The 105,728-nt window shown below is 41.4% G+C and overlaps 2 protein-coding genes across 2 annotated transcripts in view; both read left to right on the forward strand.

Moving 5' to 3' along the window:
- Positions 1-28,354: 28,354 nt before the first annotated feature.
- On the forward strand, positions 28,355-82,184 carry LOC132819988 (FERM and PDZ domain-containing protein 1-like). Its single transcript, XM_060831922.1, has 16 exons — positions 28,355-28,593; positions 44,362-44,513; positions 47,584-47,686; positions 51,080-51,125; positions 53,324-53,428; positions 56,036-56,131; positions 60,920-61,045; positions 62,876-62,995; positions 65,058-65,194; positions 67,548-67,674; positions 71,214-71,309; positions 71,402-71,584; positions 73,641-73,779; positions 78,357-79,130; positions 79,877-79,984; positions 80,842-82,184. The coding sequence occupies exons 1-16, from the start codon at positions 28,355-28,357 to the stop codon at positions 82,182-82,184; spliced, it is 3,894 nt and encodes a 1,297-aa protein (XP_060687905.1).
- A 20,391-nt stretch (positions 82,185-102,575) lies between these two features.
- The window catches only part of LOC132819989 (sodium- and chloride-dependent neutral and basic amino acid transporter B(0+)-like), a 196,615-nt gene continuing 193,462 nt past the window's right edge, over positions 102,576-105,728 (forward strand). The window contains exon 1 of the mRNA XM_060831923.1: positions 102,576-102,581. Within this exon, the coding sequence (XP_060687906.1) occupies positions 102,576-102,581 (6 nt within the window). The remainder of the gene's footprint in view (positions 102,582-105,728) is intronic.

The raw sequence follows: 105,728 nt of genomic DNA on the forward strand, positions 1-105,728 counted from the left end.
GGGTGTGGATTTTTGCAACAGAGGATTTCTGTAACTACAGAGGAATCGAATCAGATGATGCAGGCAAAAATATATGGTTTTAGTGGTGTTATGAAAATGTTGTCAGAAGCTCATTTCAGCATCAAATACAGATCAAAACAAATCGTCACAAGTAGGGTGATAAAGAAAGTTTATGGCGTACTTGCCGTTATTGCTCAGGGAACTGAGTACAAGAATCAGGAGGTCATGTTACAGCTTTATAAGACTTTGCTTAGGCTGCATGATGACTATTGCGTTTAATTCTAGTCGCCACATTACAAGAAGGATGTGGAGGCTTTGAAGAGGGTGTAGAAGAGGTTTACCAGGATGAGGCTTGGATTAGAGGGTATGAGCTCTAAGGAGAGACTAGAAAACCTCAGGTTGTTTTCTCTGGAGCAGCTGATAGAAGCCTACAAAATTATGAGATGGATAGATAGGGTTGACAGTCAGAATCTTTTTCCCCCCACAGTTCAAAAATACTAAGAGAAGCATTTAAGGTGAGAGGGCAAAAGTTCAAAGGAGATGTGAGGGGCAAGTTTTTTTACACAAAGAGTGGCAGGAGTCTGGAACAGGCTGCCGGGGTGGGGGTGGAGGCAGATATGATAAAGGCATTTAGGAACTTTTAATTAAAGACATGAATATGCAAGGAATGAAGGGATGTGAACCAATGGCAGGCAGAAGAAAATAGTTTAATTTTGCATCATGTTCGGTACAATATTGTGGACTGAAGGATTAGTGTCTGTACCGTACTGTTCTATATAAGACCAAGGTTATGATTTGTCTGTCTCAACTACACAAAGTTCACAGAATCTGAGTTGTTATGGTGCAGAAAGAAGCCATTCAGCCCATCATGCCTGTACCAGCCCTCTGAATGCGCAGAAGGCCTTAGTATTATTCCCCCGGCTTTTTCCCATAACCCTGGACATTATTCCCATTTCAGTGATTATCCAGCGCTGTCTCTAGTACACCGAATGATTCTGCAATAAAAGATCAAAACAATGGCACTTTTAAAAGGAGGATGACAGACAAAGGCAGTGACCACAGGGTCAGAGAAAGACTGACCCTGCTGTCTGACACAGCAGTGAATCTGCACTATCACTGCTTTTGCTGTTTGAGTTCATGTATCTCTGGACATTAGAGTGCATTTAGGAAAATTTAACAAACAGTGAAATTCGCAACTGACCTTAGAGGAACCTGTGTGGGTGAGCTCACAGCACAGGAACAGACATGTGCATAGTTTGTACTTGTAATCTTGCAGTAAATCTACAGTAGTGAATAGAGTGGATTCTTTCTTAATTATATCTTTTATTGAGATCGGTCTCTTGATTAAATTTAAAAAATATAAACCATAGGTACTAAGTTAGCATGGAGCAGTGTTTTTTTTTAAGAGCAAAAAGATGGTGCTATTTTCTGGGTCTGTAGATTGTGAAGGAGCAACGATGACCTTTAGTTGAGTGAGGTGCTCTTCCTATCAGATGTGGGAGTTTAGGGAGCATTTCCATGTTACTGATGGTTACTTCTGCAGGAAGTGTCTTTGATTGTGAATCCGATCAGATCGCATGGTTCGGTTGGACCAGCAGTTAGAGGCAATAAGGAATTTACAAGAGCTAGGGAATATGACGGGTGGCAGTTATAGGAAGCGAGAAAAACCACAGAAACATTCAGGTGGATGGGTTAACTCCAGGAAATTAGGATGGGTAGGCAGGTAGTACAGGAGTCTTCTGTGGCTGTCCCCATCTCACACAAGTATGCTGTTTTGGAAAATGTAGGGGGTGATGGACTTTCTGGGGAATGTAGCACGAACAGCCAAATTTCTGGTCCGGACACTGGTTTTCAATGTAATGAGGGGTATGTCAGGTTCCAAGAGATCAATTGTGAGAGGGGACTTCCTAGTCAGAGGCATAGACAGACACTTCTGGGGCAAACAGTGAAAAATCAGAATGGTGTGTTGCCAGGATCAAGGATATGTTGGAGAGAGTGCCGAATGTTCTCAAGAGGGAGAGGGACCAGCAGGAGGTCATTGTACACTTTGGAACTAATGATGTAGGAAGGGAAAAGGATGAGATTCTAAAGGGACAATATAGAAGCTTAGGCAGGAATTCAAGAGGAGGTTCTCTAGGGTAGCAATATGTGGAATAACCCTGGTACTACAAGCTAATGAGGGTATGAATAGAAGGAAAGAGCAGATGAATGTGTGGCTGAGGAGATAGTGCAGGGGAGAAGGGTTTACATTAATGGATCAATGAAATCTCTTCTGGGGTAGAAGTGATCTCCACAAGAAGGATGGATTGCACCTGAATTGGAAGGGGATGAATATACTGGCAGGGAAAATTGCTCAAACTGCTCAGGAGGATTGAAACTAGTAAGGTGGGGGGTGGGGGTGGAGGATGCGGAATAGTGGGACCCAGGGAAATAGTGAAGAAAAAGATCAATTTGAGATTGGTTGGGAAAGGTAACTAGTTAAAGCAGGCAAGAACAAAGCAGAAACCAACTACAGGTTGGACTGATAAATTGAACTGTAATTATTTCAATTCAAGAGAGCTAACGGGGAAGGCATGGTTAGGAATATCGGACTGGGATGTCATTGCAATTACAGAGATGTGGCTCAGAGATGGACAGGATTGACAGCTTAATGTTCCAGGATACAAATCCTATAGGAAGGATAGAAAAGGGGCAAGAGAGGAGGGGAAGTGGCATTTTTGATAAAGGATAGCATAACTGCTCAACTGAGGCAGGATATTCCTGGGAGTACATCCAGGGACGTTATTTGCGAGGAATTGAGAAATAAGAAATGGATGATCACCTTATTGGGATTGTATTATAAACCCCACCAATAGTCAGTGGGAAATTAAGAAACAAATTTGTAAGGAGATCTCAGCTATCTGTAAGAATAATAGAGTTGGTATGGTAGGGGATTTTAACTTAGACTGGGACTGCCATCGTATCAAGGGTTTGATGGAGAGGAATTTGTTAAGTGTGCTGAAAAAAATCTTCTGATTCAGTATGTGGATGTACTGACTAGAGAGGTGCAAAACTTGACTTACTCTTGGGAAATAAGGCAGGGCAGGTGACTGAGGTGTCAGTGGGGGAGCACTTTGGGGCCAGCGACCATAATTCTATTCGTTTTAAAATAGTGATAGAAAAGAATAGACTGAATCTAAAAGTTGAAGTTCGAAATTGGAGAAAGGCCAATTTTGATGGTATTAGGCAAGAACTTTCAAAAGCTGATCGCAGGCAGATGTTTGCAGGTAAAGGTACAGCTGGAAAATGGGAAGTCTTCAGAAATGAGATAATGAGAATCCAGAAATAGTATATTCCCGTTAGGGTGAAAAGAAAGGTTGGTAGGTATAGGGAATGTTGATGACTACAGATGTTAAGGTTTTGGTTATGAAGAAGAAGAAAGCATATGTCAGGTATTGACAGCAGAGTTCGAAGGAATCCTTAGAGTATAGAGGCAGTAGGAGTATACTTAAGAGGGAAATCAGAAGGGCAAAAAGGGACATGAGATAGCAATGGCAAATAGGTTTAAGAAAAATCCAAAGGGATTTTATAAATACATTGAGGACAAAAGTGTAACTAGGGAGAGAATAGAGCCCCTCAATGATCAGCAAGGAGGCCTGTGTGTGGAGCTGCAGGAGGTGGGGAAGATACTAAACAAGTATTTTACATCAGTGTTTACTGTGAAGAAGGACATGGAAGATATAGAATGTAGGGAAATAGATGGTGACATCTTGAAAAATGTCCATATTGAAGAAGAGGTGGTACTGGATGTCTTGAAATGCATAAAAGTGGATAAATTCCCAGGATCTAATCAAGTCTACCTAAGAACTCTGTGGGAAGCTAGAGAAATGATTGCTGAGATATTTGTATCATCGATAGTCACAGGTGAGGTGCTGGAAGACTGGAGGTTGGCTAACGTGGTGCCACTATTTAAGAAAGGTGGTAAGGACAAGCCACGGAACTATATTTCAGAGAGCCTGATATCGGTGGTGGGCAAGTTGTTGGAGGGAATCCTGAGGGACAGGATTTATATGTATTTGGAAAGTCAAGTACTGATTAGGGATAATTATAATGGCTTTGTGTGTGGCATTCTGTCATTGTGTTAAATGATCTAAGAGAGCTATTTGCATCTTTATTCTTTCTTTCACGATTTTGAGACCTCCCAATATACTTTATAATTGGTAAAACATATTTAAAGGATATCTAATGTTGTATTTTATGTTCAGCAAGGTCCCACAAATAACAATGAGATAGAGATCAGTGATATTTATTGGAGTAGAGATTTAGTAGAGATTCTGTGAAGTCCCTTTTGTTCATAATGAGCTCCCCAACATTGCTCCGAGGATCATGGTGCAATGGTGAGAGAAGTAGTTCATGACATATAAATGACAGAAAGCCAGAGTCCAAAACCCACCGTAGCAATTTCCAGTACAGGGTGGAAACAAATGGTCAGCAACCTCTCCGCAGGAGACAAGAGGAGAAAAATGTCATTGTTTCGCTGCCAAATTATAAATGTATTTTCAAGTAGAATGTAGTCCTTAATTGCTTAGAATGACCTGTGCAGAATGGACACTTGCAGGAGGTTGTGGAGTGAGTCAGGCACCAGCTTTTTGCTACTTCACTATAACAAAACTTTACATCTCTAAAAAAGCAAGTGGAAAATTGGGAGAAAAATACAAAACCAATTTGAACAAATGTTAGCATGATTAAGAGCTTTAAGGATGTTAAATTATTCAATTTTCTTGGACAAACTAACTTTGTTTAGGAATTAATTAATTTGGCATTGGTTGGGAAACCAAAATTACCTAGACAAGTTTGTCGCCTTGAGATTTTATTGAGCTCCAATATGTACAGCAGTGTTTTCTGGCACATATGCTGTCAGTCTGGCAATTTCACAGTGAACTGCCTTTTACTTTGTGCCGCAAGAGGCTAGCTTGACCTTCAGCAAATTCTGTCAAGATGTACTACTATTTCACAAATGTCTTACTTAAAATGCCTTAGGCAATAGCTTTCAAAGTTCTTGAACAAAACTAGAATGTTTCATGAGAATAGTTACCAACATTGGAAATAAGGATTGCTTTGTTCAATGCTTTGCTCTGAATCTAGAAAATGGACTTATGTAACATCCAGGAAGTTTGGGTTAAAGGTGGAAAGTTCATTTAAGTACATCATTATTGTAGAACCACATTTGTTTTGTTGGCAATCGTATTTCTAGCCATATCAGGCAATTAACTACATTGCTACACATGCTTTTATTTTTATGGATACAATTTTGAATTATGTTGACAAATGATTACTATGGGACTAGTTTAGTTTGGGAACATGGTCAGCATGGACTAGTTGGACCAAACACTCTGTTTCCATGCTGTATGACTCTATAACTCTGTATTATTCTTATGTATAAATTGACGTTAAAGCATCATTCAGCTTTTTGTAATTCAGTAAATTATGTATATTTGGGTTCATTGCTGACCCTGCTTCTAATACCTTCATGAAAATAAAAACTTGTGTACCAATTTAATTAATTGTCTGATATAGCTAGAAATATGATTTTCTATTAAACTAATGTGGTTCTACAATATTAATCAATTTGAATGGATAAGGACTGCATTCTTCATGCAGATGTAACATACTTCTTAATTGTATATAAAATTATATGGGCCCAGATTTTTGAAATCAGCAATGATGCTGAATATGTTTTATCCATAAAGATTTTTGTAACCAAATCTTTTATGATTTTTCAACCAGAAATTCTAAGTTTGACTGAAGAATCCAAAAATGAGTGCTGACATCAGCAAGCAAATCATCAGATACTGCCTTATAGAGGTTTACAAAATTATGAGAGACATGGATGGGGTAAATAGGCAAAGTCTTTTCCCTGGGGTTGGGGAGTCCAGAACTAGAGGGCATAGGTTTAGGGTGAGAGGGGAAAGATGTAAAAGAGACCTACGGGGCAACCTTTTCACACAGAGGGTGGTGCGTGAATGGAATGAGCTGATAGAAGAAGTGGTGGAGGCTGGTATAAATACAACATTTAAGAAGCATTTGGATGGGTATATGAATAGGAAGGGTTTGGAGGGATATGGGCCAGGTGCTGGCAGGTGGGACTAGATTGGGTTGGGATATCTGGTCTTCATGGACGGGTAGTACTGGAGGGTTTGTTTCCGTGCTGTACATCTCTATGACTCTATGAGATACAAGCCATGATTGGAGGTGCCAGTGTTGGAATGTTAAAAAACACACAACACCAGGTTATAGTTTAACAGGTGTATTTGGAAACACTCGCTTTTGGAGCACCACTCCTTCATCAGGTGGTTGTGGAATTTAAGATCGTAGGACATAGAATTTATAGCAAATTTATAGTGATGTAACTGAAATTATATATTGAAAAAGACATGAATTGTTTGTTAAGTCTCTCATCTTTTAGAATGACCATGTTGGTTTCAGAACTTTGGAACAGCACTCCGAAAGCTAGTGTTTCCAAATAAATCTGTTGGACCATAACCTGGTGTTGTGTGATTTTTACCATCAGATACAAGAATTACATATGGACATGTGAATGTACAAATTCACAGCAGGATTAGGCAGCTCAGCCCTCTGATTTTGTTGTGTTGTTCAACAGACCATGGCTGATTTGAATATGCCCCATTCTGCCTACAACTTACAATCTTCACCACCTTTCTTCTCGAGTATCTATTTACCCCCATCTTAAAGATATTCAAGGACTCAGCTTTCACCATCTTGTGAAGCTGCAAGTTCTAATGACTCACAAATCTCGAGAGAAAAAAAAGCTTATCTCTGTTTTAAATGGATGATCCCTTATTTGTAAATAGTGTCCCCAGTTTAGATTCTCCCACAAGCAGCAACATCCTTTGCGTACCCATCCTATTAAGACCCCTCAGGACTTTATGTTCCAATCAAGTTGGCAGGAGACTGAATGGTTAGCACTACTGCCTCACAGTGCCAGGGGTCTGGGTTTGATTCCAGTCTCAGGTGACTGTCTGTGTGGTGTTTGCACATTCTCCCTGTGTCTGTGTATGCTTCCTCCCACAATCCAAAGATGTGTGAGTTAGGTGTATTGAACATGCTAAAGTTGACTATGGATGTGTAGGTTAGGTGCATTAGTCAGGGATAAATGTAAAGTAATAGGGTTGGGGAATGGGTTTGCGTAGGATACTCTTCAGAGGGTCAGTATGGATTTGTTGGATCTCTTTCTTGTCTAAACTCCAGCTGATAGAAGCCTAAGCTATCCAATCTTTTCTCATACAAACTTGGGCATTCCAGCTATTGGTTCAGTAAGCCCTTTCTGACTGCTCCTTCATTAAAAATAAGCAGATCAATCCAAAAGACAGTAATCCTGATGTGGCCTCACCAATGGCTCAGGATCATTGAAGCATAATCTTCCTACTTTTGTATTCATTTTCCCTTGCAATAGATTTCCTAATTAGTTGCTGCACCTGCATTATAAAATTATGTGATTCATGCAATGTACATACTGAAATCCCTTTGTATCTCAGATGTATCTGCAGTATCTTACCATTCAGATAATATGCTTCTTTTCCATTCCTCATGCCAAAATGGACAATTTCATCTTTTCTAGCAATATGCTTCATTCCCCAGATCTTTGCCTACACAATTAATCTATTTGTATCTCTTCATAGCCTCCTTATTACCTCTTCACAACTTATTTTTGAATCAGAGAATCCCTACAGTGCAGAAAGAGGTCATTTGGCCCATCAAGTCCACACTGATCCTTCATAGAGCATCCCACCCATTGCTGTAACCCCACATGAAGTTTTTACCATGGCTAACCCCGTATCCTGCACATACCTAGACACTAAAAGGCAATTTTTAGCATGGCAAATCCATCTAACCTGCACATCTTTGGACTATGGGAGGAAATTTGAGTACTTGGAGGAAACCCATGCAGGCATGGGACAACATGCAGATTCCACACAGATAGGCACCCAAGGCTGAAAATGAGTCCCTGGTGCTGTGAGGCAGCAGTGCTAACCACTGTGCCACTCTTTCCCTCCCTACCTTTGTGTCATCAGCAAATTTAGCAACCATGCTTACAGTTCCTTTATCATTTATATAAACTGTAAAATACTGAGGCTTCAGCTCTGATCCATATTGCATATCACTCATTACATCTTACTAATCAGATAATGATCCATTTATGTCTATTTTTTGTTTTCTGTTAGTCAATCTTCTATCCATGCTGATACGTTACCAACGATACCATGAGCCTTTGTTTTTGTGAATAACCTTTGATATGAACTCTTATCAAATGTCTCTACGTTTAGTATGTCTACTGGTTCTTCCATATTTATAACACAATTTCCTTATCAATTGTTTAAACATGACTTCCCTTTTATAAATCCATGTTCACTCTGTCTGATTAGCATAACTTTCGAAGTGCCATACTATAAAACCTTTAATAATAGCTTCTAACACCTTCCCAATGACAGATGATAAGCTAAGTAGTGTATAACTTAATAGCATCCTCTCTTTGTACCCTTCCCTGTTTGAATAAAGAAGTTCCATTCAGAACATTCCAACCTGTTGGAATCTTTACCAAATCTAGGGATCATGCAATATTTAAATCTGATGCATCAACTATCTCACTAGCCATTTCTTTTAAGACTCAGGATAAAGTCTGTTAGGACTCGTGGATTGTCAACCCATAGCTCTAACGACTTATTCAGTCCCACCTTCCTGGTCATTTTAAAAAAAATTTTCCCCACTCTGGGGTGTTACTTTGTTTTTCGTGAAATGCCTGATCAAATCATTTGTCAACTCCTTATTTTGCATTATTAACTTACTAGGCTTACCTTATATATTATCTGTGCTCACATCATAAATACTTTTCCTTTTTAAAGTGTCCGTAGAAACTCTTCCTATTTTCTGTAATATTTCTAGCTAACTTTGAATGGTTAGCTTGGATGATTGTTTTACAATACACAATGATGTCACCAGCATGAGTTCAATTCCTGCACAAGCTGAAGTTAACAAGACGGACTCTCCTTCTAAACCTCTCCCTTCACCTGAGGCATAATAACTCTTAGGCTAAACCACTATAATTCATATCTCTCTTTCTCTCTCTCTCTCTCTCATGAGAGAGCAGCCTTATGGTCTGATAAGAATATGGTAATTTTTAGCTCATTTTAAATTTTCCCTCTTTGAACTAATTTTTAAAAATACTCTGCCCAATCTTCTGTCCTGTCACTCATCTCTGATTATTTTATGATTGCTTGATGCTAATAGAGGCTTCTAACACAGAAGGAGACTATGTGTCCTCACCAAGAAAGTCAGAAATTACCGGAAAAGCAAGACCATGTGATCTCACCTGTGGCAAGAGAATATTTGACAATTATTGCCTGGGTCCTTGATACTTGCTCCTTTGCCAGGCCCAACAGCTGGAATAGATTTCATTTGGGCTTGCAAACTTATCCACTTTTCAAGTTGCTAACTCTGCTATTACTTGATGTGGAGGTGCCAGTGTTGGACTGGGGTGGACAAAGTCAAATGACACCATGTTATAGTTCAACAGGTTTATTTGAAATCATAGAAGTTTCATTAACACAGCTCCTTTGTCAGGTGCTAGTACCTGTTCCCTCACTCTCTATGTTAATTTCTTCTAATATTTCACTGTCCTCCACCCTAATGTGTATTTGTGTCATTCTTTCCATCAGAAAGACTGATGTAAAGTATTTATTGAGAACATTAGCCATGACTTCCAGATTATCTGTATGATCCCTAAAGCATACATCCTTTTCTTTTCCTAGCTATTCTCTTGTTTTTAATACAGTTAAGAAAACATTTGAGTTTTCCTCCATTCTACTTGCCAATGCTTCCTCATGCACTCTATTTGCATTCCTAATTTATTTTCTAAAAGCCTCTCTGTGCCTTTTATATTCCTTTAGGGAGCTCTTGCTGTCTGCTATAAGCTTCTCTTTTTAAAAAAATCCTAACATTTATGTCCCATGATATCCTGGGTTCTCCAGTCTTGGGACCATGCTTTGTCTTTATGGGAACATACTTGGCCTGTACCTCTCACTATTTTTTGCTTGAATGCTTCTCACATAGTTTTGTCTGCAAGTAACTGCTCCAAGTTCGCTTTGGTCAAATTTTATCATAGCTTAGTAAAGTTATCTGTGCAGTTTAGAACTTTTATACTCAGCCCATTCTTATCTTTTTCCATAACCAGCCTACATATAACTGAGTTGTGGTCACTATCTCCAAAATGCTCTCCTATTTATATGCCTTCTGCCTGCCTGGCCTCGTATACAAATATTAGGCTCAGAACTGTTCTCTCTTCTGTTGGTCTGTCGAGGTACTTTTGGAGGTAATTTGGGAATATTTCTCCCTCCCTGCCACTCACGTTAAAACAATCCTCTTTAATATTTGCATAGTTGAATTCCTCTAACATTGCTGCATATTTTTCTTACACTTCTCTGAAATTCAATTATACATCTGATCCTCTCTCCACACCTGACTGATTGGTAACCCATATCTGAACAATCTGTTTGCTCCACCCTTCTTTCTGATTGTAATATATCTGTTATGTATATTGTTTAAATATCCTTTAGATGGAATGCCACTGCACCTCCATTAACCTATGCATCAGCCTTATTTGCCAGTTCACTTCAGTTAGCTTTATGTTCATGTCCTCATAATTGCAACTATTTGAATTTAAGATACTCATCTTGAACCCAGCCATATTTTCCTCAAACTGAGTGTAAAATTCAATCATATTATGGTCAATGCCACCTCGGGCTGCCTTCAATATGAAGTCATTAATTAATCCTATCTCATTGCACAATATCAGATAAATGTTGCATGGTCCCCAGATGGATCTAGAAAGTCCTGTTCCAAGTAACTACTATGAAAATATTTGGACAAATCTTCATCTAGGAACTTTGTCCATTTCAACCATTTTGTTTGACATGTAGATTAAAAGTCCCCATGGTTATCATCTCACTTTTTTGAGAAGCTCACTATATATTTCTTCATACTCCATTCAGCCATATAGTTACTGATAGTGCAAACCATTCCCACAAGTAACTTCATGCATTGATCCTTTCAGTTGTCTACTCAAACTGCTTCTCGAAGGTTGGAGGATGGACGAAGGTTGCACACTCCCCAAAAGTGGGAATTAAACAAGTTTTTATAAAAAGAGGTTACAACAAGAGTAAGGTTAACACCTTACAAGCTGGTACTGCAAAACACATTGCGGCAGACATGAATCTAGAATGCCCTCCATGTCCATGTCAGCAGAAATGAATGGAGAGAACTTTGAACATCCTAAGGCCTGTATCAACTCTTGAGAGCTAACTAGAGTATAAATAGAACTTGTTGGGAAAACAAGTCTTGCAGCACGTGTGGAGAGAAAACAAAGTTAATGTTTTAGATCTGGTTACCCTTCTTTAGAACCCTTCTGTTCTGAAGAAGGGTCACTGGAGACAAAACATTAACTTTGCTTTCTCTCCACATATGTTGCCAGACCTGCTGAGCTTTCCCCGCAATTTGATTTTGTTTCTGATTTCCAGCATTGCAATTTTTTGGTTTATTTTTGTAGAGTATAAATAGGTTCTTGTGAAAGGATAACAGAAATACCTAAAATGGAAGATTTCTGTTTATTATTGAAGAATGAAATGAAAACAAGAACATGCAGAAAGTTAGATGATTTTCTTTACAAATTGGACAGAAGTAGGATACAGACGTTGGACTGAGATCGGCCAGGTGTAGGAGACAGACATGGGATACAGATGTGGATCAAAATCAGAGAGACATCAGACCGAAATTAGACAGACATGGAACAAAGCCGGGCAAAAATGGGACAGAATGTTAGACAGAATTCTATTCAGCCAGTCTATTACTGAGATTATTTGAATAAATGTGAAGTTAACCTGCATACTTGAGTCCTCTTGTGGTTTGTCGGAGGAGAATAACTACAACACCCCAGTTTCACAAAGGTAACTGTGTAGTCAGGCCAATTTTAATGATCCAAGTCTCCCAGTAAATAAGTGAATGGGTATCTAATTTAGTGAATAGATGTGTGAGTAGTAGATGAGTTGGTGAATGGGTAGTTTTGGGGATTGGAAATTAGTCAGATCAGAGTGTAGTCAACTGTTTAGATGGTAATTGGGTTGGATTGAGGGTGTAGCTGGGAGTTCGGTGGTGTGATTTTGCCTTCAAATGAATGGTTTTCTGGATGTGGCATTATACATTTACGTTATCTTCCATGACATGAGAAATTGGGTGTAATATTGTGGTATTGAAGAATGCAACTGATGTTTATTGTAACAAGCTATTATGGACAAGATAATATTCTGCAGAGGCATAAGTGACTGGGCTGATAGTAGACTAACAGTTTAACATGGAGCAGCAAACATCCAATGGAGTGTCATGCTTCAAGTGTTCCGTGGTAAGGTGGAGTGTAAGATCTTTATACCTGCCAATCATATGCTCTGATGTAGGGATGAAGGCACAAGTATGCCTCTTAAAGGTAAGCTGACAGCCTGACTGTATCCCAAAAACAGGGATAGCTGGAATTACATTGGTATGTGTTGTCAATTTGTTAATAATAAAAACAGGCTGAGGAGAGTTTACAAAACAAACATCTTCAACTTCAATGTAACACTTTCAATTGTTTATAATGCATCCTGATCTGCTGATTGTAGACTTGTCTGGTGAGTAATGCACTGTTCTCTGTTGCATTTGCTGGACAACTTGGCTGTCTTGCTGATAGTTGCTGTCACTCACCATCACTACAACTTCAACACAGTCAACATCAAAGTCAGAGGTTCTTGCTTATTCTCTTCATGCATGATTGGCATGCTGAACTTTAGACTGAGCTGGCTTCTGTTCCTTTGCAATGGAACACCAAGATCAGTAACACTTTGCATGATCTGGCTGATATGCATTTTTTAAAAAAATCCTTGCTGACATCCAAATATTTGTAGGATTTCTAATGCAAAATTTCTATCTAGTGTGTGGTTTTGATAGCATTGAATATGTTTACTTTCACCTGTCCCAGAATGGTTACAATATTAGTTGCTGGGCAATGTCTTTTGCACTTGACTTCCAAATGTATGTTGCATTGGGAATGCTAATCCCTCTCCATTGGTATTGCAAGAAAACACAGCAATGCGAGATGAAGATATTATGTTGTTGCTTGACAGTTAATTGATTGATTTATTGATTTGATAGCAATACCTACATTCTGCTAGACTATTTGGATGTGGATAACGGGGTGACAATGTGATATGGATCACTTTCTACTGGACACACATATTTTGAAATGGTTTTCTAGAGTACTGCAAACTATTGTCAGACATCTATTCTGAGATACTGATAAAAACTGAAAATAACACATGCTGTCATTGATACTCATGTTCACTGTGTCGCTAAGTCATTTAACAATGGGAAATTTGAGAAGTAATTTGACACAAAAATATTCTCTTCCCTATGCACTGTGAATTGGTCCATTTCTATTTTTAGGCAAAAGTGACAACCTGCAGATATTGGAGATTAGAGTCGAGAGTGTGGTGCTAGAAAAGCACAGCAGGTCAGACAGCATCTGGGGAGCAGGAAAGATGAAGGGTTTTTGCCCGAAATGTCAGTTTTCCTGGTCCTTGGATGCTGCCTAACCTGCTACGTTTTTCCAGCACCATACTCACGACCCATTTCTATTTTTGTCTAAGGAGAGAATGGAACACCATATGGATGTCAAGCTCCTTTTGCTTTTGGTGTTGATAGTCATACCTCATATGCATGAGCAAATCTTTGAATATTTTGATTCATCCCTAGTCAATACACAGATTCATGCTACTTATCTTGTGCTTTCGTTGGCCATGTGCTGCTGGTGTATTGCTGACATAATATTTTGGGGCAGTGATTTTGACAATAAGACTTGTTTGCTCATGAAAACGACTTGTCGTGAGATACTGAGTACATTGCAGTTTACCCAAAAAAAAATCTTCCCAAGGACTTTGGTTAATGCTGTCAGGCAGTGCCTGGATAAAGACATTTTGAAACTCTTGTAATTGCTCTTCTTGAGCAGTTGCTGACTGTAACTGTTCACACTTTTGGGGTCCAAATTGTAACAGATAAACCTTGAGATTATCTTCAACTTCATAGTCTTGAGCATCAACATGTCAATTAAGTGGAATACCTTGATCTTTGTGTGGGTTGCATAATTGCTCAGTGTGTCAGATGTAATTCTTCAGGTACTTAGCAACAGGAGTTGACCATTCAGCCCCATGAGCTTGCTCTGCCATCTAATATGATTGTGGCTAGACAAACACTTTCATCATTTTTAGACAACTATTAAAGTCAGAGCATCAGAAGATGTACAGCACCGAAACAGACCCTTTGGTCCAACTTGTCCATGCCAACCAGATATCCTAAACTAATCTAGTCCCATTTGCCAGCACTTGGCCCATATCCCTCTAAACCCTTCTTATTCATATATCCATCCATATGCCATTTTAATGTTGTAATCATACCAGACTCCACCACTTCCTCTGGTAGCTCATTTCATACAAGTACCACCTCTGCATGAAAAAGTTGCCCTTTAGGGCCCTTTTAAATTTTTTTCCCTCTCACCATAAATCTATGCCCTCTAGTTCTGGACTTCCCCATCCCAGGGAAAATATCATGTCTATTTATCCTATCCATGCCCCTCATGATTTTATAAACCTCTATAAGGTCCCCCCTCAACCTCCAATGCAGGCCATCACCCTTCACACTATTATGATTAGAAATATATCAATCTCTATCTTAAACATATTCAAATACTGAGCTTCTATGGTATTCTTGGGTAGAGAATTCCAATGCTTCAAACCTCTCTGAATTTAAAAAAAACCCTCCTTATCTCAGGTATAAGTGGCACATCCTTGTTTTTAAATTGTACCCTTGCTTCTTGAATCCCCAATCTGGAGAAACAACTTGCCTGCATTTGCCCTGTTTATCCCTTTAAGTATTTTGTAGGTTTCAATGAAATTGCCTCTCATTCTTCAAACCTTTATTATGTAAATTTCTGTTTGTTATTATGGGAAAAGTGTTTTCCTATTGGAGAGTGTGCAGCGGGATTTATAAGGGAAATGGACAGTTATGAAGATGGACTGAAGAGGTTAAGACCAGAGAACAAACAGAAACAGGGGACTGAGTTGGATGATCATCCACGGTCATACTGAATGGGGACAGGCCATATGGGCTACTCCTACTCCCATTTTCTATGTTTCTAGAAAATATAGGCCCAATTTGCTGAAATGCTTTTCATAAGGCAATCTTGCATTCCTGGGAACAAGTCTGCTGAACCTTTATCTCTCTCTGGCAATAATATCTTTCTTGAGTTAAGGATATCACTACTGCACAGAGTGGCGGCACAGTGGCACAGTGGTTAGCACTGCTGCCTCACAGCGCCTGTAGACCCGGGTTCAATTCCCGACTCAGGCGACTGACTGTGTGGAGTTTGCACGTTCTCCCCGTGTCTGCGTGGGTTTCCTCCGGGTGCTCCGGTTTCCTCCCACAGTCACAAAGATGTGCGGGTCAGGTGAATCGGCCAAGCTAAAATTGCCCGTAGTGTTAGGTAAGGGGTAAATGTAGGGGTATGGGTGGGTTGCGCTTCGGCGGGTCGGTGTGGACTTGTTGGGCCGAAGGGCCTGTTTCCACACTGTAAGTCTAATCTAATCTACTCCAGGTGGAGCCTAACCAATCCCATATACAACTGAAGCTAGACTTCACTAGGTTGTACTCAGATTTTTTTCATGATAAAGGATAACATGCAAAGGCTTGCCTAACAGCTTGCTGCACTTATATATTAGCCTTCAGTGGCTTATTGACAAACTCACCTCATTTCCTTTACTTGTTTACATTTTCTAACTGCTTACCATCAAAGAAGTACGCTGTGCATCTGTTCCTTCCACCAAAGTGGATCACCTCAGTTTTTTCACATAATACCCCATCAGCCATGTTCTTGCTAATGCACTATGCCTGTCCAAGTCCTCCTGAAATGGCTTTATATTTTGCTTGTAGCAGACACCCCACTTAGTTCTGCAAACTGAGAAACATTTCATTTTGTTCCCACATTCAAATCATTGATACGTGCTGTGAACAGCTGGAGCCCAAGTCCTGAAGCTAACGGTGCCCCATCAATCACAGTCTGCGAATACTAGAATAACCTATCTATTCCTAATCAGATTTCTGCCTGTTAGTCAATCCTTCATTCATGCCAGAAAATTAACTCCTATGCTATATTTTAATTTTACTATACATCTCCTGTGAAACCCTTATCAAAAGGCCTTCTGAAAATCCAGTTAACTATGTCCATCAACTTTCCTTTACCAAATTTCTTTCGGAACATGTTCTAAAATTCCAAGTTTGTCAAACATGATTTCACATTTTCAGATCCATGTGGACTGGGTCAAATATGCTTATTGTTCTCTAAGTGTCCACTTAATACATCATTTTAATAAATTCTGGCATCTTCTTTGTTACTGACGTCAGGCCAACAGGTGTGTACTTCCTGGTTTTATCTCTTGCTCCTTTCTTAGATAGTGGTATGACAATTACCTCCACCCAATCTGCAGGAATCATTCCAGAATCTACAGAATATTTGGTTTTTATTTCACTCCAAAGTCATTTCCTTGCAGATTGTCAACTGATTTGATTGTATCATGTGTGATCTGTACTGCAACTGTAGCTGAGATTTGAATCTCATGAACTGTGGCCACAGTGAGATGGAGACTGGTTTCTCTGTCACTGCTGTTGGTATTTTGAGAGCATGATGATTTTGCATATTGCTATGGCAATGTAATTCTGCCAATGCACAGAAGTGACGATCTGTTAAATACAATTCAATGAACTGTCATGGCTGTATCAGAGAGCACCATTTGCTGAGGTACATTACTTTGAAGTTGTGTTCAGGTATGTTGTGTTGCTTTTTCAGGCTATAAGGTGCAAAAAGTTGTTAAAGATTCTGATCACCTTAAATATTGATATGGTGTGTGAGTTGTGATTCCCTATATATTCATATCTTCATTGCAGTTAGGATTTCAAAGTAGTGACAAATGTATGATAGCTAATCTGTGAAGGATTTTCTTAAAATGAAATCAAGTTCAATTCGTCATTCTGAAACAGTGACCTAATCTAGTATTGCTCACAAAGCAAGTGGCTGCAAATCTATGTTATGATGTGGAGGTGCAAGTGTTGTACTAGGGTGGACAAAGTCAGAAGTTGCATGACACCAGGTTATAGTCCAACAGGTTTATTTGAAATCATAATCTTTCGGAGTGTTGCTCCTTCGTCAGACTTCACCTGTCAAAGGAGCAGTGCTCCAAACGCTTATGATTTCAAATAAACCTGTTGGACTTTAACCTGGTGTCATGTGACTTCTGACTAGATCCATGTTGTTAATTGATGGGAAATTGTTTATACTGTTTTGTTTACAACAGTTGGCTGAAAACAAAAGACTATTAGCTAGCTTCCAGTTCAGAGTGATCACAGGTTAATTTTGATTCAGAAAACCCAGAAATTAAAAGTTTTTATGGTAGATTGTAAGACAGCTAACTGAGGTAAAAAAAAGCAAGTTTTGTTTTATCTCCTTAAAGGAATATATGGAAAGTTCAGGAAATAAGTATCTCCAAGTACAAAAGTGATTAGTTTGTGAAACATCCAAACCGGGAGAGTTGGATTAGAATCTGCCGGTTGTGAGGAACTGTAAAAAATAAGCTGCTACACTGAAGCTCTGAAGTGTACCTAAAATTGTTGGCAAAATGGAACTTGCAAGGAGTTTGCATTCAAATGCTATCCCAACTTTGCTTTTCTTAAACATTGATAGGCCTATTGAATGTTTCTAGCATTTTCAGTTTGTATGAGGAGCAAACCGCCATGTCTGAAGTTCCACCAATGTATATAAACTCCATTATATGTTTGCATCAGTGTGACATTTTTTCCATTTCCAACACCAACCCGTGTTCTTGTGAATTGAAGTTGTCAGTTTGTGGTGATGACACAGTAAGTCTGGACTGAGAGTTTCAGCTTCATTTTATGTAGATCTTTCACAGCCAAGATACTTTCATCCCATCGGTTTAAATTGGATTTAAACCCATTTCAAAAAGGTTAGCAATTAGTGTCGAATCCACTCACTCTTTCACTAAAATCATTTTTACTTTGAGCACAGACTGGGGAAAAAAAGCAAACACCATCTGTATGAATTAAAGGTGCAATCAAGTAATATAGAATAAGCTGTTTAGCAAAGCATTTTGTCTATATTGCTTATATCAATTTTACTTTTTAATATATAATGTAAAGTTCAGTACCAGAAGGATGCAAGTGGAAATCACAGCTATGTGTAGACATATTACAAGACTATTGTTTACTTCAAGTACACAGTATATGGCCAAAGTGCAAAGATGACTATCAAAATGGTCCTCTGTGCATTTGCAAATGGGCCTAGTGTTGGCTTTTACTGGTGACAATGAATAAGATATAATGCACCAGTGCACGTGTGGTCAATATCACCCATGCAAGTACAGATACATTGTTATATGGAAGCATTTAAGACCATAAAACCATAAGACATGGGAGCAGAAATTAGGCCATTCAGCCCATTGAGTCTGCTCTGCCATTCTATCATGGCTGATAAATTTCTCAACCGTGTTCTCCCGCTTTCTCCCTGTAATCATTGATCCCCTTGGTACTCAAGAACCAATCTATCTCAGTCTTAAATTTCTAGCGCTGAGTATGGAATGCATGTAAATTCTGATTTATCCACAGCCAATTCAGCTGCAGCTTTGGTATCTATCAAAGATTCTTTTGGATTCAGTGAGGTTCACTGTATGTGAACAATATCCATTTAGTCACGAGATATTGTTGACCTGATTACGCAGGCTGTCATACTTCCCTCCATAATACAGGTACAGATTGACTAGTTGCATTTGCAAGATTGTAGCTGCATGGCCACCACTTCCTTGTTACTATCTGCAGCTGGTCTACTCTGCTAAACTGCTAAAGACTATGTTCCACACCGCACCAACCTGCAGTGTGAAAACATGGGCAGAACCATTTTTGTTGTGGATGTGATATTACTTCACTTTGTACTGACATGGTGCTGCAAACTTGAGTTGCTGCACATGTGTGGTTAGGTTGTTCATGAACATAACCTGATCTAAGGACAGAAATTTTCACTCCCTTGAGTTGACTGGGCAATTGCAAGGAAGTTGGGAAAATACAGCAAAATGAAAATAGTTCGATTCTTTGTGTCAAGATATTTCCCTTAATGCTTAAATGGGGAGTTTGGAAGCTCACTAATGCATGGATGTGATGACTTTAATGAATTTGCGCACATTAGTTGATCTCATCTCCTTTCTATGAGGCTCTCAATCCTGTCCTTTCCCAAGAAACAAGATGATGCCAATTCCTGACACGAAAATCAAAGCATTTACTTGATGACAGAAGCTCACCATCAGCTTCTCCGGATTGTCAGACAATTCTGTCTTCACACGACTTTCCTGCAGACTCCAATGTCACTGTACTCTTCTACCCATCTTAGATTTAAGTCAGCAAAATCAAACCATCAGCCTCACCACAGCATCATGCTGTTTTCAGACCAACTCACAGTACCCTTCAGCCCTTCACGATTTCATTTTGGAGCTCAGGTTCAGGGACAGTAAGGACTGCGTATGTTTCTGCCAGATTGCTTTGTGCACAAGGACATGCACGCACCTCATGCATCTTCACACAAGGAACCTTGTAGCCCTTAGTTTAATTTCTTGATGCTAACTCATTTTGCATTGACTTGAATTTGTCACACTGTCTAGCTTGCATTTTTTTTAGCACAGTGGGAAAAGCATGCAGCTTATTATGATTCAGAGCACTGGTCGGTCAAAGGGGTAAGCATGGTGCTGTATGAAACCACACCAAGCCAATGTTACAACTACAGAACGTGCCAGCAGTTTACACCACAAACACATGGTATGTGCTTCAACCAAATGGCCATGTCTCAAAGTCCAAGGGCATCATACTTAGTGGGATGAAAGGGAACTGTGGCTTGTCAGGGGGAAAAACCACAGTCAGTCAAAAAGTATGGCCAATCTCAGTCCAGGAGGTTGATCAGAGCCAGTTAGGTCTTCACTCCTACTGAAGTCCAGAGATCAGAGTCTTTGAAGTCCAACGATTGGACCATAGTCAATGCAGGGATTACATATCTGTCAGTCAGAATGATATGTAAACATCAGTCTGGGTTCTGGCCTATGTTCAGCTGTGGATGTAGTGCCAGATCACTCAAAGGTGGTTCCACGGCCAGTCCTGAGCGTTTGGGCTCCTCTGCAAATGCAGGGAAATTTCCCAAATTCCCTGTTGTATGTAATTTTTCATCTCAAAATTTCCAATGTTGGGTGACTTATACTTGTCAGCATCCCCCACTGGAGTCATTGTATTCAAAAACAGCACTCTGCTCTTTTCCTGCAGACTCTGAGTTTGGACCAGCTTTTCCTGCATGATAGTACAAGTTCACACCAACCCTCCTGAAATATTGTGAATGTAGATGAGGTAGTATAGTATAGCATCTATATGAGAGGTTTTCAGCAATAGATGTATCCAAGAGGAAATAATATTATGACAACAGTCAATGAGTGTAGGCTGAAAATCATGTTGTGATATATTCTTTTTCTCATCAGAGATGAAGCTTAAGAAATGATTGATGGAAGAATTACTAACACTAGAACTAAAAATATATGTCGGAGGGCTCAGTAGTGAGTAAAGGAGATGTACAATAGTTTTGCAGCTTTGTTCTTGTACTCATAATCCAAAATCATGGACTAATAATTTGAAGACTTGCATTGAAATTTCACTCTAACACTGTGAATTGAATTCAGTTAAATAAGTAAATTTGGAGAAAAAGCTTTTAGCAGAAATAGTACAAATGAAGCGATATGAAATTTGTAAAACCCAACTCAATCAGAGATACCCTTAAGGGAGATAACTTACCAGGTCTGGCCTATATGTGACCCAGACCCACAACACAGTGGTAGATTTGTAAGGGCCCTCTGAAATAGCTGAGCAAACCATTCCACTACTTTAAACCACTGCAGAATATAGGACAGATCCAGCAGAAATGGGCGGCACGGTGGCAAAGTGGTTAGCACTGCTGCCTCACAGCGCCTGAGACCCGGGTTCAATTCCGACTCAGGCGACTGACTGTGTGGAGTTTGCACGTTCTCCCTGTGTCTGCGTGGGTTTCCTCCGGGTGCTCCGGTTTCCTCCCACAGTCCAAAGATGTGCGGGTCAGGTGAATTGGCCATGATAAATTGCCCGTAGTGTTAGGTAAGGGGTAAATGTAGGGGTATGGGTGGGTTGCGCTTCGGCGGGTCGGTGTGGACTTGTTGGGTCGAAGGGCCTGTTTCCACACTGTAAGTCTAATCTAATCTAAATTTGAAATGGTAACACTGTAATACACTGTTGGGACAGTGTTTCTGGGAGTCCTAAACCTTGAATCTAAACTCCATGAAGTCTCACGACATTAACTCATTATTGGGAAAGGAAACCTTCTCCTGATTACCGCCATACTCCTTCACATTGAAAACCATTTGGGTAACACTGGTGATAGCTAAGAATGGTCCCTCTAAACTGTATGGGTTTGCAGCTGCACAGAATAAAGCACATAGCTAACAAGCAATCCATGTACAATCAACATCCTTTTTTTGATGATTGCATATATGCTAGTTGTGCAATTATTCTAAACTGCTAATGCAGTGCAATAAATAGTCTACACACAGCAAAGATAATAGAGTCATTGGGTTCCACAACCTTCTGTCCAACTCGTCCATGCCGACCAGACATCCTAAGTTAATCTAGCATTGGCCAGCGTTTGACCCATATCACTTGAAAGCCTTCCTATTCATGTATCCATCTAGATGCCTTCTAAATGTTGTAATTGCGCCAGCCTCTGCCACTTCGTCTGGCAGCTCATTCCAAACATGCACTATCCTCTGCATGAAAAAGTTACTCTTTAGTCCCTTTTAAATTTTTCCCCTCTCACCTTAAACCTATGCCCTCTAGTTTTGTACTCTGCTACCCTGGAGAAAAGACCTTGGCTATTCATCCTATCTATGTCCCTCATGATTTTATAAACCCCTATAAGGTCAACCCCTCAGCCTCTGACACTCCAGGGAAAATAGCCCGAGCTTATTCAATCTCTCCCTATAGATTAAACACTCCAACCCGGGCAAAATCCTTGTACATCATTTCTGAACCCTTACAGGTTTCACATCATCTTTCCTATAGCAGGGAGACCAGAATCAAATGCAGTATTCTAGTAATGGCCATCCAATGACCTGTACAACCTCAGCATGACCTCCCAACTCCTACGCTCAATGCACTGATCAATAAAGGCAAACACACCCTAAATACCTTCTTTGAAATCCTGTTTCTACCTCTGACTCTACTTTAGAGGAACCCGCACTCCAAGGTCTCTTTGTTCATCAATATCTTGGCAAGTGCACAAAGTGTGATCTGGATGGAGATTTTGAATAACATCGAGGACAAAACAGCCCATCTGATCAGAACCTTAAACATTCAGTCCCTTCACTGAACTGGCTGAGTATGGAAGGATAAACATGTTTAATTGGACTTGCAGCAGTCATTGAGAAAATCAAAATAAAACAAAGAATTGTGAGTTATGGAAATCATAAGTTTCAACTCAAAACATTAACTCTGTTTGTCTCTTCACAGAAGCTGAAAATGTGTTGCTGGTTAAAGCACAGCAGGTCAGGCAGCATCCAAGGAACAGGAAATTCGACGTTTCGGGCCAGAGCCCTTCATCAAGCTGTCAGACCAGATAAGTTTCTCCACCAATTTCTGTTTTTGTTGAGACAACCAATTTAAGGGAGAAATCTACTTTACTTTGTCTTTGCTGATCTATCTATCATGACACATCTGTTCATGATTGTATTGCACTGAATAGTTTGAGTAGAGACACAGTTCCCTTTTCACACCGAGGACATATTCCATTGTGTTGTGTCGCACTGTCATTGTGTTAAATCAGATTGATTCAGAACATTAAAGGTTAAATATGACTCTTCTTCAGAACAGCGCTGGGGAGCAATGACGCAAGCAGAACTATGGTCCACCACAGTTCCAACAGCAGAAGGTTTCACTTGGATACAGTTGTAAAGATTATAACTCACTCATTATGGTTCGATTCCACACAAAACTTGAGCTTCATCTGGACTTCTTCACCATTAAGAGGCATCATTCAAGTACGCAATAGAATACACTCACTTATCTACATGAGTGAAACTCCATAAAACTCAGGAAGCTCAATAACATCGAGGACAAAACAGCCCATCTGATCAGAACCACATCCATTACCTTAAACATTCAGTCCCTTCACGAACAGAATATCACGACTTCAGCATGTACCATCACCAAGTTGCACTGGAGCAGCACGTTAAGGTTTTTTTGACAGTACTTTCTAACCCTGTGTTTTCTACCATTTAAAAGAGAAAAGGCAGATGCACCACTACCTTCAAGTTATCTTCCAAGTTGCATGTCAATTTGACTCATCATTATGCCTACACCAAAATCCTTGAACTCCATGTCCAACAGTGCTTTGACTGTAACTAAGCTAAGTGGATAGTAGAATTCAAGATGATGACTTATTATCTTCTCAAGCACAAAATATGGATCATGCCAGCATTACTCACATTCCACCCAGGAACAGATTTTGTTATTGAAATAACTATTTTTATAACTCCCTAACAACAGAGAGGAAAATATAACAACATGCTCAGATCTTGCATGTAGTACACTCCCTCTCTGTTTACAAAAATTGTGTTTAATGTAAATTGTGCATGTTCATAATTTCTTAGAATACTATATAACTAAACCAACAATCACTATAGCTGATAATTCAACAAATTGGATTGCTTCATTGGTTTTATTGGAAAGAATATGTTTTCCCTTAACACCAGTATGTGTTTTTAAAAAGTGAGTTGGGCCAGAAATACTGAGAAGTGCAACATGTTTCTTCTTCCTTCCTAAATACCTTAATTAACCTATCTGTCTTTTTTCTCTTTCAGCCTGGGCATTCTGTTTCATTTCCATTAGCTCTCTCAACATCTCACACTGTCAGATATGAGTTTGACTTTGATGATCAACTCCACTTCATTGTTGGAACTGTGACATTGATTGATTTGCCTCAACCAAAGATGCTGGGTTACTGGTAATTTCTGTAAAACTAGCAAACTTTCAGCTCCGTTTTGAAGATAAATGCAACTTGGTGATGGGGCTACAAACTGCAGTGGGCTTTTAGACTACTTCTCTGTCAGACACTGGCAAGTCATTTCTGCATGACAAGTAATTCAGTGGCCAGAAATGTATCAGTCTTCATGGGCTGCATTGTGGCTCAGTGGTTAGCACTGCTGCTTCATAGTGTCAGGTGTCTGGGTTTGTTCTCTTTGTGTTTGTATGGGTTTTCTCCCACAGTCCAAAGATGTGCAGATTGCCCATAGTGTGCAGACTAGGTAGATTAGCCATTGGAAATGCAGAATGACAGGAATAGGGGTGGGATGATCTGTGGAGGGGTGATACAGCCTCCTTCCACGCTTTGGTGATTCTCTGATGAAATGTGGAAAGAAACCTACTTTTGCATGACTTTCAACATTTAATATTGTACAGATGAACACTAAAAATCAATGCACTATATTGAAGCCCTGCTTTCGCTGTGGATGGCATTTTGATTCTTTGAATTAAAATATGATCATAAGAGCTTGGTGGTCACTTAACAAAGTAAACATTTCACAAGCGTTTTTGGAAGTTAGAACATCATGTACAATTGGAATTACCTCTTTTCAAACTTGGGAGTAATTTTGCTAATTAACGACATTGACAAAATTGATTATTTGAAATTTGTTTTATCATTGTTTATTGACTAAACATAAATATATGAGTTTACGTGAAAACACAAACAACACTTTTTTTTTACATCCTGTTTTCTTTACTTGTTAGAGTTATATTTGGTCTTTCAGCATCTTTGTCTGTTTTATAGTTCTTTACCGTCAAATAACAATAAATCAAATCAAATCAATGATGTATGTCTGATGTCATCACTTTAATATAAGAAACATAGCAGCTATTATGAATGCAAGACTTTAAAATGTCCCGTTAAATTTGAATGAAAACAAATGTCCTGAAGAGATGCTGGTAATTATTTTGAAAGCTGTCAGGAAGTGATTTGATTGTCAGGACACATGGGCCCAGTTGGAAATCCATAACAAATCAAATGCTATTGATACAAAAGAGGGGTAATAGTCTAGATACAGACTCCTAGATTCAGGCATCAGATGGCAGTGAGAAATTAGGTTGGGAAAAGTTGAAGGCAAAGGCAGTTGTGATCGCCAAAGTGGAGATTTAGGAACCATGAATTTCCAAAGGGTACCTTGCTACTGGAAATGCTTGAAGACTGAGTGAAGCAATTTACAAAAAAACGTTGAAAGACCCTCTGCAATGTGGAAGGGAGAAAGAAGCAGCTGCTGGAAGGGATTGGATTTTATCTACAAGACTGCATTATATATTGAGGTTGCGGCATAACTTAAAAATGGAATGGTTTTCAGCTGTCTTAATTAGCTAATAGTGTAAGAAACCTTACTTGAGTGTCCGAGTTGCTAACAAAATAATATTTAGTTGGTATTGATTTTAGTTTCTTACTGAAAATAATTTAAAATGTGAAATCTGATTGTGCAGTGATTTCTGTTGGTCATTGGGAAAAGGCTGAATATTATGCATTTTTTGGCTTATGCAAGTTGCCAGCGAGTTTGGTGGAACAATTCTCACTGTGAGGCTGAGTGAGCTTTCTCACTGTAACTTGCGAAACTTGTCACTTCAATTGCCATTGGAATCCTCCTGGTGAGAATCATGTCCTGTCCCTGCCCTATCTCTATCTCAGTTCATGGAGAAAATCACCACTCAGCATTCCTTGAGGCTGCTGCATCTTTCAAACACTGTTCAGCAGGGTTAGGCATCAGGAGAGATGACAGAGAAGGGTTAGCTGACACCACAGTTCTCAGAGAGGCAGCTGGGGATTGTTGAGGATGGGGCAGTGGAGAGGAGTGGAGTCCACATCCCAGAAGAACGCCATCTCACCATGCCAGCCAGGTTGAAGATGGTCATTGGATCAATACTACTTCCAGGGTGAGAAGGTCAATGATCTTCTCTACTCCATCAGAGTGAGTGCTCTCTGCTACCTCAAACCTTTCAAAGCCACTGCATTCATCTCCCACCAATGCTCATGCTGTGGCACCCCTTCTGTTGTATACAACACTTACCCTCATTTGAAATCATTTCTCGCATCCTTTTATATCACTAATGTAACATGCCCTCGGCTCTGCTTCCTCGATCCCTTGGAACATCTCAATATTGTTCCCTCTCTTGTGCCTTATTTGTTTTCCCCCTTTATGCCTTTACAGGAGAAGATACCCCATAACACAGTGGACTGACATCATCCACTCTTGAGAAAAGCACTCCTGACCTTCCTGATGAAGGGCTTATGCCCGAAACATCGAATTTCCTGTTCCTTGGATGCTGCCTGACCTGCTGCGCTTTAACCAGCAACACATTTTCAGCTCTGAGCAGGAGAAGACAGGAACAGAGAAGACATGACTAACCAGTGGCTGCAATACCTTCCCCCTTTATCCCATACAGACGGAAACATTTCCCACAGAGAAGGGATCCCCATTGTCCCAAGATCATCATGGAAGCATGGAGGGACCATCTTCTGCACTACCTCCTGGACACTTCACTCCCCCTACTCCAGGATGATGACATAACACTGGGCTCGATGAGGTCACACATGTGCAACTCTGCCCCATGGTAAAGGAAGAAATGCCCAGGCCATTTATAGTAGGAGATCTGCCAGAGACCAGGCACTTGCTGAGCCCCTGGCAGGAGATGACCTTGTGGCCTGGGTGATGAGGGACCTTGTACATTTGTATTGGGAGGGTTGGCAGGCAGGCAATCAGGACTCAGGGGAAATGCAGAAACGCCAATGATTCACTGCTATCATTGCTCATTTTTCAAATTCATTTCATATTCAATAGTATGTAAATTCATAAACCTTTGCGTTTCACCATTCATGTAGTTGTTCCTATCTTTATCCTGGCTGTAGATAGTAAATAGTGCTTCGGAGTATCACTTTGCCATTAAGCAGGTGCAGTGGTTGCGGGTCTGTGATGATCATCAAGTACATTGTGGAAGCAGATCTAGCAATCATAATAGCAGCTCATTTCAGCATATTAGACCTCCTCCTCGTCATTGCCCATATTTTGGCTGACTATATGGGTAGCAGTGCTTATTACAGTGAGTTTTGGGAAGTACAACCCAGACAGTGAATGTTGTAGGAAAGTGCATTGGCATACTACATCCTTGCATGACCAGTATTTCATGTGTCGAAGGAGAATATTGTTCCCCAATGAAGGCCCAGTGAATGGTTAGAGTTCAGCTTCCTCCTTCACAAGTCCACTCACTTATCCTGCATATGGCAGCAGTTCTCCTCAGTATTACGTGCCATCCATTTGCATCATGATTAACATGACAGTGAGTGGTCCTCAGCATCAATACCAAAATGCTGTTGAGACCCCCAATATAAAGCTCTCCTCTCTAAATGCCATTCCCTTAACCCCCACAGGCTTCACACTTTTCCAAGTCATTATCCAAGCTCTGTCCATGGGATTAAAACTCGCGCCCACATCCCAGCCTACTCTTCACTCGACCCGTCCTCCTTAATTCCTGTGAATGGAGACAGCTGGCTGACTGTGGCCCACTCTCTTGAGCGACCAGACCTGGCAGCATGGGTCCTGGCCTACCCACATCTCTGGCTGTTTGACACACATATCCCTAATCATGACAGTACTCTCCTACTGGACTGATCCCTATGGAGACAAAGGACTGACCCTATCCCTGGAGCACAGAGGCACGTGCCTCTGTGCAACACCACCCTGACCATGCACCAGTGTGTGACTAAACCCAGGGCTAGAATGGGAGGCTGCCCTTGACTATCTGTGCTGAGACCCCTGACTGACAAGTGTCCTCTTGGACCTCTCTGTGGACTACTCCCCCATGACTTTGTAGCATGCGCACTGCTTGCTACCATTTCAGTTTGTTTGGTGCGGACACTGAGGCCATGTGGTACAGGTTCCAATATGATATGGCACACATCCTTGTTGGGCATATACCCTACATCATATCCATCTGCCTGATTGTCTGACTGTGCCAGCCAACCCCTGGCAGGGCAAGCAAAGTCTGCATACAGAGGACAGTTCAAATAGGCACCATGAAATACACACTGAGGGAACAAGGGAACAGCCCTGGTAGACAGCCTGGTAATGCCTATGGAATGGGTTCCTTTGCCTGTGTGTTCCCTCTGCCCAATACAGCCATTCACTGCAAGTTGCTGGTGGGCACTTCTGGAACAATGTGGCCTTGCAGGGCACAGTACCAGTGTGTTGGAAGATGCCAGAATGGTGGCAATGCCTGCTTGAAAGTAACGTGCTTTTATCAGCAGTGGGACGGGTATGTGCAGCTGGTGATTGTGGATCCGGCTCTACTTTCTAGTTTGTCTGTGGCCAGCATGGATCTCCTGGAGAAAGCAGTTATATTGAACCGACCAAGAGTCCATTCTGGTCTCCTTGTTGACTTTTTCTGACAGATAGTTTGTCTGGTAAGATCACAACTCGTGATAAGTTGATCTGTTAACCAGCCACTTAACTAACTATAGCGATCATCAGTTGGGTATTTGCTGCTGTCTAGCAAGAATATTTGAAAAAAGCAAACAAAGTGCAGTGAGGTGATCTCAACTGACAAGATTGGCTTTGCCGAAAATCCCAATTGACTGGACCGCTCAGCTTGCCATAAGCCACACCACATGGAGCTGGTCAAGTTTCACCCAATATTTATTTTTACAAAGTTTTGGTCTCTATGATGATCATAACCAATTTAAATTCTGAACAGCAAGGACCTGTAAATAATAATTAGATAACAACCAGTTAATTTAGGACACTACGGAGAACTTTGTTTTTAATAATGTAATGCAATCTTTTATGTCCACCAGATCAGGTTGATATAGCCTCGTTCAATGCCTCTTGTAATAAGTAACACATCATTAGGTACTCTGATCCTTCATTAACAGACTGAAATGTAAGCCTAAATCCCTGAAGGGTAACTTGGATCCACAATCCTCTGATTTAAACTCCAAAGTGCTACAGCTGAGTTACGTAAAGATATCCAAATGTTCTGTCTGGTAATGTTTAATGTACAAAGAAAAAGAATGGAGAATGAAGAAAAAATTTGAATGAAGATTGAACACAAAAATAATGCTTGAGTCTATTAAGTAAGTCAAGAACATTTTCTCCAAAAATAACTAATACAAATGCCTTTTCCATTTATCAAACAAAAGTATTTGCATTAACAATCACTGTTTAATTTATTTTCTTTATTGTCCTATAAGTTCTCTATTTTATCTTCTTTTATATTTATCATGTATAATATCATTTATCATATCCCTGTAAGACAATATCACTAGGAAACTTTGTTTATCAATTCTAACAAACCACTTAATCCTCAAAATAATCCTTGTATTCCTATTTGTGGTTCAAGGCCCTATATCACTTTGAGCCTTCACTATGTGTACTCTTTTAATAGAAACAACTTTCTCGCAGGCCATTCAGATCATACATGGGTAGGCTCTCTTTTGACACAACAATACATGAGTATGTGAACTCAGTGTCTTATATGTGATTGTGGCAAGTACTTTCACTGGTATGCCTGCACCTGAATGCCTGTTACTTTTTCCTTATTTTCTTTGAAGACTAATTGAAGACTAAGGTGTAATATTGCTCAGAAGTAACATTCACTCTGCTTGCATTGTTTGAAAGCCATGAGCAATTAATTGTATTTTAATAGTTGGATAACTTATCATTCTTGCATTTGATTTGCAAAAAACTCTCAAAATAAAATGTTTTGTTTGACTTTTTATTTAGAGCGAGTTCTTAGTTTCTCCCAATTCAAAACTTAGTAAATCTTGGGTGTATGCTATGGCACTTTCTATCCATGCAACATTCCCATTCCATTCCTGCCTTTAACTTTGATAGATCACATTTCAAATTTCTCGTGTGATTTGTTTTGTACTACTGCCTGTTAACTTTTTCCTCAGAACAATCTTTTTGACATTCTCCAAAATTGTTTGCGTTCTATTGTTTCCAACATTATATTTTACCCTCACAGATTTCTGGAATCTTTTATTCCATAAGTTATTTTGCCACATAAACAAATTCTGCCAGTTCATGAACTGCTTGTCCTTGTTGAAAGGTTTTAATTTAGTTACATCCTGACTGAAAATGGCAATTTCTTTTACAGTTCATGTGGGATAGTTCTACTTTCACCCCACTTGGGAAAAAGGGACAATTTGCACTTGAAATTTCATTGATTAGTTTACAGCTCTAGTTTGCATGAAAATGTGTGGGCATGATTACATACATCTGTAAACTAGTAGAAAATAATATAATTGTTACAATAAGATTGAATGACAAATGAGCAATGGAGACGAAAAGTTGCTGTCACCAACCTGGACTAATGGAGTAATTGTTCATTCTCTACTTTGGAGCAATTTGAGGCCTTTCAAGGGTCCATTGCATCATTCAGCCACTTACACAGTACAGGTTAAAGATATCGGAAAGATAGAATGGAGGTGGGACAAGGTCTCATTAATCATGTTGCACTTACAATCACTTACTGCATTTGCATGATGTGTCACATGATGTGTGCATCAGAATAATATCCACTATGTCAAAGGCCCATGAACAGGCATCCAGGGTCCTTCCCTGTTGGAGTCCTCCATATCTCACTGTTGAGGATAATGCAAGCTGCTATTTATGTGTGATACAAATGCTAACATTACCAAGGAGCAGTCTCGTTTCTTGGATTCCCCACACCGGTTCAAACAATCACTATCACTGTGACTGTGGTGTAGTGAAGGAGCAGACACATTGAGGAGATACAAATGCAATAGCAAGCTCAGGAACAGCAGTAACCTCCAGTGGCTGATGAACAGCCTCCATGTGAACAATTCACAGCAAAAGGTCCCGAAGCTGTAGAGGGGACTTGAGTATTTGGCTCCACTGTCATCTCCTCCAGTGCAGCAAGGCACAGTGCCACTGTGAACGAAAATGCTCTGGCACACCTTGTTAGAATTTGCTGGTTTGTGACCTACAACCTGAAGAAGTGAGTGGCCATCCTGTCCCAGAGGTCATCATCCTAAAGTTTTATGCAACTGGCTACTTTCAATTGTCCTCTGGGAATCTATGTGAGATCTCCCAATCCTCAGCCCACATATATTAAAGCCATGACTAATGTAATTTGTGCTACATCACACCATTTCACCTTGTTTCCTCAAGATGATGTCAGAGCTATAACCCACGCAGTAGGCTTTGCCAATGTAGCTGGCTTCATCTGGAGTAAAGGCACTATGGACATCATGTTGAGAAAAAATTTGATAACATGACTAATATTATCAATAGAAAATGGTTCCATTTGTTTAATATACAAGTAATCTGTGATCATTGGTAACGCATTTTAAAGCTGAAAATGTGTTGCTGGAAAAGCGCAGCAGGTCAGGCAGCATCCAAGGAACAGGAGATTCGACGTTTCGGGCATAAGCCCTTCTTCAGGAAGAAGGGCTTATGCCTGAAACGTCGAATCTCCTGTTCCTTGGATGCTGCCTGACCTGCTGCGCTTTTCCAGCAACATATTTTCAGCCCATCTCTGCAAAACAACTTCACATTTTTTGCAATATTCTCTTCCCTTCTGTAGAAGAATCCATTCAAGTTTTAATCCAACCAATGAAGGAAATCATTCAATTAATTCCCATCTGTAAAATAATTCATTCTGTTTCATATATTATTCACAATGAAGTAGGAATTGATCCATGTATTCTCCTTATACTATAGTGTAATTCATTCACAGTTTACATCTTACACTTATCTATAGTGCTTTGTTTACATTTTTATTGAAATTTTACAAATGTGAATATTTACATTTTATTCATTTATCTGCAACTGTGGATAAAATCATTTACATTTTATATCTTGTTCCCACCCCTTTCCACCCTACAGTAGAGACCTGCATAACAATTAACTTAATTCTAACTGTAAGGCAGGTTTTTTTTGTAAGTTGTAAGAGACCCTCCTCTTGAAGTGTTGTCTGTGTCTTACTCAGTTGCAAGCTGCCGCTCCAATGCCTCTAACTGACCTCCCAGAATCGCAAACCTGCTGCCATCCTTAATTCGAAGTAGTCCCATCTCCAGATTAATTAAGAGTTCCCCATAGAAATAACAATGAATGACTGTTGTGACCTGTGGGGGCACGTTCAGGACTTGAGCTTCATTACAGAGCTGTTTCCATTGCCAGTACAATTGCTGTGCCTGTGTACTTTTAAATCTTTGTGACCTATCAATATTGTATAGATTTTATCTATATGCCATCTGTGTAATAGCATTTACATTATCATAATTTTTTGTTTCACAACATGTAATGGTACTTAATCTTGTAAATTTCTTTGTTTGCTTCTCATATCCACTTTTGATGTGTCAAAGGGTACAATGTAGCTGTAGTATCTGAGCACTAGATGCTGCTGAGTCATCAGATTTTAGGTTCAATATTCCCCACTCCAGGGATTTGAGCTCATCATTGAGGCTGACACTTCACTGCAGCTCTGAAAGGGTGCTAAACTGTCTGAGGTGCCATTTGTGACTTGAGACATTGAACTGATCTCTGTCTGCTGGCAGTAAAAGATGCAGAACCACTTTTCAAACAAGAATGGGGAGTACACCCAGTGTCTCAGTCAATGTTTACCTCTCAACCAACATCATAATTGTCCATTTAAGTTATTGCTCCTGGTGGGATCTTTTTGTGCAGAAATTGGATGCTGCATTTCTCTGCACTTACGTGACTACATTTCCAAAGTAATTCATTCACTATAAACATTTTGGGACACGGTGAGTCATGCTGTATAAGTTCAAATATTTCTGTTCTTACCATCTTGGTATAAGAATATTTGTATTCCAATATTTGTGAGTTTAAAATGATAGTAATTGGGTGCCATTAGTGAATATGTAAACCATCTTGAACCTCAATGTTTGCATTTCAAGTCCTGCTGGCCTCCCAATCTCCTTGGGATATAAACTCTACTGTATCCAACAAATCCAGCTGAATTTTAACTCCTAAGAACTGTTAAATGGGAGCAGATGTTGGAGGTTTGGGATCGAGGGGGGAGTTGGGGAAGTGTCCTAGACTCGGCCATTTTCACCTCCTTCCACAATAACCTTCCCTCCATCTTAATGTCAGGAGTAGGGATGTTCACCCATGATTGCACGGTTCAGTTCCATTCATAATTCTTCTGGTGAACAAAACAGTCCGGACTCATTTGAGGCAAATGCTATGAATGTGTCTCTTTAAAAGAGAGTAATTGAATTGAATTGAATTGAATTTAAGTTATTGTCACGTGTACCGAGGCACAGTAAAAAGCTTTGTCTTGCGAGCAATACAGGCAGATCACAGAGTTAAGTAGCATAGATAAGTAAATAATAGGTAAACAGCAGCAAAAACAAAAATACAGATACAGGTGAATGTCAAGAGTTTGTGAGTCCATTCCGTATTCTAACAACAGTAGGATAGAAACTGTTCCAAAACTGGCTGGTGCATTTGTTCAGGCTTCTGTACCTTCTCCCCGATGGCAGAGATTGTAGAAAAACATTGCCAGGTTGGGATGGATCTTTGAGAATGCTGCTGGCCTTTCCTTGACAGTGGGCCTGGTAGATGGATTCTATAGATGGGAGGTTGGCCTTTGTGAGTGTCCGGGCTCAGTTCACCACTCTCTGTAACCGTCTCTGATCTTGAATGGTACAGCTACCAGACCAGATAGTGATACATCCAGACAGATTGCTTTTGATGGTGATCCTATAAAAGGATGAGTAATATCCCGCCGAAAGTCAATAATGAGTTCCTTGGTTTTGCCGACATTGAGAGCTAGGTTGTTCTCAGTGCATCATTTTTCCAGGTCTTCCACTTCCCGTATGTAGTCGGTTTCGTCACCATCTGAGATTTGACCGACTATGATGGTGTCATCAGCGAACTTGTAAATGGCATTAGTCTGGTATTTGGCGATGCAGTCATGGTTATACAGTGAATATAGTAGGGGGCTGAGTACGTGCCCCTGGGGGGCTCCAGTGTTGAGTGTTAGTGAGGATGAAATATTGACCCCAGTCTTCACTGATTGTGGCCTGTGGGTCAGGAAATTGAGGATCCAGTTGCAGAGAGTGGGGCTTAGTCCAAATCAGTAAGTTTAGTAATCGAGGGGATAATAGTGTTGAAGGCTGAACTGTCGTCAATGAGTAGGATTCTTACATAGCAGTTCTTGGTGTCAAGATGTTCTAGGGAGGAGTGAAGGGCAAGTGATATGGCATCTGACATGGATCTGTTGGTCCAATAAGCAAATTGGAGTGGATCAAGAGTAGTGGGGAGGCTGGAGTTGATTAATGCCATGACCAGCCTTTCAAAGCACTTCATGACCACCGAAGTTAGGGCCACTGGGTGGTGGTCATTGAGACATACTGCATGAGCCTTCTTAGACACAGGGGTGATGTTGGCCCTCTTGAAACAGGCAGGGACAGTGGCCTGCTGCAGGGAGAGGTTGAAGATGTCCGAGAAGACCTCTGCCAGTTGATCTGCACATGAGTGCACGTTCTGGTACTCTGTCTGGTCCCATCACTTTCCTTGGATTCACGTGAAGGAAAACTGATCTGACCTCTGATGCAGTGACTGTCGTCAGGACTTGTCATATTAGGTGTTACCTCTCTGCTGAAATTCTGCTCAAAGCGAGGATAGAAGGTGTTGAGATGATCTGGGAGGGATGTATCATTGTCAGCTATCTTGCACTGACTCTTTTTAGAACTTGTGATGTCATTCAGTCCTTGCCATAGTCTCCAGGTGTCAGTCTGGGTCTCTAGTTTGGATCGGTATTGGTCCTGTCTTAATAGCTCTGCGGAAGTCATACTTGAATTCCTTATATTTGAGTGGGTCTCCTGATCTGAAGGCCTCACACCTGGTTTTTATCAGGTTCTGTATGTCCTGATTCATCCTGGGTTTCCTGTTGGGGAACACCCGGATTGACATCCTCAGTTGTGTTCATGAGATGTCTCCTTTAACCTGAGGTGTGACAAAAAGTCCTGAGTAGGGATAGTGGTGATTATATTTAACGTCAATCCAGAGACAAGCCCATGTGATCTTTTGCTGTGCCCCAAACGTCTACAAGATGGATACAGTATCAAGAACAAATCCACAATCTTCTCAACTTTCTATCAAGCTCTCCTGGGTTCACCAGGATCCCTGAAATGGGTGGATTATCTTACAAACCATAGTTAAACAGGTTGGTACTCTACTCCCAGGAGTTTAAAAGAATGAGAGGTGATCTCATTGAAACATTTTAGATTTTTAATGGACTTGTCAGGGTAAATGCAGAGAGGATGTTTCCCTTCAAGGGAACATCTAGGGGCAAAGGGCATAGTCTCACAATTAAAGGCACCAATTTAAGACTGATGTAAGGAGTAATTTCTTCTTTCAGGGGTTTGTGAGTCTTTGGAACTTCTTGCACAGTGAGCTATTTGGAGCAGAGTCCTTCTGTGTACTTAAGGCTGAGACAGCTAGATTCTTGCTCAGTTGGGGAATCAAGGGTTACGGGAAAAGAGCTGGAAAGTGGAACATGAAGAATGTCAGATAAGGCGTGATCCTATTGAATGGCAGAGCAGGCTTGAGACTGTAAGAGCAGAGATGAGACTCTATGAGGCTCTGGTCAGACTGTGTTTGGAATATTAGGAGCAGTTTTGAGCCTCATATCTAAGGAAGAATATGCTGGCATTGGAGGGGGAGCCAGAGGTTGTTTACAAGAATGATCCCAGGGACAAAGGCTTGTTGTGTGGTGAGTGGTTGAGGACTCTGGGCCTGTACTTGATGGAATTTAGAAGAATGAAGGGGGAATCTGATTGAAATTTACAGAGTACTGAGAGGCCTGGATAAAGTGGATGTGGAGAAGATGCTTCCACCAGTAGGAGAGACGAAGACCTGAGGGCACAGTTTCAGAGTGAAAGGATGACCCTTTAGAACTGAGATGAAGAGGAATTTCTTCAGCCAGAGAGTGGTGAATCTGGGGAACTCATTACTACAGAAGACTGTGGAAGCTAAACCATTGTGTGTCTTTAAGAAAGAGATAGATAGTTTCATGATTGGGAAGGAGATCATGGATTCTGGGGAGAAGGCAGGAGAATGGGGTTGAGAAATATATCAGAGCTGAAAATGTGTTGCTGGTTAAAGCACAGCAGGTTAGGCAGCATCCAAGGAACAGGAAATTCGACGTTTCGGGCCAGAGCCCTTCATCAGGGGGCTCTGGCCCGAAACGTCGAATTTCCTGTTCCTTGGATGCTGCCTAACCTGCTGTGCTTTAACCAGCAACACATTTTCAGCTCTGATCTCCAGCATCTGCAGACCTCACTTTTTACTTGAGAAATATATCAGCCATGATTGAGTGGCAGTGCAGACTCAATGGGCTGAATTACCTAAATCTGCTCCTGTATCTTACAGTCTTCTGGTCACCACTCCCTGCTGTATCAAGTTGCAACTTCTAGTGGAAAAAGAAACCCAAATCAAAACCCAAATTAAAAATGCAATGATAATCTTCACACCTTGGCACCGTGAAGGGGCTGGAAGAGAAAGGCAAGGTTGATACTGCGGTGTCGAGGCGTTGGTAGGAATCAATTTTTCTGTTTGAAGTGAGGGAGTAGAACTGTTGAGACTTTTGGAGCAATAGGGAAGGGAGGCAAGCAGCATTGAGTGGACCTTGCTGGTGGATCGTGTAGATTGACTGAGGGGAATGACATTTAAAGAACGTTAGAAGATGCAATTTGACGTGATAGGGGGCAGTGAGCTCAATAGAAAGCCCTGAATCATGTGGGACTTGTTCTTGTAGGCTTATCTATCCACCTGATGTTTGATGCATGATGAAAGGAGCTGTAAGACGGACCTTGATTCCATTGGTTAGATACTCATCACGAGTTGCCCACAGGCCCACTATCAATGAGGGAAGCTGATGCTGCTGGCCCAGTCAAAGAGCTTAATAATCTCAATGAGAGAGAGAGAGAGAGAGAGGTGGGTGCTGCTGAGGTACAAGACCTTGGGAGCTCAGCCAGGGAAGTTTGAAAAAATAGATAAAATCAGGAGCTGAGAGTTGGAGGTGCAAACCTTGCAAGACGATCATTGCAGCTGCTGGAACTGCTTGCAGCTCCCTCCCTGAGCTATCAGTCCTGAACGTTGAGCTGTTGTTGAGATGCTGCCACCATTTAACTGGCTTTCCCCCTGCATCGGGGGCGATTGCCTCACCACCAGCAAAATGACCCCTAATTGGGGCTTCAATTATGTTTTTGCAACCAAACATCCACTCCCTCCATCACTGACAACAGTGTGTACTATCTTCATTATGCACTGCAGCAATTCACCGACGATCCTCAGACAGCACCTTCCAATCCTACGACCATTTCCACTCAGAAGGACAAGAGCAGCAGATACATGGGAATACCATTGACTAAGTCCCCCTCCAAGCCACTCACCATCCTGACTGGAAATATATCGCCGTTCCTTCACTATGCTGGGTCAGAATCCTGAAATTCCCTCCTGAGGGTATTGTGGGTCTACCCACAGCACATGGACTGCAACGGTTCAAGAAGATATCTTCCTGCCCACCTTGTCAAGGGCAACTAGGGACAGGCAATAAATGTTAGCCAGCCAGTGACATCCATGTCCCAGAAATGAATAAAAAAAGCCCGTTCCCCCCCCCCCCCCCCCGACCCCCCGGTGGACAGTCTCTGCATCCGTTCCCTCCACTGGGAAAAAGCCCTTTTGAAATGACTACCTGACTACTCAGACCCCTAGGAATCTTAGTGGCCCACAAACCGGTAAACACTTTTCACCAACTCCTCACAAAAGTTAAAGACCCGACACCCCCATTCAACAGGATGAACATAATCTACAAAGATACCCTGCAAGGCCTGTGAAAAACAGTACATAGGACAAACAGGAAGAAAAGTTGACTATATGAATGCATGAGCATCAACTCCCCACTGCCAGACTGAACCAGTACTCTGATTTCCACCCACACGGACAACGAAGGACACAAATTCAACTGGGACAATGTAACCATCCCAGCACAGGCAAAATAGAGACACATGAGAGAATTCCTTAAAGCCTGTCACTCCAGCTGGAACTCAATCAATAAACATATTGAACAGGATCTGATATACAAACCATTCAGATACAGAACTGGAAGTACCAAAAAGCAGAGACACACAAGTACCAGGCAGGACAGACCGACAGCACTTTATCGAAGACACACTGATGATGTCACCTAGCAAGGTGACAAAACGTCTGCAGAAAACCACACCAGTTCAGCGAATGAATCTATGACCAAATCCATAACCCTACGAATCTTTTCAAAAACCCGAAGCCCTTTTGGCCGTATCACATCAAACAGCCAATCACACATGGCCACTCATCATTACACCAGCTCTTCTACCTCCTGGTCCACCTCCGGGAGGTTTATAAAATCCTGGTTTCTATTCTCAGAACCTGCCTCAGCAAATTAACATGGATATTACATTTACAACATAGCCTTTACCTTGCTGATTTCTCTCAATTATGGCATTACATGCCGTGTACTGTAAAGCAAGTCAACGTTGAATTTATAAAACTACATTTTGTCACCAAAAGCATTATCGTTTTTGTAAATAAAATCTCACAAACAAAACAGAATGACCCTTTTCAGAAGCACAAAGCGCTTTCAGTTGTTGAGAGTTTTGATTTTCCCTTGTCTATAATATAACAAAGAGCCACAATTGCTACATCGTTAAAAGCCTTTATGAATTATTAATCTGCACGAGATCATGTCAATCACCTTGTCTGGAAGTACCGGTTTTCTGATAGCCTGAAGTCAGATTAAATTTAATGTAACATAAATACCCTACTCCTTTCAGCTGCATCTTTGTTACAATCCAGACTGTTTCATGAAAAATTGTTGCGCAATTAAAGAAGTAATTTTCACCCACAGATCATCAGCTCACATCTCTGTACAATTGAGAGAATACTGTAGCTTAGACATTGGACAGTAGTCCTGTAGGCTCGAAGTCAGGCCTCCTGACCTTTGTCTGATGTACATTCCTTTTGAAATAGAAATACTAAATAGTAAAATGTACTCTTAAATCCCATTGCAAGATGATTAAGAGAAGGGGACTGTTCCACAAACATAGCTCAGGTATTTTCAAAGAACTGATTGGGGGTGGTCACAATGTACGAAACATTTGAAAGGTTAGATACAGTTCATACTTATACTGTCTAGCTTCTTAATATGGGCATCATGATAGTCTGACTGGCTCTCACTCAGAGCTGAAGCATCTTTAATACCCGATTCCAGTCGCTGACCAGAGTTGACAGTGAGATGTTCCAGTCTGCTCCCAGTGTTCTGGTCTGGCGGTGTTTGTGTGTGTGTTTGTGTTGGGGGTAGTGTGGTTATAGTGTGGTCATCAGGAAGGGCTTTTGCCCGAAAAGTCGATTTCGCTGCACTTTGGATGCTGCCTGAACTGCTGTGCTCTTCCAGCACCACTAATCCAGAATCTGGTTTCCAGCATCTGCAGTCATTGTTTTTACCTCGTAATGTGGTTACAGGGAGAGGGCTGGAGATAGGGCACAGTGTAGAGGGCTCGCTCCTTCCACCTCCTGTGGTGACCTGGCTAACTCCCCTGTTTATAATTCACAATTTTAATAAGTGGTAGAGCAGGCCATCCCTGCTGTTTCCCCTGACCTGCAGAGGGGTGTTGCTATGGTAACCTCTGTTAGGCCATCCAGTTGGGGTCTGCATGGAACACTTCAGTGCACGGAATCTTGTTGCCCACCAATTAAACAAAAACATTCTAATCAGATTCAAACCCAGCAAGGAGACTTCCTCTGCGTTTGTTTAAAAAATCTCGCTGATTTGAACTGATCTGTTGCTTTTTTACAAACTTTTTGTCAAGTACATCCTTTGAACATCCTGTACTTTCCAATACAGTGAAGTCGGGCTAAATTCTCCGATTTCTCCTGAAAGTGTGACGGCCAGTGAGTTTCACAGTGGCCCACAATCAATTTTCTCACACCATCTTCTACGTTTCTCCTCACTAATTATAATCCTGAGATGATGGCTGCATTTCTCATGAAATCGTGTTTCCTGTGCTCCAGGTAAGATCTTCTCCTGGTTTCCTTGTACCACCCACCCCTGCCCCAAAAGCCCAGCTGCCACTACTTCAGACTCTCCCAATCAGCATTGATCTCTCAGACCTGCAGGGGCTCGATCTGGAAACGGTCTCAAGGGGAAAGACAAGCTCCTTCCAGGACAGAGATCTGAAGGTGCTGCTGGGCTGTCTGGGGGAGAGGATGGGAATCCTTATCCTTGCTCACCTCCCCTATCCCCCAAAGGGGAACACCATAACAAAGACAACCAACCTTGGCATAAAGAGCAGTGTGGGTCAGTGCTGTGTACAGAGTGAAAAGATTTTCTGCACTCTGCAAGATCAAGTGCCACCATCTTCTCTCTGTTACCTCTTACTCAGGATACGGCACATGCCTTTGCCAAGGCTCATGAACTACTTGCATGCATCGTGTTCCACCCAAGGGCTCACAGCATCACATCCTCCCAAACTGCTAACCCTTTCTGCATTTCCAGCTTACTCACTGGGGACACCTGATGACTTCTTGTGACAATGCTGTGGCTTTAGGAAGTGTGTTTTGTCCTGGTTACAATTAAGCAAAGTTTTAAGGCAGAGGTGCCGAATTGGCTAGTGAGAGCCTAGAAAGTAAACAACTTGGGAGGCCTTGTTTTTATTTAAAGTTGGAATAATAGGTGCAGCCTGGATGGGTGTGGCCAGCTCTCACAAATCAGGATTTCTAGTTTTTAGTTTTTTTAGTTTTGAAATTCAGCATCGGTTGCTATTGTGATGTTGAAAAAGTGGAACCTATTTTCCCCATCTCTTGATTATAGCCAAAAGCTAGCGGTTCTCTTCGTAGGTTGTTGGATTACATGTGAGACAAAATCTGTTTACTGAATTTGCCTTTTTGCCAAAAGGTATATTTATGGAATACTACTATATTGAAACAGTTAATTAATAATAGTTGTTGTATCTATTGTTCTGTTAAGTTTTCCAGTCGAGTTAATTTATTCTAAGTTCTTCTTTCTTTTGTTGTATTTTAACTATAGCATTTGAATACATTATGTTTTGTTTAATATCAAGTAGTTTGACCAGTAAATAGTGTTCTGGACATGGCACTTTACATCTGTCTTTAAAATAAGAAAAAATTAGGGCCTAGTCTACCTTCTTAAAATATTTTGAGAGGGTCTGGTCTGGTCCATAACACTCTCCTGCTCATCATCACCTCCTTCCGCTTATGTGTCCCTCTCTGTCATACTGAGTCTCTCCCTTTGTCTCATTGCAAAGAAAAGCTGGCCACACCCTCACAGATTGATCCCTCAACTGACCTACCTGTAATCACTACACTACATCACTTGAACTGACTGTGACCATCCCCATATAGTGTGATTGAATGACTGTGGTGGATCCTCTAACGTTCACACATCACCACTTACTCAAAGCACACGAATTGTATTTGGTGTGTAAGCAGCTGGCAGTCTGAGTGATGATGGTCTCTGACATTCTGTAACCTGGTGCTAAAGTTAATGAGCGTCAATCCGCCATGTCAGCATCGATGTGTGAAGTGCATTGGGTGATGGCAGGATGGGTCTTCACCAAGCTATAATTGTCAGGAACTGGCTCTGACCTTTCTGTTGGGAATTTTCACTGTCTACGTTTCGTGGTAGAGGAGAGATGTTTTGGAAAAGCGATGTAAGTCGGTCAAATTGGGCTTTTAATGAACTGCAAATGCACTGAAATAAGGTCATCACCTCTTTGAACTCACCTTTCTAAGCTCAGGGCAAGTCAAGACCTTCTTTTGCAATGATGCAAATCTACACTTTTTTCTTTCTCACCTTATTTTGTCACCACACTTGTCATTACTCTCATGACATCAGGGTGGGAGAATTCACTCAAAATTTTAAAATTAAACCTAAGCCTTTCAAATTCACAACTGTCCCAGAAGATGGCATTCCAAGGTAATGTCTGGGACTGGAATTTTCAAAGTTTCCCAGCACTGGATCAAAATCCCATGGCCATTTGATGTCTAACCCAATAATTCAGATCTCTGAATCATTTATAGAGTCAGGGCAACACGAAAAGAGTATTAAATCCAATTCATCCATGAGGACCAGATAACTTAATTTAGTCCCATTTGCCAGCACTTAGCCCATATCCCTCTAAACCCTTCCTGTTCATATACCCATCCAGATGCTTTTTCACTGTTGTAATTATGCCAATGTCCACCACTTCCTCTGACAGCTCATTCCATGCACACACCACCCTTTGTGTGAAAACGTTGCCGCTTAGGACCCTTTTAAATCTTTCCCTTTTCATCTTAAACCTCTGCCCTCTAGTTTTGGACTCCCCCACCCCATGGAAAAGTCCTTATCTATTTACCCTCACGATTTTATAAATCTCTGTAAGGTCACCCCTCAGCCTCCAGGGAAAACAGCCAATCTTGTGGCAGTGACTCTGTTGTCATTGTGTATCCCTCCTCCACATTCGTGTTTTGCTCCTTGATTTGTTCCATTCTGACTTAATTTGCCTAACACCATTACCCACTTTGTTATTGTCCAGTCTTCAATCTCAGCACAGACCATCCCATGTTTTTTTCTTTCCACTCTCTACCCTTGCATTTGCTTAAAACCTGGTACATCCCTAAGGCTAGGATTTAATGTGGTGAGTACTAAATGTGGGCATAGGTGACTTCAAGGGGCATTAACCTACTTAGGCTCTCTTTATCACCCCAGCATGAAAGTTCATTGGATTGAGCATCAATTTGGTACTTAAGGGCTTCTCCTTTGTCCAATCAGGAGCCTGCTCACTGAATCCTTGCCCTGTCCACCACCCACCCAGAGGTAACTGCTCAATCAGAAATTTGTAGGCTCAGGGTTGGAAGCACAAGTGGCACACCATGACCAGCTTCACCAGTGGGTAAGAAAGTGGGTATTTTGGGGACACTATTGGGGATGGGGTGAGTAACCCTCCCTGTCCCAATTAGCCCCAGATTCAGGCAAGTGGAGCTTCCCTGTGAAGAAAACACGCCCTGTTCCCACCAGCTGGGAGAGAGGGTATTCAGCCCAATGAGTGGCTTAGGCCCTTGGAATCAAGGGTTATGGAGATAAGGCAGGAAGTGGATACTGATTAGGAATGATCAGCCATGATCATATTGAATGGCGGTGCAGGCTCGAAGGGCTGAATGGCCTACTCCTGCACCTATTGTCTATTGTCTATTAGCTGGTGATTCAAAAGCTTCACTTGTTGGCGGGCTGAGGATGCCCACCATGGATTTTCCTGCCCGGAGTGGAGGTGGTGAGAAAGGGACTGAGTACACCTCTGGGTGAACTCAACCAAATATTTGCCCTTTCCTCACCATCTCCAGGGAGGGGAAATTGCACCCTGACTTTACCCACTTCTGATGAAGGCATATTGGAGCCTGAGCAGACCATTCAGCCCCTTGAGCCTGTTCCGCCATTCTAGACCACGGACTGATCAATCACCTCAATGGGCGTGTCAGTGACTCACTAACCTGAAAGTTTCTCCACAGATGCTGCCGAACTTGCTGAAAATTTCCTGGTTTTATTCACTAACTACATTTTGATCTCATCCTAGCCAATTTGCTGCAGTTTGGACAGAGCAGAGGTTCTGTGACTCATAGCCTCTGTCTTTGATTCTATTAACTCACCAAGAATCTTCTGATCCTTTGACATTCTCGAAACAGCTTGCTGGAATTTTTCACCCTGGTTTTGGCAGGTTCCTAGAGAATGGGTGTGTCAGTTTTGAGGTGGATACAGAGAAGCAGAGGAAATCCCTTTTACAATGACCTCTCTCTCAGAAAGACAATGCGATGGGGAGAGACTACGAGTGAGAATTTTGCAGGAACCTGACCGAGTCCAGGCTGGGGGTGGGGGATGGGGGATTGAAGGGGTGTGGTGAGGATGGGTGAGAGGTGGATTAAATAATATGGAAAATAATAAGATTCTGACAATGATTGACAAATGTGACCCTTGCTTTGTTTGTGATTGAAGTAATCAAGGTCCAGCCGATGGAGCAGCTGCTAACACAAACCAGCCGAGCAGCCCTTTGAAGGTCACAGTGAAGATTATCAAAGATCCACTCCTGGACTACGGTTTTATGGTCTCAGAAGATTCACCAGTATGTGTGAAGTCTGTCACTGCAGGTAAATACCTGGGAATGGGAGGTTCCAATGTGGGCAGCACGGCAGCACAGCAGTTAGCACTGCTGCCTCACAGCGCCAGAGACACAGGTTCAATTCCCGCGTCAGGCGACTGTCTGTGTGGAGTTTGTACATTCTCCCCGTGTCTGCGTGGGTTTCCTCCGGGTGCTCCGGTTTCCTCCCACAGTCCATAAATGTGCAGGTTAAGTAAATTGGCCATGCTAAACTGCCTGTAGTGTTAGGTGAAGGGGTAAATGTAGGGGAATGGGTCTGGGTGGGTTGCGCTTCGGCGGGCCGGTGTGGACTTGTTGGGCCGGAGGGCCTGTTTCCACACTGTAAGTAATCTAATCGAACTGAGGGAAGGTCTGAAGTGTTTTCAAGAGGGGCTGAGGGTCTGATAGGGCCAGGGCTTTTAACTGATACAGTCCATCTCAACACCTCCAGCATTAACTCTGAACTCTTCTCAATCTTTGTCAGTTTTGCCATGGTGACAATACTTCAAGTGGAATTTTCTCTTCCCTGAAGATGGTCAGAAGGTGATATAATGGGCTTGGCCCCTCACCCTCTTCCTGCCACCTCGGTAATTAATTAAAATGATCCATAGACGGCCTTCTTGACTTCCACCAAAATGGTCAATTAAGGGCCTTAACCCGTCATCTTCCAAATTATCTGCCCCCTGGTGGACAAAGCTGCCTAGTTTCCAAACTGAGAAACCATGACAACTTGCAAACTAGGTTAAGGAATAGAGCCTGCATTTTATCCAACTAGTGACAATGGAGGCAGGGATGGGGGCAAGGGAATGGCCTCAAATCCGCACCCCTATCCAAGCCTCCAACTCCTCCTGAGACCCCTTCCTCAAGAACCCACCCCACAATAAGATCATAAAAGTGGCTTATCATCTCATTGCTGGATTTTTTCCAAAGGGTAAGACACGACCAGTGGACGTTAGGACCCAGAGGTTCTCTCCTCACGTATTTAAAAAAGTTCATAGAGATTTGTAGGGCCTTTACTACTGTCTCTGATCAGCTGAAAATTAGCTACATCTTCAGCCACTCTGTCCTTAATGATAGGCCTAGATATTTGCCAATGGAAGATGTGAGGTTAATTGGGCTATAATTCACCAGGCTTCTGAATTTAATTTAATTTAATTTATTGTCTCGTGTACCGAGGCACAGAGGAAAGCTTTGTCTTGCGAGCAATACAGGCAGATCACCGAGTTCAGTAGCATAGATAAGTGAACAATAGGTAAACAGCAGCAAAAACAAAAATACAGGTACAGGCGAATGTTAAGAGTTTGTGAGTCCATTCAGTATTCTAAGAACAGTAGGGTAGAAACTGTTTCGAAACTGGCTGGTGCGTGTGTTCAGGCTTCTGTACCTCCTCCCCGATGGTAGAGTTTGTAGAAAAACATTGAAGGGTGGGATGGATCTTTGAGAATGCTGGCGGCCTTTCCTTGACAGCGGTCCTGGTAGATGGATTCTATAGATAGGAGGTTGGCCTTTATGATTGTCCGGGCCGAGTTCACCATGGTGACGCATCATGGGTATACAGTGAGTATAGTAGGGGGATGAGTGCACAACCCTAGGGGCTCCAGCATTGAGCGTTAGTGAGGATGAAATATTGTCCCCAGTCTTCACTGATTGTGCCCTGTGGGTCAGGAAACTGAGGATCCAGTTGCAGAGAGTGGCTCTTAGTCTGAAATAACTAAGTTTAGTAATCAGTCTCGAGAGGATAATAGTGTTGAAAGCTGAACTGTAGTCAATGAGTAGGATTCTCATGTAGCAGTTCTTGGTGTCAAGATGTTCTAGGGCGGAGTGAAGGGCAAGTGATATGGCATCTGACATGGATCTGTTGGTCTGATAGGAAAATTGGAGTGGGTCAAGAGCAGTGGGGAGGCTGGAGTTGATTAATGCCATGACCAGCCTTTCAAAGCATTTCATGACCATTGAAGTTCGGGCCACTGGGCGGTAGTCACTGAGACATGCAGCATGAGCCTTCTTAGACACAGAGATAATGTTGGCCCTCTTGAAACAGGCAGGGACAGTGGCCTGCTGCAGGGAGAGGTTGAAGGTGTCTGAGAAGACCTCTGCCAGTTGATCTGCGCATGCTCTGAGTGCACGGCCTGGTACTCTGTTTGGTACCATCACTTTCCTTGGATTCACACGAAGGAAAACTGATCTGACCTCTGATGCAGTTCTTCTCCCTTTCTCAACTGTTGGAGTGACATGAGTAATTTTTTCAGTCTATGGGACCAGTTCCTCAGCTTTGATAGGTTACAGTCAGGGCATATGCATTGTCTGCACCAATTCTCCTTTAAAACTCTGGCATGGAATCTTCTGCTCTGGGTGATTTGTCACACTTTCATGCCTTTAACTTGTTCATTATTTTCATAGAATCATCATTGAATCCCTACAGTGCAGATAGAGGCTATTCGGCCCATTGAGTCTGCACTAACCGTTTGAACAGCATCTCACCCAATCTCCTTAACTCCACATTTACCACAGTTAACCCACCTAGCCTACACACTATGGGGCAATTTAGCACGGCCAATCCACCCAACCTGCACATCTTTGGATTGGCAGGGAACCAGAGCACCTGAAGGAAACCCACATAGATATGGAGGGGGAAGGTAGAAGCTCCACACAGGCAGATTTGCTTTGGTTATTTTGGTGAGCTCCTGTCCTTGGTCCAATATCAATTTCCTTATGATCTCTAGCATGCTGGTCCTCGGGTTCTACGCTGTGATTATTCAACACACACAAGAATCCTTAGTTCCATTGACATTATCTGTGTTCCCTAGTTCTTTATAAGAAAGTCACAAACAGGTACAATCCACCTCTCTCTCTCTCTCTCTCTCCACAATCTGAGAAATGCATCATTCCCTTTTCATTGAGATGAGACAAGCTTCAGGCAGCAAGATGTGCAGTTGTAAAAAAAAGTATGAATAATTATCTTTTTTTTAACCTTTGCATATGCTAATAGCTTCCCATGTACTTTCAGTTTTTTCTCCTCTTTCTGTGAGGGACAACTAATGCTCCATTCAAAAATATGCTGACTTCATTTTGCTTCTTAGGTGGTCCTGGAGAGGGAAAGCTATTCCCAGGTGACCAGATTTTACAAATTAACGACATGCCTCTGGATACAATTTCCCAGGAACGTATCGATAACATTATGAGGTGAGGACCCTTTTAGCGCATTCACTGAATGTAAAGTTTTAATAGTTACCACCAGCTAATCATTAATGGCCAGAGTCGTAGGTAGACAGGATAGTGAAGAAGATGTTATGGTTTCCTTTATTGTTCAATGCATTGAACATAGGAGTTGGGATGTCATGTTGTGGATGTACAGGACATTGGTTAAGCCACTTTTGGAATATTACGTGCAATTCTGGTCTCCTTCCTATCGGAAGGATGTTGTGAAACTTGAAAGGTTTCAGAAAAGATTTATAAGGATGTTGCCAGGGTTGGAGGATTTGAGCAATGGGGAGAGGTTGAACAGGCTGGGGCTGTTTTCTCTGGAACTTCAGAGGCTGAGGGGTGACCTTATAGATGTTTATAAAATCATGAGAGGCCTGGTTGGGGTAAATAGCCAATGACTTTTCCCTGGGTGGGGGAGTCCAGAACCAGAGGGCATAGGTTTGGGGTGAGAGGGGAAAGATATAACAGGGTCCTAAGGGGCTTTTCACGCAGAGGGTGCTGCATGTATGGAATGAGCTGCCAGAGGAAGTAGTGGAGGCTGGTACAATTGCAACATTTAAAAGGCATCTGAATAGGAAGGGTTGAGAGGGATGTGGGCCAAATGCTGGCAAATGGGACTAGATTAATTTAGGATATCTGTTCGGCATGGATACGTTGGACTGAAGGGTCTGTTTCTGTGCTGTACATCTCTATGACCTTATTTGAGGGCTGTCTTTAAGTCCTTTAATAGGTGAACTTGCTATGAAGTTTGAATTGTGAAGTTTTGTGACCTTCAAAGTGCTATATAAATGCAAGTTGTTGGTGGCAAACTCAGAAAATAAAACAAAGCTAAAGTGTAGAAAATTGTTTGCAGTTCTAAAGGGAGATCACCAACAAGACTTAATTGAGTGTCATATGTCTCCTTAGTTCTACAGCAGCTCACCCAGACATCTTGCACAATAGTGTTCTATAATATAAACCATTACATATATTGAATTACACAAACAGTTGAGTTCTCAGTTACTCACAGAGACAAATATTCTGCTGCATGCACAGTCGACATTTCAATCGAAAATTCCATTACACAGACAGTTGAGTAAGTTTTCACACACAAGTTTGAATATTCCATTACACACCCGGCCAGTTCTCTATTACATGCAAACATAATTGAATACCCCATTTTAAACACATTTGAAAATTCAAATACAAAGACAAACTTGTATGCACAATTGAATGCTTAGATATGCGTTAAGAGTGTGGTGCTGGAAAAGCACAGCAGGTCAAGCAGCATTCGAGGAGCAGGAGAATCGACATTTCAGGCAAAAGCCCTTCAACAGAAACCCTTTATTCCTGATGAAGGGCTTTTTCCCGAAAAGTCAACTCCCCTGCTCCTTGGATGCTGCCTGACCTGCTGTGCTTTTCCAGCACCACAGTCTCGACTCTGATCTCCAGCATCTGCAGTCCTCACTTTCTCCTTCTTTGATATGTGCACTGCCAGGTTATACATACAGTCAAAAACTTGGATATACATATAGTCAAATACTCCATATACACACAATCAAGAACTCCATTCCAAGTACTATTGAATGCTCCGTTGTGTACCCTACACAAACAACCAGTACCCCATTACACATACAGCCAATTTCTCCATAAATACAGACAGTTGAACACTCTATTATCCACACAGTTGAGTTCTTGCTTGCTTACCTAAGATGAATTCTCCATTGTATCCATAGTCCCACTATTTATAATTCAGTGTATTCTATCAGAAATGGAGTTAAAGAAAGCATTTTAAGTTAAAGATTGTTCATAAATGATAAACCAAAGCAAGGTGTATGTAGCGTGTGCATTTGTCAAACCCAGAGCCTCTTTTGTTGGAATATATTTCTCCTGTCCAATGCTTGTAGCTCTAGGATTCAGTGCTAAGGTGGTGATCATTACAAAAGAATCTCTCAGTAACTTTACTGAATTTGATTTGCTTCCTGTTAAAGGTGTTATCAAGGGTCTTGGGCTTAAACAGTGTTGTCTGGCTGGATCTTAAGAACTGTTTAGCAGAATATATAGAATGGAGTTCCCACCTGTGTAGAAAACCTCACTGCAATCCCAATTTAAATACATGCCAAACATTGGAGGCAGGGTTTGTAAGAACCAAATATGTAAAACTAAGTATGGTCTGAGTTATGACTTGTACTCTTTTGGATGTATTTCAATCTCCAATGTGTTCATGATCACATCCAGAATGTGTAAGGCTGACGTCTTCATTAGACTTCACTCTGCTTTAATCTGGGCTGTGGGAGACTGCTTATAGGAAGGCATCTTTACCCTTTGTATCTGAACTCTGGACTTACACTGGAGCTTTAGTGCGATTGTTTACCAGAAATGTTTCTGATGCTGATGTCTTTGTGTAAACATTGGTTACCATGAGGGACTCTCCTTCTCAACCTTTCCCCTTGTCTGAGGTTCAAGTTAAACCACTACCATTACAGAAAGCCCTAATAGAGCCAGAGAGTCATGGAGATGTACAGCACAGAAACAGACCCTTCTCCAACTCATCCATGCTGATCAGATATCCTAACCTAATCTAGTACCATTTGCCAGCGCTTAGCCCTATATCTCTCTAAACCCTTCCTATTCATATACCTATCCAGATGCCTTTTAAATGTTGTAATTGTACCAGCCTCCACCACTTCCTCTGACAGCTCGTTCCATACATTCACCACCCTCTGCGTGAACACGTTGCTTCTTCAATCCCTTTTATATCTTTCCCCTCTCACTCTAAACTTATGCCCTCTAGTTCTGAACCCCCCCCCCCAACAATAGAAAGACTGCATTGTGAATCTTTTTATTTCTTTATTTCTTATTTTCCTAACATATACTGTGTATATCTGTCATGTTCTGTAACTTATTTCTTTATTTTCTCTAATTTTATACCTGAGATTTATACCTAGGTATTTTGTACTTAAGGTGCCACTGTGTGTTGGTGACATTGTACACTTTTCACTGCACTCCAGTACTTTTGTAACTTGAGCACACGTGACACTGAACCTAATTCTAATTCACCAGTCACCTCTCTTTCTCAAATGAGAGAGCAGTCCCATGGGGCTTGTAAGATCGTGGCAATTTTATTTTTAACATCGAACTACAATCTGAGTGAGATAGACGGACTAGATCAGATTGGGATGTCTGGTCAGTGAGGACAAGTTGGACAAAAGGGTCTGGTTCCACGCTGTACAACTCTTATGAGTCTTATGTGTTGCTGTTAAGTTCAAGCCTGTGATCCCGGAAAATAATATTCTGTGCCAGGAGCTTAATTTTGCAGGTTTTAGTCAAGTGTCCTTTTTTTTCTGCATTGGACCCATATTGCTTTAATATTTGTCAAATTGTTTATTGCAGGGAATGTGGTAACACTGTTACAGTGACTGTCCTGCGAAATACCCCTGTAAGTACAATCTTTCGACTTTTAAAAGCAGAGCTTTCCAATGCTACTCATGGTCATCAGTTCGATTCCAGCCTCGGGGACTGTCTGTGTGAAGTTTCCATAATAAATTACTAAATTGCCCGTAGTGTTCAGGGATGTGTGGGTTAAGTGCATTAGTCAGGGGAAATGTAGAGTTATATGGTAGGGGAATGGGTCTGGGTGGGATACTCTTCAGAGGGTCGGTATGGACCTGTTGGGCCAAATGACCTGTTTCTACACTGTCGGGATTCTATGGGTTTATTCACAACTCGGTTGCAGTCCAGGAGAGATCCACTCGACGTGATTCAGATTCATTCCCAAATACTTTAGTCTGGCATTTGCAATGGCAGTTTGAATGACATGCCTTAGATGGAGAGGCTAGACAGGATGGGCTTGTATCCCGTGGAGTTTTGAAGACTTATTAGTGAAATAACTAACAGATATAACAAATCTATAGATGGGATGGATGCTGACATTTACAGTGAGCACTTGATCTTGGACACGGGAACAGGAGCAGGCTATTTGGCCTGTTCCTTCAGTCAGCTGTACCTCATCTCTGTCTACTCACTGTCGCTGAGTATTCCAATAAAAATCTATCAAACTTCAATTGACCCTGTTTCCTTAGCATTAAGAGAACTAGATGTCTTGAAGTAAGCTTGCAGAAAGCCACCTGACTCTGAACAGGATGGTGCTTTATGTTCAATTAACATTTGATGGGGCTTGATGAGACTGTGCACTGCTCCAAGTTTGACACAAATTCAACCAGCTCACGTCAGAAGGGTTTGATTCATGCTTCAGTGGCCATTTGTCTTGTGTGATGTGTTATCAAGCTACATAATCAAAGAAGTTTCCAGGCTTCATGCAGGATACAAACGAAGATTTGATCATTAATCTCAGCATATCCTAAAGTGGAGCAGCACCCATCAACTAGACCTCCAGCTCTCTCTATCTAGTTAGAAGTACATGCTATTACGGGGATATTGGATGAGCTTCAGTGCAAGACTGAGGCAAGCACTAGACTTTTAGAGTTGAATTATTAAACCGAGATGCCATGTCCTCTTTCAGATGGATACAAAAGGTCACGTGGCACAATTTGAATGGTTTATTGCAAAGGGAATTAACTGCAAGAGTAGGGAGATTATACATTAATTTTACAGGGCTTTGGGGAGACCACATCTGGAGTACTGTATACAGTTTTGGTCACTGTACTTATGGAAGGATGTTAACGCATCAGAAGCAGTTCAGAGAAGGAATACCTGGAATAAGTGGATTGCCTTAGATGGAGAGGCTAGATAGGATGGGCTTGTATCCCGTGGAGTTTTGAAGAGTTATAAGTGAATTAACTAAAACATCTAAGATCTCAAGGGGTCTTGAACGGGTGAATGCTGAAAGAATTCAGGTTTCCTCTGTGAGAGGATCTGAGAACTGGAGATCATTATTTTAAAATGGGGGGCACCCATTTAAAACAAAGATGAGGAAACCCTTTTTCTCTCAAAGGGTTGTGGGCCTTTAGAATTCCCTTCCTCACGAGGTAGTGGATGCAGAGTATTTAAATATTTTTTAAGGCAGAAATAGACAGATTCCTGATGACTGAGGAGTTGAAAGATTATCAGGGAGATACAGGAATGTAGAGTTGAGGTTAAAATCAAGAGGAGGCATGATGGCTCAGTGGTTAGCAGTGCTGCCTCACAGGGCCAGGAACCTGGGTTCGAATCCAGTCTTGGGTGACCATGTGGAGTTTGCACAATCTCCCTGTGTCTGTGTGGGTTTCCTCCTGGTGCTCTGGTTTACTCCCACAGTCCAAAGATGTGTAGGTCAGGTGAATTGGTAGTGCTAAATTACCCATTGTATTCAGGGGTGTGTAGGTTAGGTGAATTAGTCAGGGGTTACTGTTGGAGAATGGGTCTGGGTGAGTTACACTTTGGAGGGTTGGTGGGTGAACTTGTTGGGCTGAAGGGCCTGGATCCTACAATAAAATCAGAACAGCCGTGATTTTATTGAAGAGCGAAGTAGGCTCATAGGCCTACTCTCTTGATCCTTGTTTGTATGTTCGTATTTTAGGTTACAATCAAACTTTTGGAACTCAGAACATCAGTGCAGGGCTTTCCCAATTGCCACACATTGTCAACACAAAACGCCAAAGCTGTTGTTTAAGTGCCATGGTTTCTGTTTGTACACAGGGGCCCAAGTCATCATTTATTACTGAAGAAAAGCGAGCCAGATTGAAAAGCAACCCAGTCAAAGTACACTTTGCTGAGGAAGTGATCGTCAATGGCCAAGTACAGGTTTGTGCCTTCCACAGGCATTTAGCCCACTGACTAGTTCAGCCAGATTATAATTAATCTGATTTGCTCCCAGTATGTTCTGGACTGGGTAACTTGTATTTTTCTATATAACACTAGGTGCCTTATTGGTTTTATGCTTCCTGAGGGCCTGAATAATGTTGATTGTGGTGAGCGTTGGTGAAACCTGAGTCCCATACTAGTATTTTAGAATTAAACAAAGCTAATTACATAGGGAAATCGACAGATTTGGCCCAGTGGGCCATGCGGAAAGACTAAAATGTAGGACTATTGATGAACATTAAAGGAGATATTTAATTCCTCCAACTAAAATATATTTAGAAAGGAAGAAAAGAATATAAGAGGGATAAATGCATCCATAGCTAACTAAGGAAGTTAAAGATAACATAAGGGCAAAAACTAAGGCATGCCATATTGCAAAGAGCAGTGGCAGGCTGGAGGATTGGGAAACTTTTAAAGACCAGCAAAGGGTGATTCAAAAGTAATAAAAAGAATGAAGGTTAATTATGAAAGAAAACTAGCTCAAAATATAAAAACAGACAGCAAATAATTTTATCAGTATATAAAAAGGAGAGTAGCTAAGATGAATGTTGGCCCTTTCGAGGTCGAGGAATTAATAGTGGGGAGCACAGAAATGGCAGAGACTCTAAATCAATATTTTACCTCAGTTTGCACAGTGGAAGACACTGAAACCATCCCAATTGTAACAGGTAATGCAGAGATTATAGAAAAGGTAGAATTTGTAGCAATCACCATCAATAGGGAGAAAATTCTGAGCAAAGTATTGGGATTAAAGGCAGACAAGTCCCCAGGATCTGATGACCTATACCCTATAGTCTTAAAGGAAGTGACAGCGAGGATAGTGGATACATTAATTATAGTATTCCAAAATGTCCTGGAATCTGGAAAGGTTCTAGTGGTTGGAAAATTGCTAATGGAAGACAATAGTTCAAAACGGGAGGGAAATAGAAAGTAGGAAACCACAGAATGGTTAGTTTATTGTCTGTCATTGGGAAATTGTTTGAATTCATTATTAAGTGGTATTACATTTGTAAAGTAAAAACAAACCACCACAGTCAGTGTGGTTTGATGAAGAATAATTCATTTTCTTTGTGAAGAGTAATTCATTTAATTTGCTAGAACTCTTTGAAGATGTAACAAGTGAAGTGGGTAATGGAGGTCCTGTAGATGTAGTATATCTGGACTTCTGGAAAGCATTTGATAAGGTGCCACACATAACTGGTCTGTGGTTTCCTACTTCTGCCTCCCTCCAGATAATGTGGAACTGGAAGGAACCTGTGTGTCTTCCCCATCAGGTTATTAAAAACAGTTTGTGCTCCAGACATGTGTGGACTTTGGATCCCCTGATACTTCATACCATGGTGCCAACTCTCAGTTATGCCACTACTTTTTTGGATGCCCAGAACAAAATTTAATGCCCTCCAACTAGCCACGTTTTGAAGCCTTCTTTCACTAATCTGAAGTAACTGTATGTCCTTCATTAGATCTACCAACTCTACTTAGGGCAGCACAGTGGCTCAATGGTTAGCACTGCTGCCTGACAGCACCAAAGTCCTAGGTTGGATTCCAGCCTTGGTCGATTGTCTGTGTGGAGTTTGCATGTTCTCCCCGTGTCTGTGTGGGTTTCCTCCGGGTGCTCCGGTTTCCTCCCACAGTCACAAAGATGTGCAAGTCAGGTGTATTGGCCGTGCTAAATTGCCCGTAGTGTTAGGTGCATTAGTCAGAGAGGGATGGGTCTGGGTGAGTTACTCGTTGGAGGGTCGTTGTGGACCGGTTGGGCCGAAGGGCCTGTTTCCACACTGTAGGGAATCTAATCTAAACCTAACACAAGGCCCTTAATAAGGCTGGAAATCTGAAACTTTAGGCATAAGAAGCACACTACCTTAACCCCACCCTGGATTCCTGATCTTCAGTGTAGTCCCTCCAAACCAGTTGCTTTGTTTGGCTTGGTCTCCGGATAAAACATAGAAAACTCCTATGGCTGTGATGGGGTTTTTTTTGGTTGTTTAATCCCAAAGGATTGGCTGAACTTTTCTGTGGATGTGTGTGTGTGAGTGAACTTTGGAACAAAATGACAGCAAGAAGTTCATGAATACCTGGAGAGATTGGATCTGAAACTTCAGGAGGGATATTGGAGGCAAACTGTACATATCACTAAGCACAAACACAAAAACAGGTACACAGACACACACAGACACACACACACACACACACACACACACACACACACACACAAACGCAGACGCATACAGACACACAGACACACAAGCACAGATACCGACACACACACAGGCACACATACGCAGACACATACAAACACACAGGCAAACACACACAAATGCATACACACACACAAAGATACACAGAAACATATATATGCATGCACACACACATGCATACGCACAAATACATCCACACCTATATATTTTATATATGCGTACACACAATCTCTCTCTGCTGTCCCTCATTTTAGTATTTGTAACAGAGATAATGAGGAGTCTATTATGTTATTTTGCTTATCTGTTTTCATAAATAATTCTAGAATTTTGCGTTTTATCTTTCCCACAGGGTAACTCGCTACTCTTAATGCCCGGTATTCTCAAGGTGTATTTGGAAAATGGACAGACCAAAGCCTTTCAATTTGAGAAAAATACAACAGTGAAGGTAATGACGGCTATAGGTGTTCTTTGTTCCTTGCTGTGAATTTTCCCGTTTGTTGATTTTGCTCAGCTTTGAATGTACTATTAATTTTAACCATCTACTGGGGGTGGGGTAGGAGGGAGGGAGGAGGTGTTGGGGATAGGCTTGGTGGAGAAGGCAGTAAATGAGTGAAAACTTTTAATTCAGTTGTCAATGGATTAAAGTAGCATTAGTGACAAAGATATAGGAGAGAGATGATGGTGCTTTTTTTCTTTATTTCACTATTTTTGTACTTAAAGTTTGTAACTAGGTAGAACTTTTATAGAATCCCTACAGTGTGGAAACAGGCCCTTTGACCCAACAAGTCCACACTGACCCTCTGAAGAGTATCCCATCCGGACCTATTCCCCTACACTATTACTTTACATTTCCCCTGACTAATCTACACATCCCTGAACACTGTGGGCAATTTAGCATGGACAATTTACCTAACCTGCACATCTTTGGATTGTGGGAGGAAACCAGAGCACCCGGAGGAAATCCATGTCAACACAGGGAGAAGATGCAAACCCCACACAGACAGTTGCCTGAGGCTGGAATCGAACCCAGTCCCTGGCGCTGTGAGGCAGCAGTGCTAACCACTGAGTCACCGTGCTGCACCTAACTTTGTACTTAACGTGGTGCCGTGTGTGGCGGCATCGTGACTTGTCACCATACTCCTGTACTTTTATACTTGAGTACACGTGACAATAAAACCTAAAATCTAACTCTGATTTAAAAACCAATTCTAGACCATTCATTCCTGTTTACAAATGTTACTTTCCATTGTCACAATTTTTGTTTATGCTTTATGAACACTAAATGTTGTAAATCAACATTTCCATTCAAGTGCCATAATGTTTTTACAAGCTGCAGCCACTCAGTGATTTCCCTCAATATGATGTGTAGTAAAGACTCAGGTTTGTTATCTAACCATGGAAGCTGCTCTGGGCAATCTAGTATTCATTCATATAAATAATAGTGAGATTGAATTGGATTTATCATTCTGATAAATGTTAGATTCAGCACCTTACCTTTAAACAGAGGTCTCCTCTGGGAGCACTGGTGAGACATAAACATCCAATAAATGACTGGTTCCAAATTCAAGGAACAGGCTGATAGACTGAAATGAGTTAGATTGTCTTGTCATACAGTCATGGAGTCATGCAGCACGGAAAGAGACCCTTCAGTCCAACTCAACCATGCTGACCAGATATCCCAATCTGATCTAGTCCCATTTGCCAACATTTGGCCCATACCCCTCTAATCTCTTCCTATTCATCTACCTATTCACATGCCTTTTAAATGTTGCAATTGTACCAGCCTGCAACACGTCCTCTGGCAGCTCATTCCATACATGCACCAGCCTCTGTGTGAAAAAGTTGCCTGTCAGGTCTCTGTCAAATCTTTTCCCCTTCACTTTAAACCTATGCCCTCTAATTTTGGATTCCCCTATCCTGGGAAAATGACCGTGACCAGTCATCCTATCCGTGCCCCTCCTGATTTCTATAAATCTCTATAAGGTCACCTCTATAAGCAAAGTCTGGTTCAGCCTCAGCTAGTTGAGAGCGAGGTGGAATCGGTAACTAGAGAACACAGCAGGACTTGAAGATAATAGCTTTAGTCTTTCTGGTATTCAGTTTGAAGAAATCTTCTCTCATCAGTACTGAATGTGAATCCAAAGTCTGACAGTCTGGAGACATTGGAGGTTGGAATGGAATCATAGTTCAATAATTTCTTTAAGAATTTAATTTGGTTATGAGCTGAAAGAGCAAGATTGATTATACTGTAGCCATCTGGTAATCTGTGAAATGAGCAAACTTTGAGGTACAATACTGACCACGTTTCAGAAGTAGCTCTTTAGCATTAAAGCACTTTGGAACATCTTTTGGTGATAAAAATGTGTTGTCCTAATGCTGTCGATTTCTCTAATGCACATGAACAGTATACAAAAGCAACCGAATCTACAGAATAGCAAACAAAACACAGAACAAAAATTATTGATGTAGGCTTGTCGGTCAACACTTGATTTTTAATCTGATTTTCAAGGTAATATCCAAAGTCTTGTATTCACTGCGTAATGGATGAAAGCATTTATCCACTAAAGGCCAAATTCTGCAGTGAGGATTGTCAAGATTCATGGATGATAACTGAAATAAGTCAACTCCGAAAATGCTTTTCCATTTTTGCAAGTCAATGTATCCAGCAATTAAAAAAAGCTTTCAAAAGCTTTTAGACATTGACAGAACAGGACAGACAATAGATGTTGGAAAGGGAAGCAAGAACGACTGCTAATTACAATGGGCTCTGTTCCTGCCAATGGCAGAGGTACTGGGAGATATGGTAACCCCCTCGACCTTTATGTCTGGTCATCAATTAGTTCTAGTCAAGAAAGTCCATGGGTAACCTATTCAATCTGCTAAGTTCTTAAGTAATCAATTATTGGCCACTGATGAGTGTCAAATGACCACCTTCGATGTCTCTCTCTTTACATTCCTGCTGGTGTTGGTTTCCCTGGAAAACCAGGGTGACCTCGCTGCCGGATTGGGAGGGGGGGTCTCCAGTTACCCCAAATGGCATCTACCTCTAAACTCCCTGACCATCCCCCATTGCCTTCCCACACTGTGACAAGAAGATAAAGAAGACTTGTGTTATTGCAGCTGGATCTGATGATGAGTAGGCCTTGCCTGACTTCAGGACTCAAAGGCTGCTAGCCTCTGATTGGCAGGCAGTTTCTGACAACCCAGGATACTAGCATTGAGCCCAATGAAGGGCCAGGAAACTCGCCCAGGCTTACCAAGTCAGCTCTGACTGTCTTCTCAGCCAAGGGCAGGGGTACATTACTCACCACCGAAAGCCAGTGTGAGAAAAAAGAGGAACGTCATGCCCTCTGAGTCGATATATTAGGCACCAGGATTGTGGATGGTGCATAGGTTTGGACAATTTATAGAGCAAGAGATGTAGTGAGTGGATGGAGGAGGGGGTTTGGACAGCAAGTGGAGAAGGGGTTTGGGAGGGTGGGTGAAGAAGGGGGTTGGGAGGGTGGGTGATGAATGGGTTTGGGAGAGAGAGTGGACAAGGGGTTTGGGACAGTAGGTGGAGAAGAGGGCTGGGAGAGTGGGTGGAGAAGGGGTTTGGGAGAGTGGGTGGAAAAGGAGGCTGGGAGAGTGGGTGAAGAAGGACGTTGGGAGAGTGGGTGGAGAAGGGTGCTGGGAGAGTGGGTGGAGAAGGGTGCTGGGAGAGTGGGTGGAGAAAGGGGCTGGGAGAGTGGGTGGAGAAGGGGTTTGGGAGAGTGGGTGGAAAACGGGGCTGGGAGAGTGGGGGGAGAAGGGGGCTGGGAGAGATGATTGGGACGGGGGTTTGGGAGTGGATGGGGACGGGGATTTGGGAGAGTGGATGGGGATGGGGGTTTGGGAGAGTGGATGGGGACGGGAGTTTGGGAGAGTGGATGGGGACGGGGGTTTGGGAGAGTGGATGGGGACGGGAGTTTGGGAGAGTGGATGGGGACGGGAGTTTGGGAGAGTGGAATGGGACGGGGGTTTGGGAGAGTGGATGGGGACGGGAGTTTGGGAGAGTGGATGGGGACGGGGTTTGGGAGAGTGGATGGGGACGGGAGTTTGGGAGAGTGGATGGGGACGGGGGTTTGGGAGAGTGGATGGGACGGGGGTTTGGGAGAGTGGATGGGGACGGGGGTTTGGGGGAGTGGGTGGAGAAGGGGTTCGAAGAATGGGTGGAGAAGGGGGTATGAATGTGGATGGAGGATGAGGTTGGGACACTGGATAGAGCAGGGGGTTCCTACAGCAATGGAGCAGCAGATGTAGACTGTGGATGGAACAGGGACTGCAGACTTGGGCAGTGAGTAAGGCAGGATGTTAGGGATGATTTAACACTTTTTCCTTCATATTTCTGCAGTGCTTATTATCATGTTGCTTCGGAGTCTTCTTAGATCGTAAGAACATAAGGAACAAGTGGAGAAGTAGGCCATTTAGCTCCCTGACTCCTATCCTGCCATTATGCAAGATCATGGCTGATCTGCTCCAGCGTTCAACTCCTGTTTCATGCTCACGTCTTAATATTTTAAATATCTACCTAGTGGTTCTTTAAATACTTTCAGGGATCTCAACTCCACAACTCCTTGTGATCGAGAATTCAGATATTCACCTTGCTCCGGGAAAAGAAATTTCTTTCCATGTCATTCTGTAACTATGTCCCCTAGTTTGAGATTCCCCAACAAGTGGAAACATCTTCTCAACATCCAGCCTTTCACGTTCCCTGAGAATCCTATATGTTTCAATCAGGTCATCCCTCATTCTTCTACACTCGAGTGAATAATGGCCGAATCTGTTTAGCCGTTCCTGAGGACTCAACCTCTTCGTCCTAGGAATCAGCCAATAGGAGAGGATTTTAGATTAGATTACTTACAGTGTGGAAACAGGCCCTTCGGCCCAACAAGTCCACACCGACCCACCGAAGCTCAACCCACCCAGACCCATTCCCCTACACCAAACACTACGGGCAATTCAGCATGCCAATTCACCTAACCTGCACATCTTTGGACTGTGGGAGGAAACCGGAACACCCGGAGGAAACCCACAGACACGGGGAGAATGTGCAAACTCCACACAGTCAGTCGCCTGAGGCGGGAATTGAACCCAGGTCTCTGGCGCTGTAAGGCAGCTGGGGATAGGTAATACGACCATATATCTTCAACAGGAAATTCAGAAAGGCAATAAGAAATTAATTTTGTTTTCCCTTTCTACTGAAATTTGAAAGGATATCATCCTCAGCCTGAAGTCAAAGTTATCCATCCGTTGTATTGAGCATTTTGCTCTGGTTTTGAAGGAACGATACACTATCAACAAGATCTATATCTTACATGATGATGAACTCATTGAGCAGGTACGTTGGGGTTTCTTTGAACTGTTTACATGAGGGAGTGATATCCTTGAGAGTTTGCAAGCTTTTAAGTAGACAACTAATATTACCCACATGTACGTCTACAGAATGAAACCCTTAACCATCCTCTGTATCAGTTCTGAGGAAGGGTCACTGGACCCACCGGGTCACAATAACTCTGATTTCTCTTCACAAATGCTGCCAGACCTGCTGAGCTTTTCCAGCAACTTCTGTTTTTGCCTCTATATCTGTTGGCTTTGTTACCTAACATTGGACTGCTGTCCAAATCTGGCATTTTGAATAGTTTGTTCCATTTGCTGCAACCTAAAGAAAAGTTCTGTTTTTGGAGACTTTGTAAATGGAATTTGAACAAAGCAGCATCTCTTGGCTTTATCAAATTCTGGTTCAGAAATGCTGATCAATATTACACAACATAGGAGTGAAGAAGATGTCTCTCTGCATTACCTATGGTATTTCCTGGTAATCACTTTTCTGGGAAGGCAAATTGTACGTTCACTTTGGATAAAAAATTGGATTGGATATAGGAGTCAAGCAGTCTTCTCACAACAATTCCAGGATATTGGTGAGGTCACACCTAAACGACTGTTTACAGTTTGGGTCCACCTACCAAAGGAAGGATGTAACAGCAGAAGAGGGGCTGTGACCAGTCAGATTGGTTCCTAGAATGAGGTGGTTGTCTTATGTTGGAAGGTTGAGTAAATGAATTCAGTGTTTCTTGAAGTTCAGAAGAATGCGAGGAGATAGAATGGAAATCCATGGGACTGTTCTTAATGTAAGGGCTTATGCTCGAACGTCGAATTCTCTATTCCTGAGATGCTGCCTGGCCTGCTGTGCTTTGACCAGCAACACATTTGCAGCAGTTGCGACTGTTCCTAATGTCCCATATAACATAAAATATGACAGGTAGCTGCCTTCCTGTCCACTCCAACCTGCTCCTGATAAAATGAAGGTACGTGAGTGAGTGCCAACATCAGCAACTGAACTGTATTTTTAAAAGAAATTAACAGGTATTTGGAATTGTTAACTTGATCTAAGTATTACATTGGCAATGCCATGATATACTTGGCATGGGTCAGCTCTTTTCTTAAGCAGACTGGTTAAAAGATGGGAGGAAAGAGAGTGGTGGTCCATCCTTCTTCGGGTGGCGTGTCCACATCGAGAGCCTTCCCCTCGGCTGTCACTCCCCACCTTTGTAAGTTCCCATATGGCTGGTGAATCTCGCACATAGGGTCACTCACACTCTCAGAATGAGATGCTGCCCAAGTAGAACCGGGATGGAGAGTTGAGTTGTGAATCTTTGGAAAACTGTATTTTGGAGAGCTGAGGATGGTCTGACATTGAGCCTATTCAAGGTAAAGGGTGGCAGATTTTTGTGTTCTAAAAGAACAAAGGGATATGGAGATAGTACAGGAAGGTGAAGTTAAGGTACATGTTAATTATAATTTTGTTGAATGGTGGAGCAAATGGCCTGCCCCAGTTCCTAATGCTTATATTTCATCTGTTCAACTGCAAAATGTATGTAAAAATTGATTCAGCATGGAAATAACAAGTTTTATTGAGACTGCTAAAAATAGCATTGCATTGCAAGTAATTAAAGAACTTGGGGATTGGGCCTCTATTTAACAAAAGGAAGCCTGGGCTGATATCAACAAATTTATCCAGAGAAGCCCCCCTCCTCTGTATCACAACACCACCCAGTGCGAAATGCTTCTTGTTAAAACATAAGCTTAAAGAAATTTTTTTGTTGATTATTTCCACAGTGTGACAATAAGAAGGTATTTCCTGATATAAATGTTTTCTACCTTGTCACAGGTGGTCCAGAAGCGAGAGCCCCGTGATTATAGGTGTCTCTTCAGGGTTTGTTTCCTGCCAAGAGATCCACTTGTACTTTTACAAGATGATCCAGTTACTTTTGAATACCTCTACTCACAGGTATCTATTTGACATGAAGGATCATGGTAAGCCCCTTATAACAATCATGACTGACCACACCAAAAAAGGTTCTGTTTCCCAAGAGCGATAAAGCCGGAGGACGTATTCTGTGCTTAAAGTGGAATATATTCAAAACTAATACGCTGAAGTACATTAGGGAAGATTATGACCTCGTGCTAATATCACTGGACTATTAATCCAGAGACCCAGCTAATGTTTTAGGAGCCTCAGAACAAATCCTGCCACTGCAGATGGTGGAATTTGAATTATCTGGAATTAAGGGTCAAATGTTGATTGTTAGGAAAAACTCATCCAGTTCACTAAAATCCTTCAGGGAAGGAAACTACATACATGTGACCCAGACCCACAGCAATGTGGTTGACTCTGAAACCACCCTCTGGGTAATTGAGGGATATGGTCAGCGATACCCTCATCCCCTAAATGAATTTTAAAAATATTTCGATGAGGACATTGGGGAACATACCTCTAAGGGAATGGAGTAAATCAGCTTGGGCGATTCACACAAAAATTAAATAGATTACTTTCAGACAATAGCAATTTTTGATAAATCATATAAACATGACATTTGATAAGTGTGGCTGGTCTAGGAGAAATGGGTGACTTTGGATCTGCCAAAATCCCCACCTCCAGTGGTTTTGCACACCTGTCTGTATCTGTTGTAGATTAATAGTTAGGGATGAATTACCGTGATTAGTTAATAGTAATATTATCATTGTACAATTAACATAGCAAGATTGCAGATGGTGAACTAGATGGACTTCATTTTCATACATCCAGCAATTTCGGTATTTGTGAGATGTTCTGTATTCATGGTTAAAATTATAGTTGACATGTGGGGATTGGCAATTTGAGTTTTGTAGCAGCTAGAGAAAGTGAGGTGGTTCTCTGCAGAGCAGAGAAAATTAAGGGGAGATTTAATACGGGTGTCTATAAATACAAGCGGCTTTGACTGAGTAAATGAAAAGAAACTGTTTTCATTATTTTCACTTTGGTTCCTAACCTGAAGGCACTGGTTTAAGGTCAAAGAACAGTGGGCAGATGAGCAATGTTCCCTCTCAGAGGTCCTGTAGATTTCAATGACTTCCGGTTCTGGAAGATCCTGCAGGAATTTCAGGATTCCATGCAGCAGAAAAATAATTTATGAGAAAGGAGGTGAAAGTTTATATTCAGTGTGTTATAAACTGAAATTCACTGCCTGAAAAAGAATGGTGGATGTAGGTTTGACAGTAAGATTTGTTTAGTGTTTGTAGATAATTTCTGCTCAACCTGTTTTTGAAATTAATTCATGGGATCAGGGCATCACTGACTAGGCTAACATTTGTTACCCATTCTGAATTGTCCAGATGGCAGTTAAAAGTCAAACCACATTGCTGTGGGTCTGGAGTCACATGTAGGCCAGACGGTAAGGATGGCAGACTCCTTCCCTAAGGAATGTTCGTGACCTAGATGAGTTTTTCACCAACAATGGTTCACTGTTATCATTAGACTTTTAATTCCAGATTTTTATTGAATTCCAGTTTCCAGCATCTACCATGGTGGGATTCAAACCCAGGTCCCCAGAACATTACCTGGGTCTCTGGGTTAAGAGTCCAGTTGTACCACTAAATGATCACCCTCCTTCAGAGCTCAGAGGTGTTTTTACACACCTCTGGAGCAGATGGGACTTACAGCCAAAACTCCTAGCTCAAAGGTAGGGACATTGCCACTGTACCACAGAGCCTTTGATTAGTTTTGGATACGTAGTTGTAAAGAAAATATGTAGAGCTACAAGGAAAGAACTAGGGTGTTGGTTTAACTGGACAGATCGTTCAAAGAACCAGCAGCAACACAATGCACTTGCGAAGCCAAGACAGACAAAGCTATGGACCAAGTGCTGGAAAAGGGGTTTTTGACAAGCGCATACTTGATGGACCAAGGGGCATTTTTCTGTTGCATAGTTTTATTCTATTCTGTAATTTTGTGAAAGCATTTGTAAGTGGTGGCAATTTGTGTGGATATTTTCTAGATTGCTGTGTGATGCCTTTAGTAATCTCTTTTACAGAGTTGCAATGATGTGCTGCTGGAGAGGTTTGCGATGGAGATGAAATACAGCACTGCTATCCATCTCGCAGCACTGCAAATTCAGGAATGCATCCTCAGCTCCAACCATTCTGAGAAAGTCTCCATGAAGTACATTGAGTGAGTCAATACATTGGGCAGATTGAACTGGGCAATGCTTCAGCTGCACCTCACACCACACTATGTTCGCACAGCACTATATGGACTTCTTGATAGCAAGACCCCTGTTTCATAAGCCATCACTTCAGTCAGACACTTTCTTAGTGAGCTGCTTAATTGGCAAATCTTCCCATTAGTGTGATCCTTCATTAGCTAGTCTTCCTTTTATTGAAACTCCTTATTAACGAGATTCTTTATTAGTCAGTTTCCTTGTTAATAAGATTCCTAGCGAGTGAGACGTTTGTTTGGAGGAACTTGCTGTTAGTGAGGCATTGTTTGCATGAGTTTAGCAACTAGACCCTTCATTAAGGACACTCCTCATTGACAGCACTCAGTGTTTGTGAAACTCCAGGCTAGAGGAACTTCTCAGTTATGAGTTACTTCACTAACATGTCATAGAATTACCCCTTTAAGTGGAATTAATCTTAGATTCTTATTTTTAGTCTTCTACTTGAAGACTAACTCCTTGGCACTTCGTAATTCTTTAAATTTCATCCAGACCCAATTTTAAATTGGGATAGGAATGGAAGTCAACTTAGCATCAATCTCTACTGACACAAAAACAGGCCCAGACACCTTTCACTCCCAGACCCTGTCAGTGTGACCTCAATAGCTGTAACAGCAGTCCACTGATAGAGTCATAGAGATGTACAGCATGCAAACGGACCTTTGGTCCAACCCGTCCATGCCGACCCGATGTCCTAACTTAATCTAGTCCCATTTGCCAGCACTTGGCCCATATCACTGTAAACTCTTCTTTTTGATATACCCTTCCAGATCCCTTTTAAATGTTGCAATTGTACCAGCCTCCACCACTTCCTCTGGCAGCTCATTCCCTACACGCACCACCCTTTGTGTGAAAAAGTTTCCCCTCAGGTCCCTTTCAAATATTTCCCCTCTCACCCTTTGGTTCTGGACTCCTGCACCCAGAGAAATCACTTTGTCCATTTACCCAATCCGTGCCCCTCATGATTTTCTAAACCTCTATAAGGTCACCCCTCAGCCTCCGACGCTCCAGGGAAATCAGCCCCAGCCTATTCAACCTCTCCCTATAACTCATACCCTCCAACCCTGGCAACATCCTTGTAAATCTTTTCTGAAGCCTTTCAGGTTTCACAACTAGGAAGCAGAAGTGCAGTATTTGGTATATTCTTCCTGAGAAAACAAGAATTTTTTTAAAAATCCAACATGCATTGAATATTTCTAGCCAATATTTATTGCTCATCAAAATCAGGTTTTCAATTCACATTGCTGTGTGTCAGCTATTGCTGTGTACAAATTAACTGCAATGTTTCTTTTATCATGACCGTGACCATATTTTAAAAGTACTTTATTAGCAATAAAGCACTTTGGGTCGTCCCAAGGTTCTGAATCATATACAGGGATCCCTGATTTACAAACGTCCAACTTAAGAATGCTCATACAGATCATTCTGCTAAAGCGTGCATTTTGTTAATGTGAATTCGCTATAACATAATTGACGAATTGGGGACACTGTTTCTATAGTGTGAACTTTTGTGTATAACACGACCATGGCCCCATTAGTTTAAATAGTGCTGCTATTACGTGATTTTCTTATAACACAGGTTTGCACGAGAACAGAACAATAGCGTTATAGCAGAACTGACTGTACTTATGAATGTGTTCCATTACATGTTCATAACTTTAACGACCAGATATCCAAACATTTCCTGTACTTATGAATAGCTGCTTTCCATTGTCCTGTATTGTGTGCTGCCATGTGTACAAACCAACTTGTGAACAAACTCCAGAATGGAACCCATATGCAAACCAGACACTCCCTGTATTGGAAATCACTATGGCAACTGTCACAATGTAGTTGCAGCTTCAGATCACCAGATGGCTCTATGAGGTAGGGTTCTTTGTTCCAACTCCACCTTCATTGTGCATAAGCTGCAACTATTAATTAATTGAACATGGGATTTTAAAACAAAATCACTCATAAATCATGGGTGATGCTGGCTGGCCCAGCTTTTCTTGCTCATCCCTTGTTGCCCTTGAGAAGGTGGCGGTGAGCTGCCATCTTGAACTGCTGCAGTCCACGTACTGTGGATTGACCCACAATGCCCCTAGAGTTGGAATTGCAGGATTTTGACCCAGTGACATTGAAGAAATGGCAATAGATTTCCAAGTCAGAATGGTAAGTGGTTTGGAGGGATAGTTTCCAATGTCACAAATATCATAGCTCTTCTGGGAGTCAGTACAGACACAATGGGTGAAATAGCCTTTTTCTGTACTGTACAATTCTATGATTGAGGTGAAATAGTTTTAAATGCAACCTTATTATTTTCAGGATGAATTGGGGAATTGAGAATTTTGTCTCATCAACTGTACTTGACAACATGAAAGAGAAAGATATCAGAAAGGCCATTAACTATCACCTTAAGAACAATCATAGTTTGATTGCACCAGGACAAAAGGTAATTCTTTATAACTGGCTATCCAAAGGTAAAAGTGAGTTTTTTAAAAAAATCAATCTTTACTGCTTTCCACCCAATCACAGATGCTCTTTCTGCACATACCCTTGAGTTTTTTTATGCCTTGTTTAAATACTGTTACATCTCAAAGTGCTCTCAGTTCTGACAAAGCATTCCCCATGTTAACTGTTTTCCTCCCTCCAATCATGCTACCTGACTTGCTGAATATTTCCAACTTTTTCAGGTATCTATTTCAGATTTACAGCTTTCTTGGTCGTTTTGCTGTTTTATAAAGTTGTGCTGTTGCATAAGCCATGACTCAATGTGTAGCGCACTTGCCGTTTGGTCAAAACATTGTGGATCAGGTCCAATTCTGGAGACTTGAGAACAAGTAACTTGGTTGATGTTGCAGTGCAGTAATGAGGGCATGCTGAAGTGCTTAAGGTGCCATCTGTTGAATGAGTCATTAAACCAAGGTCCCTTCCTGCTCTCCGGAGATTTCATAGAATAGAATCCCTCCAGTGTGGAAACAGGCCATTTGGCCCAACAAGTCCACACTGTCCCTCCGAAGTGTAACCCACCCTGACCCATTCCCCTATCCACGACTCTATATGTACCCCTGATTAATGCACCTAACCTACACATCCCTGAATAATATAGTCAATTTAGCGTGGCCAATGTACCTAACCTGCACATCTTTAGATTGTGGGAGGAAACTGGAGGAAACTCGTGCAGACACGGGGGAACATGCAAACGCCAGACGGACAGTGCCCCGAGGCTGGAATTGATTCCAGGTCCCTGGCACTGTGAGGCAGCAGTGCTAACCACTGATCCAAGAGCACAGGAGTATTTCAAAGACTTGGACAGTTCTTCTTGTGTCCAAGAGAATCGATAGCTCTCAATTAAGAGAACAAGCAAAATAATTATCGTTCATTTACACATTACGATTATGGAATCTTTTTACTGCACTGTGTACAATACTGATCACCATATGTATGGAAGGATATTAATGCATTGTGATTGGTGCGGGGCTTTACTAAACTGGACCTGTATAGGAGTTTAGATGAGTCAGAGGTGACTTCATTGAAACATGTAGGAACATGTGAAGAGGTTATTATCCCAAGTACAAAAGTTTCTAGTTTTATATTGAAGGGAAAATATTTCCCTTTACACTTTAATACTGTTGCTAAAGCAGGGCGGTGTAAAGTGTGAATGTTCTTTGCCTTCTAAGAATCAGTGAAATATTTATTTGTTACTTATTAAAGCCTCTTAAATATGTGTCTGAGTGACATTCCAGATCAAATCTGTATTCGTGAAGTATTAAAGGAGGAGAAAACGAACTTTTGCTGCTTTCTATGTTTCCATCTCCTGATGCTGTTAGCTCATTCCGAGTGTTTGGTTTTGCTGCCATTATTCATTCCTTGGTGATTTGTCCAAGTGGCCTTTCCTCATATGGGAACCTGGTCGTGAATGATTGCTGTATTCAACTGTAGAGGGCATCACAATGAAGCCCTGTCATACCCAGAGACAAAAACCCCATAAAACCGGCAGATGACACATACTGGTCTGCCCCTCTTGTAATCAAGCTTCATCAAGGGCCGAAGGGCCTGTTCTGCGCTGTATTGAAATTAAGCTTCATTGTGTCCAAGGATCACAATTCTTTTTAAACTCGCTATTTTCTCCATTTGTCTCCACCTTAAATCCAGCCTGAGTTAATGGCCATCATCTGAAGGGCAAACACTGAACTTTTATCCCTTAACCCAAGATCATTGAGGCCTATTTAAAGGAATGAAAGACGTGTACCTAACAATATACTTTTTCACAAAAGAAGTCACAAATACTTCAGACCAAGTGACCCTGTTTTGAAATGTTGTCATTGTTATAGGACAGGAATCCTAGCAAACAATTTCCACAAGACAGGCTCCCACAAACAACAACACGATAACTAACCAAGGTACCTTGATAAAATGTTGGCTGAGTGGTAAATATTGGCCACTACTGTACTTACCATGGAATCTTGTTTAATTCTCTTTGTGGAATATCTCACATCTCAATCAAAGGATGGCAACTTTGTCCCTGAAGAACATTAATGAAGTTTTCCCAACAATTGGCAATAGATTTATGATCATCACTAGACTCTTTAATTCCAGATATTTACTGAATTAAAATTTCACCATTTTCCATGGCAGGATTCAAACAGTTCACAGGGCATTATCTGGGTCTCTGGATTAACAAAACAGCAATAACAGCACTAGACTATCACCTCCTCTATCAGTCAGCCAATCATTAATGCGTGCCTGTAAAGTGCCTCTCATCCTAAGTGCTTCAAGTTAATCTTAGCACCAGTGCAGAATTATCCTTTATCTTGAATCACCCTTCGATTTTTTTATCCATATACTGCATTTTAATAACACTTTTACAATCCCTCTATGGTCTCATACATCTCTAGGAAACTTTTCCTCCTTGACCTACAAGTCCATATCCTTTTAACCTCATCATGTGTTTGCCTTTTCTGCTGCTGTATTCCTCAATAAGAGACTTCAGTTGTGTATTTTCCTCCACTGCTTCTGCCTCTCTTTAGACATCCTCCTACTCAGCTGTGAAGTGATGTAGGAAATTCCACTGTAACCAGCACTATTAAGTTGAAGCTTGTTTGTAAAGAGTGCTTTAAACAAAATTGCTTTTTTGGGAAATGCAGTTTCAAAGCTGCATATTTTATAATTAGGTCATAAGTTTTAATTAAAGCTTCTCATATTGTAAGCCCAGTTAAGCATTTAACTATTTTTGTGTATGAAAGATTAAAGTTGATCAGCCCCTGAAATTGCTCATCATTATCTATCAGCCACTTTGTGATCCCCAGCGTTAACTGCAGACGTTCAGGACATTACATTTTAGGGAGGAAAACCAATTGTTCACAATATAAAGAATATCTTTGATAAATTGAGCTTCATGAATATACATCGATTATTTGATATTAAAACTCTTTTTTTTTGTAAAGCAGTTATTTAAATCCATGCAGCAAAGATAAAAGATAAAATGTATTCATCACATGGATTTTCCATTAATTTCTTTCAAATCAGAGGAAGTGTGCCTTGTTGTTTTATGGTAATAAACTCAACTGGATTAATTTGTTAAATAATGAAGTCATGGAATCAAAATGTGAAGATGGCAAATTAAATAGACATCTGAAAATTTAGAACTATAATTATGTCTGGGAAGGAAATGCTGAAAATCATGGTATATGCATTGAAGGAGAGAGTTATTGTAGGGTCTTTATAAACATGCAAGATTGAGTTTAAAGAGGATGTAACCACAAGGCCACACCTGCTGCCAATGCATAACCTGATTTGCTGATAGGTGTTTTCTGTCATTGTACTGAATCACTAGTTGGAAAATTCCAGGCGGGATTCCCATTATTTTCCATTGAAAGTCTTTGACCATTTTTGATCAATGTTGCCACATGTGCAACGCTGTTGGGGACATCTTTTCATTAAAATAACTTTTCATGCCAGTATATTAAAATACACTCATTCTGTTTGAAGCAACTGATATCCACGGCACAAGTCCGGCTGAATTACCTGAACATACTGAGTGATCTTCGAGCATATGGAGGGAAAACCTTTAACGCAACCCTTCTGGTACGTAGGGAGAAACAGAAACTGGCTCATTTTTTAAAACTAGACTTTTTTGTCATCTTTAATAAGTTTCTAATGAAATGCAACTTCTTCAGCTGCAGGACAGCGAATCATTTATCACATTGTTGGTCGGAGCCAAATATGGTATCAGCGAAGTTGTTAACAGCAAACTCAATATTATAAACCAGTTAACAGACTTCAACAACATCCAGAAGTTGGAATTGACCTTTGAGTATGAGAAGATCAGCGTGGTGAACATCTACCTGGTGGATGTGAAGGTAAAGGCTATTGATGCTAACTGCTTGCTTGAACAAGGACTTAGTACATTTTCTGATACGGGTGTTGTCTGGTCAAATCCTTGCTGCTGTGACCTGTGCTGCAGTAACATTTGTTCAGCAATTATTCCTATCCTCAGTTTGCTAATGTTTTGCAATGAAGTTACTTGCGGGTGACTCTTACCTTTGCTCACTGTCAATCAGACAGCAGATGGCTTTAGTACGTAGCCGCACTGGCACGTCCATGATCCCAACATCAAGAGACCTGACTGCAATTTAACTCGGCCCTGAGCTAGGGAGGTCTCTGCATATTTCCAGCCAGGCCAGGCCAATCTGATCAAGCCCAGAAAGTGAAGTGAAGGAAAGGGAGGAGGTACTAAGGACATTTACCAAGGAAAGGTGGGATTTCTGCCTGTCTGCCAGCCCATCTTGCCTGTTTTCCCAGAATGCCAGTGACACTAATCTGCTGACACCGGAGTAATTTCCAAAGGCAGCAGTGACTAGGCCACTGCAGATCAGTGGAAGGCAGGCTCTTCGAGTCATAATTCCTGCCTCTCCAATTACAAATTAATTCTGTTCCTCTGAATCATTCAAGCAATTTCTCCAGCACGAGGTTAGACTGACTGGCTTCTAGCTCCTGGTTTATCCTTTGCTCCTTTTTGAATAACAGTACTACATTGGCTGTCCTCAAGTCCTCTGACTCTTCTCCTGGGCCAGACAGGTATAGAAAATTATTGCAACGTCCCTGATTTCGCCCCTTGCCTCACTCACCAACCTGGAATATACTTCATCCAGCCCTGGACATTTATCGAATTCTAAGCCAGACCACTCAGAGCTCTCTCTGTCAATGATAATTTATTTAATTGTATCACAGACCTTCTCCCTGATTTCTGTATGCATATTGTCCATTTCACAAGTGAGTACTGTCTGAAAGTGTTCTTTTGGAATCCTACCTACATCCTCTGACTCCCTGCCTTACTCTGTGGTCCCAATGGCACGACTCTTTTACTCTAACTGTAAACCAGTTTAGGATTTCCTTCTATTTTAATTGTTAGTATCCCTTCATGTCACCAATTTTGGTCTCCTATTCTCCATTTTAAGTTCCCTCTTGAACATTCAGTACTCCTCTAGGATTTCAGCTGTTTTCAGTCCTGGATATCTGCCATAAGTATCTCTTTATTCTCTAAATCCATTGCTGTGTATCCTTAGATATCCAGTGCTCACAGGATTTAATGCTCCCACCCCTTCTTTTATTGGAACACGGTGGCCCTGTACTCTCCATATTTCCTTCTTGAATGCGCCCCATTTTTCTGTGACATATTTGCCTGAAAGTTATAAGAAATTGTTGCATTTAAATATTAATGATTAATTGAACTCATCCCACTCCTACATTGGAACAGTGACTGTATCTGAAAAGTAATCTGTGTTTGTAAAGTGATGTCTAGTGGCTCTGAAATATGCTATATAAATGCAAAGTTTCTGTTCGGGAAGTTGGCAATAGTTAGTACTTGACAACACCAAGACATTTTTAATGATGAAGTTTAGGTTTTCATAATACAATCCACCTCTCCCATTCAGAAGAGGAATAAATCAAACCCCAGATATTATTCCTAATTGTAATAAATGTTGTTAGAAATTTGCAACGTTTTACATTTGCTTTCACTTCTCCTTTCTCTCTTTTTTTTGTCTGTATCCAAACAATTTTTCTTATTCTTTGTTTCTCTTTCTGAGCCCAATTTGACTCATTCACCTGCCTGCTCTATTGTCCCTGCTTCTTTCTCAATCCTTGAATTTCGTGGTTAAAGAAATAGATTGTTTTATCCAGTATTTGCCCAGATCTCAGATTCCCTGTTGCCCTCACTTATCAACTCGCAATTTCAGCATTGTACAACATTTTCATGCTATAGATGAAGGAAAACAAATGAGGGAAGACACTGCACCCAGCAAATTCAAGGAAGCTAATGCTGAGCAAAATCTTTAAAATGAGTGAGCTGATATCATTTTCAGGTTAGGTCTGTTAGTGGAAAAGTTTAATTACTGACTCTGTTTTTATTTACAGTCTCTGACGTTGGTACTGGAAACTCGTCATGCTAAAGACCTTGTGTGTTTGATTGCTGGATATCATAGGCTATATGTGAACTCAACAGACTCCATATTCATCTGGCCTGGCAACTATCAAAGTCAGACAACTGAAGAAGGTAATACATTAGTCGTTTCTTTTTAAAATAAGAATCCCAGTTTTATTCCTGCCATACTTTTGCCCAAGAAACACAGAGAGTGATAGATGCCTGGAATGCAGAGGTAGTAGAGACAGGCACGGTAGATTAATTTAAGGTGCATCTGGACAGATGTATGAGTAGGTGGGGAGCAGAGGGATATAGATGCTTAGGAATTGGGCGATAGATTTAGACAGTGGATTTGGATCGGCTCAGGCTTAGAGGGCCGAAGGGCCTGTTCCTGGGCTGTAAGTTTTCTTTGATCTTTGAAAGCAAACTTCCAAATGTGAATTTTGTTTCTATTGTCACTACCCCCAGGCAGAACTATGTTTTCTCTGCCATTTGTTAACATTCCAAATCCGACAAGGATGTTCTGAATACTGATTGAATTCTTGATTAATGTCAGTTTTTGTTAAGTGGCAACCTTTACATCCTGTGTGAAAGTTGCAGTTTCAAGTAACACTTGAAGACTCTCTCACTGACTGGATGCTGAACATTAAGACTTGGGAAAGCTTAGATAATTCTGTCTACTATTTGGAAAAAAGGGAAGGGGTTTCTCCTGGCATCTTGGTCTGTTGTACCAGACTTGGTGTAGTGCAACGTGACAAGATTAATTATTGGCCACAGAGAAAAGGCATCTCTAGGTAGATTGAATCTCCTATCCAGTTTTAAAGGGAGATGAGTGGGTCTGAGACTAGTATTTTATAATTTAAAAAGGGCAATTATGTATGCTCGAAAACTGCACACCTAAGATGAACTGGGACACTAAGTTCAGGAACAGACTGATATAGAAGTAAAGGTCAGATATTTAAGGGATATTTCAAAATAGGTATATTTAAGAGTAAATATATTCCTACTGTAAAAAAGAAGTTGCAAAGGAAGAACAAACCATCTATGGCCAACTTAAGAATTTAAGGAAGATACTGAGATTAAGGAAGAAGTATAATATGATTAGCAGATCAGATATTGGACAGAAGATAAGGAATGGCACAGAATGACAAAAAGATGAATCAAGGGAAAGAAATGAGAGTATGAGAGGATGCTAACTAGACAAGGAAGAACAGATAATGTGTTTTTACTAGTATTTAGAAAGGAAAAGATTAAGTAAGGTGAGTGGTCCTCCTGATAGTGAGAATGGGGAGAAATTAATATATAATAAATAAATGGCAGTTGAATTAAACAAATATTTGCTTCTGTCTTCACTATAGAAAATACAAAAACACTCTAGTAATAGCTGTAAATCAAAGGGAGAGAGAAACCTGGTGAAATTACAATGAAGAGGGAAGTGTGATGAAGCCAACAGGTAGACCTCTGGGCTGACAGGCTTTCAGGCCCATTTGGACTTCATCCTGGGTCCTTAAACAGAGGGACCAATGTGAAAGTCGAAGCATTGATGTTGATTTTCCAAAGTTTCATAGATTTGGATAAGGTTCTATTGGACTGAAGTGTAGCAAATGTTATGTCATTATTCAAGAAGGGAGGGAAAGAGGAAACAATTGACTTGTCACAGGGTAGGTGTTAGAATCATTATTGAGGAGCTTATAGCTGGACGCAACTCTAGCTATTTGGGAAGAATCAGCATTATTCTGTGAAAGGGAAATCGTGCTTAATCAATTTATGTCAATCTTTGAAGTGTTAGCCTATGCTTTGGATAATGGAACCTGTAGAGATACTATACTTGGGTTTTCAGTGGGATTTGATGTGCCACATAAAAGATTATTGCACCAAATAGGACCCAAATATTAACATATTTGAATTGATAGAAGATTGGCTGGGTTCAAGTCACATCTGCTCCAGAGATGTGTAATAACATCACTGAGCAGGTTAATTAAAAATATCTAGAAGATTGACTGGCTGACAGAAAGAGAGAATGTGTTTGAAAAAGCTCTCTTTCTGATTGGCAGGATGATGAGTCCCAGAAGAATCTGTGTTGGGGCCTCAGCATTGAGAACAATGATTTAGATATGGGGAGGAAAGCCATGGCAGCTAAACTTGCAGATGACTTAAAGATGGGCGAGGACGTATGTTGTGAAGAGGACATAAGGAGTTTTCAGATGGGTGTCAATCAATTGAATGAGCGCCCAAAAATTAGATTCTAGATTGGAGTGGTGCTGGAAAATCACAGCAGTTCAGGCAGCATCCGAGGAGCAGGAAAATCGACGTTTCGAGCAAAAGCCTGATGAAGGGCTTTTGCTCGAAACATCGATTTTCCTGCTCCTCAGATGCCGCCTGAACTGCTGCGCTTTTCCAGCACCACTCTAATCTAGAATCTGGTTTCCAGCATCTGCAGTCATTGTTTTTCCCCGCCCAAAAGTTAGGCCAATGTAGTATAATGTGGAAAAATTATTTAGTTTGCAAGCAGAATAAAAATAAAGCAGAGTATTACTTAAAGTAAGAACAACTGCACCATTTCAAGGAGCAGAGATATCTATATGTGATAGTGCATGATTCACAAAATGTTAGTTTGCATGTGCAGCACATAATTATGAAGGCTAATGGAATGTAAACATAAAGGTATTTTGCTTCAATTATCCAGGGAATTGATGACAGTACAGCTCTAATATTTCATGTAGTTTTGGTCTTCTCGATTAAGGAAGACCATAAATGTTTTTAAAACAGTTCAGAGGAGCTTTCTGAGATTGATACCTGGAATGTGCAAGTTGTCTTATGAGAAAAGGTTGGGCAGACTGCCTTGTTTCCTTTGGAGTTTAGAAGTGCAATCCTTGACAAGTTGGAAATGGAAATGGCCTGTCCTCTTGTGGGTGAATCAAAAATTAGAGGTCACAGTTTTTAAAAGAATACAATCTTTTAGAGCAGAGATGAGTGGGCGGCACGGTGGCACAGTGGTTAGCACTGCTGTCTCACAGCGCCTGAGACCCGGGTTCAATTCCCGACTCAGGCGACTGACTGTGTGGAGTTTGCACGTTCTCCCCGTGCCTGTGTGAGTTTCCTCCGGGTGCTTCGGTTTCCTCCCACAGTCCAAAGATGTGCGGGCCAGGTGAATTGGCCATGCTAAATTGTCCGTAGTGTTAGATAACGGGTAAATGTAGGGGTGGGTTGTGCTTCGGCGGGTCGGTGTGGACTTGTTGGGCCGAAGGGCCTGTTTCCACACTGTAAGTAATCTAATCTTCAGAAGTGTTTTTCTTTCAGATGGTTGTTGGGGGCTACAGTCATTAAATCCTTTTTAAGGCAAGAGTATTTTGCCTTATAAATATTTGTTAAGCAGGAGAATGAAAGGTTATCACATGGAAGTGGGGAAATGGAATTTAAAGCACAAATAGATTAATTATGATTGTATTGATTGGCAGAGAAGACTTTATTGTCCAAGTGACTCACATCTGTTCCCAAGTAGGATGTGCTTACATAGTCATAAAGCCCTACCTCTTCTCTTCGCTTTCCGTTCAGTCAATTTCCTGGATGTAAAGGCTCAGTTCCTTTTCTCAGTGTACATTTCCTGCTATGACATATCATCCACACAGTCAGTAAAGATAAAAGGCAGCTCACCCACCATCCTCTCAAGGGCAATTGGGGATGGGCAATAAATGTTGGTCATCCAGCAATGCCCTCATCACATGAATTAATGTATGAAAAAACACAGTGTAAAGGACAGGAGGACTCTTCTCTCAGACCCTATGAGATGTGTGTAGATTATTAGAAATCGAGGTTAACGGACTGTTCAGCTCCTGTGGGTGTTGTACCTAAGGGATGGTAACAATTTTCATGTCCAAGACAATCCTTCCATTAGACTGATCAGTTCTGTGGAGCACTAGCGAGGTTTGTGATTATTGGCATCACTTTCAGATAGTGACTCTTTGCAATGAAGTTATGATAGAAAATAAACTCATGTCAGTTTAAACACGTTTCCCTCTCAGAATGATATCAGTAGCAGCGATCTGAGAGAGATGAGTGAATCACAGTTGAGACACAACTCACATTTTCCAATGGCATTGCTCACTCTGACTTTATGCCAGTTAGGTGAGTTTCAGTTGCTGATAGGTCTTGTTAAAATTCCAGAATGTAGGAACTTACATTTTATCATATGTATCCATAGGATCTAGAAAGTGTTGAAAGCTTATTCAAGGAATGTCTCAATCAGAAATATTGATCAAGAAATAGGATATCAAATTTTATTTACTGTAAAAGTTACTACTTTTCCTTTTAAATCATGAGTAATAGCCTGGCACTGTATTTGAGTGGTGTCCTGAAGCTGAATGAACACGTACAATTGGTATGACTTCAATATTGAAACTTTAACAGTTAAAGGCTCCACCCCAGGTATTTCCTTCAACTAACTCCTTGCAGACGGGATATCCTGTTTTTGTGAAGAAACTTATCCAAACAAACATTTTCAAGCAAAATAAATAACTTAAACAGAAAGGAAGAGCATAGAAGTTAATCATTGAAGTTTTTATAATTTTTTGTAATTCATTAATGGGATGTCATTTATTGCCCATTCCTAATTTCCAGGAGGGCATTTTAAGATGGCAGAATTCAGTTTTTAAAGAAATATTAGATGGTTCTTTCATCTGACCTTAGATGTAACTTTTTTTACTGTGCAGGTGACGAGGCCCAAAGATTAAGTGATTCAGAGTCATCATCAGACATTGAGTCTATAGATATCCACAAATTGAGAAATGGATTCATAGGGCCTCTGACTGAAGAAAATGAGGACATTGAGAACTCGGAAAGTGAGGCTACAGACAGTGACTGCTTACGGGAGAATATCCAGGAAGAGACCAGTTGCAGCACAGGGGATGTGTCTGATCTGAATGATGAAGCAACATGTCAGGGAGGACACTTTTGTGATAGAAGCTGTTCTGCTGACTCTATGGATGAACTGCAAACGGAGACTTCAGCTCCACACTCACATGGTGAGATTTCTGAAGATGATGACAAAGATTCTAACACTGAAGAGAGTGATGGTGAGCCAGTTACAAAGAAGCACTGTACCATGGAATTGAAAGACAGTTTTGAACAACCTTCAGCAGACTCCTTAGCCTCTACTTCGACCCTTTCTAAATGCTTTGCATGTTTTACAAAGGTGGTTTGCTCTATTCCTGACCTCAGCCAAAGTGAGAACCCATGCACTGCAGAAGTTTGCAACCAGTGCCCCAGGAACGAGGACGACAGTTATGCAGAAGGGGACAAGTCTTGGAATTTGACAAGTCATGGCCTGCTCACTGAGTTACCACCTGCTATTGATGGGGACTTATACAGTGAGGTCCTCACTATCCCGATTCTGGCTCCTCCCCCTGACGAATTTTTCGATGCAGCTGAAAAGGTTACTCATGTGGAAGGTTCAGGTGACATCAAATTCAGTGGAACTGAAGCAGGTAGGTCTGACAGATGACAATCAGGTTTCCACTTGCTTCCATTTACCCCATACAACAAATTAAATGAAATCCAAAATATATTTGAACAGATTTTCAAACATACTTAAGAATGATGAATAATTAAAATATATTCTGTGTTTATTTTAATTCACTTATTACATGTTACCAATGCACCTTTACATACCTGACTAGTGATGACACATGAGGAACAGGTACTGAGTTCCAGTGATGGTATGGTTGCAGAACAAGAGTACATTTGTGATTTTGGTATATCTTCCCATTGAGGCACAATACTGGCAAGGGCACAAGCATTTAACCAATGAATCCTTGTTCCATTGAAAAATCCACTTATAAAAATTCACCCTAATGTGCCCCTAGAATCACTGGAATAAATCATTTCAAGGGGCAACTCCAGTACAAAAAATACATTTGATACGCTGATCATAAAATAGAAAGGAAGATAGAAACTTGAGGTTTTGCTCCTTATCCAATATTCAATTCATTTTATTTAAGATAGGGCAGTTCTTCTTTGTATAGCTCTATTGGTATATTCAAGAACTTATTTCAATACAGGTTGAAAATCAATTAACAATAGAGGCCAGTGATTACATGTATATGCTAAGAGTCATGTAGATGAAAATTAAACTGCTCTGTTAACTAGCAGAATAGTCACTGTTGTTTGATGTTTGGAGAAAGGATAAACAATATGTCAACAAATTAAATATTTTCTTTTGTTTTCTTGGTAGAGTTGGAGTCTGCTAAAATTAAGGGGATTGAAGCAAAACAAAATGTGCAGATAAGTCCAAGTCTTTTTGGCACAGGACTGGACATCAAATCTGTTGAATGCATCAAAGGTAAACCAGAAGAAATAAAATACACAACCACAGGAAAAAGACATTTTGCATCTGATGACGTATATGATGTAAAAGCTGTTCAATTGCAGAGTCATTCAAACAAACATGGAGATCGTATGCGTTGTAATGAAAAGAAACATGTTAAGACAAAAATGCATCGATGGAATACTCTTTCTTCTTTGACAAGTATCGAAAATGAACCTGCCTTGTTGGAAACTAAGCCTATTGGTCCATTAACATCCATTTCCACCTGTGCCAATAAAAAGGTCCAATCAGATTTAATGGAAATGGAGCCAGATACCATGGAAACAAAGTCAGTCACAGAAACAATACCAGTCATTACTCCAGTTTCAGTCAGACGTTACCCATGTGATTCAGGCATGAGAGAGGAATGTGCTTCTCATACAGAGACTACAGCAGGAGAAAAATTAAACATTTCTCTTAAAGCTCAGCTGCCTGGAGGTGACTGCACCAATGTGGAGGAGTGTTCAAGTCCTTCAGGAGTAATTCTAGAGCTTGCTCATGCATACTCACAGAATCTAACAGAAGATGAGATGCATAATGTTACCACTGTGTCTTGCACTGATGAACAACAAACACAATTAGCATGAAAGACAAAGGGCAAGGTGAAGCAATTGTCAAAAACAACACAGTCCTAGAAATGGGAGATGAACATGCTCAGTAGATGAACAAGGATCAAAGTGGAACTGCATTCAGGCAAACTTTATATCAAGTAAACTCCAAGGAAAATATGTTCATCTCTGAAGAAGTGGTTAAAAATAGTCAAAGAAGAGGATCATGTTACCAAAATGATGATGGCACTATAACTTCACAGATGTATTCTATGGTGTCTACAGAAGATCTGACAGCACTGACAGAAAACTCAGTTCTGGAAGAGGAAATCTCCAGCAGGAGGAACTCATCTAAGACAGACAAAAAAAGCAAAGATGCTTACTCCCTTGACATATCCAGGTTACGTCTGAATTTAAACCGAGTCTCCTTTAAGACATTCGGCATGTTTAAACATTTAAAATCACCACACTTAGAACCAAAGATTGAAACTTGCGCAGTGAGGTCTCTTAACATTTCTGAGTGCAACACGGAGCCTGCAGAAGACAGCTCGAAAGATGACTTATCAAAAACAGAACAGATCTCTAACCAGACTGAGGCAAGTATAACTGAGATCAGTACATCGATAATTTGCCCTCAAGATAGAAACCTTCCTCAGGAAATATCTTCACTGACAAATACACCAAGGCAGCTTTATGAAGTAGACAACTCAACCATTCAGGAATCTGCAACTGCAACTCAGCAAAATGAATGTCCCTCCACCAAACTGAGCTGTCTCCAACAAATAAAAAATAAACACAGTTTGAATGTTGACTCCAGAGTTCAAGCTATCCTCACAACTGACTTGGATAAGGAAATAGATGAACAGCTCCCAATAAGTGATAAGGACACGTGTAGCTGTAAGATAGTACATGGGAATCGTTTTCGAGCACAGGGTACTGATGTTAATGACGAAAGCAAAGATTTAGCATATTCCATACGGCAGTGTTCACCAAAGACCACCCCACCTGATTCAGAAAACCACCTCTCTCAATACCTCACCACATTTACTGGGCAAAGTGAGAAATTCATGCTTACCAGTTGCTCCTTTGATTTTCCTAAAACTGATCTTACACCAAAGCTTGAAGGCTCCATTCTGTCACAATTCAAGGCTGAAAGATATAGCATGCCGAATGGGTTCCATCTGATACGGAACAATATCATGGAGCTACTCAATGTGCTGAAAGAATTCCCCAGAGAAAGTCATATTGAGGAAGAATGTGCAATACTTACTTCATCAATAAAGGAGAAATTATATATTGAAAGTGGAAAACTGATGTCTGCTGGCCAGAAGGGCATTAAAGTAGACCAGGCTCCTGTGGAGATGCTCCTGGGAGTTTCTGAAAGTTTCCAGGCCCTCATACAGCTAACAGCAACATGTCTCCAGTTCACGACCTGCATGCATTGCGCAGAACGTCATGCCAAAGTGGTCAATAACTTAAAAGACGTTTCTTTGACTTATAAAACCTTTGTGAAAATCTCTCAGGATGCATGCAGCAGGAAGTGTGATGACTTAAGAATGAAACTCCTGGCTCAACAGTGTAATGCACTGACTGCTGATGTTTTCTGCCTGACGCAGTCATTCAAATAATATACCCCTGAAACACAAAACAGTGTTTGTAAAGTTTGGGCCATGAGAGAATATTATTAGAACAATTTAAAGAAAGATGTAGAATTGTGTGACAAGTACATGACATGCACTAAACTCATCCCCTGGAAAAACATGCGCACTACAATATGACACTTTGATTGGCATTGGCCATATGACTAATAACAATCAGAACTCAAAGTTTGTGCGAAGATTTGTAGCTCGGGTGCTTGTTGCAGTGGTTCTGTTCGCCGAGCTGGAAGTTTTTGTTGCAAACGTTTCGTCTCCTGGCTAGGAGACATCATCAGTGCTCTGGAGCCTCCTGCGAAGCACTTCTTTGATGTTTCTTCCAGCATTTATAGTGGTCTGTCCTTGCCGCTTCCGGGTGTCAGTTTCAGCTGTCCGCTGTAGTGGTTAGTATATTGGGTCCAGGTCGATGTGTTTGTTGATGGAGTTTGTGGATGAATGCCATGCCTCTAGGAATTCCCTGGCTGTTCTCTGTCTGGCTTGCCCTATGATAGTAGTATTTTCCCAGTCGAATTCATGTTGCTTGTTGTCTGAGTGTGTGGCTACTAGGGATAGCTGGTCGTGTCGTTTCGTGGCTAGTTGGTGTTCATGTATGCGGATTGTTAGCTGTCTTCCTGTTTGTCCTATATAGTGTTTTGTGCAGTCCTTGCATGGTATTTTATAAACTACATTAGTTTTGCTCATGTTGGGTATTGGCTCCTTTGTTCTAGTAAGTTGTTGTCTGAGCGTGGCTGTTGGTTTGTGTGCCGTTATGAGTCCTAGGGGTTGCAGTAGTCTGGCTGTCAGTTCTGAAACACTCCTGATGTATGGTAGTGTGGTTAGTCCTTTTGGTTGTGGCATGTCCTCGTTCCATGGTCTATCTCTTAGGCATCTGTTGATAAAGTTGCGCGGGTATCCGTTTTTGGCGAATACCTTGTATAATTATCCCTAGTAGCCACACACTCAGACAACAAGCAACATGAATTCGACTGGGAAAACACTACTATCATAGGGCAAGCCAGACAGAGAACAGCCAGGGAATTCCTAGAGGCATGGCATTCATCCACAAACTCCATCAACAAACACATCGGACAGCTGAAACTGACACCCGGAAGCGGCAAGGACAGACCACTATAAAGGCCGGAAGAAACATCAAAGAAGCGCTTCGCAGGAGGCTCCAGAGCACTGATGATGTCTCCTAGCCAGGGGACGAAACGTTTGCAACAAAAACTTCCAGCTCGGCGAACAGAACCACTACAACAATCAGAACTGATGCAAGACATGTCCTCTTTCTATGGTAATGTAGTACTCTGCTGATTCTTCAGACTTCTACATGCATCATATAGACAGCATTTTAATGCTGCCCTTTCGAACTGAAACTGAGGTCTGAATTCATTCCATTGACTGTTGGGAATCTGAAGATTTCAGGGGCTTCCCATCGTGTTTCCAGAGGACCAGGCCATGCTACAAAATTCCATATAATTTGATATGAGTTGATACCAAATAAGCAATCTCCTCCAGAGAGCTCTCGAAATGAAAATATTATGTCTGCCCACGTGTGTCTGTGCATGAGTGCATGTGCGTATGTGTGTGTGTGTGTGTGTGTGTGTGTGTGTGTGTATGTATATGCGTGTGCGTGTGCATGCTGAGGTAAGAAGGTGCTGCCTTGAGACTGTAGATAAAGTAGGCAGTGAAAAGTAATAGAAATATAAGAATTTTCCTTTAGCATCTAGCTCACGTTCTGTTGTTTGATATTAGCATTAGATACTTTAAGCTGTAGAATGTTTCACTCTTTGAATTTGACATTGTTTGTTGCAATAGAAAATATATGGTATTAAAGAATTCTATTTCCACATTACAGTGTTAAATAGTGATCATTGGATTTCCTCAGGATGGCGGGAGGCAGGTTGCAGTATCTATCACTTGCTGGGTTTACAAGAAAGGCATTCTTAGTTAGTTGATATATTTGTGTAATTTCTATCTGAATCGAAAGAGGCTAGGATTTTAGGATACAGAGCTTAAATGGGCAATGCTGCAAAAGATCATTAATTCTCTCAGTGGTTTATAACAACAGAAAAACTTAAATTATCACCTCACCAATTCTTTTGACATGCCAATGCTGATTATATCAAGATAGAAGCCATTATTTGTCACATACAAGACTATAAAAATTCTAAGTTTCTTTGTAATTATACACATGGTCTGGGACTAATTTCTTGATGCACAGCACCGAAAGAGCTCTTGAACACAATTATGTTATACTGAGGCTAACAATTTGCCCATCATTAAAACTAAGGTATTGAAAATTGTTGCTTGCAATTCTGGGTCTACAGTTTCCCTACAATTATCAGTCCCTGGATGGGGAGTGTTGGTTTAAGGAATCACCTTTGTGATAATGGATGCCCAAGACAGCTTTAAATCAGAAAATTTTCCTTGTTTTTTCTTTTAATGGTTCAAAACTCAAACAACCTTGTATGTACAGAGAAAGTCATACTTTCAAACATTTTATTTTCTCTTTCAGCTATAATTCACATAAACTGATCTTTGCTCCTAAGCTGGAAGTTGCATTTTTTCAGTGACCTATCACTGGAGAGTGGCATAATCCAAGAACTAACAGTAGGTTAACACCTTCCATCCCGACCTCAAATTCACCTGGACTGTCTCAGACTCCTCCCTCCCCTTCCTAGACCTTTCCATTTCTATCTCGGGCGACCAACTCAACACAGACATCTACTATAAACCGACTGACTCCCACAGCTACCTGGACTACACCTCCTCCCACCCTGCCCCCTGTAAAAACTCCATCCCATATTCCCAATTTCTTCGTCTCCGCCGCATCTGCTCCCAGGAGGACCAGTTCCAATACCGTACAGCCCAGATGGCCTCCTTCTTCAAGGACCGCAGATTCCCCCCAGACGTGATCGACGATGCACTCCACCGCATCTCCTCCACTTCCTGCTCCTCCGCCCTTGAGCCCCGCCCCTCCAACCGCCACCAAGACAAAACCCCACTGGTTCTCACCTACCACCCCACCAACCTCCGTATACAGCGTATCATCCGCCGTCATTTCCGCCAACTCCAAACGGACCCCACCACCAGGGATATATTTCCCTCCCTCCCCTCCCCTATCAGCGTTCCGCAAAGACCACTCCCTTCGTGACTCCCTCGTCAGGTCCACACCCCCACCAACCCAACCTCCACTCCCGGCACCTTCCCCTGCAACTGCAGGAAATGTAAAAATTGCGCCCACACCTCCTCCCTTACTTCTCTCCAAGGCCCCAAGGGATCCTTCTATATCCGCCACAAATTCACCTGCACCTCCACACACATCATCTATTGCATCCGCTGCACCCGATGTGGCCTCCTCAATATTGGGGAGACAGGCCGCCTGCTTGCAGAACGCTTCAGGGAACACCTCTGGGACACCCGGACCAACCAACCCAACCACCCAGTGGCTCAACACTTTAACTCTCATACCCACTCCACCGAAGACATGCAGATCCTTGGACTCCTCCATCGCCAGACCATAACAACACGACGGTTGGAGGAAGAGCGCCTCATCTTCCGCCTGGGAACCCTCCAGTGTCCTACTCACAGTCATTTCCTCACTAATCATTGATGGTCAATTTCCATGGGTTTGGGAAGAGGAGAGTCTCAACATGTGGTTAAAAAGCCATATTCATTCCAGAAAATGACTGAAAACATTGTTTCTGCTATTTGAGGATTTCTGTAGGGATATTTACAGACCACATTGACATTGATATTTACAGGAAACACGTATGATGATCGCCTGCATAAGTGACGTGATTAGCTCATGCTATTACAGTAGCAAGAAATTTCACCACAGGTGATTTAAAACGCAACTTGATCTTTATAATCTAACAAGAGTGGGGGAATTCAAAAGGTGAGAGGAGAAAGATTTAAAAGGGACTTGAGGGTCATATGTAGAATGTACTGCCAGAGGAAGTGGTAGATACAGGCACAGTTACAAAATTTAAACAACATTGGACATACACATGATTGAGGGATAGGGGCCAAACACAGGCAAGTGGCACTAGTTTAGTTTGAGAAACTTGGTCGGCATGAATGATTTGTACCAAAAGGTCTGTTTCCATGCTAAATGATTTTATGACTCTAAATTAACATGTATTTATTATTATTAAAAAGAACTGTGATTTTAGGCATAATCTATGGGGACCACAGACATGTCTGTCTGTTGCAAAGTTCCATGTGGTTATACAATTTGAAGGATACTTGTCTGCATTAAGCATAGCAAAGCAAAAATTCAATCCTTTATGTGCAGGATTTGAATGTCCATTGTTCATTTTATTCTACCCCAGATACTAGTCATCCAGCCCAGTAAGCAAATCAACCCTCAGAGAGAGATATAAAGCAAATCAATAAGATCATTATAAGGGACAAGGAATAATCCTTTAAGCTTACGATATTGATTAGTATGAATTCATACTAAGTCTTATTCACAGACTTCTACATAAAGTTAGTGAAATTACAGCTGGAAATGACAATGGCCACACCTTTGAAATAAACTTACACATATCCTGAAGAAGGGCTTATGCCCGAAACGTCGAATCTCCTGTTCCTTGGATGCTGCCTGACCTGCTGCGCTTTTCCAGCAACACATTTTCAGCTTTAAAATGTGTTACCAGTGATCACAGATTACTTGTATATTGCAGGAAACAAACTCCTGCTGTTGGCATCACCTTGCATCGCAAGCCAACCATCCAGCCAACTGAGCTAAACTGACCCCCAATTCATATCATGCAGGACTATACGTTAGCACCGTCAATTATTCTTAGCTTCTCTTTTTGTGAATTGCACATGGTGAGGAGGTAGCTATTTGTAACTTTGTCACCGTGTTGGCATTTAATGTGCACTATAGCTTTCTTACAAGCATTGTCATTAATGCAGTGTTTGTACAATCTATATATCCAGTTTTAGTTTTGATTGCTTCTTTTGTTCATTTTGCCTTACCACTTGCAAAGAACTCTGGGGCCGCTGAGTACTCTCAAAACTCTGCCTTTTTCAGCAGCAGATTAACTGTAGCGGATAAAATTGGATCTTTGGAAAAAGATGGTCTGAGCAATGCATGAGTATGTGGTTGAAAGCTCTTCTTGGGGTCAAATATGAGGTCAAAGTTGCAAACAATCTGTTTTGGTCTCAAATAGTTGCTAGAGAGAAAGAGGGAGAGAGATGAACCATAGCTAGTGAACAGAGTTTGGAATGGCACATCAGTTTTCTCAATATTTAACTGGCGAAAATTTCTGCTCTTGAAAATCAGAGTCAAAAAGTGTGGGGCTGGAAAAACAGTCAGGCAGTATCTGAGAAGCAGGGGAAATGACATTTTAGGCAAAAGCCCTTCATTAGGATGCTGCCTGACAGACTGTGCTTTTTCTGCTCCAGACTCTTTGACTCTGATCACCAGCATCTGCAGTCCTCACTTTCTCCCAATCTTGAAAGTCAGACAGATCATTAATTAGCAACAGTGCAGCAGTCAAGAGAGATTGTGGTTAGGTAGAGTTAAGTGTTGACAATATATCTTTTTTATAATAATGTGGTTAAGAAGCAGCATATCAATGTGAAACAGGAGGACACCTAGGATAGATTCTTGGGGGCATGAAAGATACTGACATGAGCAGTGATAGCATGGATCTGTTTCTTCGGAGGACTTGACTATTATTCTTAAAAACGTATGACCGAGGCCAAATACAACAACATAGTGTTTTTCCACAAACCCATGCTCTGTAAGAATATCTAGGAACTCCCTCCCTTGGTGGAATGTGTTGTCCCAGTCGAAGTGGTGTCCTTCCTCATATAAGGATAATAGTGAGAAAGTGTCATGTCATTTTGTGGCTAGTTGATTTTGATGTATCCTGGTGGCTAGTTTTCTGCCTGTTTGTCCGATGTAGTGATTGTTACAGTTCTTGCATGGTATTTTGTAAATGACATTAGTTTTGCTTGTTGTCTTTATAGACATCATAGTAACCCACACACTCACCAACACACTAAAACCACAGCTAATGAACTTGAAAGACCCTATACAGACAACAAAAAAACTAATGCCATTTGCAAAATACCATGCAAGCACTGTAACAAAAACTACATTGGACAAACAGGCAGAAAACTAGTCACCAGGATACACGAACATCAACTAGCCACAAAACAACATTACCCTCTCTCACTAATATCCTTCAATACAGATGAGGAAGGACACCACTTTGACAGGGACAACGCATTCATCCTAGGACAAGCCAAACAGAGACTCACATGAGAATTCCTGGAAGCATGGCATTCTAACCGGAATTCTATCAACAAACACATTGACTTGGACACCATTTACCACCCCTGAGAAAAAGAAATGGAAATGATATCAACAATCCAAAGAAACCAAACATATAAATAGAAAGCAGGAAGCATCAGCAATGCTTCGTCCAGAGGCTCACTGAAGATATTACCTAGTATGGTGACAAAATGTCTGAAAATGAACCTTCCAGCTCAGTGGGCAAACCTAGATCCAGAACCCCAACCTGAGCTACAAATCTTCTCAAAACTCACTTAGAAAAGGAAGCTTAGTGAATTAGTCTGTTGCCAGAATGTCTTGTATAATTGCTCAGAAAGTGTATCATGCATAGACGGCATCATGTTGCGCTACTTTCCTGAGTAGATCTCATGAAAGATGTGTAAAGACATATGTACTTATACCAGTGTCAGTCTTGGCATATAGCACATGTGGCCCATTCTATATGGGATCTATCACTTAAATGGGAAAAAAAGCTTCTGAGTTGTTGACATGCTGGTTGATTGGCAAGACTTTGTTTGGGGGAGGTGTTACCATGGAGAATGAACCAATTCATGAGGTCTGATAGTTAACTACCAAGCATCGGTTAAAATTTAAACCAGGCAGGTCGACTGATCAAGGAATTGCCTTGAGAAATTAACCAGAGAAAAGATGTCATCTATTTTATTGAATTGAAACAGGTGCAGTGTGTGTATACATTGCTTCGTTCTGCAAAAAAAGGACATTGTGTATTAAGATATGTAGCATCCAGTGCATGCAAGTGGACCACATTATGTGCCTGACTACCAATCTTAAATTGTTTGTCAGTATAATTCTTTTCATATTCAGCTTTCTTAACATATTACGACTTACTGAGATGGCATTCACTGTCAAGCTCCCTAGCAGTCACTAGATTAGATTCCCTACAGTACAGAAGCAGGCCCTTTGGCCCAACAAGCCCAAAGAGTCCAGACCCATTCTCCTACATTTACCCCTGACAAATGTACCTAACAATTTAACATGGCCAATTCACCTGACCTGCACATTTATGGATTGTGGAAGGAAACCCATGCAGACACGGGGAGAATGTGCAAATTGCTTGAGGTTGGAATTGAACTCAGGTCTCTGGCATTCTGAGGCAGCAATGCTAACCATTGAGCCACCATGCCACCCTAGTCAATCACATAGTTATTGCAAGCAGAAGGCCTTTGTTAATGACAACTGGCCACTATTGCACAGGCCATTTAGCTACAGATGCCAGCTGAATCTCCCTTTGCACATACCTTGACTCTAGCTGAACAACTTTAAAAAAGTGTGTCTTTTTCTCTGCAATTTCAAATTCTAAATGACTACCAAATGATTAATTAAAAACTTGAAGTGCGGAATATAAATAGCAAGGAAAGAATAAACCATGGATGTTAAAGAAGATTTCAATGGACGCCTCATTTCCAACTACTGCATACGGAAACAACTACCCTGAATTTCTGATACATAGCGGCTATTCCAGGCTACCCCTGTGATAATAACAAATAGCTGTGTGCATTAAACAAGTCATGGATGCATCATTTACTCCAACAAGCCAACTCTCCACTGGAAAATGACAAAGACATAGCAGGACTCTACAATTTGACAAAATGACAAAACTCCCCCATGACCAGTGAGTTATAGATATAATGCACCAAGGTTCTTTAATCAAAGGACATATTTGTAACAGGTAAGAATTTCATCTACTGAATGTCAATCTTGCTCAGATCCATTGACATTACATTGTTGATGAGAGTACTTGCTTTTCTGGAAGTTGCAGAAATGCCTTCATTTCATGAATATCCATGTTCACTGGCATTCTTCAACTGAGAAAACCTCGAGGTATTTAACTCTTGAAGAAGCATGAAACCTACCCAAATTCCAGATTGTAAGCTCTTAATCAGAACAGGGAAAAAATTGCCCAGAGACCACCTCCAGCATGAAGATTAAGCTGACAATCAACAAAACAAGGGGCCAGATCATTTCAATTGCAGTAGACATGTCCTTTCACTCAAGATTTCAATTCAGCAGTAAACCTGAGCTAAACATCACATTTAGAGAGCATATTTTATACCAGGAAATAAAGCCATCTAAGTAAAATGTGTCTAGGATGTCACAGCTCAGAAATGATTTGGAGATGCTGGTGTTGGACTGGGGTGTACAAAGTTCAAAATCACACAACACCAGGTTATAGTCCAACAGGTTTAATTGGAAGCACAATAGCTTTCGGAGCACTGCTCATTCATCACGTGATGAAGGAGCGTTGCTCCAAAAGCTATTGTGCTTCCAATTAAACCTGTTGGACTATAACCTGGTGTTGTGTGCTTTTTAACTTTGTACAGCTCAGGAAGGCTAACATATTTTACAACTGTAACTATTCTACATTTTCCCTTGCTATCTCTTTTAATTCTTCATCTGGGCTGCATCTCTAAAGAAAATAGTTGATACTTTTGTAGCAATGTTAATGTCAAGGTGTAAGTATAATTATAGCTATTTTGTCATCAAACACGGCACAATGAAAACAGTAAAGGCCATCAAATAACTTAGAAAATTAAATAATGTGCTCTAGTATTGTTTGAAGAATAAATGTCAAACAAGACACTGTGATAACTCCCGTAAAATCAGATTATTTTACATTCACCTGTAAAGATAGGTAACTTGCTTTACTATCAAATCCTAAAGACAGTGATGAACAATTAGGCACTGTATTAATCCCTCAGCACCACACTGAAAGTTTAGTCAAAAGGACATGAGTTGCAATTATCATACTTGACAAGGAATTAAGTACTTTTGAAATGTAGTCATTGTTGCAATATGGATAACATAGAGGCCAAATGATAAACAGCTATGCTCTACAACTAACAATATCATAATCTGTTAACGGGAGGATAAAATATTGGCTAGATCTCCTTCAAATACTGCAACACAATGGGATCTTTTACAGTCACTTTTGAAAACGCTGACTGCCAACAAGCTGGATACCTTCAGTAAAAAAGTGATGTTAGTCTCGAGATTGGAATATGAACTTTCAGTCTTCTAATTGAAAGGCCAAGGAAGTACAACCGAGACACAGCTGACTGCCTAAGATTGGCTATTCACATGTTTGGGAGAAGACTTAAACTTTTGATCTTTTAACTCAGGTGCTATTACTGAACCAAGGCTGACACTTGCTGAAAGACATACACTGTCCAACTGATTATTCTTCACATGTGAGCTGAGGCAGTGAACCATGGATTTTGCTTATACCATCTGTTTGCTGTTGTGACATACATTGAATAGTTGGTGTCAGAAAATAGGCAGAACTCCTGTTGGTTTAGAAATTCATCGTATTAGTATTTAGGATGGTTTCCAGTGAAAAGATGGGAAGTGTAACTGCTCAGCTGTGCTGGTAGGTAGAAAATCAATCCAAGTTCCATCTATCCGGAGGTCCCTGCTGGGAGGCTTGACATTGAGTGTGACCAGGCTCACCTGTTATACCCTAAAAGATAAATGGTCCACTAACATTCACTGCCTGGAGTCACACATGATGAAGCTGCATTTTGTCAGGGTGCAGTTTAGATCGACATTGTCATGACAGCATGAGAAAAAAATGGCATAGGAATATTAATGTGCTTCTTCATTTTAAATCAATCTTTCAGCTGGACTCTTCGCTACAAATCTTCAATCATCTGAATCCATATTCATCAGATGATTCATCCTCATAAAAAATGTTTAAATAGGACATCATAAATAGCTACTTAAATATTGCGGTTTAGAACTTATTTCAGATACTACATGTTTTTTGTGGCTGAATAGTGTCTCAATGTTCCTTCAAGAGAGGATAGAGTATACAGTATGAATATTTTATAGGATGAATCAAGTGCAGGATAGATTAATCACTAAAACATATAATTTGATAAGACTTGAAAATATACGGGAACTGAAATTTATAATTGTCTCACATGCATTTCTTCTGATGCAGGCAGCATGCCAATGTTGTATTTTTTTGTTAATTTAAAGGATTTAGTCAAAATTGAGTACACTGTTGAGTGGCTGCATGTCTCAGTCTGGAGTACGAAATCTTGAGAGGATGATATAATTTCAAGATTACTTGTGGTACCTGAAGTCAATCTGTGCCTCTTAAAAGGAAAGCACATTTTGATTAGAATTGGAAGACAGTTTACTCTGAGAAGGAAACAAACAATGGCACTGGATGACAGAAGTGTATAAGAGGTGTATAAGATGATTAGGGGTTTAGATAGGGTCGACACTGAGAACCTTTTACCGCTAATGGAGTCAGGTGTTACTAGGGGACACAGCTTTAAATTAAGGGGTGGTAGGTATAGGACAGATGTTAGGGGTAGATTCTTTACACAGCGGGTTGTGAGTTCATGGAATGCCCTGCCAGTAGCAGTGGTGAACTCTCCTTCTTTATGGTCATTTAAGCGGGCATTGGATAGGCATTTGGAAGTTATTGGGCTAGTATAGGTTAGGTAGGATTCGGTCGGCGCAACATCGAGGGCCGAAGGGCCTGTACTGCGCTGTATCTTTCTATGTTCTATAAAAGAATTCAACATACTAATGACCCTCTGAGAGAAAGAAGAGCGTCCTCATTTCCATCTTAAAAAGAAATCTAAAACAAAAACAGAAAATTCTGAAGAAGTTCAGCAGGTCTGGCAGCATCTGTGCAGAGAAAGCCAGCATTCACGTTTTGAGTCCAGTGACCCTTCTTATATGAATAAGAAGGGTTTGGAAGGATATGGGCCAGGTGCTAGCAGGTAGGACTAGATTGGGTTGGGATATCTGTTTGGCATGGACAGGTTGGACTGAAGAGTCTGTTTCCATGCTGTACATCTCTGTGACTTTATGACTGTATCATCTTGTTACTTTTTAAATTTATACTTCAATCCAGTGTGGTTTATTAAACAAAGACAGCCTTGCAAAGAGTTGTCATGCTATTCCAATTAATTTAAGTAAATTCCCACGTCTACAAAGTTTCCGCCAAGAATTTAGTTAAAGCTGTGAAATAAACTCGAAAGCAATCGACCAATGCAAACAAGAACTGAAAGGAGCACAGTAATTATGAAGACGACATTGGGACAAGTTAACAAGAGAATCCAAGCATAACCCTGAAGAAAAGAAGAATAGTTTAACAGCATCCAAGTGGTTTGAAAAGAAATTTAAATAAAACATATGGCAAAGAAATGCCAGGTTACAAGGAAGTAACTGACATACAGCATATCTGGATTATCACAGCTGACTTACTGGAACCACAATTATATTAGAAGTTGTCAGATCTCAGGAGTTGAAAATGTGTTGCTGGAAAAGTGCAGCATGTCAGGCAGCATCCAAAGAGCAGGAGAATCGCGTTTCGGGCATGAGCCCTTCTTTAGGAGTGCAGCATCTGCAGTCCTCACTTTCTCCTCGAAGATCTCAGGAGTTGCCTGACGTTGGAGACAATTTGGGGCTTCCGTAGAATCAAGCTTGCTTCTATGTTGTTCCCCACTGTGCTCTTCCAGGTACGGACCCCAATCAGGAGCTGATGTGCAAGCAGCAAAAATGGAAAGGTTTAATCATTTCTGCCTGATTTCTATCCATCATTGAACTTCCAACGACAGAAAATCCAGATCCAAATCTGGTCATCCTGCAGTTGGAACTGATATAAAAAAGATAAGTTGTGGAGGGAGGATTGGGCAGTCCCAAAATTTCATAAGAAGGAATGATCTCACTCAAGAAATTTCTGACTGTTAGTTTGATGAAAAATTGAGAGGAACATACTGGTAGCAATAAGAGGGATGAGAGCTTGAAACTAAATATAGAATCTGTAATTATTTTGTGAGAAAACTGATATAATTATTTTTGAAGAATGCCAGAGACATTCATAACAGGTCGTGTGGATAGAATCGATTTGAAGGACTGCTGAGAAATTTCCTGAAAAAAAAAGGCTAATTCCAATTCAAGAGAGTAGTTTTTATGTTGGTTGACAATCATATTATGATTAATTGCAGGAATTACATATATATGTCTCATTTACTACTGTAATTTTGTATATCTCAATGTACATGTACATTTGCATGTACATACATACATGTTAAATGCACATGTGTCTGTGTGTTGGCACGTGACATGTATGTGTGAGAGAGTAGGGGTGAAGTCTTTCCAAAAATGTACTTAATGCCACTGATGTTACTTCAACCTATCTCCATCCACACGATGCTATTTATGCCCAACTCCAGTGACTCATCTTCAGAACTGGACTTGAAATGGTAACTGCACTTTCTATCTACAAAAGCTGTCAGACCTGCTGAGTCTCTTCAGCCATTTCTGCTTTTGTTTCAAATTTCCAGTATCAGCAGTTTTTTGTTTTACTTCTGGTATTTCCTTACCTGGCACAAGGTGCAGCCTTCAGCTTGGACAACTCTCACTACAGCCACAATGGGGACCCACATAATACAGAAGATGGTCATACACCAACCCAGTGCTACTGTCCAGGCAGGGTATTCAACAGGTCCATATGTTGGTGGGACAAATCATCTGTTTAAAATGAAGGTCTAAAATCATATCAAAAACAGAATGATTATCTGCACTTCATTTTCTGTTTGAAACACTAAAAGATGTAACATCTCCTTACTACAGCAAACTCGATGAGATAAGAAACCAGCATGCTCTCCACCACAGCCAGAAGAGCCAATTCTTTTCCCCAATCATCATCTCAATGTCCTTGATGAATCTGTTCAGCCCTGTGAACAAGGAAGCAGAGATACACCATCAGCCACTTTGTCCTGTCTTCAGGGCAGTTTGTAAATTGCCAAAGTCCATCTTGTACAGGGTGGCACTAATGAACAGGTTAAACCAGAGAAGGGATCACTCTGGATTTCAAATAAAATGAGCAGAGATTTCCCTGTCACCAATCTGGAGAAAGTGAGGACTGCAGATCAGAGTCGAGATTGTGGTTTTGGAAATGCACAGCAGATCAGGCAGCATCCATGAAGGGCTTCCTGATGAAGGGCTTCTGCCTGAAATGTCGATTCTCCTGCTCCTTGGATGCTGCCTCACCTGCTGTGCTTTTCTACCACCACACTCTCGACCCTGTCACCAATCTGATTACGTATAAAATTTGTCCACAAGTCCCACAAAATTGGTACTTACTCAAGGAGCGGCTCTGGTTTCTGATCTTTGCTGAGATGGACAGGCCTCTGTTATCAGAACGGGGCCATGATGGATGACAAACTGAGTCCACTGTCCTAATATGAAGAAAAGCAAATGGGCCCTCGACCATCTTAAGAAATCCTGCCCATCAAGTCTGCACCAACCCTCTGAAGAGCGATTCACCCAGACCCACGCCCCCACCCTATGCCTGTAACCCTGCATTCTTCATGGCTAACCCACCTTGCCTGCACATCCCTGGATCCTATGTGTAATTTAGCATGGCCAAGCCACTTAACCTACACATCTTTGGACTGTGGGAGGAAACTGCAGCATCCAGAGGAATCCAGCGCAGACACAGGGAGAAAACGTGCAAACTCCACACAGTCACACCAGGCTGGAATCAAACCCAACTCCCTGGCACGGTGAGGCAGCAGTGCTAACCACTCAGCCACCTCCTTCCAAAGATTCACAAACCTGACTGCCCCTGTCGACCATTGTCTCAGCCTGCACCTGTCCCACTGAACTCATTTCTTCCTGCCTTGACACCGTCCTGACCCCTTAGTTCAGGAACTCCCCACCTACATTCGTGACACACCTCCTTCAAGATTTTCGTTCCCCTGGCCCCCAACGCCTCATCTTCACCATAGACATCCAGTCCGTGTACACATCGATCCACCACGACAAAGGTCTCCAAGACCCCTGTTTCTTACTCTCATGCTGTCCCAACCCGTACCCTTCCACTGACACCCTCATCTGCCTGGCTGAACTGGTCCTCAACCTCAACAATTTCTCCAAACCAAATGGGTATCCATGGGCACCCTCATGGGACCCAGCTATGCCTCCCTGTTTGTCAGATATGTAGAACAGTCCATTCTCCACAGTTACACTGCATCAATCCCACCTGTTCCTCCGGTACATCAATGACTATCTGCACTGCCTCATACTCCCTTGAGGAGGTTGAACAGTTCATCAACTTTACCAACACCTTTCACCCGACCTAAAATTCACCTGGACCATCTTGGCAATCTCCCTCCCCTTCCTGGACTTCTCCATCACCGTTTCTAGCGACCAACTAACCACATATACTACAAGCCCACCGACTTACACAGCTACCTAAATTACACCTCCTTTCACCCTACCTCCTGTAAAAACATCATTCCTTATTCCCAATTCCTTCACCTCCGCTGCATCTGTTCCCAGGATGACTAATTCCACCTCAAATTCCCAGATAGCCTCCTTCTTCCATGATTGCAACTTCCCTTCCCACGTGGTTGATGATGCCCTCCAGCGCATCTCCTCCACTTCATGCACCACCACCCATGAACCCCACCCTTCACAACACAACAAGGACAGGACCCCCCGGTCCTCACCTACCTCCACATACAATGCATCATCCTCCGCCACATCCCTCACCTCCAAACGGACCCCACCAGAGATATATTTCCCTCCCCACCCCTATCAGCATTCTGAAAATATAATTCCCTCTGTGACTGCCTCTTCAGGTTCATATCCCCACCAGCTCACACTGCACTCCTGGCAACTTTCCATGCCACCGCAGGAAGTGCAAAACTTGCGCCCACACCACTCTCCTCACCTCCGAGGCCTCAAGGGATCCTTCCACATCCATCAGAAATTCACCTGCACCTCTCCCAATGTCATCTGTTGTACCTAATGTGGTCTAGTCTACATCAGGGAGACAGGGTGCCTTCTTGCGGATTGTTTCAGAGAACATTTCTGGGATACCCACCAACCCCACTGCACTGTGGCTGAACACTTCAATTCCCCTTCCCACTCCGTCAAGGACATGCAGGCTCTGGGCCTCCTTCACCACCAAATGCTTATCACTGACAACTGGAGGAGGAACATCTCATATTCTGCCTTGGGATCCTGTAACCACACGGGATAAATGTGGATTTCAACAGCTTCCTCAATTCCCCTCCCTCCACATTATCCCAGTCCCAAGCCAACCAACTCGGGCACCACCCTCTGGACCCATCCATCACTGCCCCCTCTGACCTATCACCTCCTCCCTCACCTTCATCCACCTAATCGCTCTCCCAGCTACCTCCCACTAACCCCACCACTCTCCCATTTTTCTCTCAGCCCCCGCCCACAAGCTTCACTCCTGCTGAAGAGTTTGTGCCTGAAACGTCGATTATCTTGCTCTTCGAATGCTGCCTGACTGTCATGAAGTCTGTTGTTACACACAACCCATTGGTAGCCATTAACAGTCTCCATTAACAGTTATTCTCCCTTCCAGCCAGATCATTATCCATTTCCTTGTCTGTTCAACTATTCTTCTAGCTTTAGGGTCTATACCCAACTATCATTTTCTCCTTACTCGCTCCCTCCACCATACCTTCTGCAAATAAACTGACATTTTCTGAGCTACCATCAGTTCAGAGGAAGGGTCACTCGATCCAAAATGTTAACTTTGATTTCTCTTCACATATGCTACCAGACTTGCTGAGCTTTTCCAGCAATTTCAATTTTTGTTTCTGATTTACATTATCTGCAGTTCTTTTGGCTTTTCTATGATTATTGATTCTGCACCTTCCAAGCTCATGCAGTATTATCTTGACATGCATTTTGATCTAATACACTCTTAACTGAAACACTTCTGCTCAGAAGGACCTTTGGTGAGAATGAGTCCCTTTGGCAATATAAACATTGGGGAGAAGGTGGCCTAGCTGTAGTAATGTCAGAGGGCTAGTCATTGAGACCTCCAGGGTGATATTTTGAAGGTGTGACTTCAATTAAAATCTGGAATAAAACTCTAGCCTAACTGTAACTAACCATCATTGACTGTCATTTACAAAATAACCCTGGTTCACAAACGCCCTTTAGGGATGGAAATCTGCCATCTTTACCTGGTGGCCTACCTGTAATTCCAGAACTACAGCAACGTGGTTGACTTTTAACAGGCCTTCCGGCAATTGGGGAATGGACAATAAACACTGGTTTAGCTGGCAATGTCCACATCCCATTGAAAAATATTTTAAAAATCTGTCTGATAAAATTCACTGAGGTTTTCTGTTTAACTCTGGAATCAATGTTGGTTGAATAATCTCTTTCGTGGGCCAGATTTTCAATTAGGTTCGGGAACCCAATACCTGGATAAATTCTGCTCCTCTCCCTCTGCTTGTGTTATGTCAACATTGCAATGTAAGTTTTAAAATTAAATGGTCTGATTAATCATAAGGTAGACTTGGCACCTATTTAGAGACAGTGAGTGCCTTGAGATGGTAGGAGCTGCCTGCCTGCCACCGGGGAAGATTACAGCCAGATTGGGGTTTATCGATGAGTAACTTTTGAAAACACAAAACTGTATTGGAAGCTTCAGAAGTTTCTCATGGAAAACCACAAGAAACCTGGTTGATTGATCTAATCGGTATTAAGAAGATATTTAATTGCCATCTTAGTTACTGAGTAAGTATTTTCATTTTGCATTATGACCCAAATAGTGGGGGTCTATAGCAAAGGTTCACTCTTCCAGCCGCAGTCAGAACAGTGCATTAAAAGTGTAATTGCATCATATTAAACAATGGCTGACATTTAGCAAGCTACAATACAGTTTAGACCAAATATGTATACTTTTGACCTATATCCAGTAAGGAAAATGGTTAACCATGATTAATTGTATTTAATCAAAGGAAGAACTCTATAAAGTATCCAAAAGAGTTGGAAGCCTAAGAATTGGAGACATTTTGGAATTCAGCAAATGACGAACGAGGAAAATATTAAGAATGGGAGAATAGAACATGACAGTGCATTAGTGAGATACATAAAGTTGGACTGTAAAGCTTCTCTAGGTGTGTAAATTTTTTTAAAAGCAATATCAAAAGGGTGCCCATTACAAGAAAAGCCAGGAGAAATTTAAAAAGAGGGCAAGGATACAGCAGCAAAGCTAAACCAATACTTTCTATCTATCACCATAGAAGAAATTAAAAATATCCCAGAAAAAGTTAAGAATCTATGGACTAATATAAATTAGAAACTCTGTTTCAAAAATGTCAATCCTGGCAAACATGTCAATACTGGTCCACAGTTAATGCTTTTATTTGAATGTAAGTGTGAGTTATGAGGAAAGTGCAAAGATGCTTTTTGGTTTTGGAGAGGCTTTTTGAGTGGGCAAAGAATTGTCAGATAGAATAAGGTGTGGAGAAGTGTGATGTTATGTACTTTCATTGGAAAAATAGAAATAGAGTATTCCTTTAATGGTAAAAAATTGGGAAGTGTTGAACTTCAAAGAATTGGTTTCCTTTGTTCATCAGACACTGAAATGTAACATGTAGAGACTGCAAGCAATTAAGAGGCTTTTATTACAAGAGGATTTTAGTAAAGGAGGAAAGGGGTCTTACTGTAACGGTATAGAATCTTGGTGAAATTATACCTTGAGGATTGCGCATAGTTTTCACCTCCTTACCTACCTAAAGATATACTTGCTGTAGAGGGAGTGCAAAACAGGTTCACCAAACTAATTTCCATGAGTGTCCTACAATCAAAGATTAAAGGGTCTTTATTCTCTGGAATTCCTCTCTGTTTTTCTTCTTTGAGGAGAATGAGTAGTGACCTCAATCAAACACAGACCTTTTAAGAATCCGATTCATTAAATGTAGGAAGGATGTTTCCCATGTGGATAGAGGAGTCTCAAACCAAGGGATACAGTTTCAGAAAAATTGGCAAACCAGTTATGTCGAAATGAGAAAGAATCTTCCAGGCCCAAACATACCTTCCAGGTAAAACAGCACTTGCACATCTCACAATCTAGGCTATTGCATTCGCTGAAAATGTGTTGCTGGTCAAAGCACAGCAACACATTTTCAGCTGTGATCTCCAGCATCTGCAGACCTCATTTTTTACTATTGCATTCGCTGCTCACAAAACTGTTCCCTCAATATGGAGGAGACCAAGTATAGACTGGGCGAAAGCTTTGCAGAACATCGACATTCTCCCTGCAAAAGTGACCTTGAGCTTCCAGTTACATGCCACTTTAATCCACCACCTTATTCCCTGGCCAACTCCGATTTCTCTTCAGAGACCCAGAGCTTTTCCAGCAATTTCTGGATTTGTACCCTCAGTTATCTATTGTCTAAGATGTTCCATGCAGATTAACTCTCCACCCATCAGTAAGGCCTGAGACATCATGTCAATTATTTCAAGGATGAACTTTTTCACTCTCTCTCTCTGGTGCTGTACAGTGCAGCCAGAAAAGTTGTCAGAACTTGAAATGAGTCTCTGCATCTACACTGACTGAGCAGAGCCTGGAAAGGCCTGGACCCTCTCATGGGGCCCTTTCACTACTGTCCCTCTGACCAATAATCCCCTTGATCATTTGTGATGTGTGATTCATTAGGCCATAAGCTAACACCTTCCCTTATTAGTCTCACTGAGCTGTGTGTATCTGAAGTGGTGGATGGTGTGTATGAGCCCTGTGCTGGTTGATGGAGCCCAGTGTTCGCCAGCTCTGGTTATTGGCTTGAACAGAGAGGACAAGAATCAATTCTCTCATAACTCACGAGTCACTTTATTAATGTTGTTCGTCAATACATGTGTGTAGCTAAAACATTTGTTGGCATAGAACATACTTGTACACTCACTAGAGTCTTCTGACACTCTCTGAGTAGTCACAAAATATAAAAGCTAATACCCAAGCAGTATAGCTCCTGATGACGACAAGGTCTGACGCCTCACACTCTCAATGTTGGCACCGGTGGTCTTGACGTAGGGTTTACTTCTGTGATGGTCAGTCTCTGGAGTTTTGACTGGCTCCATATCCAACAGTCATCTTCTTATTCCTTTCCTTTCTAAATGTCTGTCTGTGCACCATTGGCTCAGGCTCATTTGCTTATCATATGCCTTTACCTTATTGGCTCTGACCCACCGACTTGGGCAGCTTGTCCAAATAAGGGTTTTGCATTACCTCATCTTCCTTTGGCATTACTTCATCTTTCCAGAGAACTTAGCATAAACCAGTTTCAACTTCACACTAGTGCCTGGACTCAGGCCATTTTAGTTCACAAGCCGCTTCTTCCTGCATGCCAATAATTTTGCATTCAGTATTTTTCTGCAATGTGTCGGCAGCTTGTATCCCTCTCTCTCTTTTCCTGCAGCCACTGGCTAACATCTCTCCCCTTTTTATCCAAAGATACTTATTTTAGGATCATTGTCTGTCTCTTTCTGCAAACCTCTCCTGGGATGGTCAGTATCCTCCCATTGAATAAGTTGCATGTTATATCGTTATAGTAAAATAGAGAAAAGAACATGTAAAGAACACTAAAGAAAAGTATAATAATATAAAGCAAACATGCAATAACGAATATGAAGAAATAATGCATATATGACTTAACTCAGTGTTTTCATAATATTCCTTCTGTTTCATGACAGGCTCACCCTCAAATCTCTGCACAATTTCATTTGTCTACCTTCTAAGCTGACATACATTGGGTATGATAATTAGTAATGCACATAGAATCACAACTACAGCAGCATGTGACAGAATTCTGATCCACAGATGTATTTGAACATGAGATCTCCTGTTCCAGAACCGGTCTTATAATCTGGGTTCCCGCAACAACTCCTTTGCAGTATCAGGAAGAGTTCTAATTATTTTAGTGTGTGGGGTCCAGTGATGGATTATCTCTTATGCATGTCTGCTTTCAGGCCCCATCTTACCCCCTCCAATTGTTTTGATACAAATGGGCCCTTGGGATCATTTACTGCTGTCAATTGACACTTCTGTTTTCCTCCCTGCTATATGAAGTTGTCTCCTAACATGGTGATAGTTTTTACCCCTTTCACAGGCAATATTCTTCCCTGTAGCAAAAGTGTCCATCTGGCGATTCAGTTTCAGCTAACCGAACCATCTTTTATCCTTCTGTCTAATAGTAGCTGTACCGAGTTATGCTCCATCAATAATTGTAAGTGGGTTCAGCTGTGCTATGCAGGTAAAATGTTGCACTGCCCAGAAATAGCTAATACGTGTTTTTTACATGCTGTGTACCCTGCTCTACTGGTGACACCGTGTGTGATGTGTATGCTACTGATCTTAATTTCCTGTGCGTCTTCTGTAACAGAACTGTCGCGAGGGTGGTGGCTGTGGTGGCTACTTTGGTTAAAACTCACAACACCAGGTTATAGTCCAATAGGTTAATTGGAAGCGCTAGCTTTCGGAGCACTGCTCCTTCAGCAGCTGGTTATGGAGTATAAGATTGTAAGACACAGAATTTATAGCAAACGTTTACAGTGTGATGTAATTGAAGTTATATATTAAAAAAGACCTGGATGCTATATTAAGTCTCTTATCTGTGAGAATGACCACATTGGTTTCAGTTCTTTGATACGTAAATTGCAAAACATTTTAAAAAAATTTACATTCTCAAGTGAACTTTAACAATTGGTGTCTGTCAGCCCAGATAATATATTGAAGGTGCATGTTCCCCTGTGTGATATTGTCAGTGCCACAATGTTTAGACTGATACTCATCTAAAAAAATGAATTTATGGAATCAAGCAGTTTTTAAGTGAAGGAAAATGTATATCTGCAAGTACAAATTCACCCCACAAACTTATAGGTGTGTGTGTAGTGCAATGGGGTTACCTGCAGTGTGCCATGAACCCAAGGTCCCAGTTGTGGCCATCCCAATGGGTACTGAACTTGAATACCAGCCTCATTGCACTTTACACACACACACACACACACACACACACACTTTCACAGTTACACCCATGTATACACTCTCACACAGACACTCACAACCACCATCACTGTCACTACCCTCCGCCCCCAACCCCACCCTCCCTCCACACATATAAAAGTTTGTGGGGTGAATTTGTACCTGCAGACATACATTTTCCTTCACTCAAAAATTGCATGAATCCATATTAGATCCGATAAATTCATTTGTTTAGATTAAAATCAGTCTAACATTGTGGCACAGATAGTACCACACAGGGGGACTCACACCTTCGATATATTATCTTGGCTGACAGGCACCAATTGTTAAAGTTCACTTGAGAATGTAGATTTTTAAAAAAAGTTTTGCGATTTACATATGAAAGAACTGAAACCAAAGGGGTCACTCTAACAGATGAGAGACTTAACCAACAATCCAGGTCTTTTTTGATATATAATTTCAGTTACATAACATTGTCAACTTTTTGCCATAATTCTGTATCATACAATCTTATACACCATGACCACCTGATGAAGGAGCATCGCTCCTAAAGCTAGTGCTACCAATTAAACCTGTTGAACTATAACCTGGCATTGTGTGATTTTTAACAGTTGGATTTGGGGTTGTCAGAACAGGCGCGGCAGCTAGTGCTTGCTTTAGAGCTGCAATGTCTTGTTCCATTTGCACACCACATTCTTTTTTAATAACTCCATCAGTGGGGCTACCTTATTGGTCAATGTGGTCCCTTTAATGCCCCGCTAAGCTTGGGAAGGATCTCAACCTTTGACATCCCACAGAACAGGGAATCTGCCAATTGCCTCTACCTTTCATTTGTCCATTTCTTGTTTTCTCAGTGACAGAATCATTCCCAGATAAGTAATGTCCTGCTTCATATCTGCGCTCTCTTAGGGTTCACTTTCAGACCCAACTCATGCCACAATTGCAGTAATTCACTTAACAGCTGATAACGTTCCTTTTTAGTTTCAGTTTGAAAAAGCAAGTCGTCTACATACTGCACCAGACATTAAGGTTTCGAGAATTCTTTTAACCCTTCACTTAGACATTATGGACGGGGAGTTAGGAAATCACTGAAGCAGGGCAGTCCAAGTATATTGCTGGCCTTGGAAAGTAAATGTGGGTTTATATCGGCATTCATTCTCCAGTGAGTTGACCAAAACACATTACTTATGTCCAAAACTGTGACCCATTGCGCATCCTCACTTTGCTTGACTACGATCTCTGGGTTCGTTGCTATGGTGGGGGCTGTAGACAGGGTGGCCTTGTTCAATGTCCAGTTATCTACCGCTATTTGCCAGCTACTGTCTGGTTTCGTAACTGGTCGAATAGGTGAGTTGATAGTGGAAGCTACTGGTCTCCGTATCCCTTGTTGCAGAAAACTATTAACTTCCTGACCTCTTCTTCTGCCTGTTTTGGAAAACCATACTGCTTCGGTGATTGTTGTCTGGATCCTGTATAAACACACTCTTGGCCAATCATGTTTATGTTGTGGTTCTATTTGCCGAGCTGGGATTTGTGTTGCAGACGTTTCGTTCCCTGTCTAGCTGACATCCTCAGTGCTTAGGAGCCTCCTGTGAAGTGCTTCTGTGATCTTTCCTCCGGCATTTGTAGTGGTTTCAATCTGCCGTTTCCGTTTATCAGTTCCAGCTGCAGTGGTCGGTATATTGGGTCCAGGTTGATGTGCTTGTTGATTGAATCTGTGGATAATTGCCATGCCTTTAGGAATTCCCTGGCTGTTCTCTGTTTGGCTTAAACTATAATAGCAGTGTTGTCCCAGTCAATTCACGTTGCTTGTCATCTGCACGCGTGGCTACTAAGAATAGCTGGTCATGTTGTTTTGTGGCTAGTTGGTGTTCATGGATGCGGATCGTTAGCTGTCTTCCTGTTTGTCCTATGTAGTGTTTTGTGCAGTCCTTGCATAGGAGTTTGTACACTATCGTAGAGTGGCTGTTGGTTTGTGTGCTGTTGTGAGTCTTAGTGGTCACAGTAGTCTGGCTGTCAGTTCGGAAATGTTTTGATGGTAGTGTGGCTAGTCCTTTAGGTTGCTGCATGTCCTCATTCTGTTGTCTTTCCCTCAGGCACCTGTTGATGAAGTTGCGCGGGTATCTGTTTTTGCCGAATACATTGTATAGGTGTTCTTCTTCCTCTTTTTGCAGTTCTAGTGTACTGCAGTGTGTTGTGGCCCTTTGAATAGTGTCTTGATGCAACATCTTTGTGTGTGTTGGGGTGTTGCTTTCGTAGTTCAGGACTTGGTCGGTGTGTGTGGCTTTCTTGTATACTTTGTGGTGAATTCTCCGTTGGTGTTCTCTGTACCATCACATCTAGGAATGGGAGTTAGTTGTCCTTTTCTTCCTCTCTCGTGAATCAGATTCCTGTGAGTGTGGCGTTGATGATCTGGTGT

This window comes from Hemiscyllium ocellatum, chromosome 11 (genome assembly GCF_020745735.1).
Source record: "Hemiscyllium ocellatum isolate sHemOce1 chromosome 11, sHemOce1.pat.X.cur, whole genome shotgun sequence".
Classification (NCBI taxonomy): Eukaryota; Metazoa; Chordata; class Chondrichthyes; order Orectolobiformes; family Hemiscylliidae; genus Hemiscyllium; species Hemiscyllium ocellatum.

Excerpts from the sequence above, each read along its gene's own strand:
- LOC132819988 (XM_060831922.1), top strand. The coding sequence starts at position 28,355 with ATGAAATACACACTGAGGGAACAAGGGAACAGCCCTGGTAGACAGCCT. Across the intron at positions 61,046-62,875 it reads ATGATGAACTCATTGAGCAG|GTGGTCCAGAAGCGAGAGCC; the intron begins GTACGTTGGGGT and ends ACCTTGTCACAG. Across the intron at positions 79,131-79,876 it reads ATTCAGTGGAACTGAAGCAG|AGTTGGAGTCTGCTAAAATT; the intron begins GTAGGTCTGACA and ends TTTTCTTGGTAG.